Consider the following 144,179-nt stretch of genomic DNA (forward strand, 5'->3'; position numbering starts at 1 on the left):
CACCCAGCCTTCTAATGGCACCCAGACGTGTAAGGGGAGCTGCCCTGGACCCTCTGGGCCCAGCCACTCTACCAGCTGCCGAATGCCAAGTGGCCTCAGTCAGTGCCACGTGGTGCAGAAACATCAGAGCCTGCATGAATGCCGGACCATAAAATCATGAGATACAGCATAATTGTTTCAAGCCACTATGTTTTAGGGAAACTTATCACACAATAGGGGCTTCCCAGGTGGCCCTAGTGGTAAAGAGCTGGCCTGCCAATGCAGGAGACATGAGACATGGGTTTGATCCCTAGGTCGGGAAGATGCCCTGGAGAAGGGCATGGCAACCCACTCCAGCATTCTTGCCTGGAGAATCTCATGGACAGAGGAGCTTGGCGGGCTACATTCATGGGATCGTAAAGAGTCAGACACAACTGAAGCGACTTCGCATGCACACAAACACAGTAGAGAGCCTTGCATTCTCCTCCTCTCAGGTGGATCTGATCTGAGCACTCTCAATCCCTCCCCTGAATGGACTCTTGCTGCAGAATAACCAGTGTCTGCTCCAGGTGCCCTCCACCCCAGAGCTGCTCTGATGAGGGGACCCCCTGACTGTCCGGGGGTTGCCCAGATACCCATTATGGAGCAGGATCTATGCCTTTGGGTCAAAGGACCTCACATTCATTCATTCAAAAGATACCAAGAACCCACTATGTGCCAGACTCTGTTTTGGGGCTTGTGGATACGACTGTGAGTAAGATGAGTGCCTTGAAGCTTGCTTTCTAGTGGTAGAGACAAGAAACAAGTAAATAATGAAATTTCAGAGAGACTTAAGTGCTTTGAAGAAATATTGCCCAGATGGGAAACACGGTCTTCTGAAAATCTGATGAAAAGTAAAGGATATCTCTTCCAAAACGTGCAGTCTCATACCTGTGTGCACACACAGACATGCACACACATATATACGCACACACATATCTACTGACACGCACACAATTAAGCATGTAGTCAGGGGGTTTATTCTCCATGAAGTCCATCTGTTAGGCCTCTGTTGGACTCAACTCCAGTTAAGGACAAAGGAGTGAGAACCTCTTTGGGGGGCATGGGGTATAGTCGATTGTCCCCATAGTGGAATGTGCCCCACTGGTCTGAGTGGTGGCCAGATCACTAGCACCAGATGGGCCCCGTGCAGATAACGGTGCCCTGGAAGGCTCGGAGTTGCCCTCAGCTGGTGTGCGAGAGATGTGCAGACCTGAAGATGGATCTTGTGGTCAATGTCAAGGACATGATGCACCTGGTAGGAGCCTGAGGAGATGCTGGGAGGAGACGTCCAGCTGTGAGGCCCAGCATCGAGGCTCACTGTGGGCCTCGCAGAGTGTCTCCCAAAGGCCTTCACTCCTGCGGCCTCTCACCTAACCCTCAAAGGAGCCACCAGTGGAGGAGCTACCATTGGCCTCATTTCTCACAGGAGAAGGTAAGTCGCCTCCCTGTGGGGGATGGGGTTGCAGGGATTGGAGGGGCCTGTGTGACCTCGCAGCCCTGCCTTTCAGCATCCACGGTGTCTGCCTTCCCCATGTGGGTGACAAGGGGCTGGAGGGAACAGAGATGGACCTGGGAAGTCTGGCCACGCTCAGGGAGTGACCTCCGGTGCGTCAAGACTCAAGAGGCCAGGCAGTGGGCTGGGCTGAGGCTGGGGTGTTTTGAAGGCCTGGCTGGGAAGTCATGTTTGCAAGCTCCGTGATGCTCCAGATGGGGTGCAGGCCCTCCCCCACATTATATCGCCTGCTCTTCATACCCCCGGACTTAAAGATGACACCTCTGAGAGCCTGACAGGGCAGGAAAACTCAGCCTGCTCACCGCTCCTGAACCGAGATTCCAAGGCAGCTTTCACGACCCTTCTGCCTTGGCCCCTCCCGTGTTATGGGTTGTCTGTGGGTTCTGCCCACCTCAGCCCCACTCCACACCACTAGGGTCTGAACAAACCAGAAGAGCCAAGCCCCCTCACTGGCAGCCCTTCTGCAGGGCCGAGGGGAATGCTGTCCCCCGGGGGCATCACCTGCCCTGGCCCCATGCAGGCGGTCTTTCCGGCAGCTCCCAGGTCCTGTGACCCGGGCAGTGGACCACTGGGAAGGCCGAGCCCATAGTGGAGCTTGCGTGAGGCTCCCTATGTTCTGGAGACTTTCAGAGACTCGGCCATCCTGTGCTCCCGGTGAAATGAGGGATCCTTTGCTCCCACTGTGAGCTGTTTTTTTCAGTGGCCTGACAAGCAGCGGCTTGCCCTTGGCAAAGCAAACATTGGCATACAGGCCTTCATCCAGTTCCATCCAGGACACGCTGATGGAATGGCGCCCCGCTCCACCCCCCAGCTCCCCTTCCCTTGGCTGCGGAGGGTGGAATCCCGTTTAAACTGCCTGAGCCAAAAGGAGCATTTGAGTCATTTATTTTGATGACTGTGTGAAGAGGCCGTGGGCTGGGGTATGCAAGGCCGCTGTGCCCAATTTTGTCTTCAAACCGTCACTCTGAGGGAGCCCCTGGGAGAGCAGTGGAGACCTTGGAGATGTGGGGATTCAGTCCAGGCACCATTCCCTGGGTCCATGGATCTGCATGGCCAATTAAAGGGAGTTGTTATTGAAAAGGGCTGTCTCAGTGGGGGACAGACCACTAGGTTCTGTCCGTGTTCTCTCACCACCCCGGCAAGCGCTGTTGATCATTCCTTATCGATCGCCTCTTCTCTTCATCACGTACCATCGAATGCCCACTGGCTGCTCGTCTCTGCTATCTCCAAGTGTCTCCAGAACGCTCCGTGTCTTCCAGCAGAGCTGACCTGCCATCTCTGTTGCTGCAGGTGAGGCCTCGTTCTTCACACAGGTGAGGCTGTGGGTGGTCAGCCTCCCACGGTGGCAGCTGTAAGTTGTCCTGGAGACAGGAGCTCCCTTGTCCTGGCGGGAAGCGCTGTGGTGACCTTCTGTGCGACTATAAACTACAGCGGATACACCCTCCCTGTTCCTAGGGATGCCCCGAGTCTCCGAGAAGACCCCAAGACTGAGAGTTTTTTTTAATTTAAATTTTTAAAAATGTAAAATTTTTAAAAATTCTATTTAATTAAAAAAATAACAGCCCTATTGAGATATAATTGACATGCCCTAAAATGTACTCTTTTAAAGTGTACAATTCAGTGGGTTTTAGTATATGTACAGAATTGTGCAACCATCACCAGTATCTAATTTTACTTTTTTAAATATTTATTTGTTCGATCCCTGGGTCAGGAATCTCCTGGATCCCCTGGAAGAGGAAATGGCAACCCACCCCAGTGTTCTTGCCTAGGAAAACTCCCATGGACAGAAGAGCTTGGCGGGCTACAGTCCATGGGGCCACAAAGAGACAGGAGTGACAGCACAAACAAAAACAGCAGTTGGTTTATTTACTTGGCTGCCGTGGGTCTTAGTTGCAGCATGTGGGATCCAGTTCCCTAACGTGGGATTTTACCTGAGCCCCCTGCACTGGGAGCATAGTGTCTTAGTCACTGGACCACCAGGGAAGTCCCACCACTATCTAATTTTAGAACATTTCCATCAGCCCCAAAAGAAACCCTGTACCCATAATCACTCCTTCCTCCCTCCCCCACTCCTGCTGACCCAGGTAATCCACTTTCTAGCTCTGCAGATCTTCCTCTTCTGGAGATTCTGTATGTACAGGGATTATGCAGTAGGTGGCCTTTTGTGTTAGAATCAGGTTTGTGAGTAGTTCACGTCCTTCTATCAAAGCTGCCCTCCCTGGTAGCTATGCATCTGCCTGGAGGGGTGGGACGGGTGTCCTGAACATGGAGAAAAGCTGGAGGTGGGAAGAAGGCTGCCCAGGCATCTGCAGGTGGGCGAGGGAGCTCCAGAGAGGCGGCAGGAGAGAGATGGTCCACACTCTTGCAGAGCCCAGTGGCCACATCTAAGGTTCATTTTTTAGCCAAAGCCCTTTATGATTCTCAGGCCTTCAGTAAAGTCTGTTTCCCATCATAGCCTGCTATTGGCTGTCCTCCAGGGAATAAAGGGCCAGGATCTCCCATTTGTGGTGAAGCTGGACAGCGGAGAGGAGGAGTGGTCACCACTGTCCAGCCTGTGGCTCCACTTTAAAAAGCTTTCAGCTCCCCCAACTGTCCTCCTCTCTCCGGCGGTCTTGAAGGTACAATGAAGTCAAACTCGTCATTATACTTGTGTGTGTTGACTACTTATCACGTGTTCTCTAAGTAAAGTGCTCTTTCCTGGGAGGAAGGAGAGAACCCACGTGGCCATTTGAGGGTTCACTTCCTACAGAACAGATTCACACCCACAGGTGACAGAGGACAAGGACCAAGAGGGTCTTCCGTGGAGAGAGGAGAAAAGATAGCCCCAGCGTCCCACTTTTCCAAGAGCCCAGGCCATTTGCAATGTGATGGAGCCAATTCTCCACTGCTCAGATCTGAGTCAGCCTTGTGACTTGCTCTGGATGATAAATGCAGTGGAAGTGACCCTGCCCATTTTGAATTAATGCCTTATTAGAAGTCTTGGACACTTCCACTTGCTTTCTTGGACTTCCCTTCTGAACCCTCTTCTTGACCAGTTCAGCAAGAATCCTGCCAAGCCAGTTTAGCAAGAATGCCCCCTCCCTCCACTTGGTACCTGACTGAGTTTCCTCTTGGTATTTTTCCATCCACTGACTCCCTTGCCCTGCCCACTGGCTATAAATCCCCAGCTGCTTCCGTTGTATTCCAAGTTACATTCAGTCTTTATCTCCTGTTATCTCAAGCTGTCTTGACTTCTATTGCAATAGTCTTAAATTAAGTTTTTCTTGCCTGTTTAACTCTCCCCAATGCATGTTTTTATTGACCACTTCCACTGTGAGAATTAGTCCGGACGACCTGTTGGAAAATGAGAGACCACGTGGAACAGAAGTAAGTCCTCCCAGCTGAGGCCATTCTCGACCACCCAACCTCAGATAACTGCAGTCACATTAACAAGCCAGGTCAAGATCAGATGGACCCTGAGGCTCTTGAGAAAGAGTAAATGTCCCATAGTTCACTCCACAATGATTTACAGTGAATTAATTTGCAGCAGTATGGCTCAGATGGTAAAGAATCTGCCTGCAATGCAGGAAACTTGGGTGTGAACTCTGGGATCAGGAAAATCCCCTGGAGAAGGAAATGGTAATCCATTCCAGTATTCTTGCTTGGAGAATTCCATGGACAGAAGAGGAGCCTGGCAGGCTACAGTCCATGAGGTTGCAAAGAGTCTGACATGACTGAGTGACTAACACTTTCACAGAGAAGAAAAGAAGAGCAGAAGGACCTTTAAAAAGAGCCTCTGCCCTGAGCACCGTGGATCCTGCAGGATGTTATGGTTCCCGTGGCATTAGTGAGGGGGCAAACGTGTGCTTTTGGCCGCTGTTCCCGGAAAGGAGGGAATAGAGCTGCAGCGAACTGCTTGGGTATTGCAGCCACCGGGCAACAACACAGAAGGGAGGGAGAGAGGTGCCTCGGGCAGGGAGGGACCGGCTAGTGCTGGGGCTGCCCTCCTGGGATGTGCCAGCTGGGAAGCGATCAAGTCCTGTATTCCAAATCCCTTCAAGTGAAGGCATTAAGACTGAGTTGTTGATAGCAGGTGAAGAAGTCTGCATTATCAGCAGCAGAGCCTCAGGGTGGTGTCACCCCTTGAATGTTCTCCTCCCAGTCTGCCCCTCCCCCCGCCTGGACCTACTGTTCTCCGCACAGCTTCTCTCACCTCCTCAGCCCTTTCTTCTTTTTTATTTTGGCCAATCGCGGTAAAAGATACATATGATAAAATCTATCATTTTAAACCATTTGTAAGTGTACACTTAGGTGCATTCACAGTGTTCAAAAAACGAAGGTCATGGTATCCAGTCCCATCATTTCATGGCAAATAGATGGGGAAACAATGGAAACAGCGACAGACTTTATTTTCTTGGGCTTCAAAATCACTACAGATGGTGACAGCAGCCATGAAATTAAAAGACTCTTGCTCGTTGGAAGAAAAGCTATGACCAAACTAGACAGCGTATTAAAAAGCAGAGACATTACTTTGCCAACAAAGGCCCGTCTAGTCAAAGCTATGGTTTTTCCAGTAGTCATGTATGGATGTGAGAGTTGGACCATAAAGAAAGCTGAGTGCCAAAGAATTGATGCTTTTGAAATGTGGTGTTGGAGAAGACTCTTGAGAGTCCCTTGGGCTTCAAGGAGATCAGTCCTGGGTGTTCTTTGGAAGGAACGATGCTAAAGCTGAAACTCCAGTACTTTGGCCACCTCATGAGAAGAGTTGACTCATTGGAGAAGATCCTGATGCTGGAAAAGATTGAAGGCAGGAGGAGAAGGGGGTGACAGAGGATGAGATGGTTGGATGGCATCATCGATTCGATGGACGTGAGTTTGAGCAAGCTCCAGGAGTTGGTGATGGACAGGAAAGCCTGGTGTACTGTAGTCCATGGGGTCACAGAGAGTCAGACATGACTGAGCAACTGAACTGAACTGAACGGGATTGTACAATCATCACTGATGTCCATTTCCAGAATTTATTTTTATTATCTCAAGTAGAAATTCAGTACCCATTAGATAATAACTCCCCATTCCCTCTATTCCTTCCCTGTCTTCTAGCTCCCAGCAACCCCCTTTGTAACCTCTATTCAACCTTCTGTGTCTATGGATTTGCCTAGTCTAGGTAAGTCATGTGAGTGGAGTCATATATTTGTCCTTTTGCATCTCTCCAGCACTTTATTCTTTTTAAAAAGTTTTAATAGATTAATTGATTTACAATATTGTGCTGGTTTCTGCCATACATCAACATGAATCAGCCACATGTTACAGCATGTGGGATCTAGTTCCCTGACCAGGGATCTTGACATGGGAGCCTGGCATTGCAATTGCAAAGTCCAGGGGGTCGCTAAGAGTCGGGCACGACTGAGCGACTTCACTTTCACTTTTCACTTTCATGCATTGGAGAGGGAAATGGCAACCCACTCCAGTGTTCTTGCCTGGAGAATCCCAGGGATGGGGGAGCCTGGTGGGCTGCCGTCTATGGGGTCGCACAGAGTTGGACACGACCGAAGGGACGCAGCAGCAGCACTGGGCCACCAGGCAAGTTCTTGCACTTTCTTTAATACCCATCCCCCTTCCTTTGGCCTGCAAGAGTTGGGTTGCATGACTTTGGCCTTGAGGCATCCCTGTTCCCATCAAATCCCCAAACAAAACAAGCAAGTCACTCTTGCTGGTCATGCTGCGCAGGGCTGGGAGGATGCCCTGCCCTGCATTTTCCTCTCTGCCTTTGAGTCCAGCTGTTCTCACCCACGCCCTCTGCAGCCCCGGCTGCTCCCGCTGCAGGTAGATGGAGAGCATGGATGGTGCCGTGGGCCTCAGGTTTGTCTCAGCAACCCCCAGAGAGTAGGGTCCACATTCTTTGAGCAGCTCCAAGGGGCCCGCCCAGTGTGAGGTCAAAAGCTCAGCGAGTAAGTTGAGCTTCAGCAGCCGAAGCCCTGACTTGAGGTGAGTTGGCATCAGACCAGCCCTGTGGAACTGGAACAACCCGATGGAACCTGAGGCCTGTAGACACCTTGTCGGTCCCAGGTTGGTGAGGCCAAGGAGATGCTGGGGTAGATGCAGAATATTGCTAAGTTTCCACCCTCTGCTACTCCTCCCTCACTCTAACACAGACACACTTGCTCACTCACAGACACTCGTGCACACCTGCCTTGGGGACTTATGTTTTTAAAGCCTGAGGTGAGAGGTTTACTCCAGCTATTAATCAAAAATGTGTTCTAGAAGACCCCGGGGGCCGTGAACAGTGGGATCAAAGGTGACACTGAGGGAGTTTTTCCCAACTTCCTGGAGGGTACAGCGCTGCTCTGGCCCTTGAGCACACTGGGGACAGTCCCTGGGGGCCTGTGGGCAGGGGCTGCACTGGCCCTTGAGGTGGGGAAGCTTGAGGGCCTGTGCTTCCCTGAGGGGGTGTGGAGGGAGGGAAGAGCAGGGGAGGGGAAGGGCTGGCAGCTTGTTGTTGTGTGTCCCCCCTCCCAACCCCGCCCCAGGGACTCTTCAGTGGCCTTCCATCAGATCAACTTTGCCCCCAGTGGGAGACCAGACAGTAAATCCACTTTGTCCTTAGAGATGGAATTTATTTTCTTTCTTCACTTTCATTCTGAAGCTGATTCTTCAATATTGAGAATTCTCTACCTGCCTTTTCTTGGTTAGGGGGGTCATGGCTGCCTCTGTTGGGACAGTGGGTTCTGGGCAGGAGTGGAGGAGCCCCATGGAGCCCCAGTTCTTTAAAACGGGAGGGGTAAACTAGTCTCCTCATAGATTTGTAGAAATACTTAAATGGGAAAAAGTTATATGTGTGTGTGTATAAGTATGTGAAACATATATTCACTGCATATGTACGTGTACCATGTGTAGACCATCTGTGAATGTATGGGGCTTAGCATGGCACCCAGCAGATCATAAGCCATGAATGTTACTGTTGAACCTTATCATCACCGGGGACTTTCCCTAGTGGTTGGCTTTCTGTGGCAGGGACTTGGGGTATCCAAGTAAATGGAGTGTGACAATGAGGCAACGTGACTCTAAAATCTCTCAGCACTCACATATCCCAGTGAATGTGGAAGGTTACCTAGAAAGCTTCATTCATTTCTTCAGGAAGTCATAGAACAGGGTGGATTGTGTTCTCTACACGTTAACAAGCGCCAATCTCATGATTTCACCACCGAAATCACGGTTGCTCAGGCTGGTTCATGTTCCCAACTTTTGCAAACACTTTCACTCTCTTGGGCTTCCCTGGTGGCTCAGATGGTAAAGAATCTGCCTGCAATGCAGGAGACCCAGGTTCAGTCCCTGGGTTGGGAAGATGTCCTGAAGAATGAAATGGCCACCCACTCCAGTATCCAGTATCCTTGCCTGGAGAATCCCACGGACAGAGGAGCCTGGCGGGCTACAGCCCATGGGGTCGCAAAGCGTGGGACACGACTGAGAGACTTAACACAACACCTACTTCTTATTTAAAGGGAAAATGGAAGCTCTCCGATGAGAACTGTCACCTTCCCAATCTCTTCCGGACAAGCCTGCTCCCCTGAGCTCGCCTCACCCTGCTTTTCCCTGTGGAGAAGTCCCTCCCTGCTGTTCATTTTGATTCCAGCGCCGCCCCCCCACCCCACCCCCGTCTCCTCAGGAAGCCTAGCTGCCCTCTCTTGGTTATTTAAACTTTCCCTGACAACTGGCTTTAAACACCCTCAAGTCTTTCAACACAACAACAACAAAACAGGAGAACAAAACAACAACAAAAAATGCCGAATTTGACTTCTTTCTTTAACCCAGTCACCAGCAAGCTCCCCAGGTATCACCAGCACATCCACTAATGAGACAAAGCCAAGGGCGCCAGCTGCTGCCCTGGCCAGGAGGAGAGAACAGCAATATCTGGAATCCAAACCAGGCAGACAAGGTCAGAGCTCGCCAAGAACTGCAAGTTTGGTTTGATGAGGGTATCTCAGGTGGGGAGTAGAATCAGGTAATCATGGATCAGTTCAAAGAGCTGGACACGACGGAGCGACTGAACAACAATGTTGGGTCAGAATCCCACAGTCCAGGCCGGGGGGAGATGGCAAGGTGAGGGGATTGAAAAATGTTTAGGGACAAACAAGTGATGCTTTTCACAGAACAGCTGTCTTGCGGGGGAGGTTTCCGTAGGAAACACTTTGCTTGGGAGGACAGTCCCCTAAGAGTAAAGAAATGCCAATACAGACAGTGGAAGAGCCCCGTCTTGTGACTTGTGACTTCAGGCAGTAAGGTGTAGTTTCACTTCCCTCTGTCCAGGCTGAGTGCGGGTAGAAGGTTTGGTTCTCAGCCTCAAACTTCTGCCCTAGCTCCTTCCTCCTGTTCACGACTCCACTTCTCAAAAAAACAACAACAAAAAAAAACAAGAAACAATCAAAAAAACTCTTCTCTGCCTGCTGATGCCCCTTCCTCCCCTCCTACTCATTCCTGCAACGTGCCTTGGGAAGCAGGACTCACTGAGCCAAGCCTGGATGCCACAGAGGCCTCATTATCTCCCCGTCCAGTACCGGAGGTCAGCGACTGGGGATAATTTGGGTTTAAAGAAGCAGCGAGGCACCTAGTGCCCATCTGCCGCCTCTCCCAGGTCCTGGGTCCCCAGAGGGCAGTCAGCACCAGTGTTTGCCCAGCAGTGGGGACAAGAAAGGAGCGACTCCCTGGGGGTGAGTGGGGGAGAGTCAGTGAGTGAAATGCCACGGGAATCAGGAGGGCACTTCCGGCTGGAACAAAACAGACAGGCTGGGAGCAGGAAATGGAATCAGCACACAGTGCATTGTTGCAGAAAGACACTTTCTTGTCATTTCTCCGTGTCTCCTGAGATCTGAACTCATGCCTAGGGTCTATCGTGGGCAAGAGCAGGCGGTCTTAGCCATTGCCTCTTACTCCAAGTTCTGCAGCCCAGGGCCTGGCTGGTCTGACTCAGGCCAAGCTGGTGAGTGGGGCCTGGAACTCTGGGTGAAACTGACCCAGTGACCAAGCGCAGTGCAGGCTTTGCTTGAGGGGTTCAGTGAGCAGAAAGCCCTTCCTTGACAATATCTGTGCCCCCACCTCAGTCTCAGGGAGTAAAGTGCTGGCTTCAGGTCTTTATCTTTCCCTCTTTAGCCTTCAGGAAAGTGACCTTGTGTGGGCACGGGGAGGTGCTAGGAGAGCATCTGAAAGTCAAGTTGAAACAGGACTCCCTGTGTCACTGGGCTTCTCTAAACTCTTTCCAAGAGGTGACCACCTGCCCGGCCTCCACCCGGTAAAGATGCTTCAAGAGCTGGGCCCTGCACCCCGCCACACTCCTTCATATCCACCTTGCTCTGGCCTCCACCACCACCCTCTTCTCCCCCCAGCTGGTGACCAAGGCAGGTGGCTCCTTGTTGTGTCTCTGCTCTGCAGCCCCAGCCCACCCCTGCTCGCCTTACTCAGACCTGTTCCATTTCCCCTGGGTTTCTAGGGAGCTTGTCCACGCTCTACACCCCTGACCATAGATGGCATGGCCTCCTGGTCCTCTGAGGGACCATGTAACCCAGCTGCACCTCAGGGCTCTGGCAGCCAACTGCCCCATGGGATGGGGCTCGTCTCATTGGACTCACAGGGCCTCTGGTGATCCCTCCACCTCTACCCTCTGCCTGCTGCCCTCCCATCACCCAGATCCTCTGAAGGGTCAGGAGCAGACCTGCCTCTACCCAGCTGCCTGAGCACAGCAGTCAGAGAGGTGTCCTTTCCTCTCTTGGAAGGGACACATGTGCCTTGGACACAATTTGGTGAGTGAAGCTACGGCTGAATTGCAGCCTCCCAGCACCTCCTCAACTGGGCACCTGGGCAGGGTGCAGCCACACAGCTGTGCCCTACATGGAGACGCTGGGTCACCTACCCTGGGAACCCAAATGAGTCAGTGTACCTTCCTTCTCTGGTCCTAGACATCATATCTGTGCTCCAATAGCTTCCCCTATAAAGCAGGACTTTTTATTTTTTGCTAACTCAGTTCAGTTCAGTTATAAAATTGATGATGGCCATTTATGGAGCACCTACAGGTATTTCTTGTAGCATCTCATTTGAGCCTCCAGAACCCCTCTGATGGAAGGTATTAAGGCCCCTAGCAGGCCAGTGGAGAAGGCAGTGGCAACCCACTCCAGTACTCTTGCCTGGAAAATCCCATGGGCAGAGAAGCCTGGTAGGCTGCAGTCCATGGGGTCACGAAGAGTCGGACGTGAATGAGTGACTTCACTTTCACTTTCATGCATTGGAGAAGGAAATGGCAACCCGCTCCAGTGTCCTTGTCTGGAGAATCCCAGGGACAGGGGAGCCTGGTGGGCTGCTGTCTATGGGGTCGCACAGAGATGGACACAACTGAAGCAACTTAGCAGCAGCAGCAGGCCAGCACCCTTCAGTGGTTGGCTGGGGGTCCCCTGGTCTGCTGGCCCCAGAGTCTTCTCCTTTGCTTCTCTGCTTTCCTCTCCCAGGGTTGCCCCCTCGCGACTTTCAACTGGCTGCTGCTGCTGCAAGTCATCCTTTCTGATCTGGGCCCTCCTGTTTCTGGCTGTTGCTCTTCCTAGAAAAATCTCTTGCCTGTTGTCTCCCCTAGAAAACTGTTCCTGCCTCTTTCTAATGGGCCTCTCTGGTGGTTCAGACAGTAAAGAATCTGCCTGCAATGCAGGAGACCCAGGTTTAATCCCTGGGTTGGGAAGATCTCCCCTGGAGAAGGGAACAGCTACCCACTCCAGTACTCTGGCCTGGAGAATTCCATGGACAGAGGAGCCTGGGGGTCTACAGTCCATCAGGTCACAATGAGTTGGAAACAACTCAGCATGTGTCAAGCATCATCACATGCTGAGAACAGCCTGCTCGGGGGGGATGGGGGGGGTGACTCTTTCGTGATGGTTTATTTGATGCAACCAATATTTACGTGGCAAATTGCATGTGCTAGATGCTGTGCTGGGTGCCTAGGGGTATGGCGGCAGATACCATTCCTGCCCTCATGAGACCTGTGGTCTAGAGTAACAGTTAATGACTGTGAAAGGGCCTCTCTGCACCTCTGATGCAGGCCCAAGTGCTGTACATGACGCCTGGGGGCTGAGGCACGAGTTGTCTCCAACAGCTCGTAACCCCTAAGCCATTCCTTGGCTCTACCTTGTGAACTGGGTCTCGCTGCCAGCTGATGGCCTGCCCGAGGTGAACTTGGCTTCGCCTCAGAGCAAAACAAATGTGTATTTCCTAGCCACACACTGACCAGAGGGACAGCAGCCGAGGGACAGCAGCCAAGTAACATGCGGAGCAGAGGGGCAAAGAGAATTTGTCTTAATTGTACCGCCTGTGGAAAAGCCACACACGTGCACAATGAGAAGCTGATGGATTGAACGCTGGCGGACACCCAGCCTGGCCATGTTACCCTCACTGTGGTCTTCTTACTTTTCTTTTCTTGATTGTTTTTTATGTGGGCCATTTTAAAAGTCTTTATTGAATTTGTTACAGTATTGTTCATGGATTTTTTTTCCTTTTTTTTTTTTGGTTTATTGGCCACGAGGCACATGGGATCTTAGCTCCCCAACTCGGGATGGAACCCGTACTCCCTGCATTGGAAAGTCGTCTTAACCATTGGACCATTGAGGAAGTCCCCTTTAATTTTGGGGGGCCCTGGTCATGTTACTGGAGGAGACCCAGGTTCAATCCCTGGGTCAGGAAGATCCCCTGGAGATGGGAATGGCTCCCCACTTCAGTATCCTTACCTGGAGAAGTCCATGGACAGAAGAGCCTGGTAAGCTACAGTCCATGGGGTTGCAAAGTGTTGGACACGACTGAGTGACTTTCACTCACATGCTTATATGGAGGAATTGTACCTCTCAGATTTTAATGCATACAAATGTCCATGGAACCTTGTTGAGATGCAGATTCTGCATGTCACAAGGCCCCAGGGGATGCTGACGCCCTGACCCTCAGACCACACTTTGAGTAGGAAGATGGAAGGAGGAGATGATACATAGCACCGTCCTCGCCAGGTGTGTCTGCAAGGTTCAGTCAGCCCTGTGTTTGCAGACCTTCTAGAATATCTATTTAGAAGTCTTGACGCAGTGTGGGTTGTCAGAGGCTTACTGCTTGGGCAGTAAGAGGACCATGCCCTTCAATTATTATTTTCTTCCCTAAGAGTTTTTGGCTCATCTCTTGCCTTGCACTTGCCCTCCTGGAAGCCACGTTTACATTAGTGTTGACAATATGTGACCCAGACTTATCATGTAGATGTTTCCTCCCCCATCAGGCCCTCAGCTGGGACCTGGCCAGCAACTGTCCTGACAGCCCCCAGATGAACTCAAGCTGTCTCTGGAGGAGGGGAGACCCTGGGCTGCTCCCCCAGAAACCTCTCTCTTTAAAGAACTCCTTCTATTTCTGGACAGATACTGGAATTAATGGGTAACGAAACTACTCGGCTCAAACCTGCTCGGTCCCAGCCCGCCCCGCCTCCTCACGTGCAGACTGCGAGGGAGACAAGAAGGCTTCAGGAAAATGAGTTATAGAGGCAGCCAGGGTGTGGGGGATGAGGGCCGGCCATTCAGCACTGCACCGGAAATGTCTGGGAGAGACAGTTCAGCAGTGAGGGCAGTAACCAGACCTGTTGCTGCTGGGATGTGCAGGGGACTGGCACCTTCTGCCACCCCTGTGCCTGCATCAGCAAGGCAGGGTTGTGCTATGGAGCAGTTTGTGTAGGGTAAGGGGTGGCCCCAAATGGGCCTGCTGGGTGGACCACAGAAAGAACAGAGGAGTTTCTGATCAGGAAAAAAAGCCAAGGAAAATAAACAGCTTTGTGTTGTGTGTGGGTTGCTTGCTTGAGGGTAGGTTTAACTGAGGAGGGAAAGGGTGTGGGTAGAAGGGAAAGGAGGGACCCTACTAAGTGTCACTGGGCTGAGGTTCCAAGGCATTTAGGGAGCGGGAGACTGACCCTTCCTGGCAGGGCACACAGTGGGGCCCATGGCTTTGGGACAAGCCGGCTGCTTCGCTGGCTTCCGGCTCTAACAAGACGTCACAGTCAGGCCATCAGAAGAGAGGCACCCCCGGTCCACCAGGCCCGGCTGGGGAAACTAAGTCAGGTGGAGCGGCTCCCTGCTGTCCTGAGGGGCACATGGCTGTGGTGGGCTTCCCCACACATGTGGCCTTTGGGAGAGCTGCAGGGGCTTCAGGCAGCCCTCAGGGAGCAGGGCCTGCAAGGGGCCTGAACTTGCCCCTGTGGTGGAGGGTGGAAGGGGGCAGAGCCTCAGAATATTCTAGAATAGTCTGCCTTCTCTCCACAGAGGCTCAGGCTGCCTCCACGACTCTGGACCAAAGGCCGAGCAAAGATGGGAAGTGGCTGGAAGGCGCCAAGTCACAAGGAGGCTCCAGTAGTGACCCTGGTCCCCCAATCTCCACCTGGTTCTCCTTTCCCTTCAGAAAGCTCATGAAATGGACAGGAACAAAAGAGAGCTCTGGACAACATCTTTCATTCTAAGTCTCCCTCCCAACTAAATTAAAACCAATAAACTCCTCACTTAACAGACCCATAGGTCAAAATAAACTTTAAAATTAAGTCTTAAAAAAAAACAGACCCACAACTTTGTAAGTCTACCTCCTAAATGCCAAAATCCAAACTGCCCCAAACCGAAGAATGTTAGCCTGACTTTAAGACAGGGAGAGGCTGTAGGGTGTAGCCCAACACACATCTGAGCTGGTGGGCTGTGTCACCCATTGGACATCCCCCCAAGCTTGGCAGGAGACTCAAGGTGGATGGATGGCAGGGAGCCACCTGGAGGCAATTTCTACTTGCAAGTGACCTGGCTTCTAAGTAAGGCCTTTCACCTGCAGAACTTCCCTGGTGGCTCAGATGGTAAAGAATCCACCTGCAGTGCAGGAGACCTGGGTTCAATCCCTAGGTTAGGAAGATCCCCTGGAGAAGGGAATGGTTACCCATTCTAGTATTCTTGCCTGGAGAATTCCACAGACAGAAGAGCCTGGTGGGCTACAGTCCATGAGGTTGTAAAGAGTCAGACATGACTGAGTGACTAACACTTTCAACTAGTAACTGATGAATCGGGCCAAAGAGGTCATGTGCATCATACCTCCTGACAACATCATCTCACAACTGAACGCAGTTAAGGAAATCTGCTTGCAAAATATTTAGAACTAAACTTGGTTACATGTCCTGTTTGCTCTCTCCCCTGCCACTCCTTGAATTCCTCCAACCTGTGAGAGTCAGGTTCTTTCAAACCCTGCTAAGTAAAGCTGGGTACACTCTGTTCCCCGCATTGTCCCTTCTCTGGGATGAGATGCTCCGAATCTGTATGTGGGACTGATGTGGAGCTGGTGGCATCTGTAATCCATGGTGAGGGGTGACTGCTGAGAGTTACATGTCTACACATACATGCGTATAGAAATCATAAAATATTTTAATGCTCTTTTTACAAGGCCACAGGCTTCCTTGTGTCAGGTGAATCCCAGCAGGCACCTCTCTCTGGCAGCTACGAGGTGATGACATGTTGAGGGGCTTCCGTACAGGTCACCCCAGTTAATCAGTACAAGTTGCAATGAAACCTCTGCACTAACAGCCCCGGAGACATGGTGATACTAAGAGTTGCTGCCTCTTTGATTGACTTAACCTCAGCTCAAGATGCAGTTTGTCCCAGCTGTCAAAAAGTCTCGAAACACCAATCATGCGTCTTACCTCTATTCTGGATTTTATAAAACACTTTATATATATACATATATATAGATATAGATAGATAGCACAAGAAATGTGCCTGCGATGCACTCTAACATAGAGCACAGGAATACACACCACGGAGCCCAACCCCAGCGTGTCCACAGGAGAAAAGTGTGAAGGTCAGTGTGCACACAAGGTCTGACAGCGGAAAGGTACAGAGTGCCGCGTGCCACACCTCTCCACGCAGCCCATCTCACGGTGACATCTTGTCGCCTCTGTCCTGCTAGTGGTGATGGGGGCAGGAGCAGAAACTATGTGATTTTCTAAGGGCAAAGGATATCCATCTGGTTTGGAGAGAGTGATGGTTATCCAGAGATTTATCTAGAAATAACTGTCGAAGGTCAGTATGCCTCCAGGCTGGGGTCTGCGGCTGGAGCTGGCTTTGCAGGTGGAGGCTGATTCGGCATCTCAAACACACAGACTCTCACACTTCTCCATACATTCCTCCTAGAGAAAGTGCACTTCCAACAGCGGCTACAAAAATAGGTTGGCACGCTCTTTTGATACAGTGAGGGAATCTTCTAGAAGCTCTTCCCCTACTTCCACGAATTCTCTACCCCGATCTGCTCTAGAACTTCGCACTCCGACTTGGAACGGGTCTGGAGAGAAGGCCTTGGACCAAGCCTGTAAGGTCTGGGTGTGGCTGCGAGGAAGTCCCAGAGGGGCCAGCAAGGAACTCATACTCGTGCTAGGGGGCAGCCATCTTCTGAATGGGTCTCCCCTTCCTGGCTGAGCAGTAATCCACTCACTGCCCATCTCGTCTGGCCAGATGGAAGACTCCCTGAAAAGTTCCTGGTACGGCTTCTGTACAGAAACAAATGTTGAGAGGAAAAAAGTTTGCTATGTTGAGCTCTAGTTCTGCATTTCCAGTAGTATGGCGCTACCACTCTGGGCTCAGAAGAAATGGTCCCCGGCCCTCCCAGGAGGCCTGTGCTAGGAGCTCTGGACCAGGCGTCTGTAGTGGGGCATAACTTCGTGCTCTGGGAGGTGAAGGGCAAACTCCAAGGCCACCAGCACTGGGAACTCAAAGGCAATCAGTTCTCGTCGATTCAGCCGGAACTTCTCTTCCAGTTTCTGCAACAAAATGTAAGAAAACCAAAAGCTTCTTAGCCTTGAAATAAAAATCCTAGGTTTTCTCCATGTGTAGTCTCTACATCCATCAGCCAGCATCTACAGAGAAACCCGTTACGGGCAAGACTGTGGAGGAAGAAAGGGAGGCGTCAGCTGTGTTTCCTGCTCGCAGTCCTAGGGCAGGATTCATACCTCCTGAGGATCCACAGGCTGCCGGGAGCCTGACATACATCCCATGACTTCATTTAATCCCTCAATAATCTCACGATGTCAGTGGTTTTTCAAATTATTTATTTATTTATCTGGCTGCACCAGGTCTTAGTTGCAGCATGTGGAATCTAGTTCCCTGGCCAGGGATCGAACCATGGCCCCTTGCTGTGGGAGTATGGAGTCTTAGCCACTGGACCACCAGGAAAGTCCCTGAATACACTGAATTTTAAAACAGGCATTCATATAATTGTCCAAGAAGGTCGGTGTTTCCTTGCTTTGATGACATTCTACTTTAAAAGCAAGGACATCAAAAAGTCTACAAACAATAAATGCTGGAGAGAGTGTGGAGAAAAGGGAACACTCCTACATTGTTGGTGGGAATGTAAACTGTTCACTATGGTGAACAGAACGGAGGTTCTTTAAAAAGCTAAAAACAGAGCTACCATTAGACCCAGCAATCCCATTCCTGGGCATATACCCAGAGGAAATCATCATTCAAAAAGATACATGCATATCAGTGTTCACTGCAGTGCTATTTACAATAGCTAAGACATGGAAGCAACCTAAATGTCCATCAGCAGAGGAATGGATAAAGAAGATGTGGTCCACATATACAATGGAATACTACCCAGCCATAAAAAGAAGGAAATAATGCCATTTGCAGCAACATGGGTGGAGCTAGAGATTATCTTATTGAATGAAGTCGGACAGAGAAAGACAAGCAACATGTGATATTGCTTGTACGTGGAATCTAAAAGCAATGGTAAGGCTCATTTGTACAAAATGTACATTATGTACGAAACAGAAATAGAGTCACAGGTGTAGAAAACAAACCTATAATTACCGGGGGAGAAAGGAAGGGAGTCACACAGTGGGAGATTTTGCCTGCCATCTACACACTACTACATATAACTCAGATAAATTACAAGGACCTACTGTACAGCACAGGGAACTCTGCTCAATACTTCTGTAATGGCCTATATGGAAAAAGAGTCTAGAAAAAGAGTGGATACTATGTATATGTGGGGGCTTCTTAGGTGGTGCTAGTGGTAAAGAACCTGCCTGCCAATGCAGGAGACATACGTGACGCAGGTTCGATCCCTGGGTCGGGAAGATCCCCGGAGGACAAAACGGCCACCCACTCCAGTACTCTTGCCTGGAAAATCCCATGGACAGGGGAGCCTGGTGGGCTACAGTCCACAGGGCTGCAAAGAGTCAGACATGACTAAAGTGACTTAGCGTGCACACACGCACAAACTATGAATGTGTATAACTGATTCACTTCGCTGTACCCCTGAAACTAACACACCATTGTAGATCAACTATACCGAAATAAAAATTAAAAAAAAAAAAAGATATTATCACTCAATCAAGCCCACGCCCTTCCCCAAAAAGGAGGTGGCCGAGGTTACAGGAGGCCAAGGTGTGTTGAGCCAATGTGACTGATGGACATTGTTGGTCACAATGCCCATAAGACCCCTGGCCATCACAGTGGCTTCTGTGGCTTTTGAGAATAAGCTCACCCCTCCCAGTGCATGAATAAGGATATTTATGGCCAGACTCAATACTAGGAATCTTCAGTCTTATCAAAGGGACCCATCCATCTCTCTGTTCTAGGACAGCCCAAGATGTGGGGTCTGACATTTGCTGCAGAAGGGCCAACCTCACGGTCCTGGTCCCTCAGCTGGTACTAAAGATCAGAATTCTCCCAGGCAGGGTCACCAGTCAGGCTTTTCTGAGAGACCAATACTGGCCTGGAGCATGTGCTCCCACTCCAGCCAATCAGGACTCAGGCCACTTACATCAATTAAATGCTTGACTTCATGCTTTTTGAGGTCGCTTCCGATTTTGGCCGCTAAGAGCACGCAGGCGCCGGCACAAAGCTTCCGGTTCTGTTTGTTCAGCTTTCCCTTGAGGGCGAGCTTCTCAAAGTAGACAAAGGCCATGGCCACCGTGGGCTCCTCGAGGCCACAGTCCTCCTGGGCAAGCTTCCGCATCTCTCGTTTCAGGCTACAGAAAGGCGGGAAAGAGGGAAGAGTCTTGTTAGAACATGGAGTTTCAGAGGACTGCAAAGAAAAAGACTATCCTGTCCTGAAAGCATCTTCTCTTTCTCAATCTCAAAAGGGTGATGTGGAATAGGAGTCGATCTCTATAAGCAAGATTTATGTTATATGTGGGCAACACACTTAAGAGATCAAACCAGTCAATCCCAAAGGAAATCTACCCTGTATATTCTTTGGAAGGACTGATGCTGAGGCTGAAGCTCCAATACTTTGGCCACATGATGCAAAGAGCGAACTCATTGGAAAGGACCCTGATGCTGGGAAAGATTGATGGCAAGAGGAAAAGGGGGTGACAGAGAATGGGATGATTGGATGGCATCACTGACTCAATGAACATGAGTTTGAGCAAACTAGGAGATAGTGAAGGACCAGGCAAGCCTGGCGTGCTGCAGTCCATGGGTTGCAAGGAGTCGGACAGGACTTAGTGGCTGAACAATAACAACAGACTTAAGTCACTGGGACTTTGAACCCTTCTCTGTTGGTCAGCCTGTATAGACCATGTCGGTTCAGGACCATGGTGAACTCAAGTGGACGGCTGAGGGTCTGGAAATGGAATAGAGCTGTTCACAGTGACAGGATGAAACAAAGGTCAGTCCAGAGAGATAGTCACTGAGATAAATTAGGTACTTGGTATCAGCTCTGCTGAAGATCACTTATGGCCACTAACTAAGGCAGAAGAGGGGTTCAACTAGAGTGCAGCAACCAGGGGAGGGAGCCGACAAGGGACATATGTATACTTATGAGTGATTCACACTGATGTACGGCAGAAACCAACACAAGATTGTAAAGCAATTATCCTCTAATTTGTTCTTGTTCAGTTCATGTTCTTGTTCTTCTCAGTCATGTCCGATCTTTGCGACCCCACAGACTGCAGCATGCCAGGCTTCCCTGTCCTTCACCATCTCCTGGAACTTGCTCAAACTCATGTCCATGGAGTTGGTCATGCCATCCAACCACCTCATCCTCTGTTGCCCCCTTCTTTCCCAGCATCAGGGTCTTTTCCAATGAGTTGGCTCTTCTCATCAGGTAGCCAAAATTAAAAATAAATAAAAATTTTAAAAAAGAGTGCAGCAACCAATCTCCTTATAAGAGCTGCCTGGCCAGCAGACCAAGTATGAATAGTTTATTTTTCTCACTTCTTGGCTCGGAACATGCCAGAGTCAAATCAGTATCGGGATACGTGCTCACATGTACATTGGCACATGTTCCAACACTGTATTTGTGTATAGTTCAGCCTCCACGACCTACCACACACACACACACCCTGAAATCTTGCTGTCCTGGCACAGTCACCACAACACAGATCCGATCCTCTGCAGGGGACACTGGGGCCTGATTTTGCTTTGGCCGTTTGGCTGATGGCTTACAGATAGGGCTTGGCTGTCACCTCTGGGCGGACGACTGTGGGTAGAGTTATCTCAAACCCTATAATGGCAGCTCTTTTCTGTTTTGCCTGCATTTAAGGAAGCAGGGGACCGAACGTTTCCTATTCTGAGTTTTCCATAACATAAATCTTACTGAACTGTGAGCCACAGATAGTATGAAATGATTCCTTCATGAGCAACCTCCTCTCCCATGCCCAGATCCTTAGCTCGTGTCCAGCCCCCCTCGGCTCTCACACTTCTGGGCGCTGGTCAGCCAGCATCGGACGAGCCTCTTTATAGTTAGAGCTGAAGATGACCTGTTTCACTTCCCCAGAACAACAGAAGAGCCGGCATACAAAGCAAGAGCTCAGGATGTGCTGGGGGAAGGGCCTGGGGGGAAGTTCAGGTGGGGGCCCAGCCCCAGTGTGTGTGTGCGCTTGGCTGTGTCCGACTCTTTGCGATCCTCTGGACTGCAGCCGGCCAGACTCCTCTGTCCCTGGGATTTTCCGTCCTCACCTACCTCCGAATTTTGCTGAGTGTTAACTTAATGTGAGGGAACTTCTCCTTGAAGGTCTCGTTCATGTCCTTCTTGAGATCGGAGGGCTTCACGTAGTCAATCACTGTGGTCTGAAACAGATCGGGCCACACAAGTCACTCCTTAAAATATGGGTCATGTGTCAAAATTACATGCAAGACACACCCAACTTCTAACACCCCCACCACCAGCGACGGGGAACCCAGGCTAGAGCCATCCTAAGGGCTCTGCCGGATGCAGGAGCCCGTCGGGGCAGGACCCCTGCAGGTGGATGGAAACGAAAACCCAGTCATCAGCAGGACCCGGCGACATTTAGAAGCCCTGGCCACCAGAGTCAGTGCCTGGCAGACAGTCACGAGGTTTGTGATGATGTTAGCAGGTTCGAGCAAAGAAGCTCCATCTTTCGTTGGGTGCCAAAGCTGGGTGAGCCCCCAGCGAGGATGTTCCAGGGGCTGGAGGAGGGATGAGGGATGACTGGATCTCACTCAGTGGCAATCACAGCAGCTCTGCTGTTTTCTGTCTTACATGTAGATGCATGCAATGCTTCTTTCCACCTTTTTTTTGGTGTGTGGGATACTAGTTCCCTGTTCAGGGATAGAAATTGGGCCCCCTGCAGTGGAAGCGTGGAGTTTTAATCACTTGAACTGCCAGGGAAGTCTCAGCACAACACTTCTCTTGAAAGAAGCCTCCCACTGCTGAAAGAAAAATTTGCAAGTGCCTTCCAGCCACCCTAACCTTATGGAGGAGGAAACAGAGGGTCAGAGAGGTGACCAGGCTTGTCCCCACTGAGGAAGGGCGCACTGCTTTCCTGTTCTGAATCAGACTGAAAGAGTAGTGGTTAGTGGCAGCCGGGAGCAGCTCCAGGCGGCTGAAGGTGGAAAGGGTTGGGGGCAGAGGCTGGAGGCTCCATGTCCAGCGAATCAGGCAACTTGCAAAAAGTGGCTTAACCTGAGCCTCACCCTCCTCTTTGCTGCACAAGATAAGAATACCTGTCGGGCTGCTTCACAGGTTTCTCTCCAAGATCAAACAAAGAGAACCCAATGTATCTAAAGCACACTGGAGAATTTTATCGAGCCAACTGGGCTGTGCTCCTGTTCCACTGAGTCAGTGTCTAAGGACAGGGCCTTGCTCTCAGCACTGTGATCTTGCCCAGGTGGTTTTTATGCACATCAGATACTCCTTTGCCTGGCCTGCAATGTTATCTCTGCAGGATCATCTTCCCTAAGCCCCCGGGTGGACTTGCCTAAATCCCAGTCATCCCCCTTTGCTATACACTATGGCTTGGACAGCCAGTCCCCTTCCAGACGCCACGCTGTCCTTCCCGATTTCTTTGCAGCTAGGATTCCACATACAATTCCAGCTCCTCTGGGGTGATGCGCTGGTGTCAGAAAGCAGAGTGGAAGCAAAGGCTGGGCTTCTGTTCTTTCTGCTGCCAAGAGGAGTGATGGCAGAAGCCCTGGAGTCCCAGTTTCCATTCCGTGGGTGTGGAGCACAGCAGGGCAGCATGGATCCGGAGCTGGGAGCATGGATCCAGAGCTGGGAGCTTGGGTGTGGAGCACAGCAGGGCAGCATGGATCCAGAGCTGGGAGCTTGGGTGTGGAGCACAGCAGGGCAGCATGGATCCGGAGCTGGGAGCAGCGGCAGCGTCCTGACCGTGGAGGTGGCAGGGCTGTCATGCCTGGAGCTGATGGCCGGTGCACATTCCCCTGGGGACCTGGTTCTGCAGTACAGTTTGGGGATCATTCCTGAAATCCCAATTCAGGCTGTTTCATCAGCCTCCCCAGTGACTATAGGCTGTTTAGTACCCTGTAAAAAATGCCTTTCTTCTTAAACTAGCTTGGGTGGATGCTGCACTTCATAACTGAACCAGCAGACACTGTCTTCATTGATGGCATTTACCTCTATTGTAACAGGACATCTTTGTGGGGACATGGGATAACAGCAGAGCTGTTTCCCCTAAAGGCGCTAATGTCATCTCTTCACCACAGCCCTGGGGACCTCCCACGCCACTTCCTGACCAGCCCTAGCTTTAAAACAACCCAGTGAACAGCAACAACCCAGCCCAGCTTGCAGCCTTGAAGGTGGGGCCAGGAGGGCTCAGGCCATCCCAAGCCTGGACCTCACAGGAGATCTCCTTTATTTTAACATGCAGCCTCATTCGAGCTCTTGGGGGTACAGAGCTAGGGGCTTAGTTTTCTTGGCGGCAGGATGAGTGGATATGTATATTTGTTTCCATACTGGATGCTTGAGAGGAGGGTAGAGGGAAGGCCAGTGAGCTGATGCTATGAGGCCCTTGGCTCAGCACTTGGCCCCCAGCGAGGGCTGCACACGATCAAGCCCTTAAATTCATTTTCTCGGTGGCAGAATTCTGAATTCCGGCTTTGCCACCCGGTGTTGCAGAGGTGGCCTTCTCTGATGCCTTCAGGGGGAGGTTTCCAGCCACTCGACGTCTGGGCACTAGTTCAGGCGGTTTCAGCTCCCTGTGCCTGCTTCTTCCTCTGGCTTCTCTGTCACGTGCTTTACGTTGACGGTTGCAGGCACCAGCTGTGCAGGCTGCTCACGATCAGGTGCTCAGGGCATGCAATCACGGTGGCTGTGTGGGCGGCCCCCAAAGTGACAGTCTGCTCCCAGGCCCTTGCCCAGACAGGACCCTGCACACACAGTGTGCCTGTGGGCCACAGTTCCAGACTGGCCAGGCGCCAAGTATGGGAAGACTTGCTCAGAGCCTAGGAAGACCCTGCAGTCAGATTTCAGAGGACGACAGGCCTCGCTGTACTCAGCCCTGGTTCCCTCGAGGGAACACTTTCTGGGAACATAGAAGCTATGGTCCCGTGTGCCTTGAGGGAGCCTACGACATCCTCTAGAGGCTGACCTCCCCACATTCCCTCCCCCTCCCAAGAGACAGCTGTCCTCTTCCCAGTGATGGGGGGTGAGCCGAGGGGGCAGTACTCAAGGCTGAGTCGCAGGGCGACCCCAGCCACTCACTTGTTCTGGCTTGTGTGTATATGGGGTGTGTGTGTGTGCACACGCTCAGTCATCTCCAACTTTGTGACCCCATGGACTGTAGCCCACCAGGCTCCTCTGTCCATGGAATTTTCCAGGCAAGAATACTGGAGTGGATTGCCATTGCCTTCTTCAGGAGATCTTCCCAATCCGATCCAGGGATCTAACCCTTGTCCCTTATGTTTCCTACATTGGTAGCGAGTTCTTGACCACTAGCGCCACCTGCGAAGCCCAAGGCTCAAGAGAGAATGAATTAACCAGGAGGCCCAGGCTTTGTTGCAAGCCCCCTCTCCCTTTAATTGCATGGTTTATGAAGACTCACACTGTCTAGGTTTTGCCACTGCATGTGCGTTTCTAGGAATCAAAGTGCTAGTAAATGGGCTGTGGGCCCCTCCTGGCCTCGGACAGAGTGGGTGACCACGGCGTTCAGTGCCACCAAATTTCTGGCCAGGGGATTGGCCAAGTGCAGGGGTCCTTGTGGCCCCAGCAATAGCCAACAGCTGGGCCAGGCAGGCTATGTGAGGGACAGGCAGCTCCATCCTTGGCACCCACAATTTGCAGAGGAGGGTTGAGATGGCTTCCATGTGCTTTCTCGCAGCTGCCTGGCTGCAGGGACGCTGTGTGTGCACAGATGCAGAAAGAAGAAGGGAGGTCAGCTGGGAGGAGGAGACTATCCAAAATGCAGAAGGTCCAGGGGGATGCAATTCAGAAAGGAGCAATGCTGGGCCTGCCCTGTCGGGGACAATGGCAGAGTTAGGGAGGCCAGCCTGGGGGCTGATGCCTGCACCCCTTCTGAGATAACAGGAAATGGCGGTAAGGCCACAACCTAGTGATCCAGCTGGAAGGGTCTACCACATCTACCGGAGACGCCGAGACACCTTTGCTTTATTTAGAAACAAAGGCTTGACTCATCTTGAGAGAAGGGAGGGAGCCTCCACGGAGGAGCTGAACGTGGGCCCAGTTCTGGCCCACGGCAGCCGCCATGATACCCCAAGGTGAAGGCCTCTCGGGGTGGGGGTAGGGGGCAAGCAGGGGGGAAAGTGAGGTAGCAGGAGCATGTCAAGGAGGGCACGTGTGCCCCAGCAGCAGTGCTGGAATGAGGGGCTTGCAGCTAACAGGTTGCTGGTGATTCCCAGAGAAACAACAGAAAAGGTGCTTCGACCCGGGGCCGGGTAGGGTTCTCCTTCCTTCTGCCTGCACTTTCAGGCCTCACATCTCCCTGGGAATTCTTAGGGCAGCTCTGAACAGACGTGAGCTTGCAGTTGACTCTGCTAGCGCTCGCCTTTGGGTCAGAGGAGTCCCCAGGGGCAGGAACACTCCTAAGGAGCCAGGTTCCGGCCGCAGGGCTGCTTGTCACCCAGAAGGCACGGGGAGCCTGGGGAGCTGTGCAGCCACCCCTTCACCCTGAACCTTGCTTTCCAGGGCCTGTGACTCGGAGGATACAGGCAGTGATGGGTGCAACTCCTTAGCCACCTAGAGCCATGGCCTCCACGGCACTCACCTGCCGTCCACGGGGCTCCGAGCCCAACTGGGCATCAGAAAGCAGACGTGACGTGCTCGCTAAGGAAAGCGGAGCCCCAGCCCTGCACAACATCTCTGAAACCACACACAGCCGGGCCTCCCGGCTGTTCTGTTTATGCCTTTTCTCTGTGCTGTGTGCTCTGTGCTCAGTCCCGTCTGACTCTCTGTGACTCTGCGGACTGTAGCCCATCAGGCTCCTTTGTCCATGGTATTCTCCAGGCAAAACTACTAGAGGGGGTTACCATTTCCTCCTCCAGTGGATCTTCCCTGACCCAGGGACCGAACCCACATCTCCTGCATCGGGAGGCAGGTTCTCCACCACTGTGCCACGAAGGGAGAGGAAAGCAAGTCACAAAGAAACTTCAGGAATGAGTGCACGGACAACACGGCCTGGGGCTGCATTTGTTGCTATTTCTACCCACCGATTCCAAACACAGGATCCTGGATCTAACCTCTGTCCTGTCCCCTGAAGGTGAGCAGCTCTTTGGGTTCTTTCACTGAAATGAAATGCGTTGCTTCGAGGAAAGCCACACAGGGAAAGCTGCCTTTGTCAGAATTACACCATCACGTGGGGTGGGCAGGTGTGCAAAGCATGTCCGCAGTCTCAGATATGTGACAGGCATTCACGTGGCGCCACAGAAACTTCTAGAGTCCTGTCTCCACCCTCTAAACCCCAGGCAACCACTAATGTACTTTCTGTCTCCATAGACTTGCCTATGGTGGATATTTCATGAAGATGGAATCACGCACTGACACTGGCTGATGTGGCCCCCGAGGTCACACCCAGCCAGCTTGCATTTGGTTGTACTTCTAAACACTCGCTTCTTAAGATGGTGGTCAGAGCACGAGCTGCTGCCCGTGTGTGCAGTGTTATAGTCAAATTCATAGTGTGATAATCGAAAATCTGACACAAATACAGAGAAAGGGAGCAGATGCTACAACACCTTGGGCAAAACCTAAAACAACGTTTCACATTAGTTTTACAAGAAAAAACAGATTAAAAACAACCCAAACCACAAGACTGATGCATGCTGCCACAGAGATAACCCTTGAAAGCATAAGTGAAAGAGGCCAGAGGCGAACCATCACGTAGTGCATGCTTCCATCTTCATGAAATATCCACCATAGGCAAGTCTATGGAAACAGAAAGTACGTTAGTGGTTGCCTGGGGCTTAGAGGATGGAGGCGGTTGGTTAAGGCTACGGGGGGTTCTTTAGGGGGATGATGAAAATGTTCTGAAATTGACTGTGGTGATAGTTGCACACTTTTGTGAATATACTAAAAACCACTGAATTGCACACTTTAAAGAAGTGAGTTGTACAATACGTGAATTACTATATAATAAAGCTCTGGGGCTTCTCAGGTGACTCAGTGGTAATGAATTCGCCTGCCAATGCAGGAGACACAGGAGACTCGAGTTTGATCCCTGGGTTGGGAAGATCACCTGGAGGAGAAAATGATAACCCACTCCAGTATTCTTGCCTGGAGAATCTCATGGACAGAGGAACCTGGCGGGCTACAGTCCATGGGGGTCACAAAGAGTTGAACATGATTGAGCAGCTGAGCAAAGCAAGAGCAAAAAAAGCAAATAAAGCTCTTACCAAAAAAAAGAAAAACCCAAACCCAAAGTGGGAAACAAAACCCACCATGACACAATAAGGCATTTTAACACTTACACCAAAAGCCAGCAGGCCTCAAAGTCCCACTGCTCCACGTCTATGCAAGTGACTGGCGGGGAAGCTCCCAGGCCCCTTTCAATCTTGAGAGGCCTAGCAATGGTGTCTTGGTGACGCTGAATTACTTTCCTTAGAAAGGGTCTCCCAAATTAAATAAGCTCCAGACACTCTGAAACCTGGGGGCCTGGAAAGAGCCTTGCAAGGGAGGGGCCCTTGGACTCAAAACTGCTTTAGCTTCTCAATAAATCCACCTGCAGACAGGTAAATAAGTGCCCACATCACCCAGACAGCTTTCAACGAAAAAGAAATAAGGAGGGAAAGCAGAATCCAATCTCACGGAAGGCTGGGTTAATCTGCCTTTTATTGCTTTCTATTCCCTCCTGCTCAGCATCTCACACTGTCCTGAAAAATTAAGTTCTAAGATATATTCCCATAAACCTGGGGAGATGCTGAGACAGGAGGAGGGCCTTTTCTGGGAGTCTTTAGAATGTCTAAGTAAATCAAAGAACAGGCACTTTACCACAGAGGTCAAGCCAAGGGATGTCCTCTTGAGATGTAAATATGCCAAGTCACTCAGTCGTGTCCAACTCTACGACCCCATGGACTGTAGCCTGCCAGGCCCCTCTGTCCATGGGATTCTCCAGACAGACATACTGGAGTGGGTTGCCATTTCCTCCTCCAGGAGATCTTCCCGATTCATGAATCAAACCCGCATCTCTTGCATCTCCCGCATTGGCAGGCAGGTTGTTTACCACTACTGCCACCTGGGAAGCCTCTGAGATGTAAATACCGACAGGTATCTTAAAGGTTGTGTCAGCATTCTTTCTGATGTCAAAACAGTTCATGAGAGCTACCTTCCTGAGAGAGGAGAAGGATTCAGAAGTCCATTCACAGAACTTTAGTTTTTTGGCTTTATCTCAGTCAGCTCTCTCACTCACTTTCTTTCTGAATTGCTCTCCACACCCATAAAGAGGAAAAAAAAAAAAGAAGCCCACTACCAACTTGGCTGCCGGGTTCTAATGATAAATAACCGCTGTCAAGTGAAACGTAAATTACAAGCCAGGAGGCGCACAGGGCAGGAAGCACCAGTTTGGAGAGCCAGGGTGGAGGGCTCTGGCCCTCCCTCTCCTCATTGAGAAACCACCACGAAGCTCAGGCCCTACAGGAACCTGCTTGTAGCCAGCAGACTCAACAGGCTTGCTTGCTTGCTTTTTTTAAAAACAAACTTATTTTATATTGGAGTATAGCCAAATAAAAATATTGTTGTAGGTTTCAGGTGAGGACAAATGGACTCAGCCATCATGTACACATAACTATTCTCCTTCAACAGATTTTCACGTTCTGGCGTCACCTTCTAAAAACTTTAAGGCCAAAACCCAGGGACAGCTGCAATCTGATTTCCATACCTGTCCTAGGAATTTTTTTTTTTTTTTTTTGGTTCAAACTTCTTTGCCCTTTCACAGCGGCAAGTACTGGGAGTGACTTGCTTGGATCAAAGTTAAAAAATACAACTCTAACTAGGAATGCAAGGCTGGCTTCAAAGGGTTCGTCTTAAACTTTGTAAATAACAGCCTTCTTTCTCAGCCTCAGGGAACGTTCAACTCTGGAACCCTCCCATTTTGAGGGATATCCCATTGGTGGTGATGAGTGGCCTTTTTATCATCTATGGAGAACAAATGTGAACCTTCAACTACACCCTGGTTGGTAGACATGATTCAGAAAGCCCACTCCCAGGTATTTACCCAAGAGAAATGAAAACGTATGTCCACAGAAAGGCTTGTATGGGAATGTTCATATCAGCAAGATTCATAATATCCCTAAATGTAAATAATATAACTGTCCATCAAAAGCAGAATGGATAAATAAGTGATGGTCTATCCAGACAATGGAACCCTACTCAGCAATTAAGAAAAACAAACTGCTGATTCATGCAACATGAGTGAATCTTACAGATATTAAGTTGTGCGAATGAAGACAGATTTTTTAAAAAGCACATATTGATAGGGCACAATTCCGTTCCTATGAAGTCCCAGTAGAGGCAAAACCAACTTTGGTGACAGAAGTCAGAATGGCAGTTGTCTTTGCTGGGAGCCGGCATGATGCAGAACAGGATGGAAAGGAGAGAACTTTCTTTTTTATTAATTTAATTAAAATTTAAAACATTTTTTGGGCACACTGCATAGCTGGATCTTAGTTCCCTGACCTGGGGTTGAACCCATGTCCCCTGCATTAGAAGCACGGAGTCTTAACCGCTGGACCACCAGGGAAATCCCGAGGGAACTTTCTAAATGGACAGATGTGGTCAGAGTGGAGGATGGAAAATTCATGGAACTATACACTTTCAATGGATACATTTGATTAAAATTATATCTTAAAATGAAAAGAGAAAAACAATGACTGTTGCAGGATTTGATGGGGTAAAAGGTCTAGCTCGTCACTGTAAAGGTGGCTTGATTCTGTAGCGGCCACACCAACACCTCGGACCCTGAAATTCCACATGTATAGGATCACCCCAAAACCCGGAACAGTCCCTGGTTCCTAAACATGGGCCTCTGCTGGGCTGACTAAACTTCAACTGCGCTGGAAGTCTAGCAGGGACAGGCCTAGGGTGGCAGGACCTCAGAGGCCTTGGAGGCTGATATTTAGGGAGGTGGGTGGTGTTGCTCAGACGGTCAGCCTGTGAGGGACTTGCCCCCCTGCCTGGCTCCCGGCTGTGGGTCAGAGGGGCTGGGCTCACAGGACTTATGTCTGCCTGCAGGGGGCGCCCTGCCAATCACGAGGGGTCTCCTGGCATCAGGAACGCTTCAAGCTGTGTCAGTTCTTCCTGCCCACCTACAGACAGGTGCCCCACACCCTCAGCAGCCTGGATCAGGTGACCTTGTCCACCTTGGTGCGGGTGTGCTCAGCCGCTTCAGCCACATCTGACTGTTTGTGACCCCGTGGACTGCAGCCCGCCAGGCTCCTCTCTCCATGGGATTCTCCGGGCAAGAATACTGGAGTGGGTTGCCATTTCCTCCTCCAGGGATCTTCCAGACTCAGAGATCGAATCTGCAGCTCTCATGTCTCCTGCACTGACAGGCCGGGTTCTTTACCTCTAGCGCCACCATCCACCTTGGTAGTTGGCGCCTATTAACAAGCGCAGCTCTCTGTGCATGGGGTCAAGTTAGTGGAGTAACCTTGTCAGGATCATCAGTTTATGGACTTCCCCGTGTGTGCGCCTGTGGGTGTGCATGTGTGTGCTAAGGGTGGCAACTGTCACTGCTCAAAATACCCATTTGACACAAGGTCAACCTCTCACACACCTCAGGCTCTGGCACGTGGGGCCTCCTTCCCGAGGCCCAGCAGGCCGGCGCCTTCTCTCACCTCAGCGTTCACTTTCGATCCACTTCCTCAGGGCAGCCTTCCTAGAAACCTGACCCACCCTGTTAGTCATTTCCCACCACTTTTCTACGGTGATTCTCTCCTCCCCCTCCTCACTACAGTGACTTGTCTGACTCCTCCACTCACTCACTCTAAGGTCGAGGACAATGGGGGGAGGTGGCTGGTTTTTCCTCTGCCGTAGAAGGTAGCACCTGGCCTGGCACAAAGTAGGGCCTCACAGTACTGGTCGAATGGACACATTCTATACCTGTTACCCAACACACAAAATAAAGCGAGCGAACCAAAATCCAACCCCTGCCCCGCCTCACCCCACTCCTTCTCCTGCAAGTTCAATGTAAAAATTGACCTAGAATCCATGTCTACTAGAGAGCATTCTCTCGGGAGCCAGGCTGAGGTTCTTTACAACCTTCCACATGCACGTCAGGGCTGCAAAGTAGATGTGCCATATTTTATTAAAGATATTATCAATATCTGTGGCCAGATCAGAAAGACATATAGGTCTTATGAAGCTGACCAGGCAAGTGCAGCTCACGAGCAATTTCATTCCCTAAAAAAAATGGACGGTTACAGGAAGCACAGGCTACAGATTCAACATGGTGAACTGAAAAATGACCCACTTGGGATCATAAAATGAGGGTAGGACATATTAATATATGCTGACCTGGCAGGTCATCTAACACACTGTCCAGGAGAGGGGAAATGATCTGTGTGCACAGGTGTGCCCGCATAGACTGTAGCCCAGAACCTCGAAGCTCACAATTAAATCACTGAAAGAAAAACAAAAAATCAGAACCACACTGGCCAGACACTGACCTATAAAAGTAAAATTCGCTCAGTCGTGATCAACTCTTTGGGACCCCATGTTCCGTAGCCCACTAGGCTCCTTTGTCCATGGGAATCTCCAGGCAAGAATACTGGAGTGGGCTGCTATTTCCTTCTCCAGGGGATCTTCCTGACCCAGAAATTAAACCCGGGTCTCCTGCACTGCAGGCAGATTCTTATCTGAGCCAACAGGGAAGCCCAGACCTATAAAAGGAGTGAAAGTCATTCAGTCGTGTCCTACTGTTTGTAACCCCATGGACTATACAGTCCATGGAATTCTCCAGGCCAGAATACTGGAGTGGGTTGCCATTTCTTTCTCCAGGGATCTTCCCAACTCATGGAACCTGGGTCTCTTGCATGCAATTTCTTTACCATCTGAGCCAATAGGTCATAGGGAAAAAATAATCATACATGGCCCTGGTTTTGCCTTTTGTGTTAAGAGTTGGAGAGTAAGGATGGGAGAGAGTAGCCGGGGCAATTTTAAACAAGATGCCTTTGGCAATTCATCCTGGCTCAGTGTAGCATTTTAGAATGATCTCTGAGCTACTTGCCAAATTATTAATACAAGAGGATCTATGTTGAAAGTATCAATGCGGGCTTGAATTCTGTCTGGTGCTTTTCTGACGTCAGCTACTTGCCAGATGCTGGCCAGATGGACAGGCTGGGGGGTGGAGGTGGGGGTGGGGGCTTCCGCTGCTAACGATAAGCTTAACAGTGAGTGCATGGGCTGGGGTCTGACTCTGGCCTCTGCAGACATAACAGCCTAGAACAGAGGAAGGATCCTCTGCCCACTCCTAGGGCCAGGGCTTCTGACATCAGGCTGGGCTCGGGGGGAGAAGGGAACCAGAGCTGCCTGGCAGGGGGTGGTGGGGGTATCCTGAGTCTGTGCTTTTTACTTGGAGGCACACATGGCAGGCCTGGCATGGGCGAAGGTTCCCACAAAGCCCAGCTCCCCTCCTCCTGCAATACCCTGGGCTCTGCCCACCTCTGAGTCAGGGAAAGTCTGCCCACTGAAAGCACACGACACCCCGTCAGGCCCCACGGGTGTCTGGAGACCCAGCGGCCGCAGTGGTGGGAAACGGTGGTCAGCCAAGAGCAGAAAGCGAATCACCCAAAGGGAAAAACAGGAAGAGCCCGTGAAACAAAAACAGCAAGGAAAGGTTTTGCATTTAACACCCACATTGTCCTACTTTCACTTTCCCAGGAGATGATTCTGTCATCCGGAGCCTGGTGCCAAATGTTTGCTCAGAGCGCGGACAGTGGCCTACGGTCACCAAGGAACCCCAGCGAGCTGAACTTGAACTCAGCGCTGCCGGTGATGGGCGGGCTGGTCGTCCCCTACCCACTGGGGTCCATGGATGTACAACCTCAGAGGTGCGGTTCCACCCTGAGCCGGCAGCGTTCACACACACAGGCCACTCAGCCGTCTCACACCCTCTAAAGGGGTGTACCTGGGCCTGGTGGCCAGAAGAATCCTGGGTATGATGCACGTCCTGGTCCTTCCCTGAGTGACCCTCCCGGGCAAGTGGGGGTGGGGGGGTCGTTGAGAAGAACCACGTGGAGCAGTGTTTGAAAGCCCCAACCCCAGGAAGAACCACCATCCACAGGAACAGCATGGCACCTCCGAGTTTCCCAGGAGGCTGAGGGGGCCAGCTCCCTGACCATCCCTCCACCACCACTCACCATGTATGAAGGGAAGATGAGAACTCGCTTGTGCTTGCCGCAAGGCCACTGGGGGTCATCCAGAAGATTCGGGTCATAGTCCATAAAGTCTCCCAGGTCACTACCTGAGGATCAATGCAAAATGATAATTAGGAACCTGACCTCCTGAAGCAGAAGTGGCCAGGTGGGTGCCTGGTACACAGTTCGACAGTAGGAAGGCTGGTTTCAGGTTTCTGAGCCCAGTCACATTGCTTGCTCTGACCATCAGGAGATGTCTCCGCATGCCAATGAAGTGTGTCCCACCCGTGTGCCCACCACCCCTCCCTGCCCTGGGCAAAGGAGTTCGTCAAATACTTCACATTCTGACATTTTTTCCATTAAAAGAAAAATTATATATTAATTTCCCTGACCTGGCAGAGCACAAAACCTCATAAGCATGAATGTTGCTGTGAACACTCACAGACTGCAAAACAAGGCCCGGAAAAGGCTCATTTTCTAAACCTACAGATCAAATGAGCCTCAAGTTATCACGTGTGAGAAGTACACTCAGTGTGAATAATTCTGGGCAGGCTCTGGGGGTCTGAATGCATGCAAACCAGAGCAGATACCAGTGCAAACAGCAGTCAGTGACTGGAGGAGGCCGAACAGCACCTGGATGGGCCTGAGGAACTTCACGTTCACCTGGAATTTCTCTGAGAGTGCAAAGAATCCTGCCTCATAAAGCATTTTTCTCCACGTCAATTCCCACAGAGGCTTGTACAGGAGAAGCTGGAGTCTTCTGTCAGTGGCTGAGTAAGCTCACCTGCTGTGAGAGTCACTAAGGGAGTTTTCACACCTGACTGTTCATTTATGGTCCAATTATTTGAAAAAGGGCCAACATAAAACATTTATTTGGCCACACTAGGTCTTAGTTGCGACTTATAGGATCTTTAAGTTGCAGCATGTGGGATCTAGTTCCCTGACCAAGGATCAAACCTGGGTCCCCTGCATTGGGAGAGCAGAGTCTTAGCCACTGGACCACCAGGAAAGGCCTGAAAAGTCAAACTTGAGCACTAGGAGAATGTAGGTAAGAAGCAGGTAAGCAGAGGGATGAGGAGCTAAGAGGCAGAAAGAAGCCAGGGAGCCAGGCCTCTCTGCAAGGTGGTCTGGGGATGTTTCCTCATGGAAGCTTAGGGGCTGGTGACCGAGGCCTCTCATTAGAGAACCTACCCTGTGGCATGGTAGTGAGCCTGCCCATCCACCCATGCACACAAGGAGACCCAATCTATGCTGTCCACTGAGGCACCTCCTGTGGCCAGATCCCAGCTTACCCGTGTCAAGGCTCCCCTGGGTGCTGCTCGCCCGGCCGATGGAGAGGCTGCGATGGCTCAGGGTACGGAGCTGGGAGAAGGAGGATGTGGAGTCTAAGGTGTTTCTCCGTGTTCCAAAGGCATTCGTGGGCAACAGAAACTGGGTGTAAGAAACAGTCTAAAAGATGAAGACAAAAACAGGTCAGTGATTAACCCACGGCAGTGAAGGGGGCAACAGAGGATGAGATAGTTGGATGGATGGCATCACTGACTTGATGGACATGAGTTTCAGCAAGCTCCAGGAGTTGGTGATGGACAGAGAAGCCTGGCGTGCTGCAGTCTATGGGGTCACAAAGAGTCGGACACGAATGACTGAACTGAACTGAATGTGAGGTTTGCATTCTGACCAAGCTGCGTTGCCACGCCAAGTTTAGGTCCACAGTCTCATAGCTGGGCAATTCTAAAATCCAAGATCTGAAAAATGAAATTTGTTTTTGCACATTTGTGCCAAAACCTAAACTAGACTGACTTGAGGCCATCCTAGTTTTAATTTACCCCACTCATGATAATATTCATGTTATGGGGCAGAGATAGATAGTCATGTGTCTGATAGCAAGGGACCATCTCTGAAGCTGCTGGGAGGTTTTCTAACTCAGAAGGCATTATGCTGCAATGCTTTGTTTAATTCACCACGGGTAGAATTCCAGAAGATCAGGCCTCAAGAGTCTCTGATAAGGGCTCTGCCCTCCCCCGTTCCCCTGGCAGATGCTGCATCTAAGGTGTTCATCTCACTCTATCCTCATTCCTTCCCCTGTGAACACTCAGTCTTTAGGAATGAAGCGGCAACACGTGTTTTTCTTTTCACCTGCTTGGCAGAGACGTGGCTCATGACACCAGTTGGGTGCATTGCGCACGTGTGTGTTAAGTCGTTTCAGTGGTGTCTGACTCTTTGCGACCTAATAGACTGTAGCCCCTCAGGCTCCTCTGTCCATGGGATTCTCCAGGCAAGAAGACTGGAGTGGGTTGCCATGCCCTCCTCTAGGGGATCTTCCCGACCCAGGGATCGAACTCACGTTTCCTTCATTACAGGCGGACTCTTTACCACTCAGTCACTGAGGAAGCCTGGAAAGCCCCTAAACACTGTCTATTAGTGGGATTGCTACTCACCACAGTTAATGCTTGTTCAAACCACCCGCCACCTCATCCAGGCACACGCAGGTGTGCGTATGCAAGAGAAAGCAGTTTCCCCTCACTCACAGTTTGCTACTCATGGCCCAAAAAAACTACATGGAGAATTCTAGAAGTAATTCCTCAGCTTTAAACTGTGAGTCAGTCAGAGCAGTATGATGAAATCTAGCGCTGTCCCACCCAGGACATGAACCATCCCTTTGTCCGGCGATCCCACCCTTTAGTCACGGAGTAGCCGTCTTGGTTATCAGATCAATTATCATGGTATCACAGGCCTCGTGCTCAAGCATTATTTTACTTACTAATGGCCCCAAAGCACAAAGCAGTGACAAAGTACAATTCGGATAGTCTCTTACTGTGCCTAATTTAAAAAGTAAACTTTATTAGCGGTATGTATGTATAAGGCAAAACATCCCTCAGTCATGTCTGACTCTTTGCAACCCCATGGACTGTAGCCTATCAGGCTCCTCCATCCATGGGATTTTCCAGGCAAGAGTGCTGGAGTGGGTTGCCATTTCCTTCTCCAGGGGATCTTCCTGACCCAGGAGTCAAACCCGGGCCTCCCACATTGCAGGCAGACACTTTACCGTCTGAGCCACTAGGAAAACCCATATATAAGGCAAAACATAGCATATGTAGGGTTCTGCCCTACCCAAGGTTTCAGGCATCCACTGGGGGTTCTTAGAACAAGAGTGGGTGACTGGACTAGCCAGGATGGGCATTCATGGAGAAACAGCTGGGCTGCCATTTAACCCATCTGCACACCTGGATAGGGGGCTTCCCTGGTGGCTCAGACGGTAAAGAATCTGCCTGCAATGCAGGAGACCTGGGTTCGATTCCTGAGTCAGGAAGATACCCTGGAGAAGAGCATGGCAATCCACTCCAGTATTCTGGCCTGGAGAATCGCCTGGACAGAGGAGACTGGTGGGCTACAGTCCATGGGGGTTGCAAAGAGTAGGACACGACTGAGCGACTAACTCTTCCTTCTGGACTGGCATCACTCACGCACCCAGGTTGTGCCCCACGTCAGGTTTTCCAGCCCAAGGGTGGTTTGTGGTCCATCACAGCCTCTGCTTCCTGACCCTCATGGTGTCTGTTGCATAAGCCGGAGGTCTGGGAGCCAGGCGGTCTTACCTTCCCGTCGGCACCCAGCTCCACACCTTCCAGGCCGATGATCTCCTTCAGGCTCACGGCTCCCGCTGATTGTCTCCCTCCGTCCAGCTTCAAATCCCTGCAGGGACAAGCCAAGGATAAAGATGCTTCTGTTTGCACCGGAAGGAGCCACGGAGATGTTTACTGTCGGAACGCCAGAGTCACTCTCACAATAATGATGGAGGAGGTCCCGCCATGCCTGACAGGATTCTCTGTCCCTCTTTCGGGGCTTCTTGGTAGTTCCACCCACTTTAGTATAATGAAATTCAACTGAACAGAGAGCCTGAAGATGAGAGTCAGGCTCAGTAGCCAGTGGATTACCAAAGTCCCTTCCCGATCAGCAAGCCCGTCGGCTCTTAAATGGCCAGCTAACAGGAAGCCAGAGGAGGTCACCTCTCCTTGCCACTCCCTTATTAGACAGGAGGAAGAAATTCTTACCCTAAACAGTTCTCAGCTTTATTACTAGTAATGAAGGGACTAATGCCACAACAGCCACCCCAGCTACCTTACCAGGCCACTCAGACAATGACTATCTCTATAAAAGAATAATGTCCAGTACTACCAGCAAGGTCTTCTGTGTTGCTCAAATGGTAAAGAATCTGCCTGCAACGCAAGAGACCCCGGGTTCGATTCCTGGGTCAGGAAGATCCTCTGCAGAAGGGAATGGCAGTCCACTCCAGCATTCTTGCCTGGAGAATCCCAAGGACAGAGGAGCCTGGTAGCCTACAGTCCATGGAATCGCAAAGAGTCGGACACGACTGAGCGACTAACACAACTACCCCTACTACCAGCAAGCACGTCCTAATTTACTTTCACACATCTTCCTTTTCATTCTTTAAGATCACCCTATTGGACATGTGTTGCTATTATTATCCCATTTTACAGATGAGAAAAACAAGGCCCAGTGCAAGTAACCGGCTCACCAAGGTCCCTGCTGACAGTGGGCTGTAGACACTGGTTTTGTGTCCGGTGCAGCATTTCATGCAGCATTCTTTCCTGGGTCTGGCTGTGGCTCTGCTCACGGGTAACTGTTCACATTTTCAAGGCTAATCCCTCCTTACAGGAGCTCTCAGACTTTCACTGCGTATTAGAATAGCCTGGGATCTTTGACAAACTACAGGCACATCTCAGAGATTCTGCAGGTTCAGTTCCAGATGACTCCAACAACACAAATATTGCAACAAAGCGAGTCATACAAATTGTTCGGTCTCCCAGTGCATATAAAAGTTATGTTTGCACTTTATGAAGTTTGCATAGCACTATGTTTAAAAAAAAAAATGTACAAGCTTTAATTAAAAAATACTAACAAATGCTAACCATCATCTGACAATGCAGACTGCCACAAACCTTCAATCCATAAAAGGGGGGAAAAAAAGCAGTGTCTGTAAAGCACAATAAAACGAGGTGTGCCCGTATGGTGTCTGGCCCCCGTCCCCAGATGTTCATTCTGATTCAGTTGAATGGGGCGTAACCTGGTTGGCTTGAGTTTTAAATACTCCCAGGTGATTTGGATTGGAACTGAGTTTGGAAGCTCCCTCTTCCAGCTGGGCTCCACATGCAGCCTTGGTATTCAAAGCCGCCCCAGGCTGGCAGCATTCGGGCCTTGTGGCCCGGAGGGAACCGCCACACTCTGAGACGTCTCCTACAACCTAAGCAAGAATAAACATCATGTAAAGGCCAGACTCTCCAGGCCAAAGGTGACGGAATCACGGGAAGAGAGAATGAGAGCCCATGTGTGATAGGGAAGAAAGACAAGAGGCCGTCCCTCCCACCTTCTAGGAGGGAAAAAAAGGTATCTTTTCACTTTGTTGAGCAATCATCCTTGTCTATGGGCGTTCCAGGCATGGACTGGCACCCTAATCCGATCTGATTGATGACCGTTTTTAAAAGAAACACCCAAGACCTGCATCTGGGAAGCACTGCACCTTCTAAGGTAGTCTCCTTGGGAGGCCATGGTTCTGCCCAGATCAAAAGGTCTCTGCAGCCCCTTTTGGAATCAACACTAACATCATGCAGAAAGAAAAAAACAACCAACCCATCCCAGTCTTCAAACTTTAAACTTACATATATAGTGCAGGTTTATATATGTGTGCATGCATATATACATTAGTGTATATATATATATATGTATGTTAGTGTTAGTTGCTCAGTGATGTCCGACTCTGCAACCCCATAGACAGTACAGCCCGTCAGGCTCCTCTGCCCATGGAATTCTCTAGGCAAGAATACTGGAGTGGGTTGCCATTTCCTTCTCCAGGGGATGTTCCTGACCCAGGGATCAAACCTGGGTCTCCTGCATTGCAGGCATACTCTTTACCGTCTGAGACACCAGATAAACCGCATACAAAGTAATTGCAATTAGCTTGCTACTGAGAATGAGTTTTAGTCGCTCAGTCGTGTCTGAATCTTTGCGACCCCATGGACTGTAGCCTGCCAGGCTCCTCTGTCCGTGGAATTCTCCAGGCAAGAATACTGAAATGGGTAGCCAGCCGTTCCCTTCTCCAGGGGATCTTCTTGATCCGGGGATGGAACTCAGGTCTCCTGCATTGCAGGCAGACCCCTTACTGTTTGAACCACCAGGGAAGCCCACTGAAAGCCCCTCACATATTCTGAGTCATAGAAGTGCTCTGGGCAAGTGTTTGAGTCCACCTTGGGTGGCTCCTCTGCTAGGGACCACACTCCCTGAGGGCTCTGAGGGCCAGGCTGATTTAAGTCACATCACCTTAGGAACATGCGACACCAACAGAGAGCCCTGCTTCCCAGTTATTGACCTCAAATCCAAAGCTGGAAGGACCAGGTGGGCTGGAGCAGAGTGGGGCTCAGCAAGACCATGAGAACCTCAGGTTCCCCGGAGACCACGTGCACGGTTGCCTCGCCTCCTACGTGAGCCACCGGGGGCAATTCTCAGAAGATTTCCTCAAGCAATTAAGGATGAAGATGATGACTGCATAAAGGCCCTAAAAAGGGAAATGCCTTCAGAGCAAGCACCAGAACAAGAGGCAAAAATAGCTGTGGTGGCAAAGGATGGAGTGGCCCAGTGGTGGAAGACCAGGCGAGCTGGCACAAAGAAGCAGAACCTGTATTTTGTTAAAGGACCAACAACACGCTTCCTCAGACTTACTGCTTTCCCAAAGTCTAACCCAGCAAGCACGTGCCTCAAATTCCCAGCTCCTAGACAACTGTCTCCTTGTTTCCACTTCACCCGGATGGAGAATGTTACTCAGGACTGAAAACTAATACAAGAGCAGGAGATATCTTTATGGGATGAGAAGATTAAAAGAAATAAGGGCTATTCAAATAGGTGCCTATTAAGAGTGCTCCAGGACACAGACACAGAGAATAGATGCATGGACACGATGGTGGGGGTGGGGAGGAAGGAGCGGGTGGGATGATGGAGAGAGTAACAAGGAAACGTATATTACCATATGTAAAATAGGCAGCCAATGAGAATTTGCTGTATGACTCAGGGAACTTAAACCCGGGCTCTGTAACAACCTAGAGGGTTGAGTTGGGGAGGGAGATGGGAGGGAGAGTCAAGAGGGAGGGGGCGTATGCATATCTACGGCTGATTCATGTTGATGTTTGGCAGAAACCAACACCATACTGTAAAGCAATCATCCTTCAATTAAAAATAAATCTTAAAAACTTAAGAGAGTCAAGTTTAAAAAAAAAAAAAAGAAAGAGTGCTCCTACCTGGAGAGCTGGCTGTAGGCAGGAACAGAGTCTCCATCCATGTCTGAATCCTATTTACCTAGCATCTGATGTGTAAAGATGCTTAAAGAAGTGTTTGCTGAGCAGAGGTCAACTGACTCCTTGTTGGTTCATAAACATGGCACCGATGGTGGGTGTTTTTCCATTGTGCCCCTTTCTATCTGTCTCAGTTTGCTCCCAGGCTCAGTGCTTCCCCGGGGCAGCCCTGCCTTTGCCAACTGGCCCCTTGATCCTGGAAGCACAGATCCCAGTTCGCAGAACCAAACCAGCCACTTTTACTCCACACTCCCCTTCTTTTTTAAAAAAATTTTGGTAGCACCTAGTAGTACATGGGATCCTAGCTCTCCAACCAGGGATCAAACCCATGTCCCCTGCATTGGAAGGCAAAGTCTTAACCACTGGACCGCCAGGAAAGTCCCTCCACGCTCCCACACACTCCCCTTCTTGTGAGAAATGGAGCCATAACAAAAATTATACTTTAAGTGCACATGAAATGCAAGACTCCTCTCCATGAGATAAACCCCAAGCCCGGTTTAAAAGGAACAGGGAGGACTTCCCTGGTGGTAGAGTGGATAAGAATTCACTTGCCAATGCAGGGGACACAGGTTCGATCGCTGGTCCGGGAAGATTTCACATGCTGTGGGGCAACTGAGCCTGTGTGCCCCAACTTCAGAGTCTGTGCTCTGGACCCCACGAGCCACAACTACTGAGCCCAGGTGCTGCAACTACTGAAGCCCGCATGCCCCAGGGCCTACACTCCGCAACAAGGAGAAGCCACCGCAAGAAGAAGCCCGTGCATTACAACGGAGAGCGGCCCCCACTCGCCGCAACTAGAGGAAGCCGTGAGCACCAACAAAGGCCCAGCACAGCCATAAATAAATGAATAAAATTATTAAAAAATTTAGAGGAACAGGGGTTCTTAGCCTATCCAAGTGCCTCACGGACACTTTGGACCACATGGAAGAGAGAGCTCTATGGGCAAAACTCCACCACCCCTGACCACAGGAAACCATCTCTGGAGAATTACTGTGCCCCCTGCATACCACAGCCACCACTTTCCACCCCTGGCGCTTCACCTGTATCATTCTACTCTCTAAATAACTACGGCACGCTGAGAATGAAAGTGAGACAGGAGAAGAGTGTGTCCACCCTCGACGACTACTGAGAAAACACACACTGCTCATTACAGTCCAACAGAATCTCCCTCAGCGATGGATGGTCCTCCGACTGAGCTGTCCTGCAGGGCAGGCACGAGCCACACGTGGCAATGGAGTGCTTGCAGTGTGACCAGTCGACCGAAGAACTGAGATCTTATTTTTGGTTAAAATGTAAATAGCCACGTGTGGCTACTGTACGGGATTAGCAAGTCGGCCTTCCCGAGGTGGCCTGGCCACTTTCTGCCCATTGTCTCCGGGGATGTCTCTGACCCAGGCCCCAGCTCAGAGAAGAGTCCATGTTAGGAGCCCCGGAGTGAATGGGAGAGAGGCAGGACCCTGTGGATGGAGCCAGTGCAGCAGGTCTGTCCTCAGTGGGGAGGAAATGAGGACTGTGATGCCCACGGTCACAGGGGACCCATGCCCTGCACCCCATCAGCACCCCAGGAACGGAGCTCCCGGCTGAGATAAAAATTCACATCCTATACAAGGCATAGAGTGGCACATCCTTTTGCCCTGAGGGGCTGTGCAGACAGGGGGGATGGCAGTGGGGGTTTCAGTGATGCCAGAGCACACAAAGGACAATGAGCAATGGTGCTCCCCAAGTCCACAACATTCCAGGTCCTTTGTGCATCCTGGAGAGGACAAGGGTGGTGCCCAGTGATAATTAAGTAGGAATTTCCTGTCAGTTTTGTAGAAGGGAGTTTATATTATGTCTATTAACTAAGAAGATATTTCTTGCAGACTGAAGCTGCTGCACCAATATTGGCTATATTCACATTTCAGAAACTTCACTGACATGGCTATAAATATCACAACTGCTCTAGAAAAACTGACTGCTTCATGGTGGCAGCCGAGGGCACACTTGTTCATTTTTTTCTGCCTCATTTTCAGGAAGAGGTTGTCACTAACTTCAGGACTGCCGTTTTGGTGGGACTGAATTAAGACAGCCCACATATACACATCCATTTACACAGCCACGTGTGCACGGAAAATGAAACATATCTCATCTATGCCAATAATGTCATCTCTTTAACAGCTTTTGAATTTGTTGATATTGAGACTTTTGGGATCTTAAATAGCACATCTTTTATAAAGAGGCTGACAAACTTCTCGAGGTGCCTTAGCTAAGTGCTCTTATAAGAGTTGCTGAAACCATATACAGTCAACCCTCCATACCCCAGGTTTTGCATCCATGGATTCAACCAACCTTGGATCAAAAATATTTGGGGAAAAAAACCCAAAAAGTTCCAAAAAGCAAAACTTGAATTTGCTGAGTGCTGGCAACTATTTACATAGCATTTACATTTTACTAGGTATTATACGTGGAGAAGGCAACAGCACCCTACTCCAGTACTCTTGCCTGGAAAATCCCATGGACGGAGGAGCCTGGTGGGCTGCAGTCCATGGGGTCACAAAGAGTCGGACATGACTGAGCAACTTCACTTTCACTTTTCACTTTCATGCATTGGAGAAGGAAATGGCAACCTACTCCAGTGTTCTTGCCTAGAGAATCCCAGGGACAGGGGAGCCTGGTGGGCTGCCGTCTCTGGGGTTGCACAGAGTCGGACACGATTGAGGCGACTTAGCAGCAGCAGCAGCAGCAGCAGTAGGTATTATAAGTAACCTAGAGATGATTCAAAGGGCTTCCCAGGTGGTGCTAGTGGTAAAGAACCCACCTGCCAGTACTGGAGATGCTGGAGACAAGGGTTTGATCCCTGGGTCAGGAAGATCCCCTGGTGAAGGGCATGGAAACCTACTCCAGTATTTTTGCCTGGAGAACCCCATGGACAGAAGAACCTGGTGGGTTACAGTCCATAGTATTGCAAAGAGTCAGACACAACCACAGCGACTTAGCAGGCATATTCACAGAAATGATTCAAAGTACACAGGAGGATGTGTGTAGGTTACACAAAAATACTATGCCATTTTATGTAAGGGACTTAAGCTTCTGTGGATTTCAATATCCACCAGGGGTCCTGGAACCAGTCCCCCGTGGATACCGTGGGATGACTACATTAATAGGAAGCATATGAAATTGCTGTTGTCTGTCTGACTCACATAAACGGCAACTTCATATAGTGACCTCCTAATTTATAGACACAGCAACGGCTTGGGGCTCACATGTGAGTGTAAAGCAAGGAAGAGACCCGTGGCCCTCGATGCCCCACTGTTTTGGGATTCAAGGGTTGAAGGTGACCTCCGAAAGGAGTTCTGAATGATGTTGCTGGTTTACCCAAAGAGAGTCCTCTAGAAACAGCAGTGGAAAAGAATTAAGCAGAAGTCCCAGAGGAGCAGTGATAAAATCTTGATGTTTTCTTTCTAAGATCATCCTTCTGAATTCTCATCAAAATGCTGTATGAAAATAGAAATATCTTTTTAGCTCAAATGCCAGCATTAACCCTCCAGTACCAGGAGACTGAGCTGGATAACAAAACTGCAGCAGAAAGTAATTGAAAGCAACCTGAAGTCAGACACTTCTATTTCTCTGAAAATCCTAGGAGATTATTTTTTTCCCAGGTATCTCAAGAGTTCAAATGTCAATTTATTTATGTTCTACCTGCTTCTGAAAACGGAATGAGGCAGGTTCAAAAATACCAGATGTGGATATTGTCCAAAACTGTATGCATTAAGGTTGAAATGCTGTTGCGTGCACTCAGAGACAAACAGGGGCAATCAGATTACAGAAGAAAACCTCATTTGGACAGATGTGCTGACAGAAACGAATAGCTAAGAAATGGCGGACAACGCAAAGGTCTGATTCCTTCTCCTCCACAGGCCTGGGGGATTCTACAGCTCGCACTTATTTGGCTACAAGAGCTCATTTCTCATTCTATTCAAGTTTGTTAACTTTTGCAGAAGCTGTAGGCGTGAAGCATGCTTTGAAAACTCAGCACAGATTTTTTTATACAATGTGTGGCCAATGGGGATGGGGAGTGGATGCTGTCAGTTCAAGAAGGGGGAATGGGGAAGGGGGGAGGCTAAAACAGAAGATGAAAATGCATTTGGGGATGCATCCAATCAGCAGGTGGACACTTAAACAAGGAGCAGAAATACAGGCTGGTTCTTTTGGGGGGTATAAACCCCTCCTTCACTGGATAGCACTGGAAGTCATTCAATGTAGCTCTCCTGAAAGCTCCATGCCTGGAAACCCCCTGGACCTCTGTCTTAGTTTTGGCTCCCACAGCATAAAGTGAATGTACGTGATTGCACAGTTGTGAAGTCAACCGGCCAGAGCAGATGGCCAATCTAGATATTCTGATGCCCAAAGGGGGTTACCCAGGTTGCTATTAACCACTCAATGGCCAACTCCGGATTTCACCTTATGTAACAGGCAAAATCATCTTTCGTTTCCTTTTTTAAAGTTCACTGAGCCATAGTACATGAAACTGATCAAACAAGATTCCCTACTAGATAACAAGAAATTCAAGTGAAGACCCTTTCCTTAGGGAGCATATGAACCCAATATTCCTCTTACTTTTACAATAAAAAAGGATTTAATTACTTAATACCTGGGAAGTGGAGGAAAAAGTGTGTCTGTGGTCAATTAACTGTTTTCCATGGCTCTCTGCTTCCAGAGTAGGGATGGCCTTTTATCCCTAGTCATTCTGCTCATGGTGCTCTCAACTCAAGACCTTGGAATGCCAGCCTGGAGCTCCACTGGGCGCTTGCTCTTTAAAGGATCACAATAGGTTGAACACTTATGTGTAAATAATTTAAAAGCCAATTAAATATTAACAGGATTTCCAGATCCTGCAAAAACAAGAGAGCTTTGTGGTGCAGAAAGCAAAGCTTGAAAAGCTGGGTTAGGAAAGAAAATACCACTTGTGGGCTCATCTTAATTAAGAACTCATACATCCACTGGAACTCAACCACACAGCATTTATCATCATCTAAGAGATGCTATTTGTCACCTCGTCAGATATGGTACAGCCGCCATCTTGGACTGGGCATGCTCCCTTCTATCAGAGCAGAGCGATATAAAATCACAGTTTAGTCGATGGAACAATGCCCAGGACTGATGGGAAAAGGTGAAATCAAAGCAGCTTTTAGTCCAGAAGTCCAGCCTCTTTCACACTCAGCACTTCATTGATAAGCCACCCCTCCTCCCTACTTGGGTAACTGGCAGACAATGAAGGGACCTTAACACAGCTTACACCAAAATCTTTGTCTAAAGGCAGTGCCTATAAACAGCGGGGTAATAGCATGATTCACCCATGAGATCATTCCTGAATCTGTCTCTGTGTGGAAATATGCTTGGTGTGAGGAAAGAAACACAATTTGTGAATGTGCAATTTTCCACAATGAAAAAGAGATGTTTTTGGCGAAAATGGGTGGGGAGGAAGGGGTGATGGGCCGGGAGCAAGGCAGGCAGCACTTAGGCTTGGAGGCCCTAAGAATAGAAGAAGCTGTTCTCTGTGTCACAAAATGATCAACTCAGGAAATGGACCCAAGAGGATGACCTCATCTGAAATGCCCCAATGCCAAAAAGCTAAGCACATAAACACCATGTGGAAGCTGCTATTTTGTATCACGCCCCCCAAGAGGTACCTTGTGCTCCACTGGGAAGCCATTTTCTTCATTATATGGTTTCTGATACATTTGTTATTTTTTTTAAGTCTTTATTGAATGTTACAATATTGCTTCCTTGCTCTGGTTTTCTGGCCAAGAGGCGTGTGGGATCTTAGTTCCCCCACCAGGGATGCAACCTGAATTGGGAGGCAAAGTCTCAACCACTGGACTACCAGGGATGTCCCTCTGATACATTTATCATAAAATTAACCCAGTGACTATCATTCAATCAGATATGGTTATCTGAATGAGTCTGTATCCACACACGTCTCAGAAACTGGTTTCTGCTGGAATCACTAGTTTGATCATCTTCTTACATAGCTCTGAATCACAAGTTAATTGGATTCATTCCTACTTCGTTTGGTTGGATCCATACATATAAAAGCTCCCCAGGTGGCTCAGTGGTAAAGGATCTGCCTGCCAATGAAGGAGACACCCGTTTGCTCCCCGGATCAGGAAGATTTCATGGTGAAGGAAATAGCAACCCACTCCAATATTCTTGCTTGGGAAACCCCATGGACAGAGGAGACTGGCAAGGGATAGTCCATGGGGTCATAAAGACTCGGACACAACTAAGCACACAGACACACATACAGGAATACCTACGGATGTCCACATGTTTCAGGAAGTGAGAGTATGTGGGCACCCACATCACTCCCCTTATGCACAGGGACAATCCCCGGACTGGTCCCCAACACAATGCCTGCATCTCTCACTCACCAGCGGGTTGTTATCCAAAAGCTTTCGAGTCGGCCCTCTGGACTCAGAATGCATTCTCTACTGATGCAATGTTATAAATGGCAATTAGCCCATACAGTGCCCTTTTGGCCTGCAGCGTGACTCAACTAGCCCAACAGTACCAGCAAGAGCTCAGAGGGTGAAAGATGGTGAAGACATAAGATGAAGCTGGGTTTCTCTTGTGGTTTCCTGGTTTGGGGCTGACCCTCCATAATATTTTAAAAGAGGTCAAGTTTGCATTATTCCCACCTCCCCCTCTGAATTTGCTTTTTCTTCTCAGAACTGCAGGAGCCTTTCTCCCAAGCTGTTTCTCTGTTTCACAACTTCCTCTCTCTCTAATTCTGAACTCATAGATTCCTTTAGCGCTCCCAGATTTTCCACTCCAGCTCCCATGGTGATGGCACACCAGCCCAGAGGATGGAGTGTGAGCTGCGAAGCAAGAGGAGGGGCAATGGTTTTAGAACCGTGGATGAGCTGTTTATCAAGTAGGATCTGCCTACTCAGGAAAGTTGGGCATCTTGCTTACGATTCATTTTATAAGTGGAGGGTCACCAAGCCAAACCACAAATCCATGCTAGAAAGAGAAGGCAATGAGTAATGTGGATAAAAAGCAACAAGACTCAGTTGGGCCTTGGCAACTGGTGGAGAGAAAAGGAGCTGGTTTAAGGCTGGGACTCTTCCCAGAAAATGGTATAATTTACAAGCTTAATCTGAGAAGAGTGTTTACAGCTATGGGAAGGTTTGATGTTTCAGTTATAGGGAAAAGACAGGCAACATCTGTTCCTCTTCTCAGCAACCAGCTTCCAATAGCTTGTTTTGAAAGGTGGGATCTGGCAGAGCCTCTTACCACCAGCAAGAAAGATCAAAACAGAACAATCATCTTGTCATATTCCATACAAGCACATGTTCCAATGGAGGGAAGAAAAAAAAGACTGGAAGGAAACAGATCAAAATATTCATGATGGCTTTGAGGTGAGGCTCAGTAATTTTCATCTTCCTTTTGTGTTTATGTACTTTCCAGATTTTTTTTTTCTTTTCTTTTTGAAGTGTGTTATTTGCTCAGTTCTGTCTGACTCTTTGTGACCCCATGAACTGTAGCCCACCAGGCTCCTCTGTCCATGGGATTCTCCAGGCAAGAATACTGGAATGGGTCACCATTCCCTTCTCCAGGGGATCTTCCTGACCCAGGGATCAAACCCGGATCTCCTGCTTTATTGGCAGATTCTTTACTAACTGAGCCACCAGGGTCCTTTTAATATTTATTTATTTGGCAGCACTGGGGCTTAGTGGCCCTGAAGCATGTGGGATCTTCCCTGACCAGAGATTGAACCTGCCTCCCCTGCACTGGAAGGCGAGTTCTTAAAACCACTGGACCACCAGGGAAGTCCTGATTTTTAAAAATAATGATGTATCACTGAGGAAAACAAAGACCAACTCCAAGAGCAGATTAATCCCTTGGGTTTGTGTTTGTAGGCACTGGCTAACTTACCATGAAGAGGACTGAGAACTGCCATATAGGGGCAGATCTAGAAAGTGTGATGAAGTAGCTCTGTGACCAGACAAACACGTTCCCAAAGTTAACATTTAATGAGTATCTACTGTAGCCTGGCAGGGTACTCGGAGGGTTCATATGTTAATCTTCCACTAATGTTCTCAAAACTCTGAGGTTGACATTATAGCTGATTTTACAGACAAGTAAGCCTGGGCCCAGAAAGGCTGGTTAACTTGCTAGGACTGAGGATCCAGCCTGAGCCACCTCTCTCCCATGCACCTGATGACTCCCTGGCTTGAGGGATGGATAAAGATTATGGTTTCCCTAATGGGACCATGAGGGACAGAGTGGACTTGAGTGGGCATCTCATCCTCACTCCCACTTTGCTGGAATAACTCTGCAGTTAGGGATTTTATTTATTGGTACTTTGTGTAAACTTGCATTGGAAGAATGGCTTCTTCAGTTAAAAAGAAAAAGCCTGCAAACCACAGGACTAGACAGTCTCCAAGTTCCTTCTAGTTCTAAAAGTCTATCTTGGGAGCTGAAGAGCAGTCCCTGTCACTGAGATCACATGAGCTGGTGTTAGCTGGTGCATTGTCCACGCCAGATAACCTTTAATGAATTAGCTGGGGGATACCTGAGGAGAAATCTCAATGCCCTTATGTCCAGGAAGAATTGATGCCTTTGAACTGTGGTGTTGGAGAAGACTCTTGAGAGTCCCTTGGACAGCAAGGAGATCAAACCAGTCAATTATAAAGGAAATCAGTCCTGAATATTCACTGGCAGGACTGATGCTCAAGCTCTAATACTTTGGTCACCTGATTTGAAGAGCTAACTCATTGGAAAAGATCCTGATACTGGGAATGACTGAGGGCAGGAGGAGAACGGGGACAACAGAGGATGAAATTGTTGGATGGCATCATCAATGGACATGAGTCTGAGCAAATTCTGGGAGAGAGTGAAAGACAGGGAATCCTGGCGTGCTGCAGTCCACGGCGTCACAAAGAGTCGGACATGGCTGAAAGCAACAGCGCTAATAACAGTCCATATTCCATGAATAAGATGCATGATGGAAGGTGTGTAGAGTAAGAATAAAGATCAGAGTCAGTTTAACAGGCTGGCAGTCTGACAGGTCTGTGGGGGGGTGGCGGGGGGCGGGGCAGGGAAGGGAAGGTCACAGTGAATGGGAAATGACCAGGCAGAGCCCACGGAAGGGGGTGGGAGAGGAGTGAATGGTCAGGGGCATAATGCCCTCAGAAGGGGCAACAGTCGGGTGTCACTGTTACAGTGACCAGAGGGCAACACCAGATTTGGTCTGCAGAAACCAGACCTGCCATCTCACAGTACTCCTGTCACCCTCCACAGGGACCTGTCCTGCCCTAAATAATACCAACAGCTCCCTGATGACAAATGGTGGATGCAGTGAACTGGTGAGGGGGCGAAGGAGTCAGACTCAGGCTGGGGGGTGGAGAGGAGAAACAACACAGAGTTCCGGGATGCAGAATGAGGAGGCGGGGCTTTGCCACGTCAGAGCGTCACTTAGTTCTTTTTTAGAGCAAAGGAGGGGCTTGTTGATCGAGAGACTCGTGCATTCCTCCATCTGAATCACACAGGTCTGTTCCGATACTGCTTTGCCTTAATATTTGCTGCAGCTCACTGGTCACTATCCAGCCCCCGGTTCAAGGCCAAGGATGCAGGAATGCCACCCATTCGTCTGATTCCTTTCTTGACCTACCTTTCTCCAAAAGTTGACGAGGCCCTGCAGGATGGGTGGGCCCCAGATTGCTCTTGCCTTATAGTGTTGCAAGAGGTTTTAGAAACAACAGGCAATGTGGTAAAACACACACACACACACACACACACACACACACACACAAATAGCAACAACAAGGAAGCTTCTTGGCTGAAAAGAAAGTGAAACTTTTTTTTTCTCTCAAATTGACAAATACTGAATTGGCAAGGCAAGCTCTTTGAAATGTAAAGCACGGCCACATCACACACAGGGTGTCAGAAGTTTTCGCCCAGAGGGCTACAAAGCAAGCATGCATATACATACCCAACTTGGGTACTGTCCCGATACGGCAGCACTGAAAATATACTACAGAAGGATCTTCTGCCACTGATAAGGACTATTCTAAAAAATAAAAATAAAAAACACAAACACAAATAAACAAACTAAATGCAAAGCGTCTTAAATTAAAAAAAAATAATTCTATAGCAATTCAGCATTCATGGAATTCACAGCAGTATCTGCACCCTCCCGCCACCGCCTCCAACAGATGGTACTCTGTTCTGCTTGCAAAAACGCAACCTCAGGACAGCAGAAGTATGCTGCCACTCCTCATTTCAGTGTTAACACAGTGAGACCCCGGCAAGGGTCTCTAAGGAACACATGTGCATGAATCCATTTTCTGGTGGGAGGGGCTGGCTGTGGGCAGCACGGGCAGATGGAGCTATGAGTCCAGGGTGCCCTATGCTGGGTGAACAGTCCTGCCACATTTAAATCATCAATTTCTACTTTGCAATGAGCGATGCAAAAAGCAACGGTGCCAGAAACCGTGAGCAAGAAAGACATTCAGATGCCATTGTGATCATCAGGGCTTTTCATACGCTGGCGGCGTGTTAGGTTCTGAGAATAAATTGAGGGAACAATTACATAATCAGTCTTAGCCTCCATTCCTGCTAAAAAGATACTACTGGAAACAGTTCTACATGACGCTCTTATGCAATCAAAGGCACTTAAAAAAACATTAAAAAAAAAAAGAAACAAAAAACCTCCCCAAAGTACTTATCTTGGCATCTTAGAATAACTTTTGCCAAAGAGGATTGCTGATGAAAAAAATGAAGAAACAGTGGGGGAGATTAAAAACCAACATTCTTCAGCATGATGGTAACACATATCAGATACAGAACTTACTGAGTTTGATTATCTTTTCCTTCAATAATTATTATCAGGGAATAAAGCAGTAGTACTCAAGCTTTGGGTATTTTGACCTTGTTTTAAAACTATGATATTCAATTGCCTACATGCCCAGAATTAAGTCAGGTTCCCTGGCATGGGGCTTCCCTGGTGGCTTAGACAGTAAAGAATCTGCCTGCAATGCAGGAGACCCAGGTTTGATCCCTGGGTCAAGAAGATCCTCTGGAGAATGGAATGGCAACCCACTCTAGTATTCTTGTCTGGAAAATCCCATGGACAGAGGAGCTTGGTGGGTTACAGTCCACAGGGTCACAAAGAGTCGGACACGACTGAGCGACTAACACTTTGATACTTTTCCTGGCATGGCAGGTTCCCAGGCCCTTTGTTTTCTGGCTCTTTCTGCCTCTCTGGTCTCAACACACACAATATTTTCCCCTGCGCTTTATCACTCATCCATGATAGAAGTACTTGCAGTACACTCACTTTTTTTTTTCATAAGGTCCCTGTTAGGTACTTTTTTTATTTTTGGAAGAGCACCATGCATGTGGGTGGGATCTTAGTTCCCCGACCAGGGATTGAACCTGTGCCCTCTGCAGTGGAAGTACTGAGTCTTAACCACTGGACTGTCAGGGAAGTCCCACCTTCATCTTTTAAAAAAAATCCCTGCTGTTTCATATCTCCGTCCTTTGCATGCTATTTCTTCTCACTGTTGTGTCTTACTAAATATGCTGGGTGAACTCCTCTTTAATCTTCAAAACCCAGTTCACAAGTAACCTCCCCAGGAAGAATTTCCTCCCTTTTCACTAGTTACTCTTTCCCTTTATGGTGTGGCCTCCACTATGTTTTTACTTCCAGGAACATCCTGATCACAAAGTGCTGCTAAACATTTGCTGCCCGCTTCTTCTCCATACATGACAGCTGCTCCAGAAACAGCCTGGGCAAGGCGGAGCTTCAGAGCAGCCCCTGAGTACCCATCACTGGAAGGCAGGACCAAAGCTCCAACCTCAGCCTCCAGTACCAGCTCTGTCCCCTTTCTGTGACCTCAGGCACTCACTCATTCTACAGTTTCCTCATCCAAAACCATGGCACAAAAATCAGTAGCCATCTCATTGGAATGTTGTAAAGAGTAAATGAGCTTCCATATTGCAAAGCCTACAGAACAGGGCCAGACAAATAACACGAGCTCAATAAATACTCACTGTTTTTACCAGGAACTGCCTTCTTGGGCTGAGGTAAGTTTTCTCAACAGTCTGTGGATTCAGACCCTAAAATACACAGGCCTGGTAAAGGTGAAAGGTTGAGAAAGGACAGCTGAAGGCCGACACACGCAGCCTCACAAAGGTGAACAGGGACACAGAGGTCCGACTCTCCTCTCTCCAGGGAGATGTTTCTCATCAGATATCACAGACACAAACCCTAGCCACAGGTCCGAGAACAGAGCCAAGAAAGCTTATTCAGGTAGACTGAATGTACACCTATTAAGTGTCAATTAGGTGCCTGCATGCTAAGTCGCTCAGTCATGTCTGACTCTTTGTGACCCCATGGACTGTACCCCAGCAGGCTCCTCTGTCCATGGGATTCTCCAGGCAAGAATACTGGAGTGGGTAGCCATTTCCTTTTCCAGGGGATCTTCCCGACCCAAGACTCAAACCTGGGTCTCCTGCATTGCAGGCAGATTCTCTACCGACTGAGCTACGAAGGAAGTCAATTAGGTATCAGATTCTAAATGCTTTAACTGATGAGGCATGAATGAGTCAGTGACAGAACCGATGTAATAGCTGGTGTGACTGGGGATTTGAACCATGCACTTTAACATCCTGGGCCTCAATGCCTTGCTCTTCTCTATGATTTACTAGAAAAATCTGCTCCTTCAGGTTTGACTGGGCACTCACGGATGCTTTTGTCAAAGATTTTCTAGGGCAGCTTTCCAGACTGGCCCTCAGGTCACCAGGAGGAGTGTGGGGTGGGGCCAGAGGGTGACCGATCACAATAGCCCTGATCACAATCACACAGGAGGCGCAGGAGCCCCAGGTGGCCCCTGCTCCTACTCCGCTCAGCCTGGGCCCCTTTCTAGATGGAAGGATAGAGATTCTCCACACACAGCTCCCCCACCAGCACCCACCCAGGCAGGAGGAAAGCCCGAGTCCCTCGTGATCCCTCCACATACAGAGGAAAGCATGTGTTGCACAAACTCAACAGGCTTAGTTAGTGGTCCTGCACTTCCTTCATTACTCACTGCTGATGTGGCCTTCCTTCCCACACAGAAACGGTTTGGACATTTTTTGAAAATCCATTTTTAATTAGAGGATAACTGCTTTACCATGTGGGAGAAGGCAATGGCACCCCACTCCAGTACTCTTGCCTGGAAAATCCCACGGATGAAAGAGTCTGGTAGGCTGCAGTCCATGGGGTCGCTAAGAGTCGGACATGACTGAGTGACTTCACTTTCACTTTTCACTTTCATGCATTGGAGAAGGAAATGGCAACCCACTCCAGTGTTCTTGCCTGGAGAATCCCAGGGACAGGGGAGCCTGGTGGGCTGCCATCTATGGGGTCGCACAGAGTCGGACACGACTGAAGCGACTTAGCAGCAGCAGCAGCAGCTTTACCATGTTGTGTTGGTTTCTGCCAAACATCAGCATGAATCAGCCACGTGTCCTGATGTGGCCACCTGATGCGAAGAACTGATTCATTTGAAAAGAGTCTGATGCTGAGAAAGATTGAAGGTGGGAGGAGAAGTGGACAACAGAGGATGAGATGGTTGGATAGCATCACCGACTGGATGGACATGAGTAAGCTCCGGGAGTTGGTGATGGACAGGGAAGCCTGGTGGGCTGCAGTCCATGGGTTCACAAAGAGTCAAACACAACTGAGTGACTAAACTGAACTGATACACATGTCCCCTCCCTCTTGAACCTCCCTCCCACCTCCCACCACATCCCAACCCTCTAGGTCATCACAAAGCACCAGGCTGAGCTCCCTGCACCACACAGCAGCTTCCCACTAGCTAGTTATTTTATACATGGTAGCTACTCTCTCAATTTGTCTCATCCTCTCCTTACCCTGCGGTGTCCATAGGTCTGTCCTCTATGTCTGCATCTCTATTCCTGCCCTGCAAATAAGTCCATCAGTACCATTTTTCTAGAATTTTTGGACACTTTCAATAGAACAAGAAATGCGCTTAGTCGCTCACTCATGCCTGACTCTTTGCGACCCCATGGACTGCACCCTGCCAGGCTCCTCTGTCCATGGGATTCTCTAGCCAAGAATACTGGAGTGGGTTGCCATGCCCTCCTCCAGGGGATCTTCCCAAACCAAGACTCGAACCCAGTCTCCTGCAGATTCTTTACTGTCTCATCAACCAGGGAAGCCTGAACAAGAAAACCAGAGACTATAAATGTAAACCTTCTTTCCAAAGTTTCAACCGGGATGTGCCCATAGTTAAATGGTACATTGATTCAATCGCACACTACTGCTGTGTGATCCTCACTTCGAGGTGCAGGAGAGGCTGGCAGCATGGGTCCCATTCAGAAAAAAAACTTATTCTAATGTCCCGGTCAAGTCTCGCTCCTACAAGGTGATTGTTTTACATCAGTTACAGGAGGGTTGGTCCTCCTCTGGTTGGCCATTTTTGAGCAGCTGGAGGAGAGGGCAGGAAGGAAGGAAAGATAGAAGACAACATCTTGGGGCACCTTCTTTCCATTCTTGGGTCGAGCTACCCCTAGATGCCCACTCTTGGCAGGGACCAGAGGAGGAATCCAGATTAGAGACCTGCACGGCACGCTGCAACAGGTCTCCAACTCTCCACGCCCTGGAGAGCTGAAAGCAGCCGGTAGAGCTCCCAAGAACACATCCTACGTGTTTCCCGAAACATCTTTGGAGTCAAGGGGGGACTTGAAGTCTTCGCCAGAGCACACAAGTATCAACAAGTGGCCAGCTCTTGACAGTTTCTTGCTCTAGTGACTTCAAATGGCATGAGTCTCAAGATGGGTCCCACGTGACCAACTGCTGTGTCTAGAACCTGGAGGGCTCACGTGAATTTGCAGCTTTGCTCTTTACAAGCATCAGGGCAATGTCCATCATAACTGAGATAATCACAAAGAAACTCAGATTTGTTTGCCTCTTTTGAGTGCATTTGTGAAAGAATTAAATCATATGCTAGTTGTCTGGAATGATGTTAAGACAGCCAAACTCCATTTCCAATGGGCTTTGGAAATTCACCATGTTTTCCCCTCCAGCGGTACAGTTATCTTCTTCTGGGCCCAAATGTCATGCAAGAAGCCCACAGAATTTTCCATCTGTAACATATAACACTTGGAGTCAAGATGACCAAAAAGCATTACACAAAAGATTAGGACTTCAAAAGAGGGATTAACTCCGGGGAGATGGGTCTTTAAGGAATTAAAGATCACATTTCCATACAAACATCTGCTGGAGGGGAAAAAAATAGCAAGCGGAAAAGTTCCCCAGGGCTGCAGCTCACGTGGGCAGAGTTCCCTCTGGACATACCATGTTTTCTGAGCCCTTAGGAAACACTGAGTGTGCTCAACTGCTGGAACACCGTCTGATCTTCTTTGTATAGCTCCATTTAGGTTTAGGAAAGTGTTTCCGGTATGAGGGAATTTACAGCTTCAGACCACAAAGCCTCCAACGGCACACTTTGCCCGTGAGATGCTGGAGCCCTCAGAAACAGCATGGAGATGCATGAGGGTCACCACAGCTGATCCAGGACTGTAGATCACTTTCACTGCATCTGCTTTCAAAATATCTGACCAGGCAACGTCTCACACCACCCAAGATCCTTAAGTGTTCTTTCATATGCCAAATACTGGCTTCTTGTTCTATTTCCAGCCCCCTGGGGAGTCTCTGTTGGCTGTGAGAAGTTTTGATCTCTTCCACGTGGAATATTCCATGATAGCAATGGTATTCACTTAAGGACATTAAAAACAGGCAACCAACTTTGAAAGTCTAAAGCAAAGAAAATCACATTTGCAACAGCAGAGGGTGAACACAGTGATCTATGAACACGGCCAGGGTGCCCACCGCCCAGGGGTCCATGGTGGGTACTGGGTGTAGAAGCACATTCTCAAATTCTGTACTTCATTCTCTACAGGCCAAGGAAGCAAGAGAGAGCACACTTAAAAATGCTGGTGTTGTGGGTTGAACCTAGTTCCCCCAAAAGACATATTCAGGTCTTAATCCCTGCAGACATGACTTTCATTTGGAAAAAGGGTCTCTGCAGATGTGATCAGTTGGTATGAGGTCATACTGGATTGCACTTTTTGGGTAATGCCTGTGGTAAAGAATCCGCCCACCAGTGTAGGAGATGCAAGAGATTCGGGTTCAAACCCTGGTTGGGAAGATCCCCTGGGGGAGGAAATGGCAACCCATTTGTGTTCTTGCTTAAGAAATCCCATGACAGAGGAGTCTGGTGGGCTACAGTCCATGGTGTTGCAGAGTAAGACACTACTGATCGGCTGAGCACACACAGGACTGAGCGGAGGAGCAGAAGGCCCAGTGGAGGAACAAAGTGTGCAGTGAAACTCCCTTCACTGACTTCCCTTGCTTGACGCACCATGGTCTCCACTCCCCTCTGTAAATCACTTTAACCAACAACCACGGCACGCCCAAAGCTCAGGCTGGTAGGCTGCTCTCTAGAACACTGTGTGAACAGTGAAAGCATGAGGTCAACGTCACAACTCACTCTGCTCAGGAGCCTCACTGCACAGAAAGACCTGCATCACAGGTCTGCGGAATGGCTGATCGCCAACGTGCCTGAAGTGAAATCCGAGGTATTTAAACTAAGTAAGTTAGGACTTCCCTGGTGGTCTAGTGGTTAAGGCTCTGAGCTTCCAAGGTAGGGGATGTAGGTTTGATCCCTGATCAGGGAACTAAGATCTCACATACTTGTGTGGCCCAAAGTGAAAACGACGTATGTCATTTTGTGAGTATTTTTGCCCACTGTTTACTGACCTCTTCCCCTTAACCAAGCAGTTACTGTGAATAATTTAGCAGAGCTGGACCTGGGGCTCGGGGGGCCTGGGGCAGTTAAGATGGCGATGGTGACTGAGCCCTGGCTGGGTGAGCACCCCCAGGGCTGGGTATGCACTGAGGAGAGGGGATGGGCGACAGGAAGTGACAAAGCCCGAGAGACGGCAGCGAGAGAGCCTAAGGGAGCGTGTGAGTTCGCCGGGGCTGCCGTAACAAGGAGCCCGTGTGCCCTGCCCCATGGCTATGGCTTCCACAACAGAAGTCAATCATCTCATGGCTGTGGAGACCAAGGCTCCCCTGAGGGCAGGATCTGTCCCAGCTTCTGGGAGCTCCTTGTCTTGGGGCAGCAAGACAGGAGCCTTCACAAGGCTGTGTGTGCAAGTTCCCAAGGTTCCCCCTTTTATAAGGACACCAGTCATTAGATGAGGGGCCCACCTTCCCCCAGCACAATCTCCTCTTAACTCATTACATCTGCCATGACGTTATTTCCAAATAAGGTCGAATTCTGAGGTACAGAGGGCTGGGGCTCAGCATAAGAATTTTTTGGGGACATCATCCAGCCAGGAGAATGACAGGAGGAATACCAGCTGAGTGCGGTGTCACAAAAGTCCCCTCTGGGGCCCTCTCGTCCTTGCTTTTCCAGGAGAGCACTGGCATCCACGTCCTGGGCGTGGTTTGGGCCTCCCACCAGCCCTAATGATGGTTTCCCTCTCAGACGGCCAGGTACCACTGGTGGAGAAGGTCTGGTCTCTCCCAGGCTCCCAGGGCCTCTCATCAAGCAGCGCTGAGACAGAATTACCAAGAGAAGGCCCTCTCCAATCCCTTACACTGTTTTTTCCTGAGACTCACTTTATTTCCTGTAAATCAAACTGGTTAGAAAGAAGCAACAAGCATTCTCAGACTGAGCGCTTTACAGCAAGGTATTAATACATCTGCTCAGGAGAACCATGGTTGCTTATGTTTGAAAATCATTTTCTCAAAAGCCTCGGGCAGAGTCACAGAAAAAGCCAGCATACCTGCTGTGCTTCTTAAAGAGGTATGGACAGGGACTTCCCTGGCAGTCCACTGGTTAAGACTCTTGCACTTCCAATGCAGGGGGCATAGGTTCGATCCCTGGTCAGGGAACTAAGAGCCCACATGCTTCAAGGCATGACCAGAAAACAAAACAAAACCCTTAATTAAAGAAACAAACAAACAAGAAATGTGGATAATAAGGCTGTAATAAACCCTGCATGCAGTGCTGAGCCAGCGCCAGCCCCCGTTTGTCCCTGGTGGCTACGGTCTGGCTCCTCCTTCCTCCGGTGGCTCAGAGAACCAGGGAAGAAGCTGAAGAAAATCAGTGGATCAGTTTGAGAGCATCTCTGGGAGACACTTTGGTGGCAGAAGAGGTTGGGCCCAGGAAGTCTCAGTGAGGTCTGGAGGTTACTAAAGGCTTCCTCAGGGCTTCCCTGGTGGCTCAGACAGCAAAGAATCTGCCTGCAATGCAGGAGACCTGAGTTCGATCCCTGGGTCAGGAAGATCCCCTGGAGGAGGGCATGGCAACCCACTCCAGTATTCTTGCCTGGAGAATCCCATGGACAGAGGAGCCTGGCAGGCTACAGTTCATGGGGTTGCAAAGAGTCAGACAGGACTGAGTGCCTAACCCTTTCTTCCACTTCCTTCAAGTCTATCCACTCGATGTCCTTTAGGTCTGAGGTTTTGCTGACAACTGGTTATAAACACAGATGATGACACTGATAAAGATGCTTCTCTTCCAGCCTACTGCTGCTGGGGGATGGAGGGGTCTAGTCTTTTAAAAAACAAAGGTTTTGGAAGGAGAAAAGCGTGCTGGGGAAGAAGCAGACATTTCATGGAGTCTCACAGAAGATGCCGTGCATCTGTCAAATCAGAAGGCTTTGTTACAGGGAGAAATGGCGCTGGTGACATATTTCGGCTTTCTAGAAGGCCCGTTCAGAACTGGTGACTGGCTGTTTTGTTTTCTGAAATGTGCTACTTCCTCCAACACATCTTTCAAACTAAACGAAGCTGACAGATCGGAACTGATGAGATGACAAACAAGGTTTTAATTTAGTTATTACCCATTCGCCTAGTTCCCTCCACAATTTTCAATATAAAATGAGAAGTGACAACTTGACTTCAGTTACTGCACTTTTTTTTTAAACATCTTACTTTACAAAGCAGATGAAAGGTGTTGGAATCTTTCATATTTTTGTTTTTCCTACTGAGTTCGTACTTTAGAGAGAGAACCCTCTGGCACACATCTCTGTCTACTATCTCATATCTTTTTAAGTCTCTTTGAAAATTTCTGTCAACGGACGAGACAGACAGGTCCACGCACTGCAAAAAAGTATTTCTTTGCCTGTGCAGAAGGCAATAATTCCCATGGCAGACCCAGGAAGGGAGCACTTCCAGTGCACATGGCAGCCATTGACTGTGTTCAAGGCAGACATTCGAAAACCAGATGACTTCAAAAGGATGTGAAATAATGTTTTGGGGGAGGGTGATGCCCACCTGAAGCCATGGCTCTTGTCTCCCATTGCTCTCAAACATTTTGAGTCCTGAGGCTGGAAGTGCCCAGAGGAGAGGTCCTGTCCTAACAGGACCACGAGGGTCACTGGACATGAACATGTCTTTGGCCGGTGGCTGGTCTTCAGTCTTCACGCTCACTTTCCATTCTGATGCCCCAGCTCTACCTGGCTCTATCTGTTGGCACCTGCTTTGGCCTCATAATGTTCGTTATTTTCAAGGGTGTCTCCTCCCTGAGGGGCGAGATCTGTCTTCACTGCCAGTTAACTTCCCCATGCAGATGAGAGTGCACGCTGACTGGCTCTTCTCTACTAACCAAGCGGCAGCTCCCAGTCCCCACTGACCATCCTCCGAATGTTCAAGGGTCCCCTCCAGATGCCAGGACACAGGGCCCTGGACTCCTTTCTACCACAACATATAGTTTGCTCACACATGTGCGAACAGTTGTTTTAAAGACTTCATGTCATTTCTGGAGAAGGACATGCCAACCCACTCCAGAATCCTTGCCAGGAAAGTCCCATGGACAGAGGAGCCTGGTGGGCTACAGCTCATGGGGTTGCAGTGCTGGGCACAACTGAGCATGCACTTGCTGTGCAGCGTGTGGGATCTTAGTTCCCCAGCCAGGGACTGAACCCTCGTCTTTTGCATTGGAAGCGTGGAGTCTTAATCACTGGATCCTAGTCCCCCTTTGAGTTCTATAATGACCATCTCCAGGCATCTTGGCAAAGCCTCTTTCCTCCCAACATGGCAGGAACCTGAGTCGAGAGGCTCCAACGCTGGACTGTGAGAAGCAGTAGGTGTGCTGGTGTGTGTGTGCCCTGCACGCCTGAGGTGGGGTATCAGAGACCCACCACCCGCCCCTCACCAGCCATCTTCCCAGTCCCTCCCTTCTTAGAGCACACCCAGGCCCCCTGGTACCCAGCACCGCTGCCCTGAGCTCAGCCCTGCCCCGGCCACCTCCAGCAGGATGTGCTCTGCCTGCTGCTCAGCTGCAGTGGGGACCTCTCCTCGACCTTCTCAAAAAGCTGGATCTTCTCCTCCCACTTATCAGCTCTTGACCACAATTTCCTTCTGTCACCTCGGAAATTCTAGGCTCTTTTTGGCGTCCTCCTGAGTTCTTCCTTTCATCTGTCTAAGAACGGTCCGTCCCTGCTAATAAATCAGCTGGAGGTCGGAAAGAGTGCATCTCCAGCCCTTTCATCTTCGCTGGCACATAAAAAGCAGTTCTCACCTAGGCAGGTATGACCAGCTGTCATCTCAGCCTATAGCCAGTGCTGAGGGCTTGCTTTCCTGCCCGAAATTCCAGTTCCTAGATCTTCAGATGAGCTAAAAGTCTTCCTGGTCCTGTCTGAAAATTCCCCAGTGAGACTACCAGCAACTGCATGCTTTCTGGGCTATTTCTGTTGTTTCTGGGTCAAAAGTGTGCCAGGAAAGGCAGCTTCCAAATATGCTAGACACTGGTGATCCCATTAGTTCAAATCTTTTAACTACATCCCTTCCCTGCTTCCCTGGTGGCTCAGACAGTAAAGAATCTGGCTGCAATGCAGCAGACCCAGGTTCAATCCTTGGGTTGGGAAGATCCCTTGGAGAAGGGAATGGCTACCCACTCCAATATTCTTGCTTGGAGAATTCCATGGACAGAGCAGCCTGGCGGGCTACAGTCCACGGGGTTGCAAAGAGTCAGACACGACTGAGCGACTAATACAACACTCACTGCAAACCATGCCAGGTGATTATCTGACTCTGTATCCTCGACAGCATTGAAAAGCAGGGAATACTATTAATTTGACCCACTTTTTGGCTTTGTCATTAATTTTATTTAGGAACTCATGGTTTTATATGTTTATGGTTCAAGAGATTATGAACAAAAACACCAACATAAATAAATGATGAGTAATTTATACTAAAAATGGTACAAGTAAGGTTCAGATTCAGTAAGTAAAAGACACAACAGAAAAGAAAAACACGGTGGTTAAATGCATAAGGCACAGTAATTGTGACAGTGAAGTCAGGGTGGGAGAAAGAAACCCAGAGTGTGTTCTATTTCACGGATGACTGTTGGGTTCATTTTAACTAAAAGCTTTGTACTTAAAATAGAAATGCATACTGACTACGTAAAAATTATTTGACGGGAGAATTCAATCGTGCCATTCCGAAATTGTTGACTAGATATAAAATTATGTTCTTTATTCAAGAGAGGTTTAAAAACTTCAAGAAAAGAAGTCTTCACACACTGCAATTGTTAGTGTTAGTTATTCAGGTTGTACAGTGTATTTTACACTAAATTATAGTGATGCTGGGCCTTAATCATGCCATGAGTCTAAGTTTTTAGCAATTTTCATTTGGTATAGGTTAGAAAAAATTAGTGGGGCCCATATGAGCTTCTGAAAATCAGGAGGAGATTAAGTGAAATGGTCTTGTGGCAGGAACTCCACTCTGGGACGTGTCTCTAGCTACGATCTAGGTCACAGATCAGAGAGGAGGAGCGACCCCCAGGGAACAGAGGTTTGGGGATTCCAAGGGGTCTCAGAGCCCTATTCCTAGCACTACTGTGAGGCTGCCATTAATAGGCTTCACCATTCAATCATAATCTATGCTGGCAACAAAGATTCATGTCCACTTGTCACCAGGACAGTTTTAATGCCAAGATCATATTGCAAGTTCTTTCAATTGCAAGGAGATCAAACCAGTCAATCCTAAAGGAAACCAACCCTGAGTATTCACTGGAAGTGCTGATGCTGAAACTGAAGCTCCAATACTCTGGCCACCTGATGCAAAGAGCTGACTCATTAGAAAAGGCCCTGATGCTGGGAAAGATTGAAGGCAGGAGTAGAAGGGGGTGACAGAGGATAAGATAGTTGGATGGCATCACTGACTCAATGGATGTGAGTTTGAGGAACCTCCGGGAAATGTTAAAGGACAGGGAAACCCAGTGTGCTACAGTCCATGGGGTCGCAAAGAGTCAGACATGACCGAGCGACTGGACAACAACAACATATACATGTTAACCATAATTTTCATTTAACAGCGCTTTCCCGAAGAACAACTCTTTGCTGGAGAAACACATGCTCCCAGACGTCAGCTGGCCCAGGAGTCTGAACTGGCGCCTGGGACGAATCTGCTGGCAAAATCAGGATCCTCCTCTCTTAATGAACATCATCAGAGAGAGAGAGAGCCAAACCCGACTTTAGGCCCAAGATCTAGCAGAATATTCACTGACCAGAGCATGGAGCCCTGGTGAAAACAGAAAACAAAATCCAACAAAGCAGAAAAAGAAACGATGACAAACCTTCGCCAAAAAAACTCAACTGTTTTTCTGTTCAAAGTTTCCTAATAAAAATATATTTCAGTACTATTGAAAATTCAGTTTTAGTCTAAAAAAAAAAAGCCTTGGGTTACCATTAGAGAGCAGCATTTTCTACAGACTCTTTGCATGATTCTGGTGGGAGAGGGGTGGAAAGAATGGTCTGTTTTGGAAGGTTACATGAGATCATGTTCATCTTTACAGTGGGCTTCACTCCGTGAGGTCTGGCCATGCAAAGCGTCCCCCCTTCCCTGCCCTACGGGACCAGCCCCCTCCCAAAGCTTCTGTCAGTACGGTACCTGCCATTCCTGGTATCGTGCTGCCGCATATTCTTGATAAAATGAATCTTCTTAAAGTTCTTTGGTCTGGGCGAACCTGAGAGAGTTCGACATCTGAAAAACAAAGCCATTTCAAAAACACAGTCAGTCGGTCCTAGATAGCTGAGACATCTCCACACAAAGACAGGAAGGAAAGACCAGACCAAAGGTTGAGTCACCCCAAGGATAACGAGGACCTTGCGGCTGGAAGCGGGGAAGCTTAAAAAAACAAACAACAACAACAAAAAACCCAACCCAAAAGACAGACAACTTCCTTGATAATACTGATAATAATTTATATGGCTCTGAAGAGCCAGCTAATGAAAACTATTGCCCTCAATTGCAATAACATAACCTACATGGATTCCAAAGACATTATCCGTTCCTGTCATCTTAAAAAGAATCCTCCCGTATCAACACAGGTATTAGGAACGGAAAACTGCAAATTCAACGAATTCAGAGGCAGAGAAAAACACTGGCAAATTCAGTTTAAAAACAACCCCAAATCATTTTCTGCTATAGCAGGACTCTGGCTTGAATCACCTGGACTATTGCCTCAACACTCAACTAGGCTATGCTTGGAAGTCACAGCTTTACTTTGAATGGGAATCAGAGACCTGGCTAGTGGCTGTTTGTTTTTGTTTTTTTAGATAAATTTTAAATACAGATTTGTTGAACAAATTGACTTGGATTCTAATTAATTTTCCCTAGAATATATGACATGAACATGCACTGCAGGAATAACAGAACAGAAAGGTTTTATTTATGTATATATATTTTCAAAGCTACCTGGCAAAATTAGACACGTAACTGCAATAACAGCTAGGATAAAAAGCAAACTCCCAACAAATGAAAATCTGAAGTTTGGTCTTGTCTTGAGAAAGGGAGCAATGTCCTCTCTAGTTGGGTTTTTGCTGCCAAAATTTTTTGTTTACTTAAACCTTTCTGACCATAGACCCCGAGGGCTGGTTTCTGGGATCACATCAGATGTGTCAAGAAGTGGTGCCCAGGTTCCCAAAGCCACACTGAGTGTCTGAGCTGGGCTGTCACCTGAGTTCAGTCAGTTCTGAACTTGGAGGCTTCAGGTAAGAGAACAGCAAGGTGACCCAAACAGGAGGTAAAGCTGAGGGCAGTGGGGTGTGGGGGTCCTTTGGGGGGCAAAGGATTAAGGAATGTTCAGAGTCACACACCTGCCCCTCAGCTCTGATCTTTACTCTCCCCCGGAGGCCTGACGCGGGCTTCTCAAGTGGTACTAACGGTAAAGAACCCACCTGTTAATACAGGAGACATTAAGAGACATGGGTTTGATCCCTGGGTTGGAAAGATCCCCTGGAGAAGGGAATGGCTGCCCTGGAATGGAGCCTGGTGGGCTACAGCCCAGGGGGCTGCAAAGAGTTGGATATGACAAAAGTGACATAGCACGCACGGAGGCAGGGGCCTGAAGGGAAATTAGGGGACAGCCTCGGTCTAGACCTCAGGGTGTACATTCCCCTGAAACACCCTTACGTGCCCTCCAGGAAGGGCCAGTCTTCCTAGAAGCTGCTTCGTAGGGAGCACTGAAAATTATTTATGTTTTTCCCGTAGAAACAGCTCCTTAAAATAGAATTTATTTTGAAAAAATACAGTGAAGTGAATGAGTGGTCAAAGCAATGACATGGTAGTGTATCTGGTGACTTTCCTCAGGAAAGGGGGGTTCCCTGGGCATTGGGTCTAGAGGCAGGAAGATCCCCTGCCAGTCATGTCCACTTCACTGGAGTGAAGTGTCCACAGCGCATGGCCACAGCCCGAGTGGCCCTGCCAGCATCCACCCCAACTCACTACCAACCCTAGCGATCGATCACTAGTAATATCCCCTGCAACTCTTGTGACAATTACACGTGAAGATTTCTATAAGAGCTTCATATGCTGTCAAGGGATACGTTCAAATACACACGTTCATGTCCATACATATGTGCGTGTGTTAGTCGCTCAGTTGTGTCTGACTCTTTGGAACCCCCCATGAACTGTAGCCCACCAGGCTCCTCTGTCCATGCAATTCTCCAGGCAAGAATACTGGAGTGGGTAGCCATTTCCTTCTCTAGAGGATCTTCCCAACCCAGGGCTCAAACCTGGGTCCCTGGCCTTGAAGGTGAACTCCTTACCATCTGAGCAGGCAGGGAAACCCACTCTTTGGGACCCCGTGGGCTGTAGCCTGTCAGGCTCCTCTGTTTCTCCAGCCAACAGTACTGGAGTGGGTAACCATTCCCTTCTCCAGGGGATCTTCCCGACTCAGGGATCAAACCCAGGTCTCCTGCATTGCAGGTGGATTCTTTACTGTCTGAGCTACCAGGGAAGGCCCATATGTACACACAAGTGTTGTGATTATTATTAAAACTTAACTACAAAGGGTGCATATTTTGTTACTATTTTCTTCCTATATTCTTAAAACTGTAGTTCTGGGACTTCCCTGATAGTCCAGTGATTAAGGCTCTGAGCTTCCAATGCATGGGGTGTGGGGGATCTGATCCCCGGTTGGGGAACTAAGATCCCACTTGCTGTGTGATGTGGCCAAAAAAGTATTAAAAAAAAAAAAAAACCTGCAGCCTTTATTAAGGGTCCTGATTTCTTGGTTTTTAAATAGATTTTTTTAAAGACAGGCAGTGCCCTACCTGAGGGGATGCTATAGATGCTTCCTGTGGACCTCAGGAAGGGTTTGAATCAGGAAAGATACTCACTGGTCCCACTCCCCACTCTGAGCTTCCAAACCCAGATCCAGCCTTCCTGGGGTCCAAGGAGCTATAGCCTCACTCTGCCTTCTCGAGGCCGCACTCGGAAGCACACCCAGCACCTTGAAGGGTCTCAGTTCTACCCGCAGAATGACTGTTAGAATCTGCAGGCCACTCAAGGTCCCCAACTGTCTCTCTCACACACGGCAGAAAGTTCTAGAAATATGTAGTCACTGGCGAGAGAAGGATCCTTGAAGGCATAAATGCTTGCTTCCACGGGTTTCTGGACAGGCGTTCGGGAGCAACCTTACATGCTTACCCTGTGCCCCCGCCCCCCTCCCCCATGCCCCTAACCAGATGCAGAGTTTCCAGGCCCCCGACTCTAGATGAGGGCAGTGGGCTAAAAGCTGGACTGTGATGACGCCCTCCTATGAACCAGTCTCCATGCCTGCAGAAAGAGGTGCTATTACCCTCGGATTTAGACACAAAATCTTTCAGTTTTCAGCTGGAGCCGGAAGTTGGCAAAAGGCCACTGGTGTGCGCTGGCACTGGTAATTACTGAATGGTACAGCAGACGGCACCCCTCAACCCAGACAGGCTGGAGACAGGGCTGGTGGTGATGGCTGCCACACCTGCGGTAGCCAAACAGAGATTTTTCTGGACACCTAACAGACAGCCTAGGTTCTTATTTCTGGGAGACCAGGTAACCACCAGACAATGTGGAAAATCCCAATCTAAACGCTCTCACGGTTAATGCTCAAGTCTTGGAGTTCAAGGCAGATACAAGAAACTAACTTGTGATGTGCAAGAGAAAAGCAAAACTTTTAAAAAAATAATTGAGTGCCAAGTCGCTTCAGTCGTGTCCAACTCTTTGTGACTCTATGGACTGTAGCCCGCCAGGCTTCTCTGTCCATGGGATTCTCCAGGCAAGAATACTGGAGTGGGTTGCCATTTCCTACTCCAGGGGATCTTCCCAACACAGGGATCGAAACTGTGTCTCTTACGTCTCTGTACTGGCAGGTGGGTTCTTTACCATTAGCTCCACCTGGGAAAGGCCCAAAAAGATAACTGAAGAGGTGCTTTATTTCTATCTTAGCATACAATTCTAACTGCAAAGGGACTTCCCTGGTGGCTCAGTGGTAAAGAATCTGCCTGACAATGCAGGAGATGCAGGTTAGATCCCTGGGTCAGGAAAATCCCCCTGGAGAAGAAAACGGCAACCTGCTCCAGTGTTCTTGCCTGGGAAATTCCGTGGACACGTCGAAGGAGCCTGACCCACTGTAGTCCATGGGATCACAAAAGAGCTGGACACGACTGAGTGACTACGCAACAACAATGCTAATGGTCTAGCCCTTGGAATTGCAAGCTGTTTGTTGGCTTGTGTGTGTGTGTGTTTTTAAAGCATTCAGCTATCACCACCCCCAACCTAAGAAACACTTTAAGAGAACTGTGGCATTGGCAACAATTGCCAGGGAAACCGGAAGACTGAGCACTCAGGTTAAAGCAGGTTAAGCAAGGAAGAAACTAATTTCAAAGCTGCCTGCATTAAGGTGTAAATACCCATTTAAAACCATACATTTTAAGTGACACAAAATTAAATTAGGATAGAATTAAATTAAAAACTAATTTAATGAAAGATTAGCTCTTTCTTGTTAGCACTGATTACAGGATACACCTAATTATGCAAAAGGTTTTTAATAGATGCCTTTGAGCAGTTTGTTCTGAGCGCTGACTTTGAAAGCAAGTTGGGCTAATAGCCTTCCGCCCCCGCAGTTCCCAAAACACTTTGGCGTCATTACTGGTACATTCATTTCACAGAATGGAAAGGCTGGTAAGAACCTCAGAGATCAGTCAATTTGTCCCTTCCATTTTACAGGTGGGAAAACGGAGGCCTCAGCATAAGTAAATGAGTTTCCAAAGCCCTGTAAAGTGAAAGTGAAGTCTCTCAGCCATGTCCAACTCTGCGACTCATGGACTGTAGCCCACCAAGCTCCTCCGTCCATGGGATTCTCCAGGCAAGAATACTGGAGTGGGTTGCCATTTCCTTCTCCAAGCAGTTAGTATAAAAATGGGGCCAAAAATTCAAATCCCCTTACTCCCAAACTATTGCCCCTTCTGTGACTTTTATCTCTTAGGAACAAGTTTCTAAGTACATATCAGAATTTTTATCGAAGTATATATAGTTGATTTACAACTTTGTGTTGGTTTCTGGTATATGGCAAAGTGATTCACATATGTATCTCTGTGTGTGTGTATTTATTCTTTTCAATTGTGGCTCATTACAGAATACTGACAACAGTTCCCTGTGCTTTACAATAGGATCTTGTTGTTGATTTTATACATGGTTGTTTGTATCTGCTAATCCCAAATTCCTAATTTATCCCTCCCCTACCCACTCTGGGGCTTCCTTGCTGGCTCGGCGGTAAAGAATCTGCCTGCCAATGGGTTCAATCCTTGGGTCAGGAAGATCCCCTGGAGTTGGAAATGGTAACCCACTCCAGTACTCTTGCCTGGGAAATCCCATGGACAGAGGAGCCTGGCAGCTATAGTCAAAAGAGTTGGACATGAACAAGACAACCTCCTTCAATAACCATGAGTTTGATTTCTATGTCTGTTTCTATGGTAAACATCAGAAATTTTTTAATTAAAGAAAGTCCACTAGGGAAAATCTAAACTTCTTAAACTGCCCAACTCCCTTGATTTTGACTTATTTTTTAAACTTTATATTTACACAACATTTGTTGGAAATTAAGTACAGCACTCTGTAAGTAGAAGCTGGATGAATTTACAGTTAAGGCAAATCAGCCATTCTATTTTTACTCTGACCGTTTGTGGCATCATAGGCCTGAGAGCCAGAGGACAAAGGACGAGCCTGGGCGATGCTGAGAGAGGGTACAGCGGTGATGGGGCATCTGACCAGGAATACGGCACCCGGGTCCTCCTCCGCCCCCTCTCTACCACAGGAATCCCTACGGAGGTGACATTTAGAGCCTGAGATTTTTTTTTTAACCTGGTTTCCTTGGTCACAGCTACCACCTTGCTCGAATGACCGTGCTCCCTGCAGCCTCTCCAAACTCCAGGGCCTTTGCAGTTCTGTTCACTGATGGGCATCAATTGTGCTCAAATGCTGAAGCCACTCGGTGCCACCTGAGGACATTTCTCCTCCACATTCGCTGATTAACTTGGGCCACTTAACAGAGACTGACAGGAGAACACTTGCCCCTGGGCCACACGGATCACAGCCACAAGCCATCAGCCTAACGTGGCCCCAGAAGTTATGAACATTTTCTTTTTTCAATATTTATTTTATTTACTATTTGTTTGGCCATGCCAGGGCTTAGTTGTGTATCAAACCTGGGCCCCCCTGCATTGGGAGCATGGAGTCTTAGCCACAGAACCAGGAGGGAAGTCCCTTGGGTGTTTTCAAAAAGCCCTCAGAAGTGGAATCCGGACTGTCTGGCCCTGCCTTTCTGTTTAGAATGATGTCGGTGATGAGACTCACAGTCACGGATGCTTTGGAGCAGATCCCAGGCCTGTCTATGCTCTACGCTTTATAACCAGGTGGTCTGTGGACATGACCTGTGGCCTGGGAGTGAGGCTCCGTGCAGGGAAGGCGCCGGCCCCAGGGAGACACTCTCCCTCCATCTCAACCTGCCAGCATCCCCCATAAACCCGCAGCACACCATCCTACCTGCTCACCCCCTGGCCCAGCCCCCGTCTTCCCTCAGCTGCTCCTCCACCGGCCAGCCCAGCTGGGGCATCAGTGAGGACTGAGGGGGACGTGGTGTGGGTCCCCTGCACTCCAGGAGGGTGGGGGAACTGAGCACAGAGGACAGGAAGGAGGGCTGCCAGTCAGAAGCCAGGCACAGCTCCGCAACTGCTGTCGCCCACCAGCCCCCCCAAAAAACGATGCCTTGAAAGCACTTTTCTAATCCGGAGGGAGAAACGGAACACTTTCAGCCCTGAGGGAGCACTCATAGCTGTCTTAACCTTGTCCCCAGCACCTGACCATTGCAAGTTAGAGATTGCAATGCCTGTGTCCCCTCTGGAAAAGCCAGAGCAGGGACACGTTCTTCTCCATCAAGCAACTATTTTCAAAAAGAAAGGGTCATAGCATCCGAATTCACACGCAAACTGGGCTATTCTGGTACATGGTTGGGAATTCACAGTTCTCCTTCTAATATTCCAAAGGGTTGGGGTTTCCAAACTGAGTCTGGGGATCAGATTGTCATTTGTAGAATTTAATTCTGTAAATCAAGACCTGGAAAAGAAAAGCAAACTTTGGCCTCCTTCTTGTATTGCAGGCCATTCACATACACATAAATGCAACCAGAAAAACTGACCTCCGTAGAGGGGCATTCTCCTCAATGTCTTCCAGGGTCTCCAAGGATGATCGCTGGGAGATGAGGCGACGTCTGCAGAGAGAGGAAAAAAAAAAATCTAGGTGTTAAAACTGCGTCATGAAATGGATCAGGAATTTCCATAAAGCTAAAACTGCTCTAAAAAATAAAGTCTGTTAAAAAAAAAAATCAGATAAAAGGTGTCTTTAAGAGGCTGTCATACTCCCAGACTGTACCCTGAATGCCAAGCCCATCTTGCCTTGCTGAATCCTGACGTTCTCCCTGGGAAGAAACGAGACGTGATGGAGACATTTTATGCTGCCAAATAACAAAACCAGACAAGGTGCCTCTTACTGCATATAATTTTGGTACTGTGTGTGTACGTGTGTGCTCAGTGGCTAAGTCATGTCCCACTCTTTTGAGACCCCATGGACTGTAGCCCTCCAGGCTCTTCTGTCCATGGGATTTTCTAGGCAAGAATAATGGAATGGGTTGCCTTTTCCTCCTCCAGCGGATCTTCCTGACCCAGGGACCTAACTCGCATCTCCTGCATTGGCAGGCAGATTCTTTACCACCAAGCCACCTGGGAAGCCCATTGGTACTGTGTGCACTTTTTCTAAAGCATTAGATATGTTTTTAGTATTAAAATACTGTTAAATATTGAAATATCAGTGGTCTGAGCCAGCTTTAGCTGATAAGTATTAAATTTTAAAACCACACTAAATAAAATATCAAAATCATTAGGAGGCAATAAATAAAACTTATGGTCTCAGGGACTTCCCTGGTGGTCGAGTAGCTAAGACTCCACGCTGCCAATGCAGGGGACTCAGGTTCCATCCCTGTTTGGAAAGCTAAGGTCCCACATGCCTTGTGGCACAGCCAAAAGATGAAAAACAAAAACAAACAAGCAAAACTTATGGTCTCTGGTTGGCCATGATTTCAAAAGCAACTAGAAACACAGATGACATCATTCCCCTGGGAGAATTTCTCAGCGACCATTAAGAATATATATCAGGACATAACTAGGCAAAACACAAATGCTTTCCAGATGCTAAAGAACTGAAAACCACCTGTCCAAACCTCCTTGATCTTCTTTTGTCCAAGTGAAATAAGAATGGGTCCTAGGTAACTCAGAATATCTGACACAGGGACCAGGTTGGGTGATGGTTGGCAATTTCACAGTAAATCCATTTGAACAAAGACCATCACTTCATAGCACAATAGGTGATTTGGCTGATGGTGGCGGGTAGTGGTGATCAGAAAAAAATCTGATTCAGTCTTTACTTTGGAAAGGACTAAAATTAGAAGGATAAGTCTATTTTATATTCACTTGACAACAGTTAGGTTCAGTTCAGTTCAGTCGCTCAGTCGTGTCCGACTCTTTACGACCCCATGAATCACAGCAGGCCAGGCCTCCCTGTCCATCACCAACTCCCGGAGTTCACTTAAACTCATGTCCATCGATTCTGTGATGCCATCCAGCCATCTTATCCTCTGTCGTCCCCTTCTCCTCCTGCCCCCAATCCCTCCCAGCATCAGAGTCTTTTCCAATGAGTCAACTCTTCGCATGAGGTGGCCAAAGTACTGGAGTTTCAGCTTTAGCATCAGTCCTTCCAAAGAACACCCAGGGCTGACCTCCTTTAAAATGGACATGCAACTATAACAAGGTCTAATTTGTCATCAAGAAAAAAAATGAAATGTTTTTTGCTTTGTTCTGTGTGTATTGTTTCTGACCAACCATGTGGCTACCTTTTTGTTTCACATTTTAAATAAGAAAGGTCATTTCTGCAAACCATTTGAGGGCTTCATTGATTTTCTCAGAGCCTGTCTTCATCTTTTTAAAAAGTATTTATTTATTTGGCTATGTCGGGTCTTAGTTGCAGCATATGGGATCTCTGATCTTTAAGGTGGCGTTCAGGATCTAGTTCCCTGACCAGGGATTGAACCCGGGCCCCCTGCATTGGGAGTGTGGCGTCTTAGCCACTGGACCACCAGGCAAGTCCCATCTTCATATTTTGACATCAAGTCCTTTCTAAAACATTCAGCATGTTCTCCCTGCTTTTCTCTCCAGTGACCCTTCTCTGTCCACGTGTGAGAACTGGAAGCACTCCAACATCACCTTCAGTGTCTTCATGACATGCTGACCTTTTGTAAGATATGCAGTTTTATTCCACAGTTAACTTACACTGAATTTCCATTTCTCTAATGTTGCCAGATTTCCAACAGTCAGCCAGACTGGAGGCAATGGCCTTGGGGAGACACTGGTCTTAACTGAGGGGTGGGGAACTGATTTTATAGGTGGGGATTTGAAAGGAACCCAATTCTTGAGCAAGCAGGACCTGTCTATGCAGCCCCATGAGTCCGGGGACTCGGCTCACCAGGACCCCTGTGACCCTGTGGTTGAAGGAAGGGTCCACTTCATCTACTGAGGTGCAGTTCCTCCGGGTGCCAGGTCTGGCTGGAATGTAGCTGCAGGCTGGGATGGGGGCCTAGTGAGTCCCAGTCCCACCCACCAGAGCTCTCAGAGATAGGCGTCACCACGCTCCCCACCCAAGGGACGGTGTGATGCTACAAGCAGCATGTGTGCTGGGACAGACAGACTCGGATTTCAATCCTGGAGTCTGGAAGCTTTGGGACCTTAGAAAACTTCTTAATCCTTGAGCCTCAGTCTCCTCATCTATGAAATGGGGAGATGAGAAAAACTAAGAGAGAGACATAAAGTCCATGGTACAGAACAGTTCATGACTTGGAGCTCCTGGGTTTTCATTATCACTCCAGTTCCTGCCACTGGGGCTGCACCCTGACCCATAACCCTCCCCACTCAGTTGATGGGGTCAGCTTGGCTCTCTTAGCCCTGGCAGCTCCTCCAACCCCAGCCAGTGTCTAGGTTGTCACTCCAAACACCCTGTGCCTGAGTCAACCGGTGACACGTGCTCCTCCACTCCTACCCCTCCTTCCAAGCAGAACTAGCTTGGTGTCACATGTGCTGATGCAACGGCCACCTATAAAATTAGTGCCCCCACACTTAATACCAACATCTCCTCCAATGGGCATGTGATTAAAATGATAATTTACTCTGTCTACTTCTGGATAATGTTCTGAGTTTTTAAATCAAAAGTGAAATATTATTTTAGGTATGCACCTCTAGATTGTCATTAGACAACCTATTCACAGGCAGAAATAAAGTGTATGGGTTTCGGACCCTGAAAAATCCCAACAAATTCCGTCAAAATCAGGTGACGGGTAAACAGATATTTGGTGTTTGGCTCAACCTGCAACCAGGGTGACTGCAATGACCGTACAGCTGCAAGATCTCCGTTCCTACAATCATCCTGACAGAGGTCAACCAGGAAGCCCTGTGGTCAGCCCTGGGCAGCAAAGATACCACCAAGGTTGCAGGAAAGGCCTAGCAAGTGCATTCTGCCCACACTTCTGACCACACCAACAGCAAGCCTGGCCTGTTGGGACCACAAAGCTGACCCCGGCTTGACTCCTGTCTCTTCAAGGGCTCATATTCAAGGGGGAATCCATGGGACCATCAGCAGGGAATTCCATTAACAATCCCTTGAGCTCTTCTGGCATTTGGGGCTGCCCCTCCTCCCAGCTCAAAAATGGGGAGGCCAGTCCTCCAGTTGCGAACGCCAAGTGAACCCACAGAGGACACATGAAGCCCTGTAGGGTACCTTGAGGCTCAGAGGCTCCTGTCCAGCATTCAGACCTGGAGGTTCACCCTGGAAAACTAGGTCCATTCCCACAAGCACACAATCTGACAATTTCCTAATCTAAAAGCCACACCCAGCATGCTCTTTGAAAAATCATCAAATTAGAATACATCTTTCTATGTATTTATAAGGATTTGTTTTCTAAAAGATATTAAATCAGAGATTCTCTTCATGAGTTGAACAGCTATAAATTCTCTCTTTCTCTCTCACACACACACAGAGGCACTCTTAAGGTCTGGATTCCTTAAAGGGAAAAAAATGCAAAACTCAAATGCCCAACTGTTCCTTTAAATTCAGCAAACGTGCCTCCCGTCTTCTTGAACAGAACCAAGCTATATACTCTTTAAGATGCACATATAGAGCTTGGAAAGAACTACCATGGATCCTTATAAAGAAACCATCATATGCATGTACACACTGCTATATTTAAAATGGATAACCAACAAGGATCCGCAAAATAGCACAGGGAACTCGGCTCAGTGTTACGTGGCAGCTTGGATGGGAGGGGAGTCTGGGGGGGAATGGATACGTGGATATGTTTGGCTGAGACCCATATATACGTATATATGTATGGCTGGTGGATATGCTGTCTACCAGCATATCACAGTGTTAATCAGCTATATATACTCCAACATAAAATAAAAAGTTTAAAAAAAATTGTTATATGGCACCAAGAAAACAAAGATGTGATCCCTGCCCTTCCTGCCACAAAGGGCCTGCCCTGTGGTGATCAATTATCTCTGCCCCCTAACACCCGGCTACATCCTTCCAGGCTGTGTAAGAACCTCTTCCCTTGCCTTCTATCCTCAGAAAGCCCCAAATGGAAGGGACGGCTAACAATAGGTGGCCAGCCTTCACCAGGCACTTTTCACACTGCAGTCTGCCTCATAAACCAAGTCCATGACTGTGCAGACTCCTAACCATTGGGGACAGTTAACAAGCAGAGGTCTTTGCATATTTTAATGACTGATGAGGAATACTCAGTCTTGGACCAAAACAACATGCCCCCTTATTAACCAAGCAGACATTCAATAACAGCCCAAGCATTCTGCGTCGACATCACTACATGGATGGCTGAGTCCTCAGAATTCAGGGTCCCCTGTGTTGTCTGACAACTATCATCTGGGTCCTTCCACACTGACCACCACCACTTTTGAGGCTGATGTGGTTCACATTCAACACTCATAGGTGAGTCAGCCTCCCTAAAGCCCCCAGGCTCATTTTAGAATATTATCCTTTGAAGGCTGGACTCTGCCGGGGCAAGGAAATGCCAATACATGATGTGTTTGTCTACCTAGATATACCTACATGGACCGAATAATTCACTTCTTGTTTGGGCTAATGGTTGACGGTGGTGCAGGTCACCTAGGACCCAGGGCTGGTCACAGTGGAAGTCCTGGCAGTGGAGCCTCATCATAGTGGACACTGGACTCACGGATGTCCCTGCTGACCAGTGAGGCCAGGGCAGGGTCATCCTGGACCCTTTGGCTCAGAGTAATTCCCTTATGGGGTGGCCCAGGGCAGCAGCTTGGCCCCAAATCCAGTGTCAGGTAGTGGGCACCAGCGGGGACAGCTCTGGCCCCTGATTTAGGACCAAGAGGGGATAAAGAAGGTGATCCCTGGTCCGACAAGTAAGTCAGGTTGGATCAATGCTCTCCACCCTGGCTGCACCCAGGGAATGCTCACCATCTCTGGGAGAAAAACTCAAGCTTTGAGAGTAAGAAGGGCCCCTGACCACCTGGGCCAACACATCGCTATCTTGTGTGGCTCTGGTTCTCCCCATGTAAGGAACCCCCTTCCCGGCTATAAGACAGGCCGCTGGACAGGGCGTGAGGCCCCACGGATCGCTCAGCTACACAGGGGATGTGCCAGCTGAGGTCATAATTACCTCAAATCCATCTAGACAGTTATCATGATCAAAAAACCCCAAACAAACAAAACCTCCAACCACAGAAAGAACTTTTTCCTCTAGTCACCAGACACCCATACACTTGTAATTTATTTGCTTTGTTACTTGTGTCCTTCTCACGCTGACCACCTCCTTCCCGTTGGAAAAAAAGTGACGACTCCAGGGGATTTCCCCAGTGGTCCAGTGGTTAGGACTAGGTGGTCCCACTGCAGGGAGACCTGGGTTTGATTGCTGGTCGGGGAATTGTGATCCTGCATACATTACAGTGTGACCAAAAAGGAAAAATTAAAAAACCAAAACAAGTACAGAGATAATAACACGGAAACATATACATTACCATATGTAAAATAGATAGCCAATAGGAATCTGCTATATGACTCAGGGAACTCAAACTGGGGCTCTGTGACAACGTAGAGGGGTTGGAGGAGGGGGGAGGTAGGAGGGAGGTTCAGGAGGGAGGGGACATATGTATACCTATGGCTGATTCATGCTGATATATGCTGGAAACCAACACAGTATTGTAAAGCATTTATTCTTCAGTTAAAAATAAATAAACTTAATTATAAAAAACAAACAAAAAAATGGCCCCTCCCGCCACTGAGCTGCTCAGGGAAGCACTCGCTCCCCTCACCTGTGCAGGCTCAGGGGTGGAGTGTACTTAGCCAACAGCAGGGACTCGATCGAGGCCAGCTGAACAAACTCATAGAGTTCGCCATCAGCAGGTGGGTGTTTGGGGAATCTTCCCAGACAGCATTTTCGTGGCCTTCCACTCAAGGCTTCTCTATACACAGTTATTACTGGGATTTCTCTGTTCAATCCACCAGATTCCAGTCTGATCACCAGAGCCCAAAAATCATCCTCAGAAAGCATCCCATAGCCTCACTACAGTGGGAAGCAGTAGACGGCAGAAGACCCTACCCCTGCAGGAGGTGGGGGGGCAGGGGGGATGGGGAGAAGGGCCAGTGCCCCTAGCACAGCCCAGCAGTGTGCAGGGAGAAGGCCTGATCTGTTTAAAGTGGATTTCTTCTGAGTTTATTAAACATTCATTTCCCACTTGTTTTTTGACTATAAGAGTAATAAGTTTCATTGTTTAAAAAAATTCGAAGATGTGTGAAGTAGAAATTGAGGGAATGACCTGCAAACCCCAGGGTCCAGAGGACACCCTCTAAGAGTCTGGCGTGTGTCCTTTCAGACTTGCTCCTAGTTTCACATATACTTGTAAACATAAATATATATATAAATATATATATATATATACATATACACACACACACACACACACACACACACACACACACACACACACACACACACACACACACACACACACACACACACACACACAGCCTCCTCTGTCCATGGGATTCTCCCGGCAAGAATACTGGAGTGGGTTGCCATGCCCTCCTCCAGGGGATCTTCCCGACCCACAGATCGAACCCACGCCTCTTACGTCTACCTGCACTGGCAGGTGGGTTCTTTGCCACTAGAGCCGCCTGGGAAGCCCTTCAGACGTACACTTTTTACTTATCTGGCTGCATCGGATCTTAGCTGCAGCCACGGGCTTCCCTGGCTTTGGTGCTCGGGCTTCTCTCTAGTTGTGGCACACGGGCTCAGTAGTTGCAACATGTGAGATCAGTTGTCCCGAAGCACGTGGGATCTCAGTTCCCTGATCAGGAATCAAATCCAAGTCCTCTGCATTAGAAGGCGGATTCTTAACCACTGGACCACAAGAGAAGTCCCAGAGATGGACTTTTTATCAGGTAGAGAATCCCTTTGCAAAATGTCATAAGATTCCATCCCTTGGTCAACATATCTCACCTACAAGAGAGGGCTTATTACTTCATTAAGCCATAAAGAGAAGAACCCCTATGAATCCAAGAATCATACTTTCATTGATACAGCTTTTGTGAAAATGCTGGCTTTCAAATACCAGGCTCTCAAGGTCAAGTGCTAACGTTCCACTGCTCTTTCCTTCATTCTCTCACACAGCTTCTGATTGTTGGGGGTCACAGCACCAGAAGCTTGAGCTCCAGACTCAGCATCTAAATTGGGATGATTTTGGTCGTGATTTGGCAAATTTTAAAGCCAAGATCCCAGATGCTTCTGTAGCAGAAATTGTCAGATTGTGCTCCTTGAAGAAGCAAACTGTTTTGCACCAGTACATATGTGTTCACAGATGAAGGAAGAGAAGTCAGCTGCCACCTCTCAACAGAAGCTACAGAATCTTACAGCAAAACGGCCCTGGCTTCAGCCAGAAGACGTGTTTGTTCGTTAGACGCATGCTCAGTTCTGCTTTCCACGGATCTAAAGCGATCTGTCTCACAGCAAAGGTGCTGGTGGAACTGAGTGAGGCCCTAGCTTGCTCATGTGGCAACAGCTGCTTGTCAGACTGTGGAAGAAACTGCAGAGGAGTTTCTGCGATGTCAGGGGACTCTGACACCACAGTCTGGCTGGGCCAGGTCACTAGGCTGAGGTGACTGCAGAACCCCCAGCCTGGACCAGTCAGGCCCTGCAGGGGTATTAGGCAAAGCGCATGGCTGGTTTGCTTGAGCAGGGAAAAAAACCCTCTCCCCTATGGCAGCATAATGCATGTATAGCCAGATCCACCCTCAGAATACTGATGGACACAGTTCACACCTCCAGAGGATCATGGGAGGTTTCCTTGCAAAGGAAGAAAATAGATCATCTTTAATAAAAGAAGAGCTGTGTGGATCCAGAAACAGACCAAAAAAAAAAAAAGGCTAGGAAACTGATTTTCAATCTGACATTTTAAGAGTCTCTAGTTGATGAGCTGGGCAAAGAATCACACTGAGATCAATATACTGAGATCAATATGCTGAGATGCCAATCACCTTGTTCAATTAAGATCTGTTTCTATGTTTTAAAAATTCAGCCATTTATTTCCTGTTTTTGCAAGCATTTATTTATTAATGGAATATCAAATAGCGAGCAGCAAGCTGGATGCTGAGAGACAGCAGTGTATAAATACTGTCCCCTCCGTCATGGAGTTTACATTTACGATCAGGAGGACAGACAAGAAACAAGTAAAATAATTCTAGTTGTGAAAGAGATTAACACAAAGGGGGAAGAAAACAAATGACCTAATAATACTGTGGGGCTACTAGCAACATGGACTTCCCAGGTTGGCTCAGTGGTAAAGAATCTGCCCGCCAAAGAAGGAGCCGCAGCAGACACAGGTTCAGTCCCTGGGTGGGAAAGATCTCCTGGGGTAGGAAATGGCAGCCCACTCCAGTACTCTTGCCTGGAGAATCCCATGGACAGAGGAGCCTGGCAGGCTACAGGCCATGGAGCTGCAGAGTCGGACAGGACTGAGCAACTGAGCGCACACACACTCTCAGGATACATTTAAGTCATCTGTAAATGTATTTAGTTCTTGTTGCCACATTTTTATACTCCTGTCAACAAAGCAACTCCAAGTGTTTACAGGGAATAGGGAGGCACTCAGTTTGTCTGAGCCTGCTTTTGTTTCAAGGTTCTCATCAGACTCACCAAAACCTGGAAAACCAAGGTGTGAGGTCATCTTGGCACGGAGGGCTATGCACAGACAGACTTGTGGGCAGGGTTTAATAACTGGCCAGGTATCTACACCTCAGATTCCCAGTCCACCCTATCCACTGGGCCCTGCTGATCTTACAAAATCCCCTTTCCATCATGTTATTCCCTAATTTGAAGATCCGCAATGATTCTCCCTGGGAACAAGTTCAAACTCCTCTTAAAAGGGGACTAAGACCTCTGACTAGAGGTCAGAGGACAGAGCAGACACAGCACAAGGGGCCATCCTGAAAGCAGGTCTCCTGGGGGCATTCCTGGAGTCCCAGGGAATTGGGGTGGGGGGCTCGGCCAGGGCCACGAGCTGACAGTGCCACATTCTAATTCCCCCTCCACCCCATCCTGGAGGGAAGGGCCTGGCACTGCAGCTGGAGGGAGCAAGTTGGCCAAATGTACAGAACAGGAACCAAGAGCAGGTGTTTTTGTTTTAAAGTCGGGACCCAGAAAGGTTTGAGGCTTTGTGTGACTGATGAGATAAGCAACAGTGTCCTTCAAAAGAACATGCCAGATACCCATGGGGGGTGAAGAGGGGGGCCCAAGCCAGGATAGGGTGAGGATGGAAAGGAAACGTGAGCAATAAAACGACCACTCAAAATAAAAAAATCAGCTTCATACTAGGAAGGAAAGAGGCCTGTCGATCGAAAAGAACCAGTTTAAGGAGTCTGGGGCCAACTCACGTTTGTCCTGGGTAGGAACCAGAATCTAAAGAATCAAATCCAGGTATGTCTGTGTAAAGGGTGCCCTGAGCCAGGTGCGGGGTGTGTGGGGGGCAGGGGTGCTGGTGAGCTCAGACAAGAGCCGAGGTTTATCTGGGAGAGGACCTCCCGGAGAAGGAGCAGCTGGTCTAGGACAGGAGGTCAAGGGTAAACTCAGGAAGGGTGGACACACATGCCTCACGGGAGCTGGACAGGACAGAACACCAGGTTTTGCAAGACACAGAGGCATTCCCTGAAGCAACGTCAGGGAAGAAGCCCAACAGAAGCCAGGAGCCAGACAGGTCCCAATCAGATGGCGGTTCCAGGAGGAGCTGGTGAGACCCCGAAAGTCAAGAGAACATGCAGATGGGTGGGCTGGGAGCTGCACCACAGTGCGATGAAACAGACGTGCACCCAGAAGCATGCGTGCACTTGTGTGTGCATTTATCAGCAACCTCACCTTTCTTTCCCAGTCCTGAGGAGGACTTAACTGTTGCTTTGCAAGGATGCCTTTCCGTGCTAAAAACCTTCTGGGACTTCCCTGACGGTCCAGTGGGTACGACTCTGAATCTACAATGCAGGAGGCAGAGGCTCTATCCCTGGTTAGGGAGCTAGGATCCCGCATGCTGTGCAGCCAAAACAGGAAATCACTGAGAAGACCTTCCAAGCCATCAGAAGGCAGAGTGGGGCCTCTATGCCCAGCACTCTGGGGTCTGCAGCACAGAGACTGGAGACGGACAGGACGAAGTCGAGCCCTACCCTGCGAGGTGAGGTCCGCTCCCTGCCTCTCCGTTTGAAGAGCTGAGATGTCAGTGGAAGCTGATTTAATTAGAACCAGCAGAGACAGGCGGGGCAGGTGACTTCCATGCCGGTATTTCACAGAACCTTTCGAGGCCGCCTTCCAGCCTAATCGTTCCCCTGAGTTTCTCCTTTGGTTTCCAGCTTGACCTTTCTCTGCTCTGAAGGGCCTTCAGTAGAAATGGATTCTGACAGCTCGGAAACAGCAGGCAATTATTTATAGCAAATTTGGGATGGATGGGGTTTCATCAATCTTTATTTTCTGGTTTTCCCGATTAACCACGGCCTGCACTCAGTCACAGCGTACAGAAACGAAGACAGATGCGCCCTTGTCTTTCCAGCTTCAAGCATCAGCCTCCTCTTGCCCACTGAGGGACTCAGATGACCTCATTTGTCTCTGGAGCCTTTTAAAAAATCCCTTGTTTTTCCTTGGCTGCCGAGGTTTAGTCTCTTTATTGAAAGCTGATGGGGACTGGGCACAACGGAATCGCTGGGCTCATAAGGGGCTTACGGGGTAAGGAATGTGCCACGGTGACCAAATCTTAATTCAAAAGAAAACTCAGAATCTGTTTCACCTGCTCTTCATCCAAATCCTACCATCCTCCTAAGGCACCGAGCAGTGTTACCTGCTCTGCCGAGCAGTCTCTGACATTTTCTGAACTCTTACAACATTTCTGAGTTCTTACAACAATATTACATGGAAATACTGATATCTAGATACTTGTAGAATGATTGATTTTATTCTTATTACGCCCTGTATCTCCATGATGCATGCCAGCCTAGTTGCTCAGTCGTGTTTGATTCTTTGCGACCCCATGGACTGTAGCCCTCCAGGCTCTTCTCTCCTTGGGATTTTCCAGGCAAGAATACTGGAGTGGGTTGCCATTTCCTTCTCCAGGGGATCTTCCCAACACAGGGATCAAACCTGCGTTTCCTGTGTCTCCTCATTGCAGGTGGATTCTTTACCTGCTGAGCTATCAGGGAAGTCCCCGTATCTCCAATCTGACTGCAAATACCTGGAAAAGATAATTATGTCTTCCCTTCTCTATTTTTTACTTTTCTGGCTGCACTGGGTCTTTGCTGTGGCGTATGGGCTGTTCATTGCAGTGTGCAAACTTTACCTAGTTGCAGTCTGTGGGCTTAGTTGTTCTGTAGCATGTGGAATCTTAGTTCCCCAAGTAGGGATTGAACCTGTGTTCTCTGCATTGGAAGGACCACTGGACCATGAGGGAAGATCCTGTCTTCTCTTCTTTGAATCCTCCTTAATGACTAGCACAAAGCCTTGTCATAACAGCTGTCTGCAGCTACAGCAGGCTCACAAGAAGCAAGGATAGATCTTAACTGCTCCAAGGAGTCAGATGAACACTGCTCAGGGGGGCTCTTCTGAGTCCTCTCAAAAAACTAGCAGAGGCCCAAACCATATCATGAATGAGGTCCAAATGAAAGCTGGGACCACAGAGATCATCAGTGGTCAAACTTCTGAGCAGCAGAATTTTTTTTTCAAACTAAATGTTAAATCAGGTCCCAAGATATAAAACAGATTAGAGTAATGGTAAGTTTTACAAGTAATTTTTTTACATTCAAATGTATAACTCCATCACTATTAGAGCAGTGAAGCTATTTTGATGCACAAGCAAATCTGAAACAAGGAGTTACAGATGATATTTCTAACCTGAGGTCAATGTCAGAGTCTAGTTTATGTCTTTTTAATCTTGGTTGTACAGTATGGAGATAATCCCAGTTGATACACATAAGTAGGTACCTATGGTAACTATTTTCAAACATCTCAAGACTCACTTCAATTAAATAGATGTGGCCAGTTAAACTTAGTTGCATAAAATCAACTTACTCTGGCAGTATAATTAAAGCAAAATTAATGTACAGGCAGTCACCAGCATGATAGGATTTGCTATAGAAAGCTACAGATTTTGTATTTTTCAGCAGTTTTTAAAAACACTTTATATATATGTATACATTATAAGTGTATAACATTATACCTCAAAATATTAAACATTACCCCGTATAAGTGGCAATTCCATTCCTAGACATAATCCAAGACATGAAAGTTATAGTCACACAAAAAGTTGTATGTGAATGTTCACAGCAGCATTATTTATAACAGCCAAGAGGTGAAAACAACCTAAATTCCATCCGACTGATGAATGGATGAATAAAATGCAATATTCTTCAGCCACAGAAAGGAATGAAGTACTGATGCTAAGTTGCTTCAGTCGTGTCCGACTCTGTGTGACCCCATAGATGGAAGCCCACCAGGCTCCCCCGTCCCTGAGATTCTCCAGGCAAGAACACTGGATTGGGTTGTCATTTTGCTCTCCAATGCATGCAAGTGAAAAGTGAAAGTGAAGTCGCTCAGTCGTGTCCAGCTCTTAGTGACCCCATGGACTGCAGCCTACCAGGCTCCTCTGTCCATGGGATTTCCCAGGCAAGAGTACTGGAGTGGGGTGCCATTGCCTTCTCCGAAGTACTGACAGAGGCTACAAAACAAATGGACCTTGAAAACACTATGCAAAGTGAAAGGAGACCGCTGCACAAGACCACATAGTGTATGAGTCCAATTAGACAAACTCCACAGAGGCAGAAAGTGGATTAGAGGTTGTCTAGGGCTGGTATGGGAAGCAGAAGGAATGGGAAATGACTACTGATGGCCACAGGGCTTCTTTTTAGGGTGATGAAAATGCTCTAAATTAGAGCATGGTTGCACAAGTCTGTGAATATACTAAAACCCAAGAATCGTGGTTCGTTGTTCGCTCACTAAATTGTGTTCGACTCTTTGTGACCCTGTGCACTGAGATTCTCTAGGCTCCCGGTCCTTCACTGTCTCTTAGAGTTTGCTCAAATTCATGTCCATCGAGTCAGTGATGCCATCCAGTCATCTCCTCCTCGGCCGCCCCCTTCTTTTGCCTTTAGTCTTTCCCAGCACAGGATCTTTTCCAATGAGTTGGCTCATCCTGTTTTCTAGAAAGGACAGAGCCTGGGGGCAACTTCCAAGAAGCAAGAAGAAAGACAAAACACCCTCCGAGGTGCTTCTGTCAGCGTCTGGGGAAGTCGTTTAATTTTTTAACAGCTTATTCGGAACCCTTTGAAAATACATTATTAGCACATCGGTCTCACCGTCTACCTAATTAGCAACTGCAGTTCTAATTACCAGGCTGTTCAGGAAAGGTTTCCAAAGTGAATGTGCAGTCGGAGAGCTATGCTGAAAACCACATGGACGTTCACTTAAGTGTCCTGTGGATCCAACTGCTTATTGGATGCTCTGGCAAAAGTCCAATCCAGAGGTCTGAGCAGCAATTTATGCCAGCACTTCGGTGTGATACTCCACGGGTATTATGGGAACTAATGTATCTTTATTAAACATTTGTACTGAGGGCTTCCCAGGTGGCGCAGTGGTGAAGAGCCCACCTGCCAATGTAGGAGATGCAAGGGATGCAGGCTCAATCCCTGGGTCGGGAAGATCCCCTGGAGGAGGAAATGGCAACGCACTTCAGTGTTCTTGCCTGGGAAATTTCATGGACAGAGGGGCCTGGTGGGTACAGTCCATGGGGTCACAGAGTCCGACAGGACTGAGCACGTACACACACACACATAGTTGAGTTATTATATTAGTTTCAGGTGTACAACAGAGTAATTTAACAGTTTTACACATTATACTCCATTTAAAGTTATTATTAAAATATTGGCTATATTTCCTGTGATGTACAATATATCCTTGTCTTTTAACTCTCCTACCCTTATCATGCGTCTCCTCTCTTCCTTCTCCCCACTGGTAACCACGTGTTTGCTCTCTATATCTGTGAGTCTGTTTCTGTTTTGTTATAATCCATGTGTTCATTTTTTAGATTCGCATATAAGTGATCACATATAGTATTTGTCTTCCTCTGACTTATTTCACTAAGCACAACACCCTCCAGGTCCGTCCATGTTGCTGCAAATGGCAAAATTTACTTCTTCTTTATGGCTGAGTAGTAGTCCATTGTGTCCATATGTGTGATATATAACAAATAATATATTTTTAACAACCTCCAAGGTGAAGGATATATTATTTTCAACTAATGTTTCCAAAAGCAATGGGCTAAAATAAATGCAACCGGTTGCCATTTTATCTTCCTAAGGATGTTCGCTGGTGTTGTTTAAGGCAGGATCCTTATGCTGAATCTCTGGGATCTCTTAGGGGGTCTGCCTGCATACCTTTAAAATCAGATGTAAGGCACGCACGCATATATGTGTGTCCACACTCTCTCTCTTCTAAAAGAGAATCTATGAGATCCCAAGAAAAGATTAGAACCCACTGTTACCAGGCAAAGAATGATGCCAGCAGGGGTGACAGGGCAGAGCCCCAGATCCAGTTCTGACCTTATTATGTAACTTGAAGCAAGATATCAGTGTTACCATTATCAATGTCATCAGTACAAACACACAAATATTCAGTCCTGGGTGGTGGAGATACAGAGAAAAGCAAAGAAATGTAAGACCTGGTTCCTGTTTTGGGTGGTTCATGACTATAATGGAGACAGGGCAAACACAGCTCTGAAGCTTGGAGAATTTGATCAAGTACTCACAAGCCAGAGCATGAAATGCAGGTGAGCTCTGAGCCATGCCCACTTGGCAGGGAGGCAAGGCTGACGGGCTTGTGGGGAACCAGAGTTCCACTGAGGATGCGTGTAGAGGGTGACTCTCTGCAGAGCCTTTGGCTCTGCTCGATGAGGGAGGCGTGGAGCCCAGGTGGCTAGGGTTTTATAGGTGGCAGGAATCTTGGAAAAAGCTGAAGGATGATGGTCAAAGCAGAGATGAGGGTAGAGTGTGAAAGCTGGGTAGACTCTAAAGATCGTGGGAGAAATAATAACACTTTGATCTAGCGAAAGGAGAGTAGCAAAACAGAAGGATTTTGTAAAAACGTTACCAAGAAAGGGATGCTTAGCCCTGGTGGTCCAGTGGCTAAGACTTCACACTCCCAATGAAGGGGTCTGGGTTTGATCTCTGATCAATGTCAACTACAAACTGGCTCTTTCCAAAAGCACTGCCAGTGACTGAACAACAAGGGCATCTGCCATCTGCCTCTGCAGACTGAGCCCTATGTTGCTACAGCTGTTGACCTTCAACACCCACTGCAGGAGTTCAGGGTGGAGTGAGGCACTCTGTGCTCCAGGCAATCTGGTGGGACAGGTCTTCAGATAGCTAGATATCTTCAGGAACTGATTTCATAATCCCAATCCTTGCATCTCCTCTTATCTAGAAAAGCATTAAATCCATTCATGATGATGTCAGCTCCTCATGACAAGCAGAAAACCTTTCATAAAATGAGTACTTAATTGCATTGAACTCCTTCTTCACCAGAATCTTATATATTGACCTTCCCCCAGTGCCTCTTCGGAGCAGTCTCTCAGAGCTATCTGAGGTGCTGCCTCCTGGGTTGCAGTCCTCATTTGGCCCCAGCTAAAACTTAACTCCCAACTCTCACATGGTGCATCTTTTTTAGTCGACATCAGGGACCTAGATCCCACATGCCCCAACTAAAGATCCTGCATGTTGCAACTAACATCCGGTGCAGCCAAAAAAAAAAAAAACCAACGAAATGGAAGCACAAATCAAGACACGCAGAGCAGACAAGAAGCATGCATATATACTATGGAAAGTTTCCACACACATGAACCTACTCCTCCATCACTAGCACAAAGCTCACCTGAATTATAAACTATTATTCATTCGCACATTCAAACGTCCATCCAGCATTTACTAAGTACCCACGACAAGGAGCTGAGGGACCAAGAATGAACGGAGCACAGTCCCCTCCTCCAAGGACAAACTGATGGGGAGACACCTTAACAATGATTAGGGACATCCCTGGTGGCCCAGTGGTTAAGATTCTGAGATTCCACTGCAGGGGGCTCAGGCTCCATCCCTGGTTGGGGAAATTTCACATGACACGAGATGTGGCTGAACAAAAAGAAAAAAAGAGAGATTATAAAAAGGGAGAGGATGTGTTGTGGGGGCAAGGGGAAGGGGGAACCCCAGGGCAGGGCCAGGGAGGAGTCCTGGGAAGGCTTCCTGGGTGTCAGCGCTTGGACAGACCCTGCAGATCACTCATCCAGGTGAGGAGACCACACACTGTCCGGCTGCAAGAGTCACATGTTAGCAAAGCCCCAGGAGGAGATCCCAAGGATGTACCACACCACCCGGTCATCTCCAGAGGGAACAGCAACTCTGCCTTCTCTGCAGCCAGCACGTATGAAGGTTAAGAAGGCGACCTTAACTGTTTCTCCACAACGCAAATCATCCCCTCCAACTGCCCCCCACTCAGTCTGGGAGATCTTATGTCTGGATTTCAACCTGAGTCCTTTAAAACGGAAGCTTGTCAGGCGTCAGGACACGCGAGGCTCACCCTGAGGCTGGACTGTGCCTATTAAATTGGCGCCAAGGTTTAATACCTCATAATCATCAGGAGCCCACTTTCCCAGGTTCATAAACCCAGCAGCAGTCCGGCTTCTCAGTTTAGACTAATAAAAAGCACGAGGCATAAAGGGACCCATGGCCCAGCCACAGGCAGCCCGAGAAGCTTGGGGTGTGTGGTCCTGGAAACCAGAAACACCCCCACCGCCCACCCTGCCAGAGGCCAGAGAGAAGGTGTGAAGATTCCTCCTGTATGGCTGGGACGGTCCCTCCAACAGCAACCAGGCTCTCAGCAGGGACGTCAGACCAGACCAAAAGGCTGGCAGGGCCTTGTTACAGGAATATCACATCCTAAGTGCTCCAAGGGCTTATAGACATCCTCTGTCCATGGGATTCTCCAGAAAAAAATACTGGAGTGGGTAGCCATTCCCTTCTCCAGGGGATCTTCCCGACCCAGGGATCGAACCAGGGTCTCCTTCATTGCAGGCAGATTCTTTACCATCTGAGCAACCAGGGAAGCCCTTAAAGGCATCTCTGCATTTAATTCTCACTTTCTCTATAAGGTAGGTACTGTTCTGACTCCCATTTCACAGATGGAGAAACTGAGGTTCCTACATGGTATGTAACTTTCCCACGGTCCCAGAGCTGGGAGGTGGTATTGACAGATAAGGAACTTTCATAGATAACACTCTGAGGTGGTGCTTTGCAAAGGAGATTGATTCCTGGATCTCTTCCAAAAGGAACAGCTCATAGCCTGATGGAGGAAGGAGTGGGCTGTCTTCCAGATGGGAGTCAGGAGGGATGGAGGGCTGCTCAGTGGTTCCCCCTCCCACAGGGCTGGTGGCTCATCACTGTCACCACCAAGCCCCGCAAGGAGCCACCGCTCTGAGGTCTCCCATGATTCCACGGGGCTGGCTTCAATCTGGGGGAACCCCCAGGTTTCAAAGGAGTCTGGGAGAGCCTCTGCATGTCACACGCAGCTTTAAACCCCCTCATGTACTTATCTGAACACTAGGACATCTGCCCCCATGGTCCTTTCAAATTCTGATGCATTCTCCAGATGCTTGTTTCAAAAGAAGTGAAGTTCTAACAGTTTCTGCTAGGTTTGAAAGAAAGCTCTTTTACTTCAAAGTTTATTTCAAATGAAAGCTATGTTGTCAAAGAAATAAGACAGCTTTACCAAACTAGGTAGGAATGGTGGTTTCAAAAAAAAATTTTCACTTTGGAACCTTGATTGTGCATAGAAGAGCTTCACTCTTGGAACTCCAAGGCTCAATTCACATTAGGAATAACTGAGTTTTCCTCATGGATTAGGCTTTTTTGTTTTTTTGGTCACCTGGGTTGTAGGATCTTAGTTTCCAACAAGGGATAGAACCTGGGTCCCCTGTAGTGGAAGCGCGGGGTCCTAACCACTGGATCGTCAGAGAAGTCCCTCACAGGCCAGGCTTAATGTGCTGAATCATTAGATCAACACATCAATAGATCAATCATTAGACTTCAGAGGCTGGAGTCTAACGGAGATTCTGTACTGTGGACCTCATCGTGGTGGGGGCAGGGCTCAAGTGTAGAGGCAGGGGGCTCTTATTCCAGGCTCAACTGTCAGTCCCACCCTGGGGCTCAGCTTTGCTCTGTGTCCTAGTTTTTCCCCACTAAAAAAATTTTTTTATTGTGGTAGTACACAGGACTTCCTTGGTGGCTCAGATGGTAAACAAGCAATGCAGAAGACCTGAGTTTGATCCCTGGATCAGGAAGATCCCCTGGAGAAGAGAATGGCAACCTACTCCAGTATTCTTGCCTAGAGAATCCCATGGACAGAGGAGCCTGGTGGGTATAGTCCATGCGGTCATATATACACAACCTAAAATTTAGCATTTTAACCATTTTTAAGCATACAGTTTAGTGGCATTAAACTCATTCACATTGTTGTAAAACCATTACTATCCTCCAGCCTAAACTCTGTACTCATTAAATGCTAACTCTCCCCTCCCCACAACCCCACTCCAGAAACCACCATTCTCCTTTCTGTCTCTGTGGATTTGACTATTCCAGGTCCTTCATCTAAGTGGAATCGTACAGTATTTGCCCTATTTCACTTGGCATAATTCATCCAAGTCGCATGTGCCAGAATCTCCTCCCTTTGAAAGCTGAATAAGTAATACAGATCACGTTTTGTTGAGTTTTCATCCATTACAGGCCTTCCCTGATGGCACACGTAAAGAATCCACTGGCAAGGCAGGAGACAAGGGTTCCTGCATCAGGAAGATCCCCTGGAGGAAGCAATGGCTACCCACTCCAGTATTCTTGCCTGGAGTATCCTATGGACAGAGGAGACTGGAGGTCTATAGTCCATAGTGTCGCAAAGAGTCAGACACAACTGAGCCACTGAGCACACAAACACACATCCATTGATAGATACTTGAATCACTTCTGAGACTTCCAGCTATAGTGAATAACGCTGCTATGCACGTGGGTGGGCAAATACCTGTTTCAGTTCCATGCGTGGCTTTTTTGTTGTTTGAACTCTGAATGGGCAAACTGGCATCAGTCCTATCAGATGCCCTGGGGTTGCCCCTGGGTGGCCCGGAGGGGTGAAAGGAAGGGAGGCAATCCCCAGGGGGTTGCCCGCACAGACACAGGTGTCTCCCAGCGAGCTGCCAGTGAAGCTCCGGTATTCATGGGAGCCGGCCTGGAGCTTTTAAGTGTGGGAATGAGCGAAAAGGCACAAGCCCCTACGTGCCCATCTCCTTCCCTGCCCCAAACATACCCTTCCATCCAAGAAAGCAAAGCCGCCCACTGAGCCCCCCAGGGCACGTGTGGGCGGCTGGAGCCCTGGTGTGGAGCATCTCCATCCTCCCTCCTTCCCCCTCGCCCCCTCTGCAGGCAGAGCCCCCTCCTAGCTCCCGTGACATCCTGGACACGGCTCTGTCATGGAAGCCCTGCACCGTCCTGGTGGATTTCCCATCTGGCTCTCTTAGGTGACGCAGGGCTTCCGAAGTCCAGGACTAACGCATATTACCAAAGGTGGTGGCTCAGACAGTAAAGAATCTGCCTGCAATGTGAGCGATCCGGGTTCGATCCCTGGGTCGGGAAGGTCTCCTGGAGAAGGGAATGGCAACCCACTCCAGTATTCTTGCCTGAAGAATTCCGTGGACAGAGGAGCCTGGTGGCTACAGTCCATGCGGTGGCAAAGAGTCTGACACGACTGAGCGACTAACACTAATGCATTTTAGGTCCACAATAAATATCCGTTGAAATGTTAGTCACTCAGTCGTGACTGACTCTGCGATCCCATGGACTGCAGTGCACCAGGCTCCTTTGTCCACAGAATTCTCCAGGCAGTGTTGAACGATGGAACAAGGTAAAATAACTGGCTCCTCAAAACTCCCCAAACAGCCCCAAATGAACACCACATAAATTATCACTGACAGAATCAATCCAATACGTGTTTCCTAAGGATGGCACCTTGCTAGCCTTTTCAAGTGTATTTTGAATGAGCTAACACAACTGCAAAAAAGGGGCATCTGGCAAATAACACGGACCATGAATTTCCAAATAACTTTTTGAAAAAATTAATCTGCAGCTGGACCATCCAGAGCTGGAAGATTCTCGGTGGGGGTGGTGCTGGTAGGGTCCCAGGCTCTGTCTGTTCTGAGGCTCTGTTTCCTGACACATGAGGGGAAAAATCCAGGAAGTCTCCCAAAGAAGCCTGGAAAGTTTTTATTTTTTAAGTGGAAAAAAAAATAGACACAGAATTGAAATTAACATTAAGCAAACATGAAAATATGAAAGCACACTCTCAGGAGAATAGGGAAAATAATTTCCGCTGATAGTGATCTTGAGGTCAGTTTTACGGACTGAATCAGGCACCAGGCAGAGAGCAAGGGATCGGCTTTCTATTCCCAGGTTCCCGCGCCCTGGTTCAGTCATTCAGAAATAACTCCTACTCCTTGCTTTTTCTACTTTACAACGAGGGAACTGCTGCCCTTCCTCCTCCGTGAAGACTGTCAGCAGAGAAATTGTGCCCGACACAGAACCTGGAGGATGCCCTGACTTCTGACAGCACAGAGAGAATTCCATGAGCACCCACAAACACAGCCACCAACACACACGTGCAGGATGCGACCTCATAACAAGAGGAGGTATTCATAATGTGATACTTAGTGAAGAAAGGAAACTTGCAAAATCGTATGTGCAGTTTGGTCTCTATTAAAAGAGAGAGAATATATACACACACTATAACCAATTGACAGACTGTAAAGCACCCAGCTATGTGTATTCGAGCATGCTCAGTCCCGTCCAACTCTCTGCAACCCCGTGGACTTGTAGCATACCAGGCTCCTCTGTCCGTGGGATTTTTCTAGGCAAGAATACTGGAGTGGGTTGCCAGTTCCTCCATCAAGGGATCTTTCTGATTCAGGGATCAAACCTGCGTCTCTTGTGTCTCCTGCATTATAGGCGGATTCTTTACCACTTGAGCCACCTGGGAAGCCCCATGCCCTACACCAAAAACAGTAACTGGTCATTTCTGGGTAATAATAGACTTATGGTAATTTGAATTTTTGGCTTTTTTCTAAATGTTTCACACAGGTATTCCTTTCTGTTATCAGGGAAAAAAATACAGTTTTTAAAAAGATGTCTAATTACACAGAGACATAAATATATATTGTGTGTGTGTGTGCGCACGCACGCACTGTGATTGTATTCTGGGTGATAGGGAAGAGTCAGCTGGGGCCATTATTGAAGAAAATAGGTGGAAAGGCAAGAAATTAAAGGTTGATAAGACAACCCTTTTGATTAAGTGATTTCTTGGCGATTGGCTCACACACACATATCAAAAAAAATCCCTAGAATTGCTTCTTTCCAGCAGACAGGAAGTCACTCATTTCCCCTGAATTGTGAACTTTCAGGCACCAAGTCTGATGAGGAATCACTGCATTCAAACCAACCTTCCTTTTCCTTCTGTAAATCACCTCTAAGTGAGAGTTTGCTTCCAGACAGTTTGGGAAAAAACAGCAAAATCTTTAGTTGTGTCCACCCAGGTTCACAGCAGTATGAGTCACCATAGCCAAAATGTGTAAACAACCCAAGTGTCCATCAATGGATGAACGGGTAAACAAAGTGTGATATATACACAACAGAATATTATCCGGCCTTAAAAAGGAAGGAAATTCTGACACATGGTACCACATGGATGAACCTTAATTGCTAAGGGAAATAAGCCAGTTATAAAAGCACAAAGCACAACATGATTCCACTTATATGGGGCTCCTAGAGCAGTCAAGTTCATAAGTAAAATGAAGTACACAAAGTAAAATGCTGGCGTCCAGGAGCTGGGAGAGGGGGGCCTAGGAACTTATTGTTTAATGGGTACAGACTTACAGTTTTGCAAAATGAAGAATGTTCTGGAGATCAACTGCAAAACACTGTGAATGTTGAACACTACTGAACTGTACATTAAAAAGTGGCCAAGAGGGTTGTGTGCGTGCGTGCTAAGTCACTTTAGTTGTGTCCGACTCTTTGTGACCCCACAGACTGTAGTCTACCAGGGTTCTCTGTCCACGGGGATTCTCCAGGCAAGAATAGTGCAGTGGGTTGCCGTGCCCTCCTCCAGGGGATCTTCCTGACCCAGGGATTGAACCTGAATCTCATGTTTCCTGCACTGGCAGGTGGGTTCTTTACCACTAGCGCCTCCTGGCAAGTCCTAATGTAAAACTTGAATCATAGAAAAAGCAAGAGAGTTCCAGAAAAACATCTACTTCTGCTTTATTGACTATGCCAAGGCCTTTGTGTGGATCACATCAAACTGCAGAAAATTCTTAAAGAGATGGGAATACCAGACCACCTGACCTTCTTCCAGAGAAACCTGTATACAGGTCAAGAACCAACAGTTAGAACCAGACACGGAACAATGGACTGGTTTCAAATTGGGAAAGGAGTACATCAAGGCTGTATACTGTCATCCTGCTTATTTAACTTCTATGCAGAGTACATCATGTGAAATGCTGGGCTGGATGAAGCACAAGCTGGAATCAAGATTGCCAGGAGAAATATCAATAACCTCAGATATGCAGATGACACCACCCTTATGGCAGAAAGTGAAAACGAACTAAAGAGCCTCTTGATGAAAGTGAAAGAGAAAAGTGGAAAAGCTGGCTTAAAATTCAACATTCAAAAAACTAAGATCATGGCATCCGGTCCCATCACTTCATGGCACATAGATGGGGAAACAATGGAAACAGTGACAGACTTTATTTTTCTGGGCTCCAAAATCACTGCAGATAGTGATTGCAGCCATGAAATTAAAAGACGCTTGCGCCTTGGAAAAAAATCTTTGACCAACCTGCTGCTGCTGCTGCTAAGTCGCTTCAGTTGTGTCCGACTCTGTGCAACCCCACAGACTAGACAGCATATTAAAAATCAGAACAGTACTTTGCTGACAAAGGTCTGTCTGGTCAAAGCTATGGTTTTTCCAGTAGTCACGTATGGATGTGAGAGTTGGACTATAAAGAAAACTAAGTGCTGAAGAATTGATGCTTTTGAACTGTGAAGAAGACACTTTGAGCAAACTCCAGGAGATAATGAAAGACAGGAGAGCCTGGCGTGCTGCAGTTCATGGGGTCACAAAGGGATGGACACAACTTGGCAACTGAACAAGAAAGAGAAGAGCAGCCACAGACAAGTATTACTTGATTAATTCTCCAGAGACAAGAAAGAAACCTAGCTCCGGGTGAGGCTATCTTAATGGTGTAACTTGACAATGAGTTTTTAAAAAAACAGTCAAACCCTCATCATGTTCTCTACCTAGATTTTTAGGATGAGATAAAAATAGTGAAAAAATCATAAATTCTCTTAAGAAAAATATAGTCTTTGGAATAGCAGACTAATTTTAATCTCGCTAGGAGCAACCAACTTTTTGTCTGTGCATGTGTTTTAATTATTTATTTTTAAACTTCAACAGATGTCTTTTATAAGCTCACACAGCCAGGATCATCTGACTGGAATCTATTTAGCAGCATATCTCGCACTGACGCCTTGGGCTGAATAAACACTGACATGGAAGAAAGAATCACTGTTCACTGATAAAAGTGTACACAGTAGAAAAAAACCATTGAGGAGAAAACGTCTACTTGAAATGTGTCACAAAATACTTCCTTATAGGAAAGGTGTCCTTTCCCCTTGAGGAAACACGAGTTTTCTTTCTTTTTAAAAAACTTTTACTGAAGTATAGTAGATATACAGTGTTGTTAATTTTTGCTGTATAGCAAAGTGAGTCAGTTTTTACATTTTATTTTTCATATTTTCCATTGTGGTTTATCATGGGATACTGAATGTAGCTAGTTCCCTGTGCTATACGAAAGGACCCTGTTGTTTATCCATCCTATATATTACTAGCTTGCATCTGCTAATCCCAAACTTCCAATTCTTTCCTCTCCTTGGGCAACCACAAGCCTGTTCTCTACGTCTGTGAGTTGGTTAGTTTCGTACATACATTCACTGCGGTCATATTTTAGATTGCACATGTAAGTCATACCATACGATATTTGTCTTTCTCTTTCTGACATACTTTGTTTAGTATGATCATCTCTAGGTCCATCCATGTAGCTGCAAATAGCATTATTTCATTATTTTTAACGGCTGTAGTATTCCAGTGTGTGTGCGTGCGTATCACACCTTCTTTATCCATCATCTGTCAGTGGACATTGAGGTTGCTTCTTTATCTTGGCTACTGTAAATAGCACTGCTATGAACAGAAGGGTGCATGTATCTTTTGGAGTCCCAGTTTTGTCTGGGTATATGCCCAGGAGTGGGATCGCTGGATTACATGGCCACTCTATTTTTAGTTTTTTGAGGAACCAGAAAATAGGAGTTTTCTAACAGGAGAACGCCGGCAAGCTCATGTTACAAAGGCAAGCAGGTTCAGTTCAGTTCAGTTCCGTTCAGTCGCTCAGTTGTGTCTGACTCTTTGCGACCCCATGAACCGCAGCCCGCCAGGCCTCCCTGTCCATCACCAACTCCTGGAGTTCACCCAAACTCATGTCCATCGAGTCGGTGATGCCATCCAGCCATCTCATCCTCTGTCGTCCCCTTCTCCTCCTGCCCCCAATCCCTCTCAGCATCAGAGTCTTTTCCAATGAGTCAACTCTCACATGAGGTGGCCAAAGTATTGGTGTTTCAGCTTTAGCATCATTCCTTCCAAAGAACACCCGGGACTGATCTCCTTTAGAATGGACTGGTTGGATCTCCTTGCAGTCCAAGGGACTCTCAAGAGTCTTCTCCAACACCACAGTTCAAACTGGTCAACCACTTGTAGAAGAATGAAACTAGAACACTTTCTAACACCATACACACAAAAAAACTCAAAATGGATTAAAGATCTAAATGTAAGACCAGAAACTATAAAACTCCTAGAGGAGAACATAGGCAAAACACTCTCAGACATAAATCACAGCAGGATCCTCTATGATCCACCTCCCAGAATTCTGGAAATAAAAGCAAAAATAAACAAATGGGATCTAATTAAAATTAAAAGCTTCTGCACACCAAAGGAAAATATAAGCAAGGTGAAAAGACAGCCTTGTGAATGGGAGAAAATAACAGCAAATGAAGCAACTGACAAACAACTAATCTCAAAAATATACAAGCAACTTCTGCAGCTCAATTCCAGAAAAATAAACGACCCAATCAAAAAATGGGCCAAAGAACTAAATAGACATTTCTCCAAAGAAGACATACAGATGGCTAACAAACGCATGAAAAGATGTTCAATATCACTCATTATCACAGAAATGCAAATCAAGACCACAATGAGGTACCATTTCACGCCAGTCAGAATGGCTGCAATCCAAAAGTCTACAAGCAATAAATGCTGGAGAGGATGTGGAGAAAAGGGAACGCTCTTACACTGTTGGTGGGAATGCAAACTAGTACAGCCACTATGGAGAACAGTGTGGAGATTCCTTAAAAAACTGGAAATAGAACTGCCTTATGACCCAGCAATCCCACTGCTGGGCATACACACCGAGGAAACCAGAATTGAAAGAGACACATGTACCCCAATGTTCATCGCAGCACTGTTTATAATAGCCAGGACAAGGAAGCAACCTAGATGTCCATCAGCAGATGAATGGATAAGAAAGCTATATGGTACATATACACAATGGAGTATTACTCAGCCATTAAAAAGAATACATTTGAATCAGTTCTAATGAGGTGGATGAAACTGGAGCCGATTATACAGAGTGAAGCAAGCCAGAAAGAAAAACACCAATACAGTATACTAATGCATATATATGGAATTTAGAAAGATGGTAACGATAACCCTGTGTGTGAGACAGCAGAAGAGACAGATGTATAGAACAGTCTTTTGGACTCTGTGGGAGAGGGCGAGGGTGGGATGATTTGGGAGAATGGCATTGAAACATGTATAATATCATATATGAAACGAATAGCCAGTCCAGGTTCGATGCATGATACAGGATGCTTGGGGCTGGTGCACTGGGACGACCCAGAGGGATGGTACGGGGAGGGAGGAGGGAGGGGGGTTCAGGATGGGGAACATGTGTATACCTGTGGCAGATTCATGTTCATGTGTGGCAAAACAAATACAATATTGTAAAGTAATTAGCCTCCAATTAAAATAAAAAAATTTTTTTTAAAAAAGCATCAATTCTTCGGTGCTCAGCTTTCTTTACAGTCCAACTCTTACATCCATATCCATACATGACCACAGGAAAAACCACAGTCTTAACGATGGACCTTTGTGGGCAAAGTAATATCTCTGTTTTTCAATATGCTATCTAGGTTGGTCATAACTTTCCTTCCAAGGAGTAAGCGTCTTTTAATTTCATGGCTGCAATCACCATCTGCAGTGATTTTGGAGCCCCCCAAAATAAAGTCTGACACTGTTTCCACTGTTTCCCATCTATTTTCCATGAAGTGATGGGACCAGATGCCATGATCTTAGTTTTCTGAATGTTGAGCTTTAAGCCAATTTTTTCACTCTCCTTTCACTTTCATCAAGAGGCTTTTTAGTTCCTCTTCACTTTCTGCCATAAGGGTGGTGTCATCTGCATATCTGAGGTTATTGATATTTCTCCCAGCAATCTTGATTCCAGCTTGTGCTACTTCCAGCCGAGTGTTTCTCATGATATACTCTGCATAGAAGTTAAATAAGCAGGATGACAATATACAGCCTTGACGTACTCCTTTTCCTATTAGGCCAAGCTTAATATTCCATGCAAATACAAATATGAATTTAGGGCTGCAATTTTTTATAGGCAAATAACAGAAAGCCCCATCCCAACCCCCTAGGACTAAAAACTTCCAAACTCTGCTTCGAGAAAGCAAACAGGAGTTTCCTACATTGCTCTCACAGTCAGCTGCTATCTGTCCTTGTGCCGCAGCCCCTCCTCCAAAAGATTAATTTTGTACCACTCAGCTGTGAAGCCTAGGTCTGTGGAGGGAGGGAAGAAATGCAGAAACCAGCCCAAGAGCTGAGATTCTGGAGAGGGAAAAAAATTGATTTTCCAAATCACTCCATATCATGATTACACAGATGTGGAAATGAAGCGACATCCTTTATTTTCTGCTGGTGACATGAAACGCATTACTAAGGAAACAGGCAGGGTCTGCCTGGGGTCTGCTTAGAAAGGTGCATGTGTGATGGGCCCTGAGATGACTCCAGGTTGGGGGGCCCCATAAGATCTGGTCTCCCCCCCGCTGTGGGACACAGGATTGCTTTTGACTAGCATCGGTACCAGATGCTGAGTTGCAGATGGAAGGGAAAGAAAACTCTGGTGGTTTTAAATACATTTGAGTAGCTGTAAAGATGGAGGTATGGGGGTGACATGGAAATTTGCTGTTTACATGCCTTAATTATGCTTCCCCCATGTGACATCTCATATTCTTGTCCTCTGCCACTTGAATGTTCACAGACAGGGACTATCAAAGCCAGCAGGGTGCCTGGAACCCAGCAGGTGCCTGCTAATATTTGCTCATCTGATTAGCTGTCCACTCATCAAAAATGGTGGGGACTTGACAAAAGTCTGTTTAATCTGCTGACTGCTGACAGTCAAATGGGATAAATAAAGCTCTAAAACAGATTTTCCAGGTCCGAACTACATAACCCAAATGGATCAAAAGGACTGGAAAATTGCAAAATCTCCTCTTGGCTCTGGGCCGTGCAATTACAAGCAGACTTTACCATTTGCCTAATTTAAGAGCCATCGTTGATGACCGGACACTCATTTCCTGAGCACCTGTCAGCTCAATAATCATCACGGCTAATGCACAGAGGGTCTAAGGCAAGCACAGGTCTAAGCACTGACTGTGAATGAATTCACAGAATTCTCACATTAACCACACACACTGGGTGTTCATACTATATTCGATTTACAAAAGATGAAACCAAAAGCCAGAAAAGGTTTTACTTTATTTAAGAAATTGCCCAAAGTCACGCAGATAGGGAGTAGCAAAACCAGGATTTATTTTTTAGGCTCCAGAATTTATGTTCTTAGCCACAATGCTATACTGCCATTATGTACTTAAATCACGGAAAAATCATTAGGAAGATAACTTTTTCAACAGTATTAAACTATGATGTCAGCATTTCAATTCCGTTGTTTAAAGCACTCTTGCCCTGATGAAGGAAATGGCAACCCACTCCAGTATTCTTGCCTGGAAAATCCCAGGGACAAAGGAGCCTGGCAGACTACAGTCCATGGGGTCGCAGAGTCAGACACAACTGAGCGACTAAACAACAAACATGGGTGCTAATCTCTTTTCTTTTTACTTTTATGTGTTTTAGAATTTTCCATAATAAAAACTTTAAGAGGGGGAAAAAAAAGTACTCTTGTACTGTGCCTGCCCTGCAGAGTGGGAAGAAAATGGCCAGAAAGTCAGGCTTCACTTCTACGGGACACTCGAGTCCTGTCTGCTCTGTGGTTCTTGGTTTCCTCATCAATAAAGAGAACACAGTAATTCCAGCCCTTCCCCACTCAATGGTATTAATGGAAATAAATATGAGATGGATGGGGCAGGCATCTGTAAAACAGCAAACAGAAAAACTCCACACCTCCCAACTCAGATCAGCATGGGAAGCCCCCAGCACACAGCATCTACTTATACCTGTCCATAGGATTTTCCAGGCAATAGTACTGGAGTGGATTGCCATTTCCTTCTCTAGGGGATCTTCCCGACCCAGGTTTCGAACCTGGGTCTCCCGCATTGTAGACAGATGTTGGCCGTCTGAGCCACCAGAGAAGTCCTATACCTGAATTAAGTACAGGCAAATCTCATTAATCACAGATTTTGCAGCTGTGCATTCATCTCCTTGCTAACATTTACTTGCATACCTGTTAATATTTATTTGTAACCCCAGACCAATACTCACAGGACTTTCACAATCATTCATGGACATATGCACGTGCAAAGCAGGGAAAATTTTGAACAGCTGAGGTGAAAAGGAGGGCTGGCCTTCCTGTTTTCAGCTCTCAGACTGCCATGAGTAACTCAAGGTACTTTGAGTGCCTCACTTATTGTACTTTTGCGCTTGCTGTCGGTGATTTCACCATTTAAAATGGTGTCCAGACCAAGTGGCCAACAGGGCAAATTTGTGAGCGAGTTTTGTCCAGGAATGAGTTACTGCTGACTGTGAGTTCAATGTTAATGAATTAACACTATGTATTAACTATGGTATCTTCCTTTCCCAGGGCTTCCCAGGTGGTGCAGTGATAAAAGAATCCATCTGCTAAGGCAGGAGACACAAGAGACTTGGGTTTAATCCCTGGGTCGGGAAGATGCCCTGGAGAAGAAAATGGCAACCCACTCCAGTATTCTCGCCTGAAAAATTCCAAGACAGAGGTGCCTGGTGGGCTATAGTCCATGGGGTTGCAAACAGTTGGACAAGACTGAGCATGCAATCCAATACACACCCAAGGCATCTTCAAGCAGAGACACACGTAAAACCAGGTTATGAATTGATTGGATGATGAAAATATGACAAGAGGCTGGAAGGCGCCCTCCTACAGCCTGCATTTCCCTGGGAACAATGGTCCAGTGGTCAGTGTTTGCAGCTGATTCGGGGTTCAGGGCCACTTGACAGAACATAATTTTGTACCACCATATCAGTTCAAAGTTTTATATTAATAATACAAGTTATATTAATAATATAAATAATACAAGTTATATTAATAATATAAATAATACAAATTTACTCCCTTGGAGTAGAGGCAGCTGACACAGGAGGATGAAGTTGAGTTCTAAAGAGTTAAGACTTAAGTACTTGGAGCTCAGTCTCAGCCCCTCCCCTGAGTATCCATCCACAGACCAGGAGCCTCTGGCCAATATTAGCCTCAGTGAGCAGGGTCAAGGGCTCTCATCCTTTCATTCCACAGTAACCTTACCACTCTGCGCCTCTTCAAGGTCCCTTCTCGTCCATCTGAAAGTCTAGAGCCCGGCTGCTGTAGCAAACTCCAAGGCCTGGGGGGCGTGCAGCCCCTTTGCTCTAGGCAACTCCCCTCCACTCCACTCCTGTGAACACCCAAGCCACCGGGCTCTGACAGTCCTCTCTTCCAGGCCGAGAAGGATTCCCACCCAAGACTGCCGGCGTCCAGGTTGAGGACCCAGAATCAGACTCAGCCTTCCCAGTCACCTGGGAGATTCTCCAACACCTCGAATGGGAAAGTCAGCAAACATCCTTACACAGAGGCCCCTTTAAGAAAGCACTCAAGGAATGCAGCAGAGGTGTCAGGCTACTCAAGACTCTCTGAGTCATTCCCAGGCCAGCGCCAGGGAGAAAAACTGCCTGGAGGAGAAGGGATCACTGTTGAGACCCAAGTAAGACTCAAAACAAAAAGCCACTTTTTTAAGCCACTGAGGGGAGGGGTGGAGGGAATGAACAAGTCAACCCATGAGCCTGGGGTCCTGCGGAGACGACACGAGGCCAGCTGCCCTGGACACAGTGCTCTTGTGCTCTTCCTCCGACCTGAGGTTGAAGTAGGATGGGGATGAAGCTCCTGGCTCTGACCATGGCTACACAAGGCTGAACCAGCTCCCAGGGCAAGCAGGAGATGCCAATACTAATAAAATGTCACTTCGATTACATCTGCCAGCGTTATAATAAGAAACTGGAGACTTCCTCCCTTGGGCATCCTCTGTTAATTGCCATTTATAAAAGTTCTGTTTGCCGGGTCTGGAATATGCATTATTTCCCCTTTGAAAACAAAAGGAAACTTCTAAAATATCAACTGGCATTCCAAATGGCAAAGTGATTTGTTTTCCAACTGACACTCTGAGATCAGCTTGGGAGTCTGTCTGGAAGGCAGGCATCTGGTATCAATTTGCGACAATATAAAATCAAAGCCTAACTCCCATGTAAATACACTTAAAAAAAAAATTCACAAGTCCCTTCTCTACATCGGTGTCTCCATTCCTTCCCTGCAAATAGGTTCATTAATATCATTTTTTCAGATTTCATATATATGCATTAAATATAATATATGGCTGTTTCTCGTTGTAGTATGGCTAAAACCAACACATCATTGTAAAGCAATTTTCCTCCAATTAAAATGTTAATTAAAAAATAAATAAAGATTTTTAAAATTCCATATTTCACCAGCCAGCATGTATCTTATCGACTTCCTTATATTTCAGTCTTGACTTCTTTTTCCTTTTTTCTGGCTTCAAAGAACTAAAGTTACAGATAACAAATGTTGCACCTCTTAATAAAGATCTACTGGCTAGATTCATTCTAGCTCTGTGAAATACAGCTTAGAGGGAGGGTGTATCTAGATGAGTGACTGGACTGAAATATTCCCTTACCATCTCCTCCAATCTGCCTGCTTGTGTTTGGAACAAACAGGGTCAGATAAAAAATCTGGTTGAGCTACCCAGGGCAGCTCCCCACAGACACATAGCCAAACATGGGCTGGATATGTACCTGATAAAGACCTGCACATATTCTTGGACAGTTCAAGTGTCCAGAAAACCATCCGGACCCTAAAGCAAAACCTGTTTTGCTCAGGAAGGTCAGAAAACTTGTTTGGATGAACTTTTAACACATGACAAAGGCAATCAAACTCGGTGGCGAGAGTGTGGTTCAGGATTAGACAGGATCCCAGCTCTGCAAACTCCATTGTGCACTGGAGAGAAAAGTGAGCTCCACGGAGTTCAATTCCCTCATTTACACAGTAATGTCAGCCTCTATGAAAGAGCATCAGCAGAGGAGTTGGGATATAATAATTACATTGAATACTTGCTGAGAACTATGGTTTTTCCAGTAGTCATGTACGGATGTGGGAATTGAACCTTAAACAAGGCAGAGTGCCAAAGAATTGATGCTTTCGAACTGTGGTTCTGGAGAAGACTCCTGAGAGCCCCTTGGACAGCAAGGAGATCAAACCAGTCAACCCTAAAGGAAATAAATCCTGAATATTCACTGGAAGGACTGATGCTGAAGCTGAAGCTCCAATACTTTGGTCACCTGATGCAAAGAGCTGACTCATTGGAAAAGACCCTGATGCTGGGAAAGACTGAAGGCAGGAAGAGAAGGGGATGACAAAGGATGAGATGGTTGGATGGCATGACCAACTCAATGGACATGAGTTTGAGCAAACTCTGGGAGATGGTGAAGGACAGGGAAGCCTGGCGTGCTGCAGTCCATGGGCCCGCAAAGAGTCGGAGATGACTAAGAGACTGAACAACAACAATATATGTACCTAGCGTTGTGCAAAGTACTTCAGAGAAATCAGATTTAATCCTGGCTGTTGTGCCATGAAACTGCTGTTGTTTAGTCACTGAGCTGTAGCTGACTCCTTGTGACCTCATGAACCGTAGTCCGCCAGGCTCCTCTGTCCATGGGACTTCCCAGGCAAGAATACTGGAATGGGGTATGTAATTATTAACATGTCCCACTCGTACAGAGATTCTGGAATCTGCCTATGGGCACACCCGGGAAATGGCAGATCTGAGATATGAGGCTATTTCCACATGGCTCTGCAGCTCATCACGTTAGTGCGCAATAAGCAAACCATGATTATGAAAAACCACCCGTAAAACAAGAAAGAGATGAGATTGCTACTGGAATGCTAAGACTGTGTCCTGGGACTTTCCTGGTGGTCCAGTGGCTACGACTCTGTGCTCTCAATGCAGCAGACCCAGGTCAGAGAACCAGATCCCACATGCCACAACTAAGATCCAGCACAGCCAAATAAATAAATAACTTAAAAAAAAAAAAAAAAAGACCGCATCCTGGCCTTACTTTGAATAACAGAGTAAGTACAAACTCATTAGACACTGGGTGCTTGTTTAGTTACTGCAGGAGACTATTACGCAGCTTTGCAAAGGCATGTTTTCCTTCTCTTGAGAACATGTCTTTATCCTCCACACTCGAGATCACTCAGACTTCAACACCTGGTAATTAGCTGCAAACATGCACAAGCTGAACCCAGGAACTGTTTGAAAAAAAAAAAAAATCTCATGATCTTGCTCAAGGGTACTTTTTTTCTTTAATAAAAAGAAATTATACGTCTTAACTGAAATGCACAAAATCTGACTTTTTTTTTTAAATTGACATGCTCAGCATTTACCTTAAAAGGTAACATTAGAATTTTTAGACCAAAAGACCAATGAGCATAAAACTTGGTTTCTCTTGAAGCTGAAAATGTATACATCCTCAACCAATACATTATTTATGACCCTATATACTTCACCTCGAGCTATCTGCAGAGTAAAGGCACAATGTTATGAGAAACAAGACAACAAGAAGAAACAAGGTCAGAACATTCTTGGTGGTCCGGTGGCTAAGACTCTGAGCTCCTAGTGGAGGGGGCCTGGGTTTGATCCCTGGTCGGGGAACTAGATCCCACATGCCACAACAAAGAGTTTGCATGCTGCAAGTAAAGATCTTGCATGCTGCAACTAAGACCCGGCACAGCCAAACAAATAAATATTAAATAAAGAAAGAAACAGGGTCATCTTCAGGTCTGCAGTTTTTTCTTCTAGAGAGTATTTCTTAAACGCATAGCATTGGATTGTGCTCACATTCATCCTCTGTTACTGAGATGGCTCTGCTATCCCATCAGTCCACACACTAGAACCTGTGTATGTGTGTGTGGGGGTCCCTTGATGCCTCTGCACCCCGCCCTCCACAACCAGTCCATCTCCAAGTTCATTCCGCTGCACCCTAAATCCCTATGGGATCCACCCCCTTCTCCCCTCCTTCATCACTGCCACTCCAGCCCAGTAGCCACCATCCTCTGCCAGGACAGTAGCTACAAACTGTGGTTTCCTCCCATCTGTGGCTTCTCTCATCTAACTGTCCTTCCACGCTGCCGCCGGCCCAATCATTTCAAAACACAGGTCTTACTCTGGTTCCCCCTGGCTGGTGACATCACATTGCTCTGCTGATTGAACATCAAAATCCTGCCTGTGGTCCAAACACACCGCCTGCCCTTCGTCTACTTCCTTCATATTTCCTGCTTCTTCCCACCAGAGACCCTGCCCAGGCTGGTCCTGTGGTCTACACACTCCTCCCAGCCCGTGTTCACCCTTTAGACACCTCCAGAAGCCAGCCCTCCCCACCACAAGCAGGTCAAATCCACCATGGCGCTCGTCGCAGGCCCTGAGGGGACCAAGGCCCTCCCCTCTGGCCATGCACCACAGTCGCAGCCCTACACCTGTGGGTGATTATTTCAGAGTCTCTAACTGGACACAAGCTGGCAGCGACCACCCAAGTCACGCGTGTGCGTGCATGCTCAGCTGTGTCCAACTCCTTGTGACCCCACAGACTGTAGCCCCTCAGGCTCCGCTGTCCATGGATTCTCCAGGCAAGAATATTGGAGTGGGTTGCCATGCCCTCCTCTGGGGGATCTTCCCAACCCAGAGATTGAACTCACGTCTCTTAGGTCTCCTGCGATGGCAGGCAGATTCTTTACCAGAATTGGAGCCTGTCGATTCTATCTTCTTTTGGAGTCAGTGATCCCCTCACTGTCTCCATCCTAGTCTTGAATTGAACCTGCAGTATCTCCAAGGTGCATCCATATTTGCAAATAAGGTCAGAACGTTTCTGAGGTTCCAGGTGGGAACCCCATACCCACAAGAGCTGCAGAAATGGGTGACCCGAAGGACTTCATGAAGCACAGGCAGTGCCCCAAATCCACGTGGTCACCGAGCATCACAGTGACAAGTTAGTGCTGGGGGTTAGTGACAGCAGAGGCTTCCGGTCTCCACTTCTCTCTGGGGCTCCTAACGCCAGCTTCCTCGCTGGTCTCCCTACCTCCAGAAGTTTCCAAGTGTCCATGAACCTCCTGAAATTCTTTCTAAAATTCTCTCTGTATAAAAATAGATGAAGTTCCAGAACAGAAAATTTTTTCATGGGCATGAGTTCCTCTTTCTGAAGTGATGACTAAGATGCCAAAAGGGTTAAATACAAAAGGCACTGCTCTCCTTCCTCCAGCCAATCTGCCTCCAGTTTGCATAACCCCCGGCTCTGTTCACACCTGTCCTTGCTCACAGGCCTCCCGTCTTCCTCTGAAATGAAGTTCATCTCCATCACCAGGCGCTTAGCGCTGGGCCACCAGTCCCTGTAGGCTCAGCTCCGAGGCCACCTCCAGGACAACTGCCCGCTCCAGAGGGGGACCAGGAAGCCCCGCTGCCTCAGCCCGTAGTTCTTCTCTCTTCTGGAAGGTAGGTGCTGGTCCATTGACCCCTGAACCACCAAGTGACCTGATGGTTCACACACAGGCGTGTGAACAACCTGGCATGTGCAGGGGCGTAGGTTGCTGCTGACCCCATGCCACAAGAGTTACACCGAGGACCTGGACAAGCCCCACCTCCGTCTTCCCAAGGGGTCAAGAGCAAAGGCAAGAGCCAGGTGCAGAGAGACCTGCGAGCAGGGAGGGGATGCCAAGTCCATCAGCGAAGCAGCATTCAACCGACTCCATGGTCATGGCCCCAGGACCTTGAGGGTGCCCCAAGAGCCCTCAGACTCCAGGGGTGTCCTGCCTAGAGAAGGCGGCTGAGCAGGCAGCAGGCAGACCACAGGAGGAGGGCCACGGCTTCTGTGAGGTGAGGGAGCAGAGACGCATCTTCCAGAATTGTCTTGGCAGATAGCACTCCCCTCCTGCAGTCCCGATGGGCAAGGCAGTGTCTTGCACGCCTGGGTGTGGACCGGACCGGCTCTTGCTCTTGACCGCACCGCTGTGCTGCTCTAAGCAGATGACACCGAACATGTGATTCACCTCCTTCTTGCTGCCCTGTCCTCGAGACTGTTGTTTTCCAGCGAACAAAAGGACAAAAACGCTAAGGGAGGGGGTGGTGGCGTCCTCAGCTGCTCTGGTCTTATTTTACTATTTATGAAATTGAACCGATGCGGTAAATCATCTGGAAGCAAAAAGCTCCCCTCTGGATGATCTAAGCAGACCCTGTCAGGCTTCCCAACTGCTTTTTGACTGATGGTGTAGGGCAGAGCAGGGCAACCGTGCACAAAACAGCTACGGTCTTATCGGTCAACCACCAAGGACCAAACCTCTGCTAGGTGCTTCTCACGTTCATGCTCACAACACCCTGAAAAGGGCGGGAAGTTTTTAAAATTTTATTTCTTTATTTGACTGCACTGGGTCTTAGTTTCAGCATGTGAACTCGTAGATATGGCATGTGGGATCTAGTTCCCTGACCAGGGATCGAACCCCGGGTCCCCTCCATTGGGAGAGGGGAGTTTCAGCCACTGGAAGTCCCCAGGCAGGGATTATTATCCCCATCCTACAGGTGAGGATGCTGACGCTCAGAGGGGTTGCAAGAGTTTCCTCAAAATGTGTTGCTATGTGGCAGAGTTGTCTGACTCCAAGGTTGAGGCATCCATTCCTGAATCTGTTCACTCAGTTTTCTGGGAAGGAGGCAGAGCAGCAGGGGTGTGGGAAAGGAGGAACCAACATCAAACTACTGTTTGGAGAAAGCTGTTGTTATTGGGAAAATTTTCCACAACTCGGGCCCCAAACCAAGGTTCTCTGTTGGCCTGTCCCTCGAGGTTATCATATGAAAGTCAGAATCCTTGCTTGATGAGAAAGTGTTGCTGGCCAAAACTACAGCACAATATTTCTTTCTACTTGAACATCCTGACTTTGGTTGACTCTAGCCCATAGGTCTGAAATACATGAGGCCCTAGCATTTTTGCTCTCTGGAGGTTAACTAATATACAAGTGGAAGTTGCGGGCAGGAAGGAGAATAAAATTCTACACCATTTAATAGAGTTCTTTGTTTTTCTTAAGTGAAACAAGTACATTAGAGCTTGTGGTTTATTTTTAAAACTCTCGGCTTGGAACCAGAAAACCCAGGTTTCAAAATTCCAGCTCTGCCATCTGTGGGGTACGTGACCATGGACATGACCACTTCGTTCTTCGTGGTCTCAACTTTCTAGTCTATAAAACAGCTACCACATTGCCTTTCTGAAAACTATTTAGTATATACGAAAGCGCTTTGTAAATTGTAAAGCCCCAAACAAGTACGTAGAACTTAATAATCAGAAGTTTGTCTTGTGGTGGATAAACCGAATCCTCAAGGATTTACACAATCACCTTTGTAATTTGTAATCTCGTCTTCTTTCCTCATATCTCCCTCTTTAATAGAAAACTTTATTTGATTCAATAAAACATAAAAAACTTCATCAAGAACCACTTTTCCACATCATACCGACCATTTACCCCCTAATATCACAATTTTTAAAGTTATTTTCGATTGAAATATAGTTGACATACACTATTACATTAGTTTCAGGGGTACAACCTGGTGGTTCGGCATTTAAAAACATGGAAATGCGCACCTCTTACTTCTTTCACCTATTTTGCCCATCCACACCCCCCACGCCAACATGCCAATTTTAGTCCTTAAGCAAAACATTATAGACTTTGGCTGCTCTTCCATCTCTCACAACCCCCCATCCCCTTCCTAAGATGATCAAAGTAGACACTTTGTTCTATAAATCATTGGGTCAATGAGTAAAATGCTTTAAAATAAAAACCAGCGTGCTAGACACACAAATCTTTGGCATTCTCCAATATTTTGTTAGTCTCTTCCTGAATGGCTTGCCATCTATTTGTCATGGGTTAAACTTAGATTTAAGTACACTGCTACCCTTTAAATTGGGGATAAGATTGTATCCTTTCACGAACACACACATTATTACAATATTCCAAGTCCTAAATGTCTAGCATTCCCAAGCTCTGTTTTATAAGCTTTTGTCTTTGTGACCAAATGTTCAGCAATAAACTCCAAACCACATTAATAATAATCCCTTTAAACATAAACTAGTGTGCAATTATCCAAAATGCTAACACAAACAAAAAGAGGGGGAAAAAAACGAAACAAAACAGGAAACCCTGATTGAATGTATTATCTCAGAGACTTTTAAAAACCAAACAAAAATAAAACTGTATCACATAGTTTGTAAAGGAGAATAACAGGTAATGATTTTATGACTCCTACAGATAATACTACAATCTGTTTGAGACTTAGTGTCTGAAAGTTTAGTTTCTAAATTGCATGCAGTTTGAAACTTGAGGTGGAGGGTTGTTAGATTTTTTTTTGAGGTGTAAAATAGGTGGTGATGGTGGTGACCTTTCGAGAAATTCACAGAATCATGTCAAGTAACAGATTCGGATAAAAATGTTTGTTTTTTCACTCTTCCTCTGATGACCACATTTTGCACAGCCCCCCAGGGGAGAATGGAACCAAGAGACGTGTGGTGAGGCCCTGGCACACGTGCAGACAAACCAGCTCTGTGAAAGGGAAAAAGCCAAGCCCTGGCTTGTAACAACCACTGCCTGATTCCTGTGGTGTAAATGCTCCCACTATGACTGATTTCAGTTACCCATCAGCGCAGATTCCTTGGTCGTCCCGTCCCTACGGAGTCAGTCCAGTATACGCTCGGCTCTGGCAGAAACCCAGATCAGAAGCCACAGAGACCAGGGCTCAAATTCTAACTCTAGAGTCCAGCTATGAGGCCTCTGGCAAGCTTCCTTAAGCCCTCCAAGCCTCACGGTCCACAGCTCTAATATGTGTATAAGCCCTTTGTTTTAGAATTGCCACACAAATAAAACAAAAGAATGCATATGAGGGGATTCCCTGGTGGCTCAGTGGTAAAGAACCCACCTGCCAATACAGGGGACTTGGGTTCAATCCCTGGATCGGGAAGATCCCCTGAAGGAAGAAATGGCAACCCACTCCAGTATTCTTGCCCGGGAAATCCCACGGACAGAGGAGCCTGGTGGGCTACAATTCACGTAGTCGCAAAGAGTTGGACACGACTTAGGGACTAAACAACGAATGTATATGAAGCCCATAGCACGCAGGAAGGTGCTGCTTCCCCTCCCTGCAGAGCGGGGAGAAGCCAACGTGGACGGGGTGGGGTTGGTGGATGGGTGGATGACGCAGGGGGAGAGGAGAGACACTCAAGGAGGGAGGTTCGTTGCTGCAGGACTGAGGTAGGAGGTGGTAGAGTGGCTAATTTTCCAAATAAAATGTTGAGAGTGATTCTGGTTAAAAATAAAAGACCCAGAAAGTTGGGCGGGGGGAACACTCCCAGGCCTGTCACCAGCAAGTCCCCCAGCCACCAAGGAGTCAGGGACAGGTGCACTCAGACCCATAGAGAAGGAAGAAAGTCATCCCTAGGAGGGCGTGCTCAGCGCCATACCTGGGGCCTCTGCAGGGTGATGGGTGATGCAACGGAAGAAGGGGCGTCTGGTGGGGAAGCATCCCATGGAGAGGCCGGTGGGTGCCAGAACCCAGGTGCCCTTTGTGAAGCCAGCACAGAAGATAGGCGTGCAGGGGAGCAGGGAGCGTGCTGGCCACACATGAAAGAAAAGGAGTTTAAGACTGCCGGGATCCGATGTGGGCCTCAGAAAGGTCCCAGCTGGGAAGAAAGGATGGCGGGTCCAAACAGAAGCCAGGAGCTTCCAGGAGACAAGGATAGGGGAACAGCCCACATCTCTGGGGACAGAGCCCTGGGCGGGGGCGTAGGTCTCGACCATTTCTGTAAGAGTCAGAGGACAAACAGTTAGGCTCTGCGGGCCATGTGGCCTCTGCCGCAGCTACTCTACTCTGCTTGTAGCACAAGGGCTGCCCAAGATAGTGCAGAGATGAACAGCAGCGGCTGTTTCCCAGAAAATCATTTATAAGCAGCTCCTGGGCCTCAGTGTGCTGACCCCTGAGCTGGGGAAAAGGGGCGATGCTGAAAAGACACCAAGGGTCCAAAAAAAGGAAACACATCCAGGAGGGAGGTAGTATTATCATTCCCATTTCACGGATGAGACCCTCAGCACTAAGGAAGTGGGAGAACTACCACCATACACCCAATTCCTAGGGGCGCCAGGCTCCTGGTTCTCCTGTCTCCCATGGAGGCACAGAGCCCAGGTGGACTAAACAGGTAACACAGGTGACGGGAATTCGGGTGTGGCCGAGAAACAGGGGCGTGGCAGACTGGATCCCTGCAGACACGGACAGAGGAGAGAGGCCTAAATAAAGAAACCGCAGGGCCAGCACTGCTTTTAGAGGTCACGGAGGCCACGTTCACCCCCGTCCAGCTGAAGCCAGTCGAACAAGCATTTAGGAGCCTGACTCAAACCACAGCAGAGCAGAGACAAGCGCGTCCAGACACATATCCTGGAGCCAGACTGCCCACAAGCAGGCTGAGCGACCCTCGGCCAGTAACTTAACCTCTCTGTGCTTCAGAATAAGGGTGATGCTGTGTAAGTGCTGTTATAAATGTGAACCGGCTCATGCGTTGTTCCCTTAGAACCATACCTGGGACGTGGTAGTTAAATACAAATACTGCATCAAGGCGCTGAGCCAGGTCCCACAGTGGGCACATGAAGTGTCTCTGCCCTGTTTAGGGCTCAGAAAACAGGCTCAGCTCTAATCAAGCTCTCATCACCAGAAAAACCGTCTTGTCGATGTGTGCCTCCCAACAGACAAAGACTATGTTCACACCTGTACCTCCCATAACTGGTACGTCTTACTTGATATTCATCATGAATAAATCACGTTGTTGATAAACTGTTTGTTCTCTGACTCTTATAGAAATGGGTGAGACCTATGCCCCCGCCCAGGGCTCTGTCCCCAGAGATGTGGGCTGGTCCCCTGTCCTTGTTTCCTGGAACAAGGATATTCATTATGTTGTTGAATAAATCATACAAGGCTTTAGGTCCCCAAACTAGAATTTCCTCCATGACATAAAACCCTAAAACATAGGGTCATCCTCTGCTCACTCTGTGACCCTGGATTCCTGCTTCTCCACACTGTCGGGACACGAAATCAACATCTACTAAAGCACTGTGTAACCCTGATGGCCTTTCGGTCCATCCTCCCCAGAGGAGGGCACCACGGATCACTTCTGTGCCGGGGCTTGTAGAGACAGGGCTGGACTGCCTCAGTGGCTGTGGCTTCCGGCCTGGATGGAGCAGGCAGGCCAGCTGTGACACCTCCGCAGCCAGAGGAGCACAGCTGACCCTCCCTGCCACCCTGGGAAACCCATTCCTTCATCCATTAACGCACATCCTGCCTATGGGAGCCACCCGGGATAAACTTACCTCCACCTCCTCATCTGAAGCTGAGATTCAGTTATCCACTCGTCCCCAGGCATTATGCCCGGCCTCCAAGGCAGGTCACAGGGCACTAACCACTGCACTGTCCCAGTGCTTTCATCCCAGAAGAAAACTGAGGTGAGGAGGTGAAGCCACCTGCCCTTGGTTGCCAGCCAGGGCAAGGATTGGCTCTGAGCCCAGAGGGGCAGGGTACCAGCTTGGCATTCCTGGTCGACATGCTGTCACCTCATCCAGCCTCACCTACTGCTCCCTCCCAGTGTGTTCAAAGGCCGCCTGCCCCTTGCCCTCTCCCTACCTAACAACTCTCCTGCCTGGGGGAAAAAAGTCCAGGCAGGTGGGGCTCCCTGGGGTGGCTATGGTGACACAGTGCAGAGCCAGGTTGTGGCTTCCTCACCCTCCCCGGAGGACAAAGGATCACACTTGAACTTGCTGCCTCCCAGGGCACTTGTTAGCAGTGGGCAGGCTTCCAATGCACTTCCCCTTCCGAGTTCACCCACAACCTGACAACCTGGTGAGTGTAAGGAAGAGGGCAGCAGGTGAACCTTGGGCTCTTGTCTCAGGCCCTGGGAGGAGGCAAAGGGCAGCATCCTGACCAAGGCCTAGACCAGCCTAGGCTGTACCCCTGGCGTCCACAATGCACATTGCTGGAAAGACGGCTCAACAATAACTTGGGTTCGCTTATTGCTAAAATCCAGAAAGGTCAGGTGGCTTACAGCTAAAACACAGTGTCACAAAGTCACAATGCAGACAGGTGACAAAGTGGGGGGACTAGAATCCAAGGCTTGGGGCTCTTCTGCACCACGGGCTCTTTCCATTTAAGACCGGAGTCTCCACAAGGCACACTGTTAGCAGAGATGTTCTAAGAAGCAAAATCCTCACCTTGTTTGAAATGAATACCCTGGTCCCCACGCACCCCTTCATCAGGCCCCATGGTGCACACGTGTTCACCTGGGCCCCATTCTGCAATTCAGCAGCACCAGGAAGTGGAGGAACCCAGGACTGCTGCCAGCTGCTACCTAAGGGGAACCTTTTCAAGTGAAAGAAACCCTTGAAACACACTCCCTTTCACCTATTAACGCCTTCCTTGGGCAGAGAACACAACAGGGTGTCAAGCTAGAAGGCATCTTTCTGGCTTCCCCTTCTGACACCTAGCCACAGAGCAAACCCAGCATAAACCCCAGCACACTGGCTTCCCATCCCTGGAGCCCCATCCATGAGGCCTGTGGTCCTGGGGTCTCTATGCACTTCAGTAGAGACTGGCAGTAGCAGCAAAGCCGGGGACCCCGAACAGCAAAGCTAAATGTGGGGAGGATGACTCGGAGAGGGTGTACAGAATCACACAAGCACCACTGGCCTGCTATGTGTCCTGGACAAACATCTAGTAGGGTCCATAGCTCCCAAATTCTCCTTGGGCCTATGCATGCCCGGCACAGTGATCCATGCAGGGGCAGAGGAAAGGCATCAAGTTCTGGACTTCCCTGGTGTCCAGTGGCTGAGACTTTGCGCTCCCAAAGCAGGGGGCCTGGTTTGATCGCTGGTCAGGTAACTAGATCCCACCTGCCGCAGCTAAGAGTTCACATGCTGTAACTACAGATTCCACATGCCGGAATTAAAAGGATTCTGCATGCCGCAACAAAGATCGAGGGTCCTGCATGCCACAGCTGGGACCCAGTGCAGGCAAATAAATAAATATATATTTTAAAAAAAAAAAACAAGAAAGAAAGAAGGATGTCAGGTTTGGATCTCAAAGATATGGAGTCCTATCTTGGCCAACACTGGTTCTGAGAAAGAATCTAACATAGGGAGGCTGTGAGAATTCACTGTGATAAATATCAACTCTCCAGCCCAGAGCACAGAGACGGTGTCATCAATCCATCAACACATCTGTGCCGAGGTCTGGGCACACACATTTTCCTGTCATATTTCAAGATTTTGAAGTACAAGTCATAAATGTGATTAGTCTTATAAGTGTCCAGATGAAAACAACAAAATAAATAAGATTTCGGATCAGGAGATTCTGATTTTTACATACCCATAACAAACTGAATATGTGAAATTCCAAGTTCATGGGGAAAAAAGAGGCAGATTTCAGATGAATTATGGCAGCTTCTTCCAAACTTTCACTTGTATTGAATCATCTGGGGATCTTGTTAAAATGCAAATTTGTACTCAAGTAATCCAGAATGGGACCTGAGGGTTTGTGAAGGTCCAAGAACTCACTTTTGAGCAGCAAGATTGTTTGGAATTCTTTAAATTGCAAGAAACAAATTCAAGGAAAATATATGATTTAAAAATGACACCCCAGGAGAACATGCATGAAATAGTATATGGAACCACCCAGGCAAGCAGTATTTCTTAAAGCGAGGCACACCAGGAAAGTAAATGACATTCTTTAAACTACCCCAAGTTCTTTAAGTTGGCCCTGGGCCTGATTCAAATGAGTCTATATGCCACATCACAATTCATCTAAGCATGTGAAAGTTCTCTCTAGGGATCAGAAAAACAACGCACTTCTGACAAAACTCCTGTAAGCAGTGCAGTGTAGGAAGCAAAGTGTCCTAGGAGATTCCAAGTTTCTGGACATGAGAAATGGCCATGCTCACACTTCAAGGCCTTTCTTCAATCTCAGTCTCACCGATTTATTTCCTCTCTGCATATTAAATTTGACACGGTTTCTGTTGACAGCTGTAATTTTTTAAAAAGCCTGTCAAGTTGCCAGATATGGATAATTCCAAAGTCATAAGATGAATGCGACTGTCAAGTAAGGAAGCATCACACTGACTCACTCATCTTAATGTGTGTGGGGGGGAGGGGATCAATAAAACATCCACGGGGTTCATCTTTATAGGATCAGCAGTTAAATCTGGCTATTTGGGGTATCAGAAATATTAACACACAAGCTCGTCTAAAGGAGATTCTCAGAGACGAAGTGTGAGGTCGTTTGATCTCCAGCTGTTGCAAGCAGGGGAACACATCTGTCAGGCATGAGACACAGGCCAGTCTGGCACATGGCTTAGAATAACACCTATGTTTATTACCACTCCTGCCCTGACCCACTGGACAAGCTGGGCTCAGGCTCAAACTACAGAGTCATTAGGAGCCAGTGTGTGATGTCAAGCCACTGGGAAACTGCTGAGTCTGAGCCACTCGCCCAGAAAGGAAGGGATCCTCCTTCCCTCCCGCCCACTGGCCTGCTATGCTCTGGGGGAGATGTGAGCCCTGACAAGAAACTCAGGCCCAGATGGTCACCTGTGCCCAGCATCGCTAATCATCTGGGGACATCACAAGGCTGGCTGACAGGTCCACACCCCTGTCTGCAGACATGTGCACTCAACTACGATGCTGCACACCAAACAGGGTCCTTATTTCAACACTTGGGAGGAAAGAGACTCCGGACAAAATTCTGAAGGAGCCTGGTCCATTCATCACCATCTGTCCATTGGGAGAGGAAGTTAAGTTTTCCAGCAGACCACCTTCTTAATAGACCAGAAAAAGCCTAAGTGTTCAGAGGAGCATCACAGGAGAGAGGCTGTAACAGAAAAGGTTCTCCTTTTTCATATCCAGGCCTGCAACGGACTGGCAAGTTCCCATCCCAGAAAGGGAAACTGAGGCCCCAGGAAGCTGACATAACTGAGCCATAGGAGGCCTTCCTAACTAACTAGCCTGGGCGTTCCCTCCCAGGAACCAGGCCTGCACTTCCTCCCGATTGCTCACTCCTGTTCGCCCCCTATCCCACCTGCCTGATGCAGCCCAGGGTGCCTGGAACAAGCTCTAGCCATTTCCTGAATGGGCAAGTGTCCAGCATTTCACGGTTTTGCTAAGATGCTTAAAACCTGGAGATTACTTAAGCTACCAAATACAACCTTTCGAAAGGTGAAAAACTTATCACTCATTTCAGCGAATTCACGTTGGGATGCAAAATAGAATCCTCAAGCCCTATTTCCTCTCTGTCCCCCACCCTCAAGGCCTTCAAAGGCACATAAGAAGGGCTTTCCTTTTCTTAGGAAAGCAAAGGAAAATACCAAGTGCTCCTGGGACACTGGAATACTTGGAGCGCAGGCAGAACTTCTCAGAAGGCATTCGCGGCGGCGTGTCTGCGACAAGTTAAGGCTCACACGCGCCGCTCGACCGGCTGCCGGACCCACTGCTGGACTCTGCGTCCTGCCTAGTCTTGCCGGGCGTGAGGAGAGTGCTTATCCGGGTCCGGCCCGGGTTTCTGAAAGCTCGTGCTCTTTTCTTTGCAATGAGAGGTTTTGATGCCACTTTTTTTGGTGGGCTCCCGCAACCTCTACCTCCAACCCCCTTTGCATGAGCACGGTGCTTCTCGGTGAGTGCTGGGCTTGTGCACACACGTGTGAACACATACACGCGCTCCCCAGAGACCTTCCTTCTTCCGAGTGCCCTCGCGGTTTGGAATTCGCGCCAGAAGCCCAGGGATCCAGCAGGGCGCGGGAAGTGGGAGCGCCCGGTGTCCCGCAGCAGAGCGCCAGCCGGGCAGGGTCAGGAGAGGCGCGCGCCGCGTCCTGGCTACTCACCGGGACCTCTGCAGCTGCTCGAAGGCGCTGGAGCCGCTCCCCGGGCCCGCCTGCTCCAGCGAACAGTAGTTCTGCGAGGTCTGCCTGGAGAAGGCGATGGGCAGGATTCCCTGAGTGAACGAGTTGAGGCGGCCCCGACTGCCGCTCCCACTCCCGGGGGTCCCGGAGCTCAGGAAGGCGGCCGCCGGCACGTGCACTCCAGTAAAGGCATCGTCCTCCTCCAGCTCCTCCGGCCCGGCGTCCCCGGGCCCGTCTGGCGGCTGCAGCTGAACGCCGGCGGCGAAAGGCGCGGGCCGGGGCGGCTGCCACAGCTCCCCCGACGCCCGGCCGGCGCCCAGGGGGCTCGCGAACCCCCGGGCGGCCCCGGGGCCGAGCACGGTCGCGTGGCCGCCGGGGACGAGCGGCGGCAGCGGCGAGGGCGGCGGGAGGCAGGGGCCCGATCCAGCCGCCGCCGCCGCCGCCGCCGCCGCCGCCGCGCCCGCCGCGGAAAGCGCGCCGCAGCCGCCCCGCTCGGCGGCGACGAGCAGGCTGAGCCGAGTCCTCGCGCCGCAGCCGCTGCCGGGCTTGGCCGCGCTGCTGTCCTCGCCGCCGGCCCACTCCTCGTCCTGCAGCGGCGGCCGGCCGTCCAGCGAGATGTTGGTGAGGAAGGAGAGGGCAGCCTGGCGGCGCCGCGGATCCATGCGCGGCTTCCTGGGGGGCTCCGGCGGCGGCAGCGGCGGCTGGGCCGGCGCTGCGGCCGCGGGCCGGGGCTGCGGCGGCGGCTGCAATCTGCCAGTGCCCGCGGCGTCGGTGCAGGCGCTGCTGGTGCTGCTGCTGCGGACGGCCGTGCCGGCGGTGGCGGCCGTGGTGGCGGCAGTCGCCGCCATTGTGTCCGTCTGCGGCGAGATTTCCGCGATGCCCCCGGAGAAGCGAGTGGCGCCCGAGTGCTAAGCGGCGGGCGCGAGCGCCGGTGACCCGGGCTGGGCAGGGCGCGGGGCGCGGGCGGCGTGCGCGGCGGCCCGGCCCCCCAGCGGGCGGGCCATGCTCGCCCCTCGGTGCTCGGGCGGGGGGCGCCGCCGCCCCAGCCCACGCGCGCGGCTGCTGGCTGGCTCGCTGGCCGTCTGCCCGCCCGGCCGCCCGCCTGCGGGATCGGTGCCGGGCCCTCCGGGACCCCGCGATCTCCGGCTCCCTGGCCCCCGGGTCGGTATTTATAGGTGCGCGCGCCCCGCGCTCGCTCTGCGAAAAGCTCTATGCAAAAAAAAAAAAAAAAAACACACACAGTATCACGTGTGGGGGGGTGAAACCTGGGAGGAAAACAAAGCCGCAGGCGGCAGCCGCGCAGGCAGGCAGCGGGAGGCGGGGGGGCCGGCGGAGGAGGAAGAGGAGGAGGAAGGGAAAACCGAGCGGGTGGCGGGGCGGGGATCGGCCTGGCGGTCCAGGTAGTCCTAGCTGACTGCGGGGAGAGTTGGTGGCTCCCTGCCGGGGCGCGCGCCCAGGTGCGGGAGGCGAGCACGCTTCCCCGTCGCGCTTGGACTGGGAATTGCGGAGCGCGAGCAGAGCTCCGAGTCACGCGTGAGGATGTGGTCCCGGGAGGGTTATGGGTCTGCGGGACGAGTTACTGGAATTGAAGCGATTTGGCCCGCGAACTTGTTAACTGGATCCCGCGCTGCCCTTGTTGGGCCCCGAGAAATAAGTCCTTATTAATAGTTACACGAGTAAGGCCACACCCCTTTATGTGGACAGTCCCACCAGCAAGCGGTCGCTGACCGTTGAGTTTGTGTCTCATTCATTTGCAGGCTGAGGACGCAGCTCCTGTTATAAATACACACCCCGGGGTGCACAACAACCCCAAACCCTACCAGTGTCTTCTATTAAATAAGTACCTGTCCAAGGATGCATGCAGTGACCCTTCCAGAGCTGCAACGACGGATCTGGGAGGGGTGGCAGTATGCTGTACCCCAGCCCCACCGCCAACAACCTTCTGTTCTGGGGTAGAGGGCGCTTTACCATGGACCATCTGAAAATGCCTGCAGATTTCCCTCTGCGGTTTGGGTGACTTATCAAAGGCAGTAGTAACAGTTGTCACACTGACTTGAGTTCTCTGACATCTAAGAAACCTCTCTACACTTTCCTGAGGGAGAAGCAATGTGTTTAAGATCAAGTGATTAATTTAATTAAAGGTTTAAATTTAGCCTTGGAGCTAATGGGTAACTCTACATTGAAATTCCACTCCATTTCAAGTTCAGGAAAGTAAATTGAGTAATGCAGGGCAAATACACCCTTCCAGAGACATGCAGCCAGCCTGGAGGAGGAGATATGGGCTAGTTCAGGTTACAGTGGCTTAGGCCAAACTTGGCACATGGCCCTTTACATGAACAATTGTTCATTTTTTATTTTATGCCATTTTTAGGCCTTTTGAAAAAGTGGAACCAAGAATATAGAGCAGCCTTATTGCAGCTAAGTGACCAGCTCTGTGTAATTTCATTAGGATTTTTAATTACTCTGTTTAACTTCTTGAAACTCCCAAGTTACTCTATTACAACTAACTTAATTTACTTGACCACTGTTCTGGTTGTGCTGGCAGGCAGTGTTTAAAAAAACCACCTCCACTGCACATGTAAAAGAAAGACTTTTTAAATCACAAAAGTGATATATATTAATTGCAGAACATTTACAGAATAAGTAAAGAGAAGTAGGGGGAAAAAAGCTTCATTAACAATCTCATCTCATATGGAAATAACTATTACAATTTTGATTTCTATCCTGTGTTTATTAAACAGGTTAAAGCAGGCTGTTTGTCTCTTGTGATCTTTACTTGCTGTGTTTCAATTATCCTCCTTTTAAGAATATTTTTCTATAGCATCATTGTATTTATTTATTTTTATATAGCATCATTTTAATGACTGCACAGTGTTCAATTTGATGGAGAAACTATAATTATTAAGCCTATGTCCTACATTGAACATTTAGGAAGGATGTTTCCCTTTTGCTGTTATAAAGAGTGATGATGACATCCTCTATTTTTCTAAATTGTGCTACTTATCCAGTATTATTTTCTTAGGTTAAATAGATGCTGGGGCAAGATGATCTGGCCCCGATCATGTTTTTAAGGCTTTCTATCCAGAAAAGTTGCTACAATCTGCTTCCTCACTCTTGCCAGCATTGGGTATTAAATTTTTTCATCAATATTCATTTATTTGCCCATTCAGGCTATTTTAAGGGTTAAATATGCAAACTAATATCAAATATTTAGTAAGCATCAAACAAGAATTAACTGGTTCTGTGATCTTATGGTGATCAGGAGAGATACAATTTACTGTTCACCCACTATGTGCTGGTCTTCCCTGGTGGCTCAGATGGTTAAGAATCTGCCTGCAATGTGAGAGACCAGGGTTCTATCTCTGGGTGAGGAGGACCTCTGGAGAATGGAATGGTTACCCACTCTAGTGTTTTTGCCTGGAGAATCCTATTGAGAGAGGAGCCTGGTGGGCTACAGTCCATGGGGTCGCAAGGAGTCGGACATGACTGAGCAACTAACACTTACTTTACTATGTGCTAGCCACAGAATATTTCTAATTCTTATGCTTATGACCACACTGCAATGGGGGGACGGGGGTTATCATCAATAGTTTACAAATGAGACTCAAAAAAATTAGATTAGCCCAAGGTCAGTAGCTCTTAAAGAGCCTGGGCCAGGATGCAAATTTTATTCCAAGACCCATGCATATTCTTGCGCCCTCTGCTGGTGAGCACGTTTTACAGGGGGGTGCAGTCTGCACATTTAATTTCATATTCTTACTGAAGGTCAACTGTAACGGCACTAAAACAAGCTTTGGAGGAAGGGATCCAGGTGTCAAGAGCAAGTCTCTTAACTTTTCCAAGCCAGTTTCCTCTGGGTTATTTTGAGGTATAAATGAGATTGCTTGAGAAGTGTTTTATAAACTTTAAGGTACTTTTTAAAATGTCTGTTATTTATACCATACTCATCTACTTGCTCCCTGAATTTTTCCAAATTCACTTATTTTTCACCTATTTATACATGGATTAAGTATTATTAAGCAACTTTTATGTGCACAGCACTGTCCCACTACAAAAGGGATAAAAAGAAGTATAGCTTTTAACCATTGTGCCCTTGACACTGGAAGTAGTAAAAACCAAAAGCCCAGGCACATTGAAGTAAGATGGACTCTGATTAAGTGATCAATTGAGCAATCTGACTGGACTGTCTATACATGTTATCATAGTGTGAAGTAGTTTTTATTTGAGGGGAGGCCTCAGGCAACACCTGGGAAATGGAGGAAGGAAGAAGTTCAATTCAGGAAGAGAAAATTCTGCAAATTCCTCGTGGACTGCAACCACAAAAAACTAGAAGTCTAGTTCTTTCTGGTTTACCAAGGTTTTTTGTTTTTTTTTTTTTAATTTACTTTCATGTTGCCCCTTCCAAGCACCCATTCTGAAAACTGTAATTGCATGCACAAACTGTTTTGATTGACATATATGGGAGTCAATTAAAAAAGAGATAAAAAGAGCCTATTAATACAAATAATCACTGATCCTTTAAAAAAAAATCCAGCAGACCAAAAAGTCTGAAAATTTACTTTGAGATGACTATGTTAAGAAAATACATTTCAGATGCTTCCCTGAGGTGTCCTCAGTATTCCAAAAGGAAATTGTTTATGCTCATCATGCTATAATTGCAGAATATTTATGATATTGGCATTTAAAAATCAATGAATTCTTTGTATTACTTTGATACTTGAATTATAACAAACTTGATTTTATTTTGTTTGAAATTAACCTGTGCTTTTAAAATTATACTGCAGATGGTGACTGCAGCCAAGAAATTAAAAGACGCTTACTCCTTGGAAGAAAAGTTATGACCATCCTAGATAGTATATTCAAAAGCAGAGACATTACTTTGCTGACTAAGGTCTGTCTAGTCAAGGCTATGAGTTTTCCTGTGGTCATGTATGGATGTGAGAGTTGGACTGTGAAGAAGGCTGAGCGCCAAAGAATTGATGCGTTTGAACTGTGGTGTTGGAGAAGACTCTTGAGAGTCCCTTGGACTGCAAGGAGATCCAACCAGTCCATTCTGAAGGAGATCAACCCTGGGATTTCTTTGGAAGGAATGATGCTAAAGCTGAAGCTCCAGTACTTTGGCCACCTCATGCGAAGAGTTGACTCATTGGAAAAGACTCTGATGCTGGGAGGTGTTGGCAGGAGGAGAAGGGGATGACCCAGGATGAGATAGCTGGATGGCATCACAGACTCGATGGATGTGAGTCTGAGTGAACTCTGGGAGATGGTGATGGACAGGGAGGCCTGGTGTGCTGCGATTCATGGGGTCGAAAAGAGTCGGACACGACTGAGCGACTGAACTGAACTGAACTGAACTGATGTGTGAATAAGCATGTCATGTACAAAGAAGGGGCTTCCCCAGGGGCTCACTGGTAAGGAATCCACCTGCAACGCAGGAGGTGCAGAAGGCGATCCCTTGGTGGGGAAGATCCCTTGGTGGGAAGATCCCCTGGAGGATGGCTATGGCAACCATTCCAGTATTCTTGCCTGGAGAATCCCATGGACAGAGGAGCCTGATGGGCTACAGTCCACGGGGTCGCAAAGAGCTGGACATGACTGAAGCAACTGAGCATGCACACATGTACAAAGAAAGCACTTTTCACGTAATTATAACTCCTGAACATGCAAATTACATATGGTGCCAGCTTCTAGATGAAGGCTCCCCTAGATTGTGCACAGAACAACAGGACTAGAAGGCTCTGTGTCTCCCAGTATAAAATAATTATTTTCTAGCGTTTGCGTTTGCTCAGGTCACTCTCACATCAGAGTGGGATGAATGTGGCCAGATTCTGAGGGAAACATCACTTCTTTGCTGCTGGGAAGATAGCTGGGCTAATTAGTGGTCCATAGTAACCTTCACTGATAGGTGGGCAAACCACATGAAGAGACAGCTCAGAGCAACTGAAATGCAATTGGCTACCAAGCATTTGAAAGAAGAAGAAATGAGTGATGGACATTCTTATTGGAACAGCCTTTCTGGAAAGTCATTTGGTAAAGGTATCATGAGCCTTAAAATCATGCTTGAGCGCTTGGCCTTGGGAGTCACACTGCCCGGGTTAAATTTGGGGCCCACTATCACAGTTTTGCAGAAAAGGCAATGGCAACCCACTCCAGTACTCTTGCCTGGAAAATCCCATGGACGGAGGAGCCTGGTAGGCTGCAGTCCATGGGGTCGCAAAGAGTCGGACACGACTGACATCACTTTCACTTTTCACTTTCATGCACTGGAGAAGGAAATGGCAACCCACTCCAGTGTTCTTGCCAGGAGAATCCCAGGGACGGGGGAGCCTGGTGGGCTGCCGTCTATGGGGTCGCACAGAGTCGGACACGACTGAAGCGACTTAGCAGCAGCAGCAGCATCACAGTTGTGAGAACACTGAGTATGCTATGCTTTGTGCTTCAGTTCTGTCACCTGTGAAATGGGAATGGTAATATCTACTTTGTACATTGATAGCATTGTTACTAGGATTCTGAGCAGTAATGGTGCGGTTAATGCATGGAAAAGGTAACCACTCAAGAAATGTAGTTACTGTAATAATTCTTAGGAGCTGTTGAGAAACCAGGTCAAACATGTATGCACAAAAATATTCATCACAGCATTGTTTAAAGAAAACTGGGAAAAAGGAAACCCTAAATGTGGAGCAATGGAAAAAGTAAGTAAAAAATGGTTTTCTCAAACAATGGGATATTGTGCTCCTATTTTTTTTTTAATTATCTTTACCAAGCTTTCTTAATGACATGAAAAATGTTTTTTTGAAACAATGCTAACACAAACAGAATAGAATAGAAACTAAACAGATCACAATATCTCAACTTTGTGAAAAAATAGAATCATTTTAAATATAAATATGTGCCTAAAGGGTACATGTGACCAAAAGGTTAAATAATTGGCTAAGACGGGTAGGGTTATGGTGATTTTTATTTGCTTCTTTTTGCTTATATAAATAGAAATAAGTGTGTGGTCATTATAGAAGCTGCTTTCCAATGAATACTTTTTAAAATATTTTTTAAATGCCTGGAAATAAAGCTTGAAAGAAAATATGGTCAAATGTTAACTGGTGGAATTATTGGGGAACTTTTTTCAATTTCTTTAGGGATATTAGGAAGCAACTAGCTTTCTTTGCTACAGATGGGTAGGAGGTGGTTAGCCAGAGAGAAGGAAATTCTTTTAGGAAGGAAACCAAGTATGAATGAAGGTGCTGAGCCAGGGATAAGAAAGGAAAGGACTTTTTGGAACTGGCTGGCAATGAACAGACCTCCCAGAACAGCGACATTGAAAGGACTGTAGCAGGGACTTCTCTGGTGGTCCAATGGTAAAGATACCGTGATTCCAATGCAGTGGGGGCAGGTTCAGACCCTGGTCAGGCAACTAAGATCCCACATGCCTCATGACCAAAAAAACCCCAAAACCTGCGGCAGTGAATAATGGGAAATAACACCAAAAAACAGTATTTAGGGCCAGATCATGAGGGATCCGTAATCTAAAGGAAGAAATTTGAACCTATGGATACTGGAGACCCATAGGTGATTTTTTTTGAACAAGAAGTGATGCATGTGTTGAGAGCCAAACTGAAGGACTATAAGAAGGACTATTAATTTGGCAAGTGTGCACATGGGATTGAACAGAGAGTCAAGAGTGGAGAGGGTTTTTTCCCTTCAATCTTTCATTTACGTGTTTATTTACTCAGCGTGCTTTGAGCTCCCGCTTTATGCCATGCTCTCTGTAACGCAAGGTTCCAGTTTCGAAGAGTTAGCAGTCTGGTGAAAAAACTGGTGAGAGAGAGCAAAGGGAACGAGGATGGGTTCCCTTTTAGGTGCAAGCCCCGAGACGGTCATTTCTACCTAATAGTTTGACTGAATTCTCATCAAAGCCCTGCTGTTGATTCTATCGAATATGTATAGAAATAGAGGCTCAGACAAGTTAAGCCTCTGGGGTCATGCTTAACTGGATAATTAAGCTGGTCCCTGGATAATTTTTTCCTTAACATCTTAGGGTGCAGGTCCATGTCACAGGGAGCAGCTGAATCCTAGGGGTCAGAGAAGCCCCACAGTGAAGGTGGTATTTGAACTTGGATTTTAGTGTACATATGAGACGGGGCATTTCAGGCCAGGCAAAGGCACAAGGACAATAATGTTAGGACTCTGTTACAACAATTTGGGCCCGAGGCAGTAGCGCTTGGAATTGGCAGTGAGAATGGAAAAAAAGGGTCAAGGGCATGAGGCATTGAGGAGAAACTGGCTTCCAGATTTCCAACCTGGGGGGCAGCTGTAATTCCTGAAACAGGCAACAATACCCTGGGAAGGGGAGCCCAGATGAGAGGGGAAGACGCTGGCTGCATTCTGGCAGGAGTTCCTGGTCTACACTCTCATACAGGGGCCCAGGGAAAGGTCGGAAGGTCTCATTTTACTAAATCATAACTTAATTAGATAGAATGAGAAGAAGATTCTGTGTTTGCATTGTCACAACCCCCTAATCTGATTACAGATAGGCTCGCAGGGGGAATGGCAGAGGACACTGGTCTCTGGAGCCCCTACACTGGCCATAATCACTCCTCATTTGCCCTTTGAGACACAGTTCAGAGTCAAAACAGGATCCTGGCCCCCCTTTTGTGATGTACCTGAGAGAAGGTGTTAGAAATAAGCCTTTCTAGAACTGGGCTCATTTCAGCCACATTCAAGAATCCCTTTGATCACAGGTGACCAAAACCCAAGTCAAAGTGGCTTAAGGAGAATTTATTATATTTATAATATCTAAAGGTATAGGAAGGTTTCCGGACTTCCCTCGCAGTCCAGTGGTTAAGCCTTCACCTTACAACTCAGGGGGAGTTGGAAAGGGTTGTGGGTTCAGGCCTTGGTTGGGGAGCTAAGCTCCCACATACCTCTCATCAAACAAACAGGCCATAAAAACAGAGACAATATTGTAATTCAATTCATTCAATGAAGACTTTGAAAATGGTTCATATAAAAAAAAAGTCTTAAAAAAATATGGGTATATGAAGGTCTCAAGGGACACACAAATAGGAATACAGGTGGGTCCCAGGCACTGAGAGTACGTGGATTTGAACACTTGGGAGCCTGCCTTTTCTTGCCCCCTTAACCTTCTCTAGCTCCTGGTTCACACACTCCCTCGCCAGATTCTGTTCCTTTAGTCCACTGGGCAAGAAACGGGCTGGACCTTTATAACCTACAGAGTCTGGGCTCCCTGGGTTTCCATCTCAAATTTACAAAGGAGGACTGAATGGCAGAGCTTGTGTGGAGCAGGCCCTGGACTTCTCATCTTGGCTAACAGGCATTCACTCCCAGAGGCAGAGGATGGTCACAGCGGGAGGGGCATTCCCAGAAGAAAGGAAGGGCAGGGCAGGTAACATAGGAAAGTCTAGCCTACTGGGACACTTTTCTAACTTCTCTAGGTCTAATTTCCTTGCCTGGAAAATGGAGATACACACTCTATCTTGGAGGTTACTACTGTAATGAGTAAAGAGGATGGGACTTCCCTGATGGTCCAGTTGTTTAGAATCCGCCCGCCAATGCTGGGGACATGGGTTCGATCCCCAGTCCAGGAAGATTCCACATGCTGTGGAGCAACTAAGCCCATGCCCCACAACGACTAAGCCTGTGCACCTAGAGCTTGTGTTCTGCAACAAGAGAAGTCACCACAATGAGAAGCCCTCACACCACAAAGAAGAGCAGTCCCCACTCACCACAACCAGAGAAAGCCCTGGGCAGCAAGGAAGACCCAAAAAAGCAAAAAAAAAAAAAAAATTTAAAAAGAGTAAAGAAGATGAAAAGGCTTCCCTGGTGGCTCAGATAGTACAGAATTCCACACCTCCCCCCACCCCCCCACCCCGACACACACACAATGCAAGAGACCCAGGTTCGATCCCTGGGTCAGGAAGATCCTCTGGAGAAGGAGGGAATGGCTACTCCAGTATTCTTGCCTGGGATATCCCAGGGACAGAGGAGCCTGGTGGGCTACAATTCACGGGGATGCAAAGAGTCGGACACAATTTAGGGACTAACACTTTCACTTTCAGAGAGGATGAAAAGATATTGCTGGTACTCACTCTTCCCACCAAGTGCTTCTGTAGGCAAAAAAGAGACTAGGACTTTCCTGGTGATTCAGTGGTTAAGACTTGGTGCTTCCACTTTAAGGATGCAGGTTCAATCCCTGGTGGGGGTACTAAGATCACACATGCTGCACCATGATGTCAAAAAATAAAATAAGTAAAAAAGTTAGAAAAGAAAAAACTGACAGCTTGAGGGGTCTGTTGGTGAAGCTGAAAGCAGAACATTTATTTGAGGCCTTTTTTTAGCATAAAAATGTGTGAGCTAGGGGAATTTAGCATATGATAACTGACATCTCAAATTAGTAAAGATAAGATAAATTATTTAGCCAGTGATGCCAAGATTGACTGGGTTGCCAGTTGGGAAAAAAAAGTAGATCCCTCACAGTTTATACCAGGTTAAATTCCCAATGGAAGAAATATTTAAATGTAAAAAAATGAAATCACGTAAATAGTTAGGAAAAGTGCCAAAGACCTTAGCAAAAGAGCTCAGAACCTGTACTCATGGTTTGCCTTGTTCAGCACTGAAACTCCAGCCCCTAAAGCAGTGCTTGGAACAGTGTCAGAACTTAATAAAATTTTTGTGAAAAGAATTAATGAAAGAATATTTAAAAAATCAGCTCAGATAGGGGAGAAGCCTTTGTAAATATAACATAAAACCCAAGAGCAATGAAAGCAAAGGTAAATTGGGACTTCCTTGGGGGTCCAGTGATTTAGACTCTGTGCTGCCAATGCAGGGGGTACAGGTTCAATCCCTGGTAGAGGAACTATTATAGAATACCACATGCTATATGGCTTGGCAACGATTATTTTTAAAAGATTTTTAAAATAATAAAAACAAAATGGGTAGGGAATTCCCTGATGGTCCAGTGGTTAGGACTTGACGCTCTCATTTTGGTGGCCTGGGATCAGTCCCTGGCCTAGAAACTAAGATTCCACAAGTGGCACATGTGGGGCGGGGCAAGGGAACCAGACAAATCAAAAGACAACCATACTGGAGGAAAATATTTGCAAATTCACTTTGCAAAAGGCACCTTTCTTTAATATTTAAAGAAATCTTAAATGTCAATTAAAGAAAAGCCAACAATCCAGGAGAAACATGGGCAAATGATATGAAGAAATAGCTCCCAGAATAAGAAATACAAGTGGGTCTTGCACATTCAGAAAATAAAAGGCTACTCCTCCTTCTGCATAATTAAAAAAAAAGGAAAGATAACTCTAACGGAAAACAAGTTTCACCAATCAGATTGGCCAAGGTCAGAAAGGTTGAAAGCACATTGTCTGTTGTGCCTTGGTTAAGGGATTGGAAACAGATACTCTGATGAAGTGTAGACTGGGACCACTCTTCAGAGAGCACGTGGACCATGCACTCTGCCCGGTGACCTACTTCCAGGAATCTGCCCTACAGATATACTAACACATGTACAGATGAAGAATATTCAGGATTATATTTGTTGGAATGTTCCTTGTAATAGGAAACTATTGGAAAAAACCATCACAGGGCTGGTTAACAAATTTTGGCACATCCACATAATGAAAAATTGTGCAGCTGTTGAAAGAATGAAATAACTCATTATGAATATTTATGAAAAAGTCTCCAAGATGTAGTGTCATCTGAAAAAAAGAAAGCTGCAGGGACAATGCGTATTTTATACTCCTTATACTAAATAACAAATAAAAACTCACATACATACTTACTTGTACTGTGTAGAGATGATTTCTTGGAGAATTCCCAAGAATATGGGAATGGTGGTTGCTTCCTGGGAATGAAGCCAGGTGGTTGGAGAACAGAGGGGTAACTCTTCATTCTCAACTCTTTGATACCTTTTGAATTTTGCTTCACGGACATGTATTATCTCTTCAAATAGTAAATTAAGAACAATGTGGGTTACTTGAGCATTCTGCCCCTAAGTATATCCACAATTGATTTAATGTGAAAAGGTTTTAACTGACTTAGGTTATGCTAATGAACTCCCCTTCCCAAATCTCTGAAATTAAAATTCAGGAGAAGACACAGCACATTTATCCCGGGACTTGGTCTGCTGGGCACAACAGCAGTAGCCCCTTTCGGAAGAGAACAGAACTTTGCAGGGTGTTTGGCACGTCACGAAGCTGCCCTACAAATGTGAGTTCCTGTCTGTGGGAAAGGAAATGCTCTGGGAGTGGAGCTGGAGGGAACCTCCGCTCCCTGGCAAGGACAACAGGCCGATGAACGGCTGGTGCTGGGAGCAGCGCCTTGGGAGACCAGGAAATCCAAGGTCATATAGGGTCCACATTCTTCAACCTAGCACAGTCCTCTGTACACAGTAAACACTCAAAAAAAAGAAAAGCATTCACATTTCCGGAGTGAATGAAAGTACCAAGAGTTACCGGGGGATCTTGCCTAAGGGTGGTGTCAAATGCTGTTGGAAAGCTTTGGGGAAGTCCCATAAATAGATGACATTTAGCCTGGGGCTTTAAGGAGGAATCCCCCAGACTTCCCTGGCATCCAGGGCTTAAGGCTCTGTGCTTGCAATGCAAGGGGCATGAGTTCTATCCCTGGCTGGGGAACTAAGGTTGACCAGAAATTTAAAAACAAAACAAAACACCTGGCGGACAAGGGGGATAAAACAGGATTTTAGTCAGAGAGAACAACTTACCTTTGGACAGAAGAGTGGAGGAAGAGGAGCTCATAGAACACCTATCTGTCCTGCTTAGCGGGCTCAGCGCTGTCCAACTCTTAGCCACCCCATGGATTATAGCTCACCAAGCTCCTCTGATCGTGGGATTTCCCAAAGCAAGAACTCTGCAGTGGGTTGACATTTCCCTCTCCAGGAGATCTTCCCAACCCAAGGATTGAACCCGAGTCTCCTGCATTGGCAGACAGATTCTTTAGCGCTGAGCCACCAGGGAAGCCCCCTGTCCTGTTTGGGGCAACCATCACGTGGTCAGTTACCTCTGTGGGCATTGAGTGTGTTGGCAGCTACCTGACAAAGTGAGCTCAAAAAGGTCCAAAACTGACAGACAGGAAAGAGAACAGCCAGGTCGCATTCACTTGAACAGAGGAGGCTGCAGCAAGGGAGGGCCTCACTTGGAACCCATCCCCACCTCAAAGGCTAACTGTGAGATGTGGGCGGAGCCGAGCTTGCAGCCTATCAGGTCCAGTTCCTCCTTGGTAAACCCCCCCCTTCATTATAAATACTATCTCTGAGAGCCACAGATAATGGAGGGCTACGATCTGTAAATGGTTTCAAAATCCTAAATTGGTTTTTAAAATTTTGTCAACAAAACCCACCCTGAGCTGATCTGAAGCTACTCATAGACTTTATTGTCTCACTCCATGTGTCTGTATATACATTCTGCTGTGTGTGATTGATTACAGGATGTTATTCTAGACACTGCTGAGGGGTTCTATAACATATCCTAGGAAATGGCCACCCACTCCAGTGTTCTTGCCTGGAGAATCCCAGGGACGGGGCAGCCTGGTGGGCTGCTGTCTATGGGGTCGCACAGAGTCGGACACGACTGAAGCGACTTAGCAGCAGCAGCAGGTGCACCATGCTGCTTTTCTAAAATTTGGAAAATTGTGAGTTCTGAAACACATTAAGCCCCAAGAGTTTTGCCAGAATTTATGATCTAAAAGACCAATACAGGTAATGTCTAAAATAAAAATAGTATAATGCCCTGGGTATAAAAGAAGAAGAAATCAAAGAATAGAAATGTATAAAAATAGAATGCATATTTCATTATGTAAATGCTAGGGTAGGACTACACCAGAAGACTTAACACAAACTGGGGTAGACACCCCTCCTGTGGGGTGGCTGTTGCTGCTGCTAAGTTACTTCAGACTCTGTGCGACCCCATAGATGGCAGCCCACAAGGCTCCTCTGTCTCAGGGATTCTCCAGGCAAGAGTACTGGAGTGGGTCGCCATTTCCTTCTCTGCCTATGGGGTGGGGGTGGACCCTAAAGTGGACTTTTTTTTTTTTATAACTTGTTTGTGTGCTTTTATTATTTATCCATTTATTTATTTGGCTATGCCAGGTCTTAGTTGTGGCATGCAGACTCTTTAATTGAGGCATGTGGGATCTAGTTCCCTGACCCAGGCCCCCTGCCTTGGGAGTGTAAAGTCTGAGCCACTAGACCACCAGAGAAGTCCCAAGGTAGACTTTTGAAGGTGGCAATTCAAATGAAACTGATAAAGTTGTATATACTTTTTTGCAACTCAAATACTAGGAGTGACATTGCTGTAATTTTCCAAAATGGTGAGTAACTGTAGGTGAAGTCCTGATACCAAAAATTAAAAAAAAAAAAAAAAAGGTCTCCCTCAATCTATTCAATAGCTGCATTCCTGGAAAATCTAGTGCATATAAAAACCATGCAATATTATTTTCTGTTCCTTTGTAAAACACAGTTAGGTTTTAGGCCCATATGATTATAATGAGGTTTTTTGGTTCACTTACAATATATGTTTTAATGACAGGTTAGGAAGTGATTCAGGGTGCAGGACAAGCCTTTGTCCTAGGCGACTGCCTCACACACGGCAGGCGCCTTTCGTCCCTTGCCCCACATGTTAAATGTCAGTAGTGTTCCCCATTCAGATCATTATGACAACTAGACATGCCCCTCCCATTTCTAAAACCCTTAGGGTGGTAACCTTGAGTGGGCACACTGCTCATCTGTAGCCACCCTCAGAACCACCAAGTGGAAGGCAAGGCTTGGTGGAAGAGCAATGGAGTCCCAGGGCGTGCATAGTCCCGCTGAAGAATCCTGAAACTGGGTCTGGACTGAGCAGTTTGGAATTGAAGAACCTTGGTTTTCCCAGAAACGAAGACTCAGAAAACACATAGGCATTGAATATCTAAGTTCCTCATCAGGGGTGCCAGCGTGGTACTGTGGCTCTCCAATTGATGGCTGAACTGCAGGAGGTTTTGGCCTCTGGCATCACTCTCCCCCGCCCCCTCCACCCCTATCAGTGAGGTGGCACCTTCTCCAAGGGCCAGTGGGCCATATGGTACTTGGTGGATCTGCTCAGGTTGGGGCATGTCAAGCAGTCCATGGCTGCTCACCTTTCTGTAAAACTCACCCTCCAAGTCTCAGTATAGCTTAAGGGTGAGGAGTTAGACACAGCAGTCTGTTCACCATAGCCAAGAGGTAGAGGCAAACCGAGTGTCCTGCCATGGATGAATGGGCCCCAAAATGTGGTCCATACATACAGTGGAATATTAGTCAGTCTTAGGAAGGAAGGAGACTCTGGCACATGCTACAACGTGTGAATGAAACTTGAAGACATCATGCTAAGTGAAACAAGCCAGTCACAAAAAGACAGATACTGTTGGATTCCGGTCTCCAGAGCAGTCAAATTCAGAGAGACAGGAATTGGAATGGTGGTTGCCAGAGGCTGGGGAGAAGGGAATGGGGAGTTATTGTTGAATGGGGACAGAGTTTCAGTTTTGCAAGATAAAGAGAATGCTAGAGATGGACAGCGGCCAGGACTGCACAACACCGTGAAAGGTACTTAATGCCGTTGTACTGCACTCTACTGTACTTAGTGCCACTTAAGAATGGCTAAGATGATAGATTTCATGTCAAGTGTATTTTAGCACAAAAAGAAATTCAAAAACAGAATGAAGGCACTGATGGAAAGACTGGGAAGCAAGTATGAACTCTGCTATTGACCAGGTTGTTGTAGATCTTGACCAGGTTAACTTCTCTGGGTCTTAGTCTCCATATCTGTGAAACAGGGATACCAATGTACTCTTCTTGGGGTGGGAGTGCATTACCAGCTTCACCCAGGATCATGTGTGTGTAAGCCACGGGGCACGCTGTCTACACTCAGGGAAACATGGTTGTTATTATGCATGCACGTTTCACTTACTGCTCCTGAAAGCAATCTTTTTCCCTCAGACACTCCCATAGAAGCATTTGGAGTATCCAGCCCAACAGCAAGGTTAGATGGACATTAACAAAGAAGAATGACTGGAGGCCCAGGGAAGTGTGAGTATAAGCTTCCTGGGTCTTCTTGCCTGGGGATCGGCATCCTTCTCACCCATAGCGAACCATCCTCAGAAGTGTTTTAGGCAACTTCACTGTATCTAGAGAAAGCCCTTCTTAACCAAACCCCCCTCCCAGAAGGACATATCTCCTTAAGTATAAAACCTTCACTATTCCCATTTAGACTCTCAAGGAGAATTGATCATTGTTGTCGACAGCAGCAAGTGTTCATTTTCTTTTGTTTTGGTTAAACAATAATTTGATTGGAAAAATGCTTCCTGGTGCAGTAATTAATGATCAGCTGGAACTGATAACACCAGAGGTAAAAGCAAAGGCACTTAACCCAGCTAGTCATTAGCTACCAGGGAAAATGTTAGACCTGGAGGGTAATCTGTGCTGGTACAAACTCTAAGATTAGTAGGAAGAAAGAGGGGAAAAAAACCCCAAACCCTAAGCAATTTCTTTTTGTGAAATGAAAAGTTTAAAAATGGAGCGTTTTGTTGCCATAGACACCATTCCTGGCTCTGGGCTGTCCTCCACGCCTGAATCCAGCCACACAGCAATTAGACAGTTTTCAGCAGGGCAGCAGAGCCTCCCAAGTACCTATAATGAATATCTGCAGCTCCAGGCTTCTGTGGAAATCCTCAAGCCTTCACTTGTCACCCTAATTTCCTTGGGAAGTGTTTCTAATTACACATTTCTTGCTGCCTGCTCCAGGTCAAGTCTTCTTGTGTACAATGTACGAATTACATAAAACCTCAAAACGGTGAGGGGGACCCTGGAGTGGTCCAAAGAGCTCTGTAGTTGTTTTTTAACTTAGTAGTTAAGCCCTGGGTTTAACAGGGCATCATTTGCATGAGCAAAAATAACGTTTAAGGAACAGCACGTGCCTTGTTCTTTATAAATCTCTGTAGAGGTCAGACCCATTTCAGCAAGACATTTATATAGTAACAGAATCTCCATCACCAACACATGGTCTGTTTCTTTTAAGTGCTATAGCAGGGTCCATGTGAAGAGGAACTTCATTCTTTTGTATTATCTCCTGGGACCTGCCACTTAAGGGACTCCTGGCAGTTTAGTTTCCTGGAGGTGGACTCTTAGTTTTGGTAATTCTCCAATATGTCACTCTCCGCCCACTATTCTCAGAGAAAATTGAAATCAAATTGAATCTCAATCCAGATGCTACTGTATGGATGGTAAATTTTCTTTGGATTTGAATAAATTGGAGGATATTCTAGCTCTCGAAGAAGAGGCAAAAATAGGTTTTCTAAAAGGGTGGGTTTGTTTGGACTTGGGGATCCCCTCCTTACAGGGGAGCTCTAAGTTCCACTAGCCTCTCTAACTTGCCTTGTGTCATGAAAGATTAAGGGTACTGAGTCAATGCTCACCGGTAGGGACCCTCTGATCACCTTGGTGGGGCTGAGGCGTTGGGCTCAGCAGAGGCCCCAGGCAGTGTCCATTTAGGGAGGGCTGGTCCTGGCCCTGGCTTGCAACTGATGCTGATGCAAGAACATGCTCTGACCCTGGTCCCTAAGGAATCTCAGCAGAAAGTGGCAGCTGCTGCAAGATATGGCATTTGCTCCAGGCTTGCTTCTGCCCACTGGCTCCTCCTCCCAATCTCTAAATGTTGACACCTAGGGCTCAATCCAGGACCTCTTTTCTCTGCCTATACTCAATTCCTAAGTGACCTCATCCAGTGACAAGGCCCTAAATTAATACTGTCTGTAGAAGATTGTGTTTTCCAGAGTTGGCCCCAACAGTGATGTCTCCACCCTCTATGCTCATCTACAATATGGTCTTCACGCTCTTTCCATGGAGAGAAGGGATCTATATCGACCACTCTCTCATCCCACCTTGAATCCTGGCAGGCTCTAACTCTCTGGTAGCCCAGAGAATGAGGTGGGAATGATTTCCGAGGCTAAGTTAGGAAATACCTTGTTTACTGATAGTCTTTTGAAGCCCTGAGCTGCCATGTAAGTAGTCCAACTACCCCAACAATGCCATGGTATAAGGAGCTCAAGCCACATGGAGAAACCACATTAAGTGTTCCAGTTGGCAGTCTCTGCTGAGGTCCCAGTGATTAGCCAGAGTCAACTGTCAGATTTATAAATGAGGACATTTCCAGGTGGTTCCAGCCCCAGCCATCATGTTGCTCCCAACCCTTGAGTCTTCCGAGCTCAGACCCCCAAATTGTAAAGTAGGGACTAAACTTTCCTGCTATATGCTGCCTCTGAATTTCTAACCCCAAAATTGATGGGCAGATGAAATAGATTTTTAAGCTATGTTTTGGGGTCATTTCTTTTTTTAAAAAAATATTCATTCATTTGGCTGCACTGGGTCTTAGTTGCAACATGTGGGGTCTAGTTCTCTGAGCAGAGATTGAACCTGTGCCCCCTGCAGTGTAAGCATGGTGTCCTAACCACTGGAACTCTTTAAAATCTTACTTCTCGTTAATCCCTCAAGTATATTTACATACATTCTTGAGAATATATGGAGTTGCCCAACTCTCTCTATATATACATGGAGTCCAGTGACTATAAATTTCTCAAGAACAGGATTTTTCCTTTGATTCATCTCTTGCTTTTCTGCCCTGGTCTTTGCACTATTCATGTGTGTTTATTATACTGTGTGTGCTGGTGGAATTCATGAAGAAGCAATTGTGTCCCCTGTGTGTTTTACCTATATTTAATAACCCTGGAATGCAGTAGCTGCTCAATTAATACATGTGCTTAGTGACTGGATCATGACCTACTAACTGCAGGACATGTAAGGGGGAAGTAAGCATAAGAGCTGGTCTTGGCCTTCAGCTACCGTTTATGCCTTGCCCAACAATGAAAGAGCTATCACAAGGCAGTATGTGATTATGATTTGTTGACAAAAGTTTGTGGGATGTAGAGAAAGCTTTTCTAAGCCTATATAACCAAAGTCATAAAATATAAAGGAGAAGACTGTTTGTACTGCATAAAAATGAAACACTTCTGCACATTAAAAAAAATCATAAATATGCTTTTAAGGCAAATGGAAAGCCAGTAAAAACTTGTCAATATATTAGCAGAGATATAAAATATTTTCAATATTTCAAGAGATATTCTATGTCAAAAAGAAAAAGATGAATAGTTTTCAGTTAGGGAAACAATACAAACACTCAAAACAAACAAAAAATGTAAATAGTGAACAAAAGGGAAAAAACCTTCAACCTCATTAGCAATCATAGAAATTCATAGTAAAACCACACTAAAATAACATGTTTCTTTTATCAAATTGGCAAAGTATTTTCCTTAAGATAATCTGCAATGTTTGGCAAGATTAGGAAGGCTGAAAATTGATGTTTAAAGTTGCATGTCAAAAACCTTTCAAATGGGCATGCATTTGAACATCCAGCATTTTAACATCCCCAAATTTATGCCTAAGAATTTATTGCTGAAGTTTGCCAAGATCTGTATACAAGATACTTCATGAAGTACTGATCTTAATAGCAGAAAATTGGGATTAATGTCCAGCCATTGGGATTTAATTGGTTAAATAAATCATAACACCACTCTGTAATATAACATTATATAATCATCTCAAGTGCTGATCTGAAATAATATTTAGTGAAGTGGGAACATATTCATGTTATACAGTTAAAGATTCAATGTATCAAGCAAATGTACAGTCATGTTCTTTTTCATCATGTATATATTTCCATCATCAAAAAGATGCATAGAAGAAGCCTAGAAAGATTTACACCAAAATTTTTAGGATTCTGTGATTTTATTTTTTCTTACCTTTTTTTGCATTTTAAAGTTTCCTACACTAATGCTCTTTTATATTCAGGAAAAAAAAATACCATTATTTATTTTAAGCTGTATAGAACTTTGCCCCTGCAGGGAAGGTGGAAATGCCAGTTCTGATTGCTTCCTTTGAAAATCTCTCAAGGTGCCATGGGCACACATTTATAAGAGCCCATTCTGTCCTGAGGAGAGAGTGGGTGTGGGAGGAATTGGGGTGAATGTTTTTTGCTTGCAGCTCAACCTGTAGCAAATCTTTAGGACTGTGGGAATAGGTGCTTTGTGTTCTGTAGAGCTGATGAATGTATGTCAGGTTTCTTCTGTCTGTCTCTGTCTTGCGAAAAGATCTGTGAACGGAGGGCTTCATTAGTCTATATGTACCTCCAACCCCATCAGGAGCTTTTCAGTTTCATGGGCAAGTGATTTGCCTTTTTTTTTTTTTTTTGGCTCCTGATAGAAATAAAGAATTGATACAATTAGTTGTGCATACTGCACTTGAGGGTGGAGCTGCAGTGAATTCCAATATTCTGCAGCAAAGTAAAAATGAGATGGGTGTGAGAAGTGAGACAGTCACGGGGAAGCAAAGTTGACTGGTTTTCTCATTCATCTGGCCTTTAGTTTTACAAGGATACACAAAAATTATACAAATAAGTCTGATGGGAATAGTCTCTAAAACTAAAAACTAACATCACCAGTGGTTCAGCCTTCATGAATTCCTCTGACCATATTTCCAAATGTAAATCCCTGTATATAAAACCTATATAAAACCTCCCTGTATAAGACCATCCCTTTTCACTTTGGGGACCACTAAAACAAGTGACTACTATAGGACAGAAAAAAGGAAAAGTTTTAAAAATTTTATGTGTTTAGATGCTCACATCAAATGTGATCAGTTCACAACGCAGAATACCACCTGCGTATAGGTACAAACAAAAGCATTTCCTTTGCTCCAAGGGATCTTTTCTCCATTTTATTATTGCTAGTATAAAAGATCCCTGGATTGGGAAGATCCCCTGGAGGAGGAAATGGCAACCTGCTCCAGTATTCTTGTCTGCAAAATTCTATGAACAGAGGAGCAGTCCATGGGGCCACAAAGAATCGGATATAACCGACCGACCGAGCACACTATAAAAGTTCAGGGAATGTCTTAAAATGCGTGAGTGGCTTTGCTGACATTTTATGAGATTTCTTTTGGATTCAGGAAGCTTCAAATGACTCTGTACAGATGTTTCTAGAAGGTTTATGGCTCTTCTTTGAAGTTTCCAGAGAGTGGTCAGCCCCACATCACACCTCATGGGACCCAAGGCCCATGACAATGAAAATCAAAGGAGGCTTTCTCTCAACCTTCTTTGGGCTTGAAAACTGGAAACACCACAAAAGACAATAAATTCAGTGACAAATCAGACTGGTGTCTTCCCTGTGCCAGCAACCACACCCGCAAACTCTCATGGTGTGGTGTGTTAGAGCCTTTGACCTGCTGGAGTTTATAGTTGGGGGTGAGGATGGAGCCAGAGAGGGGACATTCGTTTTAATAGGCTTCTGGCTATTTCCATTCTTATTTTATTCTTGGGTGAGCAGAAGGAAATGGTTTTCAACAACCTCTGTGATAAAACTATTTGCTTATTCAACTCAGCTCTAAAAATGCTAAAGGACAATTTAATGGTCACACAAAGTCTCCCAACTACCTCTCTCTAAATATAGTTCACATATAAGAGGCAGGAATCTCTCTCCTGCTTTCCTCTACACTCTCCCCAAGTTCCCCCCAGCCTGGCCTACCTTGGCTCTTTTCTTCTCTCTCCTTTTCCTCATCCTTTTCCAGTGGATTTTTCCTTCCCTCTGCCCTTCCCCTATAAATCAAATCAACCTACCTTGGCCTTTCTCAATTTCCTCCTTTAGCCTAACACCACACACAAAGCCCAGCGTCTACCAGGAAAGATAAGATTCTCTTACTGGGTGTTGTAACTCCAAGTATTAGATATGGTTAACTCACCCGACGGATGAGAAACCTGGAGATAGAGAGGGAAGATAACTTAGCCAAATTCACACAGCTCACAAGCAGCAGAACCAGTCTTCAAAATTCCTCATTCCAAGGACTGCCTGGCGGTCCAGTGGCTGAGACTCTGTGTTCCCAATGCAGGGGGCTGAGTTCAATCCCTAGTCTGGGAACTAGATTCCACATGTGGCAACTAAGAGTTCACATGTCACAACAAATGATCCTGCTTGCCACAACTAAGACACAGTGCAAGAAAAGTTCGGTTCAGTTCAGTTCGGTCACTCAGTCATAGCCAACTCTTTGTGACCCCAAGGACTGCAGCACACCAGTCTTCCCTATCTATCACCAACTCCTGGAACTTGCTCAAACTCATGTCCATAGAGTCAATGATGCCATCTAACCATCTCACCCTCTTCTCCTCCTGCCTTCAATCTTTCCCAGCAGCAGGGTCTTTTCAAATGAGTCAGTTCTTCACATAAGGTGGCCTAAGTATTGGAGCTTCAGCTTCAGCGTCAGTCCTTCCAATGAATATTCAGGACTGATTTCCTTTAGGATGGACTGGTTGGATCTCCTTGCAGTCCAAGGGATTCTCAAGAGTCTTCTCCAACACCACAGTTCAAAAGCATCAATTCTTCAGGGCTCAGCCTTCTTTATAGTCCAACTCTCACATCCATACATGACTACTGGAAAAACCATAGCTTTGACTAGACAGACCTTTGTTGGCAAAGTAATCTCTGCTTTTTAACATGCTGTTTAGCTTGGTCATAGCTTTTCTTCCAAGGAGCAAGTGTCTTTTAATTTCATGGCTGCAGTCACCATCTGCAGTGATTTTGCAGTCCAAGAACATAAAGTCTATCCCTGTTTCTACTGTTTCCCCATTTATCTGCCATGAAGTGATGGGACCGGATGCCATGGTCTTACTTTTTGAATGTTGAGTTTTAAGCCAGCTTTTTCACTCTCCTCTTTCACTTTCGTCAAGAGGCTCTTTAGTTCTTCACTTTCTGCCATAAGGGTGGCGTCATCTGCATATACGGTTATTGATATTTTCTCCTGGCAATCTTGATTCCAGCTTGTGCTTCATTCAGCCCGGCATTTCGCATGATGTACTCTGTATAGAAGTTAAGTAAGCAGGGTGGCTATATACAGCCTTGATGTACTCCTTTCCCAATTTGGAACCAGTCTGTTTTTCCATGTCCAGTTCTAACTGTTGCTTCTTGACCTGCATACAGATTTCTCAGGAGGCAGGTCAGGTGGTCTGGTATTCCCATCTCTTGAAGAGTTTTCCACAGTTTGCTGTGATCTACATAGTCAAAGGCTTTGGCATAGTCAATAAAGCAGAAGTAGATGTTTTTCTGGAACTCTCTTGCTTTTTCCATGATCCAGTGGATGCTGGCAATTTGATCTCTGGTTCCTCTGCCTTTTCTAAATCCAACTTGAACATCTGGAAGTTCACGGTTCACGTACTTTTGAAGCCTGGCTTGGAGAATTTTGAGCATTACTTTGCTAGCGTGTGGGATGAGTGCAGTTGTGCAGTATTTGAACATTCTTTGGCATTGCCCTTCTTTGGGACTGGAATGAAAACTGATCTTTTCCTGTTCTGTGGCTACTGCTGAGTTTTCCAAATATGCTGGCATATTGACTGCAGCACTTTCATAGCATCATCTTTTAGGACTTGAAGTAGCTCAACTGGAATTCCACCACCTCTACTATCTTTGTTTTCAGTGATGCTTCCTAAGGCCCACTTGACTTCACATTCCAGGATGTCTGGTTCTAGGTGAGTGATCACACCATCGTGATTATCTGAGTCATGAAGATCTTTTTTGTATAGTTCTGTGTATTCTTGCCACCTCTTCTTAATATCTTCTGCTTCTGTTAGGTCCACACCATTTCTGTTCTTTATTGTGCCTGTCTTTGCATGAAATGTTCCCTTGGTGTCTGTAATTTTCTTGAAGAGATCTCTAGTCTTTCCCATTCTATTGTTTTTCTCTATTTCTTTGCTTTGATCACTGATGAAGGCTTCTTATCTCTCCCTGCTATTCTTTGGAACTCTGCATTCAAATGGATATATCTTTCCTTTTCTAATTTGCCTTTAGCTTCTCTTCTCATAGAAAAGCTATGACCTGGTGCAAATTAAAAAAAAAAAAATTTCTCATTCCAATGCTTGGACTGTTTCCAAGGTGCAAGGGGAGGCCTTCAGGGAGGGCTCTAGGGGGTGGGGGTGGTGAGGGACAGAACTAAGTCATATTTATCGGCAGCCACATCCTCTCAGCTTTGCCAGGCGGCTTCTGGGCTCTGGACAGGAAACAGCTCTCTCCCAGGAAGCTCCCTGTGGTGTTTGTCTCAGGCAACACAGACACTGTGGAAAAAAGCATTTTTTTTTGTTCTCAGAGGTCTGTATCTGCCTAGTTCCAGGGGGACACTCACACTGTTTTCCCATGAATGGTGCCCCCTAGAGTTGTGTGAGGGCTCAGCCTTGCCTCCACGGTCACTTTATTTCTCATGGTGCTTTTTTGGGAGATCTTTAGTGGAGGACTATGACATTGCTCTTGGAATGTTTTCAGCCCTGCTGAGTTTCAAAGCCCACATCTGTTCCGGGGTCTTTATGTTTTACATTTTTGTTAATTTTTGGCAGCACTTTGTAGCATGCGGGATCTTTGTTCACCAACCAGGCATTGAACCTGTGCCCCCTGCAGTGGAATCTCAGAGTCTTGACCACTGGACTGCCAGAGAAGTCCCATGTTCTGGGGTCTTTTGCTTCTGGATCTTCCCAGTTCTCTCTGACACTTTGGGCGGGGACCAATAACCTAAGCTTAAAACTCACATTATCTTAAGAACCTAGAGGCAACCCCCCCTGTAGCAGGAAGTATTTCAAAGGCTCTGGGAAAAACAAATCCCAAAGTGTATGTGTGAATATATGACCAGATTGTCTAGAGATTACTGTTGTATAAAATTCAGAAATGACCACTTTCAGGTGAGAATCTGTGAGTGATTTTGATGAATGTTGGGAATGGGGCTGGGAAGAGCAGGAAGGCAGGAGACTTCAAAGTTTCTATAGAAATAATTTGAGGGAGGGGGCATCTTCTCTCCTTTTGTCCCTCTTAGGTAGGTCTCCTGACTTTGCTGGGCCCGTGAGAGTCTAAACGCCACTTTCCTGGGGCTGAAGGGCCATAGGAGTTTTCTAGATGAACAGCTTGGGAGCTGGTGACCAATGGGAAGACCAGTGTCAGTGAAAAAAGCGGTCTTGATCTGTAGATGAAGGGTGGCTTGAAATGAGCGAAACTCCCTGCACTTGGGGTTTAATAAGCCTGGGCATCCTAACCATTTTCAGTACCCATTTTTGATCTGCTTTTAACAGGATGACCGATCAAGAGACAATTGACTCACAAGAGCCAGAAGGGAAGGGAAGCTGAAGGAGGTTTCTGGAAACCATTTCTCAGCGACAACTTTTGTCTGCCAGCCAGCTTTCCAAGTGAGATTGGAAGTATTGAAGCAAGAAGAAGGGAATATGGGTTTTGTTCCTGTGTGAGTGTGTGAGTGTGTGTGTGTGTGTGTGTATGAGTCGCTTCAGTCATGTCCAACTCTGCGACCCCATGGACTGTAGCACACCAGGCTCCTCTGTCCATGGGATTCTTCAGGCAAGAATTCTTGAGTACGTTGCCATGCACTCCTCCAGGGGATCTTCCTGACCCAGGGGTCAAACCCAGGTCTCTTATGTCTCTTACCTGGCAGGCGGGTTCTTGACCAGTAGAACCACCTAGGAAGCCCTATAAACCTGTGGGGTCTGCACTAATTCAGTGCGGTTACTGTCAGAACTGAATGGAATGGAATTGTAGGACACCCAGTTGGTGCGAGAAGAGCTGGAAAATTGGTTGGTGCAGAGTTAAGTGAAAAAAACCTCATTTAGTGTAGATGTGGTATGAATGGAAACTGTACACCTCATTACAAGTATTCTCTCTTTTTTTGGCAATTATCATATGATATTGCTTACATGTGGAATCTAAAAAACAGGCTACAAATGAACTTACTTAAAAAACAGAAATAGGGTTACAGACGTAAAAAATAAACTTATGGTTAACAGGGGTAAGAGGGGGAGGAATAAATTGGGAGATTGGGATTGATATATATATAGCACTGTATATAAAATAGATAACTAATAAAGACCTAGTGTGTAGCCCAGGGATCTCTACTCAGTACTCAGTAATGGCCTATAGGGGAAAGAATCTTAAAAAGAGTGACTATATGTATATGTATAACAGATTCACTTTGCTATCCACCTGAAACTAACACAACATTGTAAATCAACTGTATTCCAGTAACAATTAAAAAAAAAAAAGTTTAACAGGAGTCCTGTTTTGAGGACTGAAAATTCTGGAACCTTGAAGCAATAAGCACTGCGGTTTTGAATAAAGCAGTTGGGGACAATTATGAGCCTTTTGGCTCTTTCTGTTCTTTCACTCTTGGACAAGCAGATAAAGGAAGATGGTTTCAAACAGCCAGTTTGATAAGGCTGTCAAGTTTGTTTGAGGTTTAAGGGGAGTGGTTTTATTTTTTTTTAAGATAAAATAACTGTTAACCCCTACACCATGTTGTGGGGGTCATGCTGGCGATGTTGTCCTGGCTTGGTCAACAGTGGGAGACACTCTGCAGCCTGGGATCCAGAAGTGACCTGCTGGCTACGTTGATGCTGCTGGACAAACAGCTGGGCTGTAGACCACAGGCTTGAAAAATGTTTTCCCAGCCGGGCCAAGGGAGGCTACGCACTGCTGTGGTTTGTTCATCTGTTTTCTTCATCCCGTGCAGAAAAGCCAAGTCCAGCAGAGGCTGTTTCACAAATCCATAATATGTACCTAACATTCAAAGTTCTTCACATACCTTTATGCCATATAAAAATAACATTCTATTTGTAATTTATGTTTCTTAGAATTAAGTATGTTCACTATGCAAAGATGAGTTCATAACATATTCTCTAACCATAGCTGAAGAATGTTTAAGAAACCAGAACAAGATTTTAGACAGAAGCACACTTGCTTTCTCAATGAGCAAAACTCCATGTGCTTGGGATTTGAATGAGCCTGAACTTCATAACTCATTTTAATACTTGTCTTTGATCTATTTTTTGCCTAA

At 47.4% G+C, this 144,179-nt stretch overlaps 1 protein-coding gene across 1 annotated transcript; it reads right to left on the reverse strand.

Annotated features, from left to right (window-relative positions):
• Nucleotides 1–16,370: 16,370 nt before the first annotated feature.
• On the reverse strand, nt 16,371–118,065 carry CABLES1 (Cdk5 and Abl enzyme substrate 1). The gene is made up of 10 exons (XM_068993658.1): nt 117,200–118,065; nt 70,973–71,044; nt 63,907–63,999; nt 50,923–51,000; nt 37,182–37,278; nt 34,881–35,037; nt 33,592–33,695; nt 21,491–21,597; nt 19,346–19,553; nt 16,371–17,336 (listed from the first exon to the last, which is right to left on the reverse strand). Exons 1-10 carry the CDS (start codon nt 118,063–118,065, stop codon nt 17,196–17,198), a joined length of 1,923 nt encoding a protein of 640 aa, XP_068849759.1. The 3' UTR covers nt 16,371–17,195.
• Nucleotides 118,066–144,179: the final 26,114 nt, after the last annotated feature.

This window comes from Capricornis sumatraensis, chromosome 21 (genome assembly GCF_032405125.1).
Source record: "Capricornis sumatraensis isolate serow.1 chromosome 21, serow.2, whole genome shotgun sequence".
NCBI classification, from domain to species: Eukaryota; Metazoa; Chordata; class Mammalia; order Artiodactyla; family Bovidae; genus Capricornis; species Capricornis sumatraensis.

Excerpts from the sequence above, each read along its gene's own strand:
- CABLES1 (XM_068993658.1), bottom strand. The coding sequence starts at position 118,065 with ATGGCGGCGACTGCCGCCACCACGGCCGCCACCGCCGGCACGGCCGTC. Across the intron at positions 35,038-37,181 it reads AGCTGGGTGCCGACGGGAAG|ACTGTTTCTTACACCCAGTT; the intron begins GTAAGACCGCCT and ends TTCATCTTTTAG. Across the intron at positions 33,696-34,880 it reads CCAGGGGAGCCTTGACACGG|GTAGTGACCTGGGAGACTTT; the intron begins GTAAGCTGGGAT and ends ATTGATCCTCAG.